This window comes from Mustela putorius, unplaced genomic scaffold (genome assembly GCF_011764305.1).
Source record: "Mustela putorius furo isolate JIRA1106 unplaced genomic scaffold, ASM1176430v1.1 tig00003836_pilon_pilon_pilon, whole genome shotgun sequence".
NCBI classification, from domain to species: Eukaryota; Metazoa; Chordata; class Mammalia; order Carnivora; family Mustelidae; genus Mustela; species Mustela putorius.
In genome coordinates this window covers 10,898,093-11,042,271 of record NW_025421989.1, presented here as the reverse complement: position 1 = coordinate 11,042,271, position 144,179 = coordinate 10,898,093, and the positions used below count along the sequence as shown (strand labels likewise).

The following is a 144,179-nucleotide window of genomic DNA, read 5'->3' as shown; positions in this document are numbered from 1 at the left end:
AGTACAGTGTGCTGTCATAAATATTTACATAGGACTGACAGTGATGGGCCCGGAGCCTTGGAGCTATGATGTCCTCCCCCTATGCTTTGAGCCTTAATCTTATTTTCCCACAACTAACGTTATTAAATTCACATGAGTTTGCACAGTGTTCTAAATTCATGCGGGCTTTTTTGTAGATGGAGCTGTGCAGCAGTGAGGGGGGGGAACAAGGTAAATTTTACATGTTATCATTTAAAGTGTCTAAGAAACAAAGAGCTTGAGTAGGACTGATTTCCATTCCATAAATGAAAGCATACCAATTTAAATTTACCCTTAGCCATATGGCATGGACTAGGACAGAGTTTCCCATTCTCATCACTGTTGACAGTTTGGATTAGACCATTCTTTGTCATGGGGAGCAGTCCTGCACACTGTAAGATGTTTGGCATCATCTCTGGTCTCTAGTGTCCACATATTTCACAGCTGTGACAACCCCAGATGTCCCCTGGGGGTCCAAATCATCCTGTTAAACCACTGGGTTAGAATAAAATAAAGTTCATAAATGTTTTTTTTTCTTATTTTGGCCTAATTTGAAATTTTTAGGAGTAGTTGTCTTCAGATGATTTAAAGATAAACTGAAGCATATTAAAAATTTTAAGAGATTTTTGGAGCAAAATGCAATTTGAACTAGGTAGAATCCAATTTGGCAGATAGAAAGGAACTCTGCAGAGCCGTATAGAATCAAAGACTTGTAGGCAGGAGGGAGTGGGCAGAAGAAAATTGCACTGGCAAAAGACATGTTAGTTATTGCAAGATTACTTTCCCTTAGGAGATGGTAGGGGTCAATCAGGCATATTACCTAGCTCCTGCTAACCAGATGATTCCCGATTGATTTGTTACAGAATGATCTCTCATAGCTGCAAACTCAGGAAACAAAGGGGTGAGCCCTTGGCACTGCTTCATCCAACTGCTCTGCCATGGGAATTGAGAGAGCTGGTCAAGCCAAAAGCACAGCTCATGTCTGGGTTTGCCAACACCATTGCTGAACACACTCAGATAAACTTGTCACGAGAGAAGCCCATAACTCAAGAGACAAGGGTTTGGAAAAGAAAAGGAGATTTGGGGTTCTGACAGCTGGGGGAGATGGCAGGCTCAAACCTTAACAACTGACCTCCCCTGGCAAGATGGGCACCTAGCATTTTATAGAGATAAGTTCACAGGGTAATGTGCAAGAGAGCAGGCAGGGAGCATATGATTAAGGGTGGGGGCCTGTGTGTGTTCAGCATGTGATCTTGGGCAGGGAAGGGGATGGAGTGTGGTCATCTAGGCATTCCATTCCTTACAGGGCTTTTCTGGCCTGATGGTTAGAATGGTCTAGTCATTGTAAAAGGTCGTTGTCATTGCCTCAAGAAAGTGCAATCACAAATAAGAACATTTGGTTTTAGAGCATGAATTAAGTGGTCTTGTCGTCTTCTGGTTTTAACTGTTGGGGTCTATAATTGAGCAAGAGGGCTCGCTGATAGATGGAGTGGTTTAAGATTCTGTTTCTGGGTGAGCTGAATCTTTTCAGTTTTCATTAAGTCTCAGTTTGGTGATGTAGGACTTAGTATAAGTCACTCCATTTGGGGTCTTGGTTTCTTGATACTTCAATATGACGAAATGTTCTACTCCAATTTGTTTTCCATGGAGGAGGAAATTATATTTGTAAAAGTGCAGGTGAAGGTAGGGGGAGGACGTTTCTTTTAATCATTGAGGAAAATGGCGCTCTTAGTTTCAGGGCATGGTGCTGTGAACTCCTTGAGACCCAGAAATAGGAAAGACATTCACCTAATCTTTGATAGTAGATTTACCATCAAAATAGACTTGTGTTCTCTGCTTGATGAATTTCTCTTCCACCTGTGAGGCCTCTTCAAATGCTGTCTACATCAGACTTTGCTGATGTAGAAGAGGAAAAAAATTTCTCTTTCCTTTCTAGGTTCTTCGGCTGGTCTGATAATTGACAGAAGGCCAATTAGGAGAAAAACAAATTTTCTATCTAGGGCAGCCCCATTAGAAATAGGAGACCCAAAGGCCCACAGATAATTGAAGCTTATGTAACATCCTCAGCTAAAGAAAAGGGTAGTGGTCTGAAGATGCAAAAGGGCAGAAGGGTTATTCACAGGAGCAGACATGTTTGGAAAATAAAGGCTGCCGTGTTACGCAGATGTGTTTCTAAGGTAAAAATGTGTCTTTTATAATACCTCCCTTCCTGGTACAGGCCCCCTTTCTGATACAAATTTAAGCGGTGGAGAGGGAGGTATAAAAAGCTTTTCCTGAATCTGTAGGGTTTTGATTGCCTTTAGCTCCAAATGATCCTTATGCCAAAGAAACATTTTGGGGTGGCAACATCTGTTCCTTTCACTAATGTCCCAAGGCAGAAAAATGGCACCTTTATCAATGGGGGTCTTCATTTTTTGCCAGAGTTCTGTGAAGTCCTCGCTGCATAATGAGTGAATGAATGAATGGTTACAGGTGACATTACAGATAGAAGCTGCAGGTTGAGGCACAGCCAACTCCGGTTAAACCAAGAAGCATGTTTCACGTACATACAGACAATGGACAGACCAAAAGTAACTAAGTAGATGCCAAGAAGCTCTACAAAAAATTTTAAAAAATCAACAGGATTCACACCATCATAAAGGGAACTCCAAAAACCAAAGTAGTTGTGAAAACAGTCATTAGTGCTGCTCCTACCCTTAAGTAAACTGGAATCAATACCGTAAACTCCTGAGATCAGTGACTTTTAAGATGTATACATTGACGTTCGCAGCCAATGTCCTCTATGGTCAAGAATCTTTGAATAAAAAGTTAATGTGTTGATACTGAAATATTAATTTATGCCAAACAGGACACTACTGTCATGGATTGGAAATTTTATAATTTTACTTGATTTCACTGCATACCTGGGAGAGGTCTAAATTCTCTAAGTGGGTCTGCTTGGCTAAACTGGAATGTTTGGAAGAACCATATAACAGTTCAGTTCTACCCTGCATAAAGAGCAGGATCCCAAACAAGCCAGATTTTGCTTTACTAAGCACCAAGGACAAATTCAACCTTCCTTTAAGAAGAAATACTCCGTTTAGTGGGTCTCCAAATTTAAGGCATGTGAGAATTTCAGACACTAACAAGTGTCCTGATTTCCTGAAGGATTTGGATCCGGGGGCCTGACTGGGGCTTAATAATCTGTATAAATAAGCCCTATATGGGCACCTGGGTGGCTCAGTCGTTAAGCTTCTGCCTTCAGCTCAGGTCATGATCCCAGGGTCCTGGGATCTCTTCCTACTCAGTGGGGAGTCTGCTTCTCCCTCTCCCACTCCTCCTGCCTGTGTTCCTGCTTTCCCTCTCTCTGTCAAATAAAATCTTTAAAAATAAATAAATAAGCCCTATAGATATTATGGCAGTTAATAGCTCAGAAAATTGCAGATGCTACATTTCAAACACCAATCTCTTAGCAAAGGAAATACACAAACCGAAGTGCATCATTGCTTCAGATTGGGGAGAGCCTGCTTTATTTTGAAGATTACTTCGTTAGCATGCATGCCTTCCTGTATCTTTTCTTACTTTAATAAACTAATTTGCATCAAGGAAAAGAAAACACTGAACAGAAGTGAGTGAGTGAATGAATGAATGAATGCTTCTGATGTGAATTGGCCTGAATCCTTGTTGGAGAGAGAATGATGAACTCTAGCCGAGGTTTTTTTTGTTTTGTTTTATTTCCCAAGGTTATTTACTTACTTGAGAGAAAGAGAAAGAGAGAGAGAGAGAGAGAGAGAGAGAGAAAGCAAGAGCACAAGCAGGGGGAGCTGGAGGGGGAGAATCAGACTCCCCATGAGGCTCCATCCCAGGACCATGAGATCATGACTTGAGCTGAAGGCAGATGCTCAACTGACTGAGCCAGCCAAGTGCCCTAACCCAGTGGTTTTCAACTGGGGGGGATTTTCACCCCCAGAGACCTTGGGACTGTCTAATGACGGTTTTGGTTGTGACCTCTTTGGGAGGGGTTATCAGTGGCCTCTAGCCAATAGAGGTCAGATGCTGCTAAGCATCCTACAATGCAAAGAATAGCCTCCCACAAGGAAGAATGATACAGCCCAAAATGTCAAGTTTGCCATGATTTAGGAACCTTGGCTGCATAGTGGAATTACCTGGGAAACCTCAAAAAAATCTTGGGCCTATGTCTCACCCCTAGAACGTCTAATTATTCTGGCCTACAGCCTGAACTTTTGGACTTGTACAATTCTGAAGGTGATTTTTATTTATTTTATTATGTTAAGTTAGCCACCGTATAGCATATCATTAGTTTCTGATGTATTCTGTGATTCATGAGTTGTGTATCCCACCCAGTGCCTCATCACAACACATGCCCTCCTTAATTGAGAATCCTGGATATGAAGCAGTGGTTCTCAAACATGACCATGTATCTGAATCCCCAGGAGGATTTTTAGAAGCACAGATTGCAGGACCCCAGCTTTAGAGTGTCTGTCAGCAGGTCTGGGGTGGGATCAGAGAATCTGCATTTCTGCAGCTTCCTAGGTGCTGCTGCTAATGGTTTAGAGATCACCTTTTGAGAATATCTTGTGAGTCACAGCAAAGACATTCTTACTCTTTGGTCTCATTCTGAAATGTCCTTTTAACTTGAGGGCTGCTAAGCTTCAAGTGGTGCTGATGACATGAAGAGAAGAAGAGGAGGCAGGGGCGGGGGGGGGGGGAACGAGGAGGAGGATGAAGCAGAGGAGAGGGAAGTGGGGAAGGGAGCCGAAGACTTCCCATCCGGAGCTGAGCAGCTCAGTTGCTCCAGATTTTGTCTTCTAGTCTGCCTGACTATAAGCTCCCACTATCCCTGCCAAGGACCAACCGGGAACTAGTAATAATTAGGCCACAGTACAGACATGTGGCTGGCTCATGGGATATCCTCAGGGGCTTCCCATGGAAAAAATACACGGTTTTGCTGTTACTGGTTTCAGACCAAACTTAGAAATCACAAAGGGGAGAGTATGGGATGAGTGGAGAAGAACAAATATGTAGGTGACCAGCTTCCAGCGTGGGGCAAATCTACAAATACCAACTGCTCACTTAGTCTGCAGGAGATGCGATCTGAAGGATGTGGAACTTGATGACCTTGTTTTCCATGTGGTGATTCTCATGAAAACCCAGAGAGCACACAAAGGATGGCTTTCGATTTCCTACTCGAGTTTGAACTCGCAAGAGAGGAAGGATGGGTAGGATCAGAGCTTCTGGATCCACTGCACTTGAGTTTCAATCTTAGCCCTGTTGCTTACTACTTTTATAACCTTGACCGATTCCATCACCTTCACGTGCATAAGTTTCCTCGTGTGTAAAAAGACAACAATGGTAATGCCTACAGTGTATTTTTGTCACCATGATTAAATGATGTCTTAATATATCATTATATTATGAAAGTGCTTAGAAGAGTAGCTGGCATATAGACCACACTCAGTGTTCGCTCTTTAGTCAGAACTTTAAAGTGGAATATAAGCTTTATAACCAGCATTTTAGTAAAGCATCAAAATAAAACCGTCATCTCCTTTATAAAAAATACCAGGCAACAGCAGGAGAAGGAAGATTATTTTTAAGTTGGGTTCAATAAAGATTGCAAAGACCTCATTTATATAAAAGAACTTTAGGAAATATGTTAGGTTCAATTTCATTATTGATGTACAACTATTAGCCCAGTTGCCAATGACCATGTTTATCTATAAATAGCTAGTGGATCCTGCCAAAATGAAAAAGGATCAAGTCACTGAATGAGAACTGAAATTAAATGATTTCTAGCAGCAACACACATAAGCATAAACCACAGCAGATACGCTGCTTCGTATTTTTCTTCAGCAAAACTTGTGAGAGCCTGTTGACATGTGTTTGAAAAGTTACTTTCCAAGAAGCTTGAACAGTAACTTCAGCAAGAAGAGTTTTAATTTAATCCTATAAGAGATGGTGACCAGAAGGGTCAGCTGAAAAGTTTTTGTCATGTGAACATCTAAGCATTGCTTTCACATTTGTGCCAACACACATTCTGAACGCAAGATTGAGACCTCAAAGAGCTGTCAGATAAACTGATCCTAGGGGAAAAGAAGCATGAGACCCTCTTGCAGCAGAATAATTCTATCGTGTTTCTTTGTTTCTTCTGCCATTAAGGAATCAAGGTGTCAGGAGGTAGAGGGAAAAATATTTGACCCTAAGAAGAGCGGGAAGTTCTTATCAAATCTAACTATGTAAGCATGTGAGCATGTGACTTTTCTGTTTTTTCTGGGGGGAAGAAACAACTCATCAGGTGAGAAGAGACTAAAGAAAAAAAAGTCTTTGATCATAAATTGGTTTCGGATTCTGGGTTTAGATCTGTAGATCAACATTAATCAACCTCAGCACTGTTGCCCTTTGGGGCCCGATTGTTTTTTGTTGTGGAGGTTGTCCTATGCATTGTGGAATGTTGAGTAGCATCCTGGGTCTCTACCCACAGGAGCCCAGGAGGACCTGCCCCGACTCTCTGCAGTTGGGAGGACCAAACCTGTCTCGAGATGTTGACAAATATCCCCCGAGAGGCAACAGGACTCCCAGTTGAGAACCGCTGCTTTAGATGGTCTGACCCAGATTAGAAGATTTAGAGCAGTGCTTCTTAAATTATCTGTAGGGAGAAACAGATGTGAAAAAAATTTCCAATCCATTGTAAACAAGTACATTGTTGAAGCCTGATAAAAATGAATTCTTTTTAAAAAGTTAAGTAACAAAGGGGCATAAAATACAAATGATGATTTTTATGGTTAGAGTCAAATGAAATAAAATCATCCTGTAAAGTTAGCAAAAAGGCTTCTAAATGCTTAGTTTCCATTTCTGTACTTGTCTCATGTGGAACAGTAATGAACTGTAGACGGGCCCAGTCCTCAGTAACACTGATTTGGAGGACATTAGATTTTGAGAAAGAGAAAATGCATTACATCAAGTGATCCTCGCAGCACAGAAAGAAATAGTTCTTAAGTTTTTATATTTCTGCTGTTAAGCTCTTGTTAGCTTTAAAGTATATGAATTAGGTTAGCTTTAGTGGTTTTTCTTGGCAACTTCTATTTAATTTTTTAAAAGGAGTAAATGCCTTCGGAAAAGCAGGATAATTTATAGCTGTTATTGATGGGAAAGCTGGCTATGAAGATGCCAGCTAAGATAGAGCATTTGGCTTACAAACATTTTATCATTTCTTTGATTCATTCATTGATTCATTTAACATGTATTTTTCAGCAAACCACTGTGTCCCAGGCCTTGGGGATCCAAAGAAGAGTAAGGGAGAAATTCCCCCAGGAGAGAGAGTTGTGGCATCCAGAAAATCTTCCTGGAGAAAGTGATACGTAGTGGCTGTTATTCACAGCCCCCAGGGTGAAGCAGGGGAGGCTGAGAGCATGTTTCAGACAGAGAGTTCTTCATGGGAGACAGTTTAGAAGTTTAGTCATGACCCTTGCAGGGAACCGGAAGTAAAACTTGGCTGGAGCTGAGTGGAGAGGAAGAGGTAAAAGATGATGCTAAAACAACACAGAGGTCAAATCATGAAGCTCTTGTCAGTTCCTTTGAGGCCAGGTATGGTGCCAACAACCACTAGCAATAGCATAGCATCACCGGGGAGTTTTCTGGAAATGTAGACTCTCAGGCCTACCCCAGGTCTGTTAAATCAGAGTCTGCACTTCAACAAGAACCCCGGGGGATCCATGAGCTCTGTAGAGCCTGAGAAGCACCGTTCTGAGACCTATGAATGTTACATTTTCATTGGCAGATTTATCCTGAAAGATGTGGTTTATTATTACAAGGTCTTTAGGTACTGAAGTTTGACTAAACCAATATCCCCTGGCATTCTTGCTGCCTTTTCTATAGGTACCAAGTAGATGAGCATGTGGCTCAATGTTGACTTTATTAGATTCTCTTGCAGCTAGAGAAAGGGCAGTGCACCGCAGTGACAGTCTACTAGAGTGATTTTTGAGAAAGCTACTGCTTTCCTGATTAAAAAAATAGGTATGGTCAGCAGATTCTTTCGCCAGATCTTCTTCTTCTTATTATTATTTTTTAAGATTTTATTCATTTGCCAGAGGGAGAGAGAAAACACAGGGGGGTAGAGCAGATCCTTTCGCCAGTTCTTTTTTAAAAAAATTTATTGGTGGGGGAGAGAAAGAAGGGGATAGGGGGTGGTCAGGAGGAGAAACAGACTCCCCACAAGCCAGGGACCTGATACAAGGGTTGATCCCAGGACCCTGGGATCATGACCTGAGTGGAGGGCAGTTGCATAACTGACTGAGCCACCCAGGCGCCCCCCTTCTGTCAGTTCTGTCTTTAATAGGGATGTGATTCCTGGAGCTGTGGCAGCCATCTTGGTTATGGGAGAAAGACCAGTGTTAGCCCTGACTTGTTGGGACTGCAGAACCTAAGCCGGGGGACAATTCCTCCAGATACTATTTGTTGATTTTTTTTGTTACTTGAGACTGAAAGCACTCCTCTGAACAGCCCAGAATAAGAAATTATTAATATATCTGTTAGCATTGTGTTTGGACACTGGCAAAATTCTGAACAATATTTGCTTAAACAAGATACATGTTTACTGCCTTCTTCCCTACAGAAAAATTCAGCAATTTGCAGCCTAGGCTAGAATGACGGTTACCACAAGGTACCAGGGACTATTTGCTATCTTTGCCATTCTTTTTTTTTTTCCCCAAAGATTTTATTTATTTACTTTAGAGACTGAGCACAGGCAGAGTGAGGAGCAGAGGGAGAGAGACAAGCATGCCTTGTGGTGAGCGTAGGGCCTGACGTGGGGCTCAGTCCCACCACCCCAAGATCATAACTTGAGCTGAAATCAAGAATTGGATGCTTAACTGTGTCACCCAGGTATCCCTTCCTTTGTCATTTTTACTGCAGGAGTTCTCTCCTCATGAAACTTGCTGAAATTCCACCCAGCACATTTGCATTCCAGGTCGTTAGGCCACTTCCTAATTGTTAAGAAACCTTCCTTAAAGTTCCGCTCCAAGTTTCTGCCTATAGCTCATTGGCCAGGACTTGTTACGTATTTACCCATTGTTGTAAAGGAGGCTGTAGTTTTGTTTTGTTTTCTGGTGTGCCAAGTACTAAGGTAAAAATCAAGACTCTATGCCACAGTAAGCAGGAAGAGAATCCATATTTGAAATCATATTTTTCTGGAAGATGCCATCACAGTCAGCTTTGCATTGCAGGAAGGTCATTCTGCTAGTCGCGTCAAGAGCAGGTTGTAGGGAAAGGAAACTGGAGGTCAGCAGACCAATGATGAGGCAGAAGAGTCCTGTAAGAGTTGGCAAATTACAGACCCTCTCCTGGTCTGACCAAATCTAGCCCACTAATTATTTTTGCAAATAATGTTATATTACAACATAGGAAGACTATGAACTTCGATATTGTTTTATCTGGGTAGAGACGGAAAATCATCTTCCCGCTACCCTCTGGGTTCTTGGCTCAGAACCCTATAATCAACACAAAAACAGTAGTTTAATAACCTGTACACATGCTCTACACATGGGAGATCCAGGAAAAGTGAGTTAAACTCCCTGAAATGGCCCAAGCCACTATATTTTTTAAAAGATTTATTTATTTATCTGCGTGTGCATGCATATGAGAGCCAGAGCGAGAGAGAGCGCGCACCACACACACTCACATGAGCATAGGGAGGGGGTAGAGGGAGAGAATCTCAAGCAGACTCTGCACTGAGTGTGGATCCTGACATGAAGTTCTATCTCACAACCCATGAGATCACCACCCATGAGATCATGACCTGAGCGGAAGCCAAGAGTCAGAGGCTCAACCGACTGAGCCACCCAGGTGTCCCCCCAAGCCACTACTTTACATACCAACTTCAGTTAAAGAGGAAAGATTGGAGTTTGGGAAGGAAGCCAGTTCTGGAAGGTTAGCAGGAAAGCACAGTAAATAATGATCAGATTCGAGTTACTCATCTCTTCCTAGTACAGAGAGGGAGAACTTACAAATGGTAGTTTCCTTTATAAATGTAAATGTCCCTTGGAAAAAGGTGAACATCTGCGTTTCCAGAGAATCTCCTGTGTCTACTGCTGCTCAAAAAATAATCAGCTCAAACTCATCCTTCCAGCAAAGAGGCACATTTAGGGGGTGACAAATTGTTCTCTCCTTCAGCTACATTCTGTGACAACAGAGTTGAGTAGTTTTGACAGAGATCATCTGGACTTACAAATCCTAGAGTATTTACAATTTAGGCCTTGACAGCCAAAACTTGCCAATTTCTGCTCAAGAGGAGCAGCAAGTGGGTTGGAGAAAATGAACACTTTCAGAAGACATTAAGGAGGTAGGAAGGGCGGGTGATTGATTGTTCAGTGTGGGAGATTAGAAGCAGAGTAGGGCTCCGGCTTCAATGGGCAGAAAACTAGGTCCTAAGCAGTGCCTAGATGACTGCCTAGCAAATACAAATTTACTTTAATTGAAGTATAATTGAATGTACAATATCATATTTCAGGTGTACAACATAGTGACTCAGCATTTATATACATTTCTCACTGCTCACCATAATATGTGTGTAGTTACCATCTGTCACCATACAATGTTATTACAGTGTTACTGACTATATTCCCTATGCTTACTTCTCTGTGACTTATTTTATAACCGGAATTTTGTACTTCTTAATCACCTTCATCTATTTCCCCACCCCCTCCTCCTTATTAGTCTATCTTTTGTCCATTTTTTTTTTGATTCCACAGAGAAGTGAAATCATGGTTTTTGTCTTTCTTTGTCGGAGGTATTTCACTTAGCATAACACTCTCAGGGTCCATCCATGTTGTCAGAAGTGGCAAAATTTCATTTTTTATGGCTGACTGATACTCTGTTATGAATCTATACTCCATGTGCCCCTTTATTAATTCATCTGTTGGTGGATATTTAAGTTCTTTCACGTCTTGGCTATTATAAGAAATGTAGCAATGAACACAGTGGTACACATATCTTTTTGAATTGCTTTCTTCAGATAAACACCCAACGGTAGAGTTGCTGGATGATATGCTAATTCTATTTGTAATTTTTTGAGGAACCTCCTACTGTTTTGCATAGTGGCTACACCAGTAGACATTACCACCATCATTGAACAAGGATTCCCTTTTCTCTACAATTTTGTCAACACTTGTTATTTCTTGTATGTTTGATACTAGCCATTCTGAGGGGTGTGAGGTACTATCTAGGCATTGGTTTGCATTTCCCAGAAGATCAGTGTTGTGCATCTTTTTGTGTACCTGTTGGCCATCTAGATGTCTTCTTTGGAAAAATGTGTATTCAGATCTTCTGTCCATTTAAAAAAACTTTTTAGCATTGACTTATGAGTTTCTTTGTATATCTTGGATATTAACACCTTATCCTTAGTACCTGACTTCTCCCATTCAGTAGGTTGCTTTCTTGTTTTGTTGACACTTTTCTTCAGTGTGCAGAAGCTTCTCAGTTGGATGTAGTCTAAATTGTTTGCCTTTAGCAAATACAACTTTATATAGGAGTGTTCCTGAGAGACTTAAGGTTTATCATTATTTGTGGTCCACGAACTAAAGAACCGGAAACAATAATTCAGGTTTTGAGATCTTGGCTTTGATGAATAAAAATGAAAGGGCACCAGTGTCCATCTGAAAAGGGAAGAGAGTGAACATGGAAATGTTGTGTCTATAGCATGTCAGATAGTGTTCTAGAAGTATATTTAGGCTACTTGTTAATAGCCCAACACAGTTCATTTTAGTTTGATTTTTGATGTCTGGTGGTTACACATAATTTTAAGGTATCAAGTGAAATTATGTAACATAAGTTATAATTGTTTTAATTTTGTTTTGTACCTTTATATTAAATTTCTTTAAAGATTTTACTTATGTATTTGTCAGAGAGAGAAGGAGAGAGAGCAGAAACGAGGGAGAAGCAGGTTCCCCGCTGCGCAGGGAGCCCGATGTGGGACTTGATCCAAGGACACTGGGATCATGACCTGAGCTGAAGGCAGAGGCTTAACTGACTGAGCTACGCAGGCATCCTGTCTTTATAAAAGTTTTTAATTAAAACATTTCAGAGATATCATAAATTCATTTTTAAAAATTGGAAAAAGAAAAAATGGGAAAAATCCATATTTTCCTATTAAATACAATTGCTATTAATTCAGTGTATCTTTTTTTTGTCCTCTTCCCTTGCCCCAAAACATTAAGCATTAACTTATAAACTGTATTTTTCACATACTCATATTTACTGCTTTTTCACTCAAATATATCACAGTTTTTTCTAACTATGTGTTTGTTGTGTCATTTGGGGTTTTGTTAAAAAAAAAATTCAACTGGAGGCGCCTGGGTGGCTCAGTGGGTTAAGCCTCTGCCTTCGGCTCATGTCATGAACTCAGGGTCCTGGGATCGAGCCCCGCATCAGGCTCTCTGCTCAGCGGGGAGCCTGCTTCCTCCTCTCTCTGTGCCTGCCTCTCTGCCTACCTGTGATCTCTCTCTCTCTGTCAAATAAATCTTTAAAAAAAAAAATTCAACTGACTAAATTTTAAAGATGTTATTGGCTTTTTTCAATGACTGATGAATGGCAGCATCCAGTCTAGTAGATAGAAAAGAGCTCTGAGGAGCTGTACAAAATGAAAGAATTTTACAAGCAGACGGGAGTATAACTGAACCAAGGTGACTTCCCTCTTTGGTGAGTCACAGATTCGCCAGGTGGGGTGGTACACGAAGTAAACTTTACTCGCAGCAAATAAGGAGATCACTGGGAATAACTTCCCATCTCCCTGCTGGCAACCCTCAGTTTTTTCTCTATAGTTAATAATCTCTTATGGTTTGCCTCCTTTTCTTTTTTTTTTCTCTTCCCTTTCCTCTATATTCACCCATTTTGTTTCTTAAATTCCACATATGAGTGAAATCATATGGTATTTATCTTTTTCTGACAGATTTACTTCACTTAGAAATAGTACAGTCCAGATCCATCCACACTGTGGCAAATGGCAAGATTTGGTTCTTATTGATGGCTGAGTAATAGTACATTGTATATATTTACCACATCTTTATGCATTCATCAGTGGATGGACATCTGGGCTCTTTCTGTAATTTTTTAAAATTTATTTGACAGAGATCACAGGTAGAGAGGCAGGCAGAGAGAGAGGAGAAAGCAGGCTCCCCGCAGAGCAGAGAGCCTGATGCGGGCTTGATCCCAGGACCCTGGGATCATGACCTGAGCTGAAGGCAGAGGCTTTAACCCACTGAGCCACCCAGGTGCCCCCTCTTTCTGTAATTTGGCTATTGTTGATAATGATGCTATAAACATCAGGGTGCATGTATACCTTTGAATCAGTATTTTTGTATCCTTTGCATAAATACCTAATAGTGGAATTTCTGGGTCATAGGATAGCTCTATTTTTAACTTTTTGAGGAACCTCCATACTGTTCTTCAGAGTGGCTGCACCAGTTTCCATTCCCACCAACAGTGTAAGAGGGTTTCCCTGTCTCCACATTCTTGCCAACATCTGTTGTCCTGTGTTGTTAATTTCAGCAATTCTGTCAGGTGTGAGGTAATGTTGTTGTAGTTGTGATGTGTATTTCCCTGATGATCAGTGATGTTGAGCATCTTCTTTTGTGCCTCTTCCATCTGGATGTCTTCTTGCAAGAATGTTTATTCATGTCTTCTGCCCATCTTTAACTGGATTATTTGGTTTTGGGGGGTTAAATTTGATAAGTTCTTTATATTTTGGATACTAACCCTTTATCAGATAATGTCATTTGCAAATGGCTTCTCCCATTCCATAGGTCGCCTTTTAGTTTTCTTGCTTGTTTCCTTCACTGTGCCAAAGAATTTTATCTTGATCAAGTCCTAGTAGTTCAGTTTTTGCTTTTGTTTCCTTTGCCTATGGAGATGTGTCTAGTAATAAGTTGCTATGGCAACTTAGAGCTACCCTATGACCCAGAAATTCCACTATTAGGTATTCAGAGGATACAAAAATACTGATTCAAAGGTATACATGCACCCTGATGTTTATAGCGTTAGAGGTTTCTGGCTGTGTTTTCTTCTAGGATTTTGATGGTTTCCTGCCTCACATTTAAGTCTTTGATCCATTTAGAATTTATTTTTGTGTATGGTGTAATAAAGCGGTCCAGTTTTCATTCTTCTGCATGTCACTGTCCAGTTTCCTAACACCAGTTTTTAAAGAGACTATTTTTCCATTGGCTGTTCTTCCTCCTCTGTTGAGGATTATTTGACCATATAGTTGTGGGTTCATGTCTGGGTTTTCTATTGTGTGCCATTGATCTATGTGTCTGGTTTTTGTGCCTATACCATACTGTCTTGATGACTACAGATTTGTCATATAGCTTGAGGTCCAGAATTGTGATGCTTCCAGCTTTGCTTTTCTTTTTCAAGATTGCTTTGGCTATTTGGGGTCTTTTGTGGTTCCATATAAATTTAAGGAACTGTTGATTCTAGTTCTGTGAAGAATACTGGTGGTATTTTGATAGGGATTGCATTCAGTGTGTGGACTGCAATGAGTAGTATAGACATTTTTACAATATTTATTTTCATCCATGAGCATGGAATGCTTTTCATCTCTTTGTATCTTCAATTTCTTTCATAAGTGCTCTGTAGTTTTCAGTGTACAGGTCTTTTACCTCTTTAGTTAGGTTTATTCCTAGATATCTTATGGTTTGGGGTGAAACTATAAATGGGGTCAATTCCATGATTTCTTTGTTGCTTCATTATTGTTGTAGAGAAATGCAAGATTTATGTACATTGATTTTATACCCTGTGACTTTACTGAATTCATGCATTAGTTCTAGCAATTTTTTTGGTGGAATCTTTTGGATTTTCTACATAGAGTATCATGTCATCTGCAAAAAGTGAAAGTTTGATCTATTCCTTGCCAAGTTGGATGCCTTTTATTTCTTTTTGTTGTCTGATTCCTGAGGCTAGGACTTCTAGTACTATGTTAAATAACAATGGTAAGAGTGGACATCCCTGTCTTGTTCTGGATCATAGAGGGAAAATTCTCATTTCTTCTGCATTGATATTAGCTGTGGGTCTTTTGTATGTGGCCTTTATGATGTTTAGGTGTTTTCCCTCTGTGCCTACTTTGTTGAGGGCTTTTTTTTTTTTAAATCAAGAATGGATGCTGTATTTTGTCAAATGTTTTTTCTGCATCTATTGAGAGGATCATGTGGCTCTTATCCTTTCTTTTATTAATGTAGTATGTCACATTGATTGATTTGCAAATCTTGAACCACCCCTGCAGCCCAGGAAGAAATCCCATTTGATAATGGTGAATAATTCTTTTACTATATTCTATGCTAGTATCTTGTTTAGAATATTTGCATCCATGTTTATCTGGCATATTGGCCTATAATTCTCCTTTGTCGTGGGATCTTTGGTTTTGGAATCAAGGTAATGTTGGCCTTGTAGAATGATTTCGGGAGTTTTCCTTCCATTTCTATTTTTTGGAACAGTTTGAGAAGAATAGGTATTAATTCTTTAATTGTTTGATAGAACTCCCCTGGGAAGCCATCTGGCTCTGGATTTTTGTTTTTTGGGAAATTTTTGACTATTGATTCATTGTCTTTGCTGGTTATGGGTTTGTTCAAATTTTCTATTTCTTCCTTTTTCAGTTTTGATTGTTTATATGTTTTTAGGTATTTACCCATTTCTTCCAGATTGCCAAATTTGTTGGTGTATAGTTTTTCATAATATCCTCATAATTGTTTGTATTTCTGTGGTGTTGGTTGTGATCACTCTCATTCATGATTTTATTTCGGTCTTTTCTCTTTTCTTTTTGATAAGTCTGGCCAGGGGTTTTTCAATTTACTCTTTCAAAGAACCAGCTCCTAGTTTCATTGATATGTTCTACTGGGGTTTTTTGTTTTGGTGTTGTTATTGTTATTTCTTTCAAAAATGTTGATTTATTTATTTTAGAGAGATAGCAGGGAGAGGGTCAGGGGGAGAGAGAGAATCCTGAAGCAGACTCCATTGAGTGCAGAGCCTGATGCAGTGTTCAATCCCAGGACCCTGAGATCATGACATAAGCCAAAATCAGGAGTTATCCACTTACCTGAATGAGCCACCCAGGGGCCCCTTTGTTGTTGTTTCTATATTATTTATTTCTGGTCTTTTTCCTTTCCAGTCTTTGGGAAAAGTTTCAATTAGCAATAATCGCGCCTCGGATAAACCTCATTGGCTACGATACTGCCACTGCGCACAGCTTCCTTTCCAGTCTTTGTTGCTTTTGGTCTTTCTTTCCCACTCAGAGTTCCCTTTAGTATTTCTTGCAGGGCTGGTTTTGTGCTCACAAACTCCTTTAGTTTTTGGTTGTCTGGGAATCTTTTTATCTCTCCTATTCTGAGTGACAGCCTCACTGGATAAAGTATTCTTGGTTGCGTATTTTTCCCACTTGCAACATTGAATATATCATGCCACTTTCTCTGGCCTGCCAAATTTCTGTGAATAGATCTGTTGCTAACCTTAGTTACCTTTCCTTCTAAGTTAGGAATTTCTTTTCCCTTGCTGGTTTTTAGGATTTTTTTCCCCTTATCTCTATAACTTGCAAATTTTACTACACTATGTCTTGGTGTTGGCTGGCTTTTGTTGAATTTAATGGGAATTTTCTGTGATTCCTGGATTTGTATGAGTGGTTCCTTCTTCAAATTAAGGAGGTTTTCAGCTATAATTTGCTCAAATAAACCTTCTGCCCCCTTTTCCCTCTCTTCTGAGACTTCTATGATACAAATGTTATTATGCTTTACAGAGATGTGGAGTTCCCTAGGTCTACCTTTGTGATCCAATTTTTTCCCTCTTCTTTTCAGCTTTGTTATTTTCCATAATGTTGTTTTCTATATTCCTTATTTGTTCTACTTCTTCCATCCTGTGGTTATTATATCAGTTGGTTTCACATCTCAGTTACAGCATTTTTTTATTTCAGCCTGACTAGTTTTTAGGTCTTTTCTTTGCAGTAAAGGATTCCCTGGTGTCTTCTATGCTTTTCTTTAGCCCAGCTAGTATCCTTATGATTGTTGTTTTAAATCCTGGATAAGCATATTACTTAAATCTGTTTTGATTACATCCTTGGCCATGACCTTTTCTTGTTCTTCCTTTTAGGACGAATTCCTCCATCTTGGTATTTTTCTGGGTCTCTGTCTTCTTTGTGTTAGGAAGGCATGTTATGTTTCGTGGCTTCTAAGAGTAATGGCTTTATTAAGAAGAGGTCATATGCTGTCCAGGACCTGGCACTTGAGGAAGTGTTCTGGTATATGCTGTGTGGGCTCTGCTATTGTGTTTTGGCTGTTCTTTGTCTCAGGTCAGTCCTCTGCAAAGTTTCTCCTTGCCTGCAGTGGGAAGTGTTTGGACCTTGTAAAGTGTGTGGCAAGCTTTAAGTAAGTGTGCTTTGGTCTGCTTGTGAAAAGAAGCCAGATCCTGTTTCCACTAGTACTGAAGCTTTACAACAATCTATGGTCAGTAGACTTGGTGTGTGTGTGGAGTTTGCGCTGGTCTTCTGGGAGAGGGGCCTGTTGCTAACTTTGGCTCTCAGGCACACTTGCTCTAGTTTAAAAAAAAAAAAAAAAAAGCACCTGCAGAGCAAAGGGGGGGCGGGCCTTGGTGTAAGTGGCTGAAACCTCCAATGGGGCACTGTGCTACTCACTGAATTCTGTCTTTGCTAATGAGTAGGGGATTAAAATGGTGTAAGCCCACTCTTCCTTCCCTGAAGAGGGGAGTTTGTACCCATCGCTGTCCAGGAAGCCCTCACAGGAGAGCAAACAATCTCCCCTCGTGTGTCCCAGGCATCCCTCAGATCCCTGCTTTCACCCTGTGTCTGGGCTGTCTTCCCACTCGGCAGCACAGTGCTCGTGTGTTTTATCTCAGGCATGCCAGCTGAGTTTCAATATTCCAAATTTTGGGGACCTGGTGCAGCACAGACCTGTGCTGATCCTCTGGGGAGGATCTTGCCATACTGTGTCTGGTGCTGATTTGTCCCAGAAGGGAGGTTGCACAAACATGCAAGGACTTGGAGTTCATAGAAAAACATGGAAAAAAGCCAGTGTCCACCATGCTAGTGACCAGGGCAGAACAATGGTGTTTGCTAGCTCTTCTGTCTCAGGAGAGACAGTACCACCTCTCCCAGATGCACTCCAAGAATGGGAACTGTCTCTCCCAGCGCAACCCAGGGAATCCTCAGACCAAGCTGTCTGCTCCCAAGCCTCTGCCCTTTCTCCACAGGAGACACTGCTGTGTCTGTCAAGCCCCACACCTACCTTAGTGCAGACTTTTAAAGCTTCAGTCTTTGGGTTCCATTGCTTGTAGAAACTCGCAATAATCAGTCCCTCTCTTTTCCCCAGGAAGTGGTTTTGGAGAAGTGTTTTTCTTGTGCAAGGCCCTGTGTGCTGCTGCCGCATTCTCTTGCTCTCCCCCTCTCCTCTCTCCATGATCAGGGCCCCCTCCATAGCACCTGCAGTTCTGTTCTCCCCCACATTATGTCTCTGCACCTCCTACCTTCCATGATGTTGCCTCTTTTTTTTCCTTCTAGTTGGGCAGTTTGTTCTCTCAGCCCTCATATTGACTTCTTGGGTGTTCAGAATGATTTGATACTTATCTAGCTGTGTTCAAGGGATGAAGCAAACATAAGATCCCCCTGCTACTTGGCCATCTTAACTCCTCTATCCAAGATTTTAGTATTATAATGGGGTGAAGGTAATTGTCAGTCATTCTTGAGGTCACCCCATGGTCCATCTCTGCAGTTGGGTATTATGCTCAAACCAGTCTGGGTGGTCTGGGCTGGCTGGAGGTCTTGTCATAGTAGTCACTATGGCTTGACAGGTGGTTTTCATTTGCTTGAGTGAAGAGAGAAGCTGTGAAGGAAAGTTTACAGAAGAATATGAGACAAAAGTCAGGGAATGTAAGCAGGAGGACAATACAGGTCAGGTCTTGAAGTCTAGCTGGTGACAAATCCATCCTCTAGTTTTTTATTGGTCTCATTCTCATGGGGCATAGCATGAAGGTCTGTCTTCTGTAAGTACTTCCTGCTGGACATGGGCATAGTCATAGGGATCGAATGAGGTCAGAATTTTACCTCAGCTAGTTTTAGATGTCTGTGGGTTACCAGGTTTAACCCCAAGCTGCTCATATCCTTGTGTTACTACCATTTGTCATTTTATAGCCTCCGTGGATTTGGATACATGATACATGCATGCTTAACTGTCTGGTACAATTCATAAGGTCCAGATGGCAATAAGAGCAGCAGGTTATTAGTGGGTCCAGGAAGGGGAGAAACCATGTAATACTAGGTACGACTGTTTTAATATCCTGCTAGACCTCATCAGGGGATCTTCTGTTTTGGTTGAATGTATATAGCCATGCTTTGTGGTTGAAGACTTTTTAAATATCTATTTCCATTTCATTTCAAGTATTAATCAAGTTGTGGCATGAAGTATTCATTACTGCACATACCCCTCCTTATTCTGCTAATAGGTAGTCGAGAGCTAATGAGTTGTATAGCACTGTGTTGGCTAAAGATTTTGGGAAATTTTGAAGGTTTTGAGAGCATTTCCCATATTCTTAGCTGAAGTTTCTCTGGCATCAGTTAGGTTCCTTAGAGTGACTCTATGATACGCAAAACCTCCCTAAGGGGCAGCTGGTCCCACAGCCAATCCAACACCAGCTAGAATCAGTCTTAGGGCTCTTATTTCTTGATGGAAAGACTGAGTATGATTATCTGTGGCAGTTCCTCTGGGGCTCATTAGACCCAAAATGCATTGTCGAACAAACTGGACATTATCAATGAATACACGAGTCACAAGAAGTGGGGAAAGAAAAGTTCCAGCTGGGGTAGGAGTCCCTTCGGGGTTTACAATGGGGTGATCCACAAGTAAAGAACATACCCTGGTGGAGCACAGGCTATGTGGGCGTATTTTGAATTGAGCCAGTTAAGTAGTGTGGGACCCCGGCTTGGAGTGTCTTTGCATGCAGGAGACAAGGGTCCATTCCATATAACTGTGCCATTTACTTGACCCCAGGCCATCTTTCTGAATTCTTTGAATGGTAAGTCAAACAGCTTTCAGTATCCCCTAAGTTTGACCAGTCCCGTTCATGCGCTACATTGATTTTTTCCACGTCTCAGAAGTATTGTGGCGTTTCTTTACTGGATACAGATGAGTTCCATTTGGAGAGAAATTATCATTATTATTAAATGTAAGAGGAATTATAGGAGTTGGGTCTTGTCTATCATTCCCCATCTCAGGAGTGCATGGATAGAACGGCTTTTGCTTTGAGGTGCAATTTAATCATCCTATTCTTTTCCTCTTTATCATTAATAACTAGAGTAAGGTGGACCCACTGAATTTCTCTCTGGGAATGGCTTATTTAGATAGTTATGGAAGGGGAGTTTTCAAAGGATTTAGGGAAGCTCAACATGCAGTTAATGCTATGGTCATTTTGCATCAGATGGAATATAGGCCGCCCAGTTTTGGTTTGTAGGTGCTGGTGACATATCCAACAGTTCTTGAGTTTGTTGCTTTGCTATGATCCTACTGATATTTACCAGGGAATTTAGCTTCCAGGGATGCTTTAATGTGTTTATAGTTTCTCACATCTCTAGGATAATAGTGATTATCAAGAAGGTGTTTGTTTTTACTCTTTTTAATTTAAAGATTTATTTCTTTTAGGGAGAGGGTGAGTGAGCACAGGGGAGAGGGAGAAGGAGACTGAGAATCCTTGAACAGACTCCTCCTTGAGCACAGAACCTGACACGGGGCTCCATCCCAGGACTCTGAGACCATGACCTGAGCCAAAACCAAGAGTTGGACGCTCAATTGACTGAGCCACCCACGTGCCCCAAGAAGGTTTTCATTTTAAAATCAGACCAAGGTAGAGATTAGAACATTATCTATTTTGCCATATACTAACAATAAGCTGTGGCATTTATTACTGAAAAGTCAGAGAGAATGATTTAATATATTTAAGGGGCCTGGCAGCAAACAATAAGGCAGAAGAAATGATAAGACCAGAAGAGCAGAACTAGTATTCTACAGATAAAGATTATTGTAATTTAAATTTGAGAACACTTACTTAATGAGGCTCTACTTACCTTGTGAATGTCTGAAACAGAATTTTCAGGTCAGTGAGTGGCTCAGGAATATTTGTTGTCACCTGGTAGCGGTGGCATTTCTTCCTGGACCGCTGGTGCTTATGCCTTTTTACTCCAGTCTGTGGATCCAGGCTACGATTCTCTGTAATTTTAAGGAAGAGTGTGTAGTTAGTAGTACTAGGTAGGGCCCTGTCCACGCAGGGTATAGTTGATCCTGGGGTGATCCATTTTTCCAAATTTCACTGGACACCCAATCCCCATGTCCATATAGGTGAAGCTTAATTTCAGAAGGCAAAACATGTTCATATTTGTGAGTGTACCCACCCCTTGTTGGAGATTAATATATGCTTGATGTTAGAGAAATCTGTGGAGGTAAGAAGGAGTCAGACTTTTGTAAAGGGCCTCACATAAGTCATTTCAAATGGGCTGCGCTTTTAGTTTGCCCTTTGAGGCAGCTCTCATTCTCGTAAGAGCTGTTGGCAATAACTTTAACCAATTTGCCAGTGTTTCCTGGCACAACTTTTCCAGGGTATTTTCCAAGGTTCTGTTAGCACATTATGTCTTCGCAGAAGACTGAGACCTCTAGTAGGCTGTGATCTCAACTTGATATTTAAGGCATTGGCTACCTCAGAAATAATTTTTGGTATGAAGATTGGCCTGTTATCATTTTGGATTGACTTTGGCAATCTAAATTGAGGAATTATGTCTTTTTTAAGGTCTTCATTACATTATTAATTCTTTCTGTCCTACAAGGAAAGACCTCAATCCATACAGTAAATGTATCTACAAACATCAAAAGGTATTTTGACTCTCAGGGCCCACTGGCCTTATGGTAAACTCTGCTTTTCAATCCTCCCCTGGCCTTGTTCCCTGGATTTGAGTTACTCTAACCAGAGGGGGTAATGGAGGTCTGGTTTGTACAATATTTATCTGGCAAAAGGCACACTGGTTTGTCATTTTCTCAATAATTTCTTCATCCCTGGGATGCTCATAATCCTTATTAACCATAGGTATAAAGCTTCTTTACCATAATGCGTTGAGTCGTGTGCAGTTTGAATTAGGAACCCATTGTTGTTTATCATCCAATCTCTGATTACCAGAGACCATGGATAGCCCAATTTTACAGCCTCTGCTATCTCCTCCTGGGAGTAAAATGAATAAACTTACAGAGTGGTAGAGAGTGTATTACTGGTAATTACAAAATCTCCCCAGACTTGGCAGTGCTTTTTGCGACTGCATCAGATTATTTCCCTTTGTTACTTTTGCATTTCCTTTTTAATGGCCTCTAAAATGAACCACGACCACTTCTTTAGGCTTCTGTACAGCTTCTAGTAGCTTGTGGATTCCCTTGCCATATTTAATTTCTCTTATTCTTGCTATTTAGCAGTACTCTTTCCCTCCATGTGGCTCCATGGGCATGAATTATAGAGAAGACATATTTAGAATCTGGGTAAATGGTTAATGCCTTGTCTTTACCCAATTTTAACACTCTGGTTGGTACAGTTATTTCTGCCTTTTTTGGCTGGGGTGCCTGGGGCCAGTCTTTTAACCTTTACAAGAGCATCTAGGGATGCTACTGCATTCGTTGCCCTTTTTAGTCCATTTCCTATAAAACTGCTTCCATCTAGAAGTCAGAAAGCTTCTGCATTGGACAAAAGTTTGCTCTGGAGATCTTTCTTGCTAGAGTAAATCCAATCAAGTGTTTCACAATTGGGGAACAGGATGGCAGCTATATCCGATAGGTACCTATCAGCATGACCTGATGTTGTAACACTGTTTTGGGATCGTCACAGATGTCCCTAGGTTTCCAGAAAACTACAAATCTGATGTGGGGTCCAAATAGTCATAGGTTGTCTCAACCTTTAGACACCATGTCCAAGTTCAGTTGTCTAGAAAAATAAGCTGCCATGGTTTTTCAGGGCCTCAGCATTTGGGTTAACATGACTACACCTCTTCTTGCCTTTCCTGTACGTAGAAACCAGATAGCTTATCAAAATCAGGTAATGCTAAGGCTGGAGCCTTCGTATGTAAAGAATTACTTTGCCCAGCTTCAGGTTGCAGGACTTCAGGAAAAAGGGGCAGTTTTAGTTCCCAATGATTCCAAGTCAAGAAAATGAAAGAAAATTAGAAACCTTCGTCTGGGGAGTCATGGTTAGATACTCAAGGAAGCCAGAAGAATTCAGGCTCTAGCCCAGTTTCATAGGCAAATAACAAACATTCAGAACTAGAATCTAACATCCACTAAGACATGTTACTGAAACATAATTTTTCTCTAAAATCACCCTCATTTCCATCAAAGATAGCCAGATCAAGACTAATTTGTTGGTAAAACAAGTCCAGTCTTAGCAAACATAGCCTAGTTATTGGCATATGCTCAGCAAGAGTAGTGATTGACCATATATGCTTTCCTAATCTGCTTTGCTGAAACTTTTTTAAAAAAGATTTTATTTATTTATTTGACAGAGAGTGAGCACAAGCAGGGAGAGCTGCAGGCAGACTGAGAAGTAGGCTCCCCGCTGAGCAAGGAGCCCAATGTGGGACTCGATCCCAGGACCTGAGCTGAAGGCAGATGCTTAACTGACTGAGCCCTCCAGGTGCCCCCTGCTGGAACTTTTATAAGGAATTTCAGATTGAACATGTAATAAGCTCAAGTCTAGAAGCCAAGCTAAATACCTGCCCATCAGATTTGCCTACAGTAGCTGTAGATTTGGGTAAATTCCTCTTCTCAGGGTCCCCAAGATATTGTGAGTTTTCCGTACTTGCTAGGAGCTGACATTCTTTACTCACTTGGTAGGGCTGCTGGGAACTCTGGAAGCAAGGTATCAGGCCAACCGTTCCAAGGAACTTTATTGGCTCCATAAAGTCAACCTTAGTTCCTTAAAGCTGTTTGGTCATATCTGAATCTATGCATATCTGTCAAATATGATATTTCTTTCAAAATTTTGGTAATATAATCTGTTTCCAATGATTTCCTTCAAAAGAAGAACAGATTCTCATTGAATTGATGCAAATAATTGTAATTGCCATCAAAGGAAGAATACTGACTGAGAGTTTCAGAATTCTGGAGGGTTCAGGTAGGGAGCAAAGTTAAATGTTTCCACTTATTCACAGAGGAATATTTGGTCAATATTTCTGTAAATCATAGCTATCTTATGAGAAAACTTCCTTAAATCTGGAAGGGCAAGCATTAGAGTACCAGCAGTGTTTCAGATAAGTCATAAGAACTGTAATCATCTTCCTCAATTCAGTCAGTCCCATGTTGCTAATTCTTGTTCCATTTGAATGCAGCTTTTCCATTAGTTCTGAAAATTCTTACTTAGTTTTATGATCTTTTTTTTTTTTTAAGATTTTATTTATTTATTTGACAGGGAGAGATTACAAGTAGGCAGAGAGGCAGGCAGAGAGAGAGAGGAGGAAGCAGGCTCCCTGCTGAGCAGAGAGCCCGATGTGGGACTCGATCCCAGGACCCCGAGATCATGACCCGAGCCGAAGGCAGCGGCTTAACCCACTGAGCCACCCAGGCGCCCCTTAGTTTTATGATCTTAAAGATATAAAAAACATGTGTTTGTTACAAAGTTCTTTTCATGAATCTCATGGACGACAGAACACATTTTGTAAGAGCCTCAGAACAATAATTATAAATGGCAAAGAAAAACTCAAAAATGGACATGGTTAAAGATCTGATGAGAATTCATTATAATGCAGTTGACAAGGAAATCCAGTTGCATCTGTGACATACAACATTTCAATAATTAGAGTGTCAAGTGATGGCTTTATACCAGAACATATTAAAACTTTAGCGATTTCATATAGTTTCTGGAATAGTTATAGCATTTACCCAGACAGGACAACCTAAGGCATATCATTATTTGACAATGATTCCCATGTAATCTAACATACCAAGTAGACAAGCCTAGTCAAAAGATTTCATTTATTTTTTCCATTTTTTATTAAGTTTTTAATTTTAATTCCAGTGTAGTTAAAACATAGCGTTATATTAGTCTCCGGTGTACAGAGTAGTGATTCAACAATGCTATACATTTCTCAGTGCTCATCATGATAAGTTCACTCTTCATCCCCATCACCTATTTCACCCATACCCCCCACCCACCTTCCCGCTGATAACCATCAGTTTGTTTTCTAGAGTTAAGAGTCTGTTTCTTGGTCCATTTTTTTCTTCTTTTGCTCATTTGCTTCGTTTCTTAAATTCTACATAGGAATGAAATCATATTATGTTTGTCTTTCTCTGACTTACTTCCTTTTCTGTTATACTCTCTAGCTCCATCCATATTGTTGCAAATGGCAAGATTTCATTCTAACGGCTGAACTATATTCCATTGTGTATATACACCACATCATCTTTATCTGTTCATCTATCAGTGGATACTAGGGCTGCTCCCATAGTTTAGCTATTGCAAATAATGCTGCTATAAACATAGGAGTGCATGTATCCCTTTGAATTAGTGTTTTTGTATTTTTTTGAAGGGGTAAATACCCATTAGTGTGATTACTGGATCATAGAGTAGTTCTATTTTTAATTTTTTGAGGAGACTCCATGCCATTTTCCACAGTGGCTGCACCCATTTGCATTCCCACCAACAATTCACAAAGCTTTCTTTTTCTCCACATCCTTGTCGACACTTATTTCTTGCATTTTTTATTTTAGTCATTCTGAGAGGTGTGGGGTGATAACTCAGTGTAGTTTCTATTTGCATTTCCCTGACACTGAGTGATGTTGAGCATCTCTTCATGTGTCTGTTGACCATCTGTATGTTGTCTTTGGACAAATGTCTGTTCATGTCTTCTGCCCATTTTTTCATTGGATTATTTGTTCTTTGGGTGTTGAGTTCTTTATAGATTTTGGATACTAGCCCTTTATCTGATATGTCATTTGTGAATGTCTTCTCCCATTCTGTCAGTTGTGTTTTGGTTTTGTTGACTGTTTCCTTGTTGTACAAAAGCTTTCGATCTTGATGAAGTCCCAGTAGTTCATTTTTGCACTTGCTTCCCTTGCCTTTGGCAATGTTTCTAGGAAGAAGTTGCTGCGGCTGAGGTAAAAAACATTGCTGCCTGTGTTCTTTTCAAGGATTTGGATGGATTCCTGTCTCACATTGAGGTCTTTCATCCATTTTGAGTCTAGTTTTGTGTGTGGTGTAAGGAAATGGTCCAGTTTCATTCTTCTGCATGTGGCTGTCCAATTTTCCCAACACCATTTATTGAAGAGACTGTATTTTTTTCCATTGGACTTTGTTCCTGCTTTGTCGAAGATTAGTTGACCATGGAATTGAGGGTCCATTTCTGGGCTCTCTATTCTGTTCTATGGATCTATGTATCTGTTTTTGTGCCAGTACCATACTGTCTTGATGATGACAGCTTTATAATAGAGTTTGAAGTCTGGAATTGTGATACCACCAAATTTGGCTTCCTTTTGGAACATTCCTCTGGCTATTTGGGGTCTTTTCTGGTTCCATATAAATTTTAGGATTGTTTATTATAATAAATAATTATAGTATATTATTTATTATATTTATTGTTTGTATCAGTTCTTTATATATTTTGCATAGTAACCTTTTATCACATATGTCATTTGCAGATATCTTCTCCCATCTAGTAGGTTGCTTGCCTTTTAGTTTTGTTGATTATTTTGCTATACAGAGCTTTTTATTTTGGTGTAGTCCTGATAGTTTACTTTTGCTTTTGTTTCCCTTTCTTCAGGAGATCTAGAAAAATGTTGCTATGGCTGATATAAAAAAAAATTACTGCCTCTGCTGTCTTCTAGGATTTTTATAGTTTCAGGTCTCACACTTAGTTCTTTAATCCATTTTAAGTTCATTTTTGCATATGGTGTGAGGAAGTGGTCCAGCTTCATTCTTTTGCATGTAGTTGCCCAGTATTCCTGACACCATTTGCTGAAGAGACTTTTCCCCATTTTGTATATTTTCCTTGTTTGTCAGAGATTAATTGACCATAAAATTGTGGGTTTATTTCTGGGTTTTCCATTCTGTTCCATTGATCCATGTGTCTATTTTTAAAATTTTTCTTAAGTAATCTCTCTGCACCCTAAGTGGGGCTCAAACTCCTAACTCTGAAACCATGAGTCACATGCTCTATCCTATGTGTCTATTTTTATGCCAGTATGGTACTGTTTTGATTAATACAGCTTTATTATGTAACTTAAAGTCTGGAATTGTGATGCCTCCAGTTTTGTTTTTCTTTTTCAAGATTGCTTTGGCTATTCAGGGTCTTTTGTGGTTTGATGCAGATATTGAGTGTTTATTCTAGTCTGTAAAAAAAAAAAAAAAGCTGATGGTATTTTGATGACGATTGCATTAAAGCTGTAGATTGCTTTGGAGAGTATAGACATTTTAACAATATTTGTTATTCCAATCCATGAGCACAGAATGTCTTTCCATTTCTTTGTAATGTCTTGAATTTCTTTCATCAATTTTTAAAATTCTTTTTAAATATTTTATTTATTTGACACAGAGAGAGAGAGATCACAAATAGGCAGAGAGGCAGGCAGAGAGAGAGGGGGAGCGGGCTCCCTGCTGAACAGAGAGCCCAATGTGAGGCTCAATCCCAGGACCTTGAGATCATGAGCTGAAGGCAGAGGCTTAACTCACTGAGCCACCCAGACGCCCCTCATCAAATGTTTTATAGTTTTCAGAGTACAGGTCTTTCACCTCTTTGGCTGGAAGTTTATTCCTAGATATTTTATTATTTTTGGTGCAACTGTAAATGGGATTGCTTCTTAATTTCTCTTTGTGCTGCTTGATTATTAGTGTATAGGACTGCAGCGGATTCATGTACATTGATTTTGTATCCTGCAAATGTACTGCATTTATTTATTAGTTCTATTAGTTTTCTGGTGGAGTCTTTAGGAATTTCTATACGTAGTATCATGTCATTGGCAAATAGTGAAAGTTTTACTTTTTCCTTGCCAATTTGGATTCCTTTTATTTCTTTTTGTTTGATTCCTGTGGCTAGGACTTCCAGTACTTGTTGAATAAAAGTGTTGAGAGTGAACATCATTGTCTTGTTCCTGCCATTAGGGGAAGACTTCTCAGTTTTTGGCCATTGAGTATGATTTTGCTGTGGATATTTCATATAAGGTCTTAATTATGTTGAGGTATGTTCCCTCTAGACCTACTTGGTTGAGGGTTTTTATCATGAATGGAAGTTGTACTTTGTCAAATGCTTTTTCTGCTTCTCTTCACATGATCATATGGTTTTTACCCTTATTGATGTAGTGATTCACATTGATTGATTTGTGAATATTGAACCATACTTGTATCCTGAGAATAAATCCCACTTGATCATGGTGAATTATTTATTTAAGGTATTAATGAATTTTGTTTGCTAATATTTTGTTGAGGATTTTTGCGTGTATATTCATCAGAAATATTGGCCTTTAGTTCTCCCCCCGCTTTTTTTCGTGGTGTCCTTATCTGGTTTTGGTGTCAGGGTGATACTGGCTTCATGGAATGAATTTGGAAGTTTTCCTTCCTTTTCTATTTTTTGAAATAGTTTAAAAAGAATGGGTATTGACACTTCCTTAAATATTTGGTAGAAATCACCTGTGAAGCTGTCTGTCCCGGAGTTTTGTTTGTTGGGATTTTTTGGATGACTGATTCAATCTCATTCCTGGTAATTGGTCTGTTCAAATGTTCTATTTCTTTCTGTTTTAGTTTTGATTGGTTATTTGTTTCTAGGAATTCATTTCTTCCAGGTTGTCCAGTTTGTTGGCATGTAATTTTTCATAATACTCTCATAATTGTATTTCTGTGGTGTCAGTTGTTATTTCTTCTCTCTCATTTGTGATTTTGTTTATTTGGGTCTTTATTCTCTCTCTCTCTTTCTCATGACTCTGGTTAGCGATTTATCTGTTTTGTTGATCTTTTTAAAGAACCAGCTTCTGGTTTCATTGATCTGTTCTATTGGTGTTTTAGTTTCTATATCATTTATTTAGGCTCTAATTTTTACTATTTTCTTCCTTCTGCTGGTTTTGGGGATTTTGTTTGTTGTTCTTTTTCTAGCTCTTCTGGTATAAGGTTAGGTTGTATATTTGACATTTTTTCTTGCTTCTTGAGGTAGGCCTGTATTGCTATAAACTTCCCTCTTAGAACTGTCAAAAAACTTGATTTTGAATTCAAATCTTGGGAAGTTCATTAAAGACCTCAGAAAGTTTTAAAGGGAATGCCTAAATAGGATTAAAGGGTATCATAAACTTTATACTTAATCAAGATGGCAATAAGAGGTATTATAGAAGGTTACATAGTTGTTAGCAAAGCAGCTCCTTTTGATATTAAAAAGTTTCAGTTTTCTTAAGTAATCAAAGACCTGATAAAGACAAAGCATAGAAACTCTGGCTTTCTGGGCAGATAATGAATAGGAAAAAGGAAAACTTTCTTTACAATTTCTTATTAAGGGCACACCAGTAGTCCAAGAAAACTTTATCTTTTTAATAAAGAGAAGAGACAAATTTCAATCTTATACCAGCATACTTTTAAAATCCATTCACTTCAATCTTAGTCCTGACCACACATAAAATTCTTTTCTAAAGTTTTTGTTCACAAAAACTACTACTTTCTTTTTCCATTCAGATTTTGTCTTAAGCCTCCTTTGTCTAAGAAATCATTTTCATTGTAGGACAAAATTATGTTCTTTTCCCTCAACAAAAATGTATTCCCTTATATCTTATCAAAAAGACATCTTACTTTTCTTACATACAGAGTTGCTTCCCTTATTTGTAGCAGTCTAAATTACATTTGTCGGAATTTTTACTTCTAGAAACCTCAGTTTCAAGTGAAAACTAAGTAGTAACCAATTGTGAACTGCCTGTTGCACCAGAATTCTTTAGATTGACGAATATAAGAACGTATTTTACAATTTCTAGAAACATGTTTTTTCTATACGGCAACTTTCAATGAAGTATAAGTGCACTGAGAAAATCAAGTATCCTCCATTTCTCTCCAACAAGAAGCCAGAAGCAGACAAACTTCCATTCAGTCCATCACTCCATCAATGCTGTCTTATTTGGAGAAGACTTAAGTATCCAATGAAATCAAACCAATATATCATTTTACTTAGCAAAACTTCACAGTCTCAGATTGCCAAAGATTTTGAAAGCTATTTAGAAGTTTACCTATAAACCTTTTTATCTATTCCACGTACTTGTTCTTAACAATTACCAATGAAAACTTCATGAGACAGACAAAATCAACCATCCTTTTTAGTCACTTTTGCTGAAAAATTATAGTAGATATTATATGAATGTAATTAATAAATTCAGGTGGAATAAAAATTTACTAGTATATTTGATGTTGGTAACTCCAAATGACATGTCTATTTTAATTTACCAAAAATTATCCCAGATCATGTGAACTTGAGAAACACTGGGGCTAGTTTTTATTTTTCTCATTTTTAGAATGACCAGTTTTTACAAGCTACATTTAAGTAGAGGTCTTGTCTGCTTCTGGTACATGCTTTCATTGACCCAAATTGCTGCTGCCTCCTTTGTCCAGGGTTGTAAGGGAAGGAGGAGATGCACAATGGCCAACCAGCCAGGGCGGAGATTTAAAGCAGGAACAACAACAAACAGACCAAACAACCAGGTGAAAAGATTTCTTTCAGTCTCCCACACCCTAGACTCATCTCTGTTAGGTCACTCCCATTTCGCCAGATTGGAGCATCCAAGCCTCTGAATAGCCGGATCCTTCCATCACCTGGGGATGTCTAGATCTGACTCTAATTGAGTGTTCTGTCCCCCAGAGTGTTTACCAGAGGCCCTGTAAATTCTCCAGAGTGTTCGGTTATGCCAACTTGCCTAGACTTTATTAGACAACTCTAGTTTTACCTCCAAAAGCTATGCCACAGACCTGGCATAACTTATCCCAACAGAAATCCTTCTGAGTGAAAGTAATCAAAGTGGCCTTGGGATTTCAAGTGAGGACAGAATGCCAAGCTGGCAATCAGAAGTACCAAGAAGGGAGTGTTTCTTCTGAGGAATGTGCCCCTAGCCCCATTAGCCTGAATGGGATAGCCTGGGTAAGCTGCCATTGCCCATTGCTCCAGCCATTGAAAACCAGGGGTCAGAACCCCAGGAGGACAACAGTCTCATCGGGGTCATGGAATTGGTTACTGAACCAACATGAGTGGGTTCCGTGGTGAGTCACAGATATACCAGAGTTGTGGCACAAAGTAAACTTTATTTGCAGCAAATAAGGAGATTACTGGCAATAGCTTCCAAAGCAATGACTCCCTCAGCAGCAGTGGACGGGTTCCATTTATTTAGGGTTAGGATGGATGACTAAACGGGGAGTCCTTGTCATCGTATGTAGAGGCAGGCATAAGGTTGCACATGTGCCTTAAGGAAACATACCTATAGATACATTGCATATTATGTAAATGAGACTTGTGCTCCTCATTGGGTGGTGATTTTAGAATTATAATGGGGTAAAGGTAATTGTTGGTCATTCTAGACGTCACTCCATGGTCCATCTATTTAGTCACGGGTTCACGGGTCTCACTCAAACTGGTCTAGTTGGTCTGGGCCAACTGGAGATCTTTGTCAGAGCATTTCGCTGTTGCTTGTGGGGTTGTTTTGATTTCCATTTGCCTGTTTTAAGAGAGAAGTTGTAAAAAAAAAAAAAGAGCTTAAGGAAAAATGTGTGGCAAAGGTCGGTGAGTGTAAGCCAGTGGGCAGTAAAGGTCAGGTTTTGGGGTCTAGCTGGTGACAGGAGTAGGAACAGGAAGTTATACTAGGTGAAAAAGTGGATTGGTTATTGCAAGTTCACTTTCCTTTATGGGATGACAGAGGTGTCTGTCAGGAAGTTTACCTACCTAGTGCTGATCAGGCAATTCCTGATTACCCGGTTTAAGATTCCATTTCTGGGAGAATCCAAGTTGTAATTACAAGTCTTGGTTTGGTTATTTGGGGCTTAGCATGAGTAACTCCATTTTGGTTCTGTTGTCTTATTTTTAACAGTTCAAAACCATTCTGAGTATTTTGGGGAGATGTGTGGATTTGCAGGCATGTGTGAATTTCAAAGGTCCCGTATTTTCTCATCTGAACAGATGAATTTCTGACATAATATTCTGTACTGTCGAATCAAAGGGCTTTTTGAGCCAAGAGGCCTTTCCAGCACAACCCAGTACTTTTGTCATTTGAGAAGAGGGAATCTAATCTTTGTGTTGGCAGCAGAGCCCGAGGGTTGCTGCCTTTGTTTAGTTACTATTTGTAGAACCTATTTGTAGATGCACACTTGCCCTTTTACTCTCACTCTACGAATGGCAGGCAAAGTTGTTACACTACACAAAACAACTCTTCTTTCCCCATCTGCTTCCCAGTGACATTTTTTGGGGCCCAATCATAATCTCTAAGCCTTGCCCTTTTCTCCCATCCTGGGAATACTTGGTAGTTAGCCCTAGTTTTAAGAGTCTTGTTTTCTTCTAGTTTCTATTAAAAAAAAAAGTTATAGTAGAGCCATGGTTTATCTAAAGGAGCTAAACAAAAAAACAGTGATTTCACAAATCCAACAAAGCAAAATCCATTTAATTCACACCCAAATGAAACTTACTCACTTAACAGGAATGATTGCTGGGGGAGAGTTTGGGTAGTATTTTCGGTTTCCAAGGATCATTCTATAAACAGTACCTGTTGAAGTGTCTTTTTTGTATGTGCTCTGGAAAGCCTCAGGATGTTGAATAATTGGTCCCCAGAATAAACTCTCTCTTGTTAATGGGTTTCAAACATTAAGTGAATCCGTTAATTCTTGGTGGAGCTTTAAAACATCTGAATTAGTTTTGCAAAGCTAAATATCAAAGTGATTTTTGAAATGAGGATAAACATAGAGCCACTTATTACTATGGATCACACCAGCAGTTCTACCAACCGAACTCTGCCAAGTACAGGTGAGGGCTAGACCCTGCATTTTTGAGTGTGGAAGATGAATCCTGCACAGGGGTATGCTCCCACCAGGATGGAAGTGGGTTAATCATTAATGTCTTCAAGACCCATGTAGGGATGTGTTAATGGTTAGTGTTGGAAGCTGTTTGCCCTTAGGCATATTTGCTTTTTCATTTATTTAACAAATATTTATTGAGTGCCTCCCCTGCTTCAGATGCTACATTTCCAGGATGAGTTTTGTTAGAATATCGGTTATATTCCACAGAAGCCTCTTAGAAATTTGTCTCCCCTATCATCTCAAGTCTGAAAAGCCCATACTTGAAACAGTGTGCTTCATCAGCCAGCTCGGAACGTGACCTGTCTATGCAAGTGGGAGGAAAAGTCTGATCAGCTGATCTGCAATCCAGCTTTTCCCATCCTGGGGACTCATCAAGGAGAAATGACCTGAGCAAATCTTATAGATTTGCTAGTTGGAATTCTTGATGGTGTTGGCTAACGGGGAGTCCTTACCTATGGAATGTTTTTATCAGGATGTACCAGATTCATGTAGGATTACTTCCGGTAACTGTATCGGGAATTTATGGATTTCTGGGACATGATCAGCTAGAAAATGTCCATATTATCTTTTTACTTATCCATATTATCTTTTTACTTTATCCAAGCATAAAATGAAGAAGTTTCGTGACAAAACTATCTCCTTTAGTGTAAGTGATGCTTTGTGTATAATAGTCTGGGCCAGGGCTACCCCCATTGAAAGCTATGAGTCCTTGAGGCTAGAGAGCACATCTTATTCCTCTTTGTAACATGGTACCCAGCACAGTGTATGGCGCCTGGAGAACACTCAGTACATATTTAATTCATGTTAAAGAATATACATACATAACACAAATGGCCACAAGCCAGTTATGTACAAAAATCTGAAAAGATCATACAGCTCCTGATCACAACTGTTGGAGCCAAAGGGATGGTGAATAGTCAGTAAAAATGGGGAGGCCCTTAGGAAAAAGGACTTTGGGATAAAAGGCAGGAGTCCTTTAGATCAGGGCTTTTGAAACTTTAATGTGCCTATGAATCACCTGGGGACCAGGGAACTTGTCTACATGCAACTTCTGAGGCAGCAAATCTAGGATGGAACTTGAGATGGTCTTTTCCAACATTCCTAAAGTCTTGTTAGCTGAACTGTATGGTCTGGGCATTGCAGTATCAGCATGACCTAGGCTGTTTGAAATGCAGAATCTTTGGTCCTGCCCCAGCCTTTCCTAACCAGATTTTGGCTCCTTTTTCATCAGATTCCTGATTCCTTTGAACATACTCTTTGAAAAGCTCCAACGACTATTTATTGATTTCCCCCTAAGGTTTCCAGGCTCTACTTCAGAAGTGGTATTTTTTCTGGTGCCTCTATGTCTCCATCATAATCAACTGGCTTTTCTAAGCTCATTGCTAAGGGGCAGCCAAGCAGATTTCTATCCCTTGTACCTTTCTGAAACCATCAAACTTTGAACTTCCAATCCATTTGACTCAAGCCATGTTTGTTTAGTGACTGCCTGGTAAATAGTCTAATACAATTATGCATGTTGTTTACTGGAGGGCAGGAAAATACAATTCTGAATAATGAATCCTGTGGACAAGGAAAGGAATGTGGAAATTTCGCCTATAATGAAGTCAAAATACTAGATTCAGTAGTTATAGAAAGATGTCAGAGGAGTAAATAAAATGCATTTACATATAGGTAACTCACAGAGTCACCTCTTTTTCTGTCCCCTGAGAACCTTTGACAAAAATGTGTATTGATTTTAAGCCATGCAATGGAAGGGTTAATAGGTACAAGTTGCCAAAAACCAGTACTAGCACCACTGAAATTCAAAGATGTAAGTGAGGAAGAAAATGCTACTGGCATGAAGTGAGATACTCTGTAGAATTTCTGTCTTCAGAGAAACATCAAGATGGAAAAGAAGACTCAAAAAGGCAATGCCATTAATACAGAGAAGCAGGCTGAGATGAAAAGGATTATATGCACTTCTCTCCATGTCTGCCAGCACTTAGGAAGTGCTATTAATTTTAATCATACTTACATTTAATGTCTATAATAGACTCCCCTAAATTAGGATTCTCCTAATGCCCTTGAGGTCTTCTTGGATTTACCCTTAGTGAGGGAAAGCCAACAAAGGCAGATGTATTTCCTGGAGGTGATAACTGCCGATGGGTCATGAGCTAGATCCAAAGCTGTGCATGGGTTGGCTAAAATCCTGCTGAGCAGAGAGCTGGCAGGCTCTCGCGAGCTTCCATCTGAGTGAGTTGCAAACACGTTTCACATCCTTAACTGATCTACAGAAAGGTAACAGGCAAATATTGGTGCAGATAGGGGTAAGAAGGAAGGGAGAATCAGACCTATGCAATCTGGCCATGAGTAAAGTATAAACTAGCTGTAAAGACTAAAATGGAATGTGAAAATGTAAATCCACTGAAAGGTCTCTGAGATTGAAGGCAGCTTTTAGTTACAGTGCACACTCCGCCATGTTTAATTAACTTTACAAATAGAAGTTAGAAAGTGAGAATATGAGGAGCTATACTGGGGCTTTACCAAAAAATGTCCCCTCCTTTATTTACAAGTGTCATGGCATTTTAACTTTGAAACCTCACCTTTGGATCCAACTGCAATTTCACTTGCAGTCTGTGCAATGTCTGTTAAAACTCCAAGCACAGTGTTTCCCAAATTGTGTTCTTTACTGAGTCCCAAGATATATTGCTTGAAAAGAGGATTCCATTGGCTTCAAAAATTTGGGAAATAGATTTGTTATGCACCTTAGTACACTGACGATTGAGAAATTCTAAGGAGGAAAACCCTGGTTTTGTTTAATGCAGCGTTTCTCAAGATTATAAGATGATGGAGACCTTTTGGCCCAAAGTAAATGGTGGAATGAGTAGTGTAAAGGGATCTCCTTGGGGAAATGCAGAGCTGTAGACCTTGAGAACAGCACCCGAGAACCACTGGTATTCATAGAGCTGTAGTCTTCTTGGCTGTGATGTAAGTCGGGTAAGAAAAGCTGGGGGAAGCTCCCTCCCTCATCAACATTTGGGTGATCCCAAACACTATCCTGCTCCAATGAGTCCATGGAAAATGACAGAAGGAATGTCTTTGTGAGGCTGGAAGAGAAAATGGCCCTTTTTAAAAAAAAAATTAAAGTTATTTATTTTCAGCATAACAGTATTCATTATTTTTTCACCACACCTAGTGCTCCATGCAATTTGTGCCCTCTGTAATACCCACCACCTGGTTCCCCCAACCTCCCACCCCCTGCCCCTTTCAAAACCCTCAGGTTGTTTTTCAGAGTCCATAGTCTCTCATGATTCACTTCCCCTTCCAATCTCCCCCAACTCCCTTCTCCTCTCTAACTCCCCATGTCCTCCATGCTATTTGTTATGCTCCACAAATAAGTGAAACCATATGATAATTGACTCTCTCTGCTTGACTTATTTCACTCAGCATAATCTCTTCCAGTCCTGTCCATGTTGCTACAAAAGTTGGGGATTCGTCCTTTCTGATGGAGGCATCATACTCCATAGTGTATATGGACCACATCTTCCTTATCCATTTGTCTGTTGAAGGGCATCTTGGTTCTTTCCATAGTTTGTCTGACGTACAGTTCCCAGCAGGGCTGCAGACCTGGTATTCGGGGTTCTTTGTGAACTGTCACCGTCTCTTATTTGATATTTTCCTGATAGCATCGGGTTATTTGCTTTGCCTAAGGTATATTTGGTAAGTGTTAATTCATTGATCTGTATAGGGTACAAATTGAGAAATGAGAGAGGGGAAGGCTAGCCTAGAAGTTTGTCAATTTTTTATTGATGTATAATTGACATAAAACATAATAGTTTCAGGTATAAAATATAGTGATTTCACATTTGTGTATATAGCAAAATGATCACCGCAGTAAGTCTGGTTAAGATTATCACACAGTTACAATTTATTTTCTTGTGATGAGTACTTTTATGATTTTCTCTCAGTAACTTTTAAAAATTTATTTTTTAAAATTAACATAATATAGTATTTGTTTCAAGTGTTCTTTTAGTGGCTTTCAAATCTACAGTTCAGTGTTATCAAGTATAGTCACTGTGCTATATTATATCCCCGTGATATCTATTTTATAACTGGAAATTTGTACCTTTCAAACCACCCCCCTCCCCTGGGTCATCCACCTCTGGCAACCACAGAGTTTGTGCTCTGTATCTATGAGGTCAGTTTTTCTGTTTTCTCCTTCTGTTTTGTTTTTAGATTCCACACATAAGTGAGATCTTGGGGTATTTGTCTTTGTCTGACTTATTGCACTTAGAATAAGGCTCTCGAGGTCCAGCCATGTTGCCGTAAATTGCAAGATTTCATTTCTGTTATTTTACAGCTGGATAATATTGCATTATATATCCACCACATTCTTCTGTTGATGGATGTTCAGGCTGTTTCCATTGTCTTGGCTATTGTTAATAGTGCTGCAGTGAAACACAGGGGGGCAGCTATCTTTCCAAATTAGTGTTTGTGTTTTCTTTACATAAATACCCAGAGGTGGAATTGCTGCATCAAACAGTAGTTCTATTTTTGATTTTTTGAGGAACCTGTATACTGCTTTCCGTAGTGGCTACACCATGTTACATTTCTACCAAGAGTGAACAAGGGTTCCCTTATTTCCGCATCCTTGCCAATGCTTGTTATCTCTTATCTTTTTGATACTAGCTATTCGAACAGGTATCAGGTGGTATCATTATGGTTGTGATTTGCATTTCCCTGATGATGGGTGTTGTTGAGCACATTTTTATGTACCTATTGGGCATCTGTATACTTTTTTGAAACAAAAAATAGACAATCCGAATAGACATTTCTTGTCTATTTTTAAAATCTGATGGTTTGGGGTTTGTTTTTTGTTTGTTTGTTTTGCTGTTGAGTTGTATAAGTTCTTCATCTATTTTGGATATTTGCTCCTTACCTGATACACTATTTGCAAATGTTTTCTCCCTTTCTGTAGGTTGCCTTTTCATTTTGTCGATGGCTTTTTTTGCTGTGCAGAAGATTCTTAGTTTGCTGTAGTCCCACTTTGGGTATTTTTACCTTTGGTGTCAAATCCAAAAGAAAAATCACTGCCGACACCAATGTCTAGAAACTTACTGCCTATGGTTTTTTCTAGGGGTTTTATGATTTCAAGTCTTACATTCCAGTCATTAATACATTTTTAGTCAATTTTTATATATGGCATTCCCAGCACCATTTGAAAGACAAGACTGTTCTTTCCTCATTTTTTGTTCTTGGCTCCTTTGTTGTAACTTAATTGATGGTCAGTGTGTGTGTTTATTTCTGGGCTATCTAGTCTGTGTCATTGATTTATATGTCTGTTTTTATACCAGTACCATAGAGATTTGATTGCTATAGCTTTGTAATACAGTTTGGAATCAAAAGCCTGGTGCCTCCAGCTTTCGTTCTTCTTTCTCAGGATTGGTTTGGTTATTCAGTGTCCTTTGTGGTTCCACACAAATTTTAGGATTGTTTGTTCTATGAAAAAATGCCATTGGGGTTTTGGTAGGAGTTGCATTCAATCTGTAGATTGCTTTGGGTAGTATCAGCATCTTAACACAATTCTTCCAAATGATGAATACAACATGCTTTCATTTACTTGCATCTTTGATTTTTTTTTCTCATTAATGCCTTATAGTTATTAGTGTGTGGGTTTTTCGCTTCCTTGGTTAGGTTTTTTCCTAGGTATTTTTGTGATGCAGTTGTAAATGCAGTTCTCATTTCTCTTTCTGATAGTTCATTACCAGTGTATAAAAACACAACAGATTTCTGTATATTGATTTTGTATCCTGCAACTTTATTAAATTTGTTGATCAGTCCAACAGTTTTAATGAAGTCTTTCAGGCTTTCTGTATATAATGTCATATGCAGACACACTGTCATGTCTACAAATAGTAACCCTTTTACTTCTTCCTTTCCAATTTGGATACCCTTTACTTTTTTCCTTGCTTTTCTTTCTTTCTCGCTCTGGCTAGGACTTAAAATGCTATGTTGAATGAAAGTGACAAGAGTGGACGGAGAGATAACCCCCCCCCTTTTTTTTAACCCACTGAGCCACCCAGGCGCCCTCCCTTTTTTTGAGAGAGAGAGAGAGAGAGAGAGCGCGCGTGCATGTGTCTACGGGTGGGGGAGGGGGTGCAGATGGAGAGAGAGAGAGAATCTTAAGCAGGCTCCACATCCAGCACCAGCCAATCTCATGACCCTGAGACCATGACCTGAGTGAAAACAAGAGTGGGATGCTTAACTGAGCTACCCAGACACCCCTGAGAGAGAAATTTTCGGACCAAATGATGAGCAGAGAGTCACTGTGAGGAGGTGCGATGGGAAGGTTGGGATAGAGAATTGGAGGCAGAGATGGGCTCTGTTCCATGAAAGAGAGCTATGTGCAAAATGACCTCCAAAGGCTGAAGGAGCAGTAAGACTGAAGAAAAAGGCCAGAAAGTCCAGCTTGACAAGAAATGGTTTATTAAGGAGAATTATAGATAGAAACCTGTCTTGGGTGGCAGCAAGACAGGTAGATCTCCACTGCCTTACCTCCCATAAGACCTGCTTTTATAGTGCTAGAAGCTGTGGAGTAGGTGCTCAGAGACCACACAGGAGGAGAATGTTTGAGAATATATGAGTGTCTTAGTCATATCTTCAGGGTAGATCAAGGACATTATGCCCCAAGGATATACTTAATGATGTGGATAAATAAAGGAAAGAATGTGGGAGTGGGGCTTCTCTCTAGAAGGTTTTAGGTCTGAGTGGTCATCCTGGAGGATTTGATCAAGATGGCATTAGTCTGGTTCATACAGAACCAAACCATAAAGAGGGAGGAAGATGAGGGAAGGTGAGGGTGTGAAGTTGGACAAGGGCCAGCTCTTCTAGGAGCTGGTAGGCCAAATTAGGAGCTGTAATCATGGGCTGAGCCATGGAAGCCATTTGAAGGTTTTGATCTGGGGAGTGGTATGATAGGATATGCATTTTCAGTGAGTCCTTGAATATCCCTGGACTATAGAGAGTCAAAGTGGATGTCCAGATACTGCCTGAGATTGTTGGAGAAGTCAAATGAGAGATGCTATGGATTAAAGAAGGGAGGTGGCAGTGGAGATGGAGAGAGAAGTGGAGAGTAGAGGGGCCCTGTGGGGTCAAGGGTAAAGGTCAAGTTTATAACTGGTATAAATGAACGGAGAGTGGTGCCATTCATTGAGAAGCGGTCTGGAAGACCAGGTCTAGGGGAAGATCAGGAGTTGGTTTTGACGTTTGGTGAGGGACATTTGGAACTGCTAAGCTGGCAAAGGATACATATGTCTAGACTTAAAATAGGAGGTTCATCTAGTTAGAATGTCCAAGGGTTAATGGCTTACCAATGCTAATTGCAGCCCTGGGTATTAAGGAGATCACCTGTGAGGACAAAGGGAAAGGAACCCAGGTCTATATTAACATCTTAAAGACCTGGTGGAGGAAGATAAGCCAGTAAAGGACATTGAAGAGTGTTAATGCGAGAAGAAAAAGCAGAAACCTGGTAGTTGGTATAGCCAAATGCTGCTTTGGAAGAACTCACTTCAAATTCCAACTAAAGCAGGTCCATTGGATGAAGTGACAAGGAGGTCATTGTTGGAACTTAGCAAGTACTGTTTTTCTGGAGTGATGGGAATAGACACTAAAATGGAGTCACATCACAGGGAGTAAAGGGAAGTGGAGATGTGGTGAGGACACTTCCTAAAGATGTTTGTTGAAGAGCGAGGCCATATTCCAGTTCTGATTTTGATCTCACCTTTGGGATCAACCTCACTTTTATCTGGCCCTCAACTCAGAGAATCAAGGGGGGTCTGTTCCACTCAATGTAGCATGATGTCATTTTTTTTTTCCTCGTTCATTCTCATTTTTCTTGTGCCTCTTAAGGCACTCTTGATGGTGGTTCTAGCTTTGAAGACACAATATGTGTATTTATGGTACTCTATCCCCTTCCCAAATGAAGCCAACTAAATACTTTATCTGGTATTAAAATGAGGGTTCGGACTCACCAAGGTAAGAGTTAACTATCTCCATCTCTCTTGTGGAAACTTTCTAATGAATTCTCAGGGGGAAATTCTGAGTATACTCAGAATTTAGATATAACTTTAAATGTGAATTCCTCTATAAGATACACCCTTACCTTTAATGACTAAGCTCTTAAGTAGGTTAAGTGATCCCAGAGTAGTAAATATTTGAAAGGTAGCTTTGCTTTTTATATCCATTTCCTTTTACCTTACCTTTTTAGCAACTTACTAGTTCAGCCACATTAAAAAAAAAAAAGTTACATTTTGCTCGACTGTCATACTTTTGTTATCGTTCCCAATAATAACCTCATCCCTCTTCACTCCCTTAAAAGGAAGCAGCTTGAGTCATAGAGCCAGAATATTGGAAAAGTGCCCCAAACACATTTTTGACATTTAGTTTATGACAGAGAAGAGTGATTTGGTATTTGACTCAAGTTGTTCAAGCACATTTGCCTATCAGCGGGCAAAAGCAATTCAGGGCAAATTGAACTACAGATAGTAATCGTACTGAATGAGTCTGTATGCTAATATTAGAGCAAGGACCTGGTGCCGAAAAAGTAGAGGATTATTGGAGTGGGAAAGACAAAGGATTCCCTTGTCATTGTTCCAGTTCCAGCAACAGGGGACAGGCATAATATTACGAGTTTGGTGGATTCTTGCAGTCAGAAACAAGAAGTCCTACATAGAGAGAAGGGGAGAGCAACTCTGAATTTTGAGGCAATAGTGAGTCAATGCAGGATTGTTCTGGAGGACTTCTAAAAACTAGTGAGATTTTTCAACACACACACACACCTCTAGTGTGACCTGGAAATTTGCAGGGAACTTTCTGGAATAGTAGAATTCAGTGTGCTGAAATTTGATCCAAAGTCAGTTGGACAGTACAAATGCTGGGAGTCATGATGTTAAGTTTCTGTAAGAAAAGAATTTCCCCCCTTTCTTAGTTTTAAACCTTCTCTTGTAGCTACCTTCACAGAGCATATTTATGTCCAAGAAAACTAATGTAATTAAACTAATTGAAGTGAGTGGGATATTCCGAAAGGGAAAGTTGAAAAACCATTTTTCACTAGAGCTGTGTTTACAGAAGCACACAATTACCGGAAGTCCCCTTTGGCCTAGCATGTTAATCCATTGTAAGAGTGTATCTGGGGTGTATAATGAACAAATGTAGAAAATACTGGTTACATACTTTTCCTTAATATGTGTGTGCACTGAAGCTGTGAGATCGGAGAAAGCCAGCTGGGATAGAGGCCTCCTGTCCCCATGCCTGTCATTTGGTGCCTAACACAATTCGAGGCTATTTTTTTTTTCCATGTGCAGGAATCTGAATTCAGAGCAGTTAGTCAGGCTGGGTAGGGTTGGTTTAGCTTTCTGAGCCTCTGTCTCCTGATCTGCAAAATGGGGGGGCAGATTGGATGTGCTTGCAGATCCTACCCAACACACCCTGTGTAACCTTCCCCCCTTGAGTGGGGGGCAGAGCTAGTGTATGATGGGATAGCACTCTCAGAATCCAAGTTATCTTATAGAGCAGAAGGGATCTTGCAGATGTCATTAAGATTCTTCATTAGTTACCTCTGAGCTCATCAGGAGGGAGATTGTCCTTGGTGGGCCTAACCTAATCAGGTGAGCCCTTAACTGGGCTGGGCCCTCCCTGAAAGAAGAGATTTGAAGTGAGAACAGCCATGTTGTGAACTTACTATTAAGCAAAGACGTGGGAGTGACTCTAGGAGTTGAGAGCAGTCCATGGCTGATAGCCAGCAAAAACTTGAGGACCCTAGTACAGCCCCCGGAAAAGGGATTCTGCCAACAACCTGAAGGCACCTGGAAGTAGATCTTGATCCAGTTGAGCCTCCAGGGAGGATGCAGTTGGGTGACAGCATCGTTGTAGTGTTGTAAGACCTTGAGCCAAGAACAACACAGCCCTGCTGTGCCAGGCTTGACACACGCAAACCATGAGATAATTTGTGTTGGTTTTCAGATGGTAGATTTGTGGTCATTTGTTACATGGAAACAGAAAACTTAAATGCTCTGATTTAACTGAACACAAGACTCCTTGAGGTCACTAGACTGGCTGAGACAACTGTGAGCCACACGGGTAGGAGAGGCCCTTCTCTGGAATGCTAGATAAACCTCTGACAAGGCTGACGGTACAAGCCAGAACCCTCCATCCAGGTAAATAGTACATTGACCTGTAGGTTTCGAACCTTTTTCAAGGTATGGTCCGTAGCTTAGAACCAAGAAACTTACTTTTCCAGCCAAGGGTCTTGAGCGGCAATTGTGTCTTGTCATCTCTGCTTCTCTTTAAGTAGTTTATGTTCTCCTTTCCCGTCCTGCTGTTTGGTAAAGTTCTCAGATCTATTCCCTGAACATTTTAAGCTATTACTCGGACAGGCTCTGGGTGGTTGTACAACAGATAGGCATTAGACCTGGGGGACTAGTTCAGGCTCTTGGCTTTGAAGGCAACTAGCCATATGACCTTGGGCCAGAGAACTATTTCTCTGGCCCTGGGTTTCCTTCTGTGTAAAACAGAAGACCTTATTTTGTATTCCCAGACTGCTGAGGACAAGGAGTGTGGACCAGCTGCTAGAGTTTCAAGAACCACTCAAATTCTCCCTTTAGAAAGACTTGGAAATGTGCACCTATTTTGCCCCTCTGGATCAAGGAGATGTTCCTCAATATTCTTGCCTGTTGTCTCAAATACTTTGACATGTGTAGATCATCATATATTTTTTTTTTTTTTTGCATGGCAGGGGACACCAGTGGGTACGGACAGGAAGAGAATCTTTAGACAATACAGGGAGGTAATTTTATTCGTGGAAGGACAAAATTACAAAGATGTGGAAGAGTATGTAATATTTTTATTGAATTGTTACAAATTCAAGGGAAACTTAGGGATGGACTATTGCAAGATCAGTTCCGTGTGTGTGTGTATGTGTGTGTTGTTTTGAAGGGGTGTGGGTGATGTGGTGGAAGGAAACATCTGAAGTATTTTTTGGAAGGGATACTCCTTCAGAGGATTCAAAGCCGCCAGTCATCATTACCCTTCTAAAGCGTGCCCCTTGACCTGGGCACTAGAATTAAGAGTGGGGTAGCAAGAAGGCAAGGGTAGGAGTACAGAGGCGGGAAACGTTGGGAGAACTGATGATTGGCTTTGAATGAGGTGGGATATTCAGTAAGATCAACCCAAGTGTGGAAGGTTCTAGGAAGATGGGATGGAAGGTGGTAGGGGCAAGAGCAGCAAAAGCAAGGCCAGCCTTTCCAGGGCTGCTTTAAGTGCATTCTTTTCCCTCCTTGTCACACTCGTCCTGCAGAGCGGCACTAGGCTTATCAGCCTCAGAGACAAGGAAACTGAGGCCCAAGGAAGCCAATCCCCATTGCTGTGAGGCAGCAGGTGGCACAGAGGGCAGCTGCACCCAGCTAGCCTGACTGCGGAGCCCTCGCTCCTAACCACCTTGGCCTCCAGTGCAACAGATGGGACACCTTCCATTCTGTCTTCCCCGGGTGGGGAGAGAAAGGGAGCCCAGTGCTTCTGGGGGCTGATTTTGTTCAGACATCAAGGACTTTGACTTGTTGGTGAAAACTTAGGGAACAAAGCAGACGATGGTTGTAAAGGAACCAGCCCTTCCTTAGCTGGAACTTTCCTCGTGGGAGCTTTTGTTTCCTAGAAAATTGTATCTTTTAGGAAAGCAGGGCATGTCCTCACAGTCCTAGGTAGATGTGCTCCTTCTTGTAGGTCACCATTTTGTCTTTGTTGTAGTTCTGTTCTGAATTTCTCTCATCATTTTGTGTTTTCACTTCCTTTTCAGTTTAGAAGATGGGTCTGTCCTATTCATTCTATTTTTTTATGGAGTGGTAGTGGCCACGTGGGGGTTATCTTCCAGGGGGGAGGGGACCCCACCAATAATCCTCAGGGCCCCCCTAACCACATCCACGAGACCCAGGAGCCAGGTAGGGCTGTCTCTCCACAGCCTGCTTCCTGCTGGTTCCTGTCAGGCAGGAAGGTGTACTAGGACTGAGAGGACGTTGGGTGGTTCTGGCTCATGTGGGGCAGCCTAGAGAAGGTTCCATGACAGAGCTTGTGGTCCTGACATTGAGTCCAGTGTTACAGAGAGCTCTACTGAAGAGTAGCCTGACCCTGACCCGGGTTGAGGAGAAATGGGACACCCGAAGGACAGGTTCACCCGATAACACAACTGTAATTCTGGAAGCTCACGGCACTGTCCTTATAAAAATGCAAAGCAGGTCCAAAAGAAATTAATGTGATATTTGAAAGGTCAGAGTGTGCCTGAACATTGATTTTAAGATGCTTTATCAATTAGAGACCAGAGGTTTTTCCTGATGATATTTATTTCATAAATGTAATTATTTTTCTAAAACATATTAAAATAGAAAACATGTTCTTTTGATCAATTATACAAAGAAAATACCAATATAGTAATAAAAATACTGAAAATATATGAAAAGCACCAGAATATTAGAGAAATTACACTGGCAACAATTCTAGGAATATATTTTTTTTTGCAATTGTACAATAAAGTGCTATTAAATCCAGTCAAAATTAGTGGCAAGATATAAAAACAGTTATGGTATTATTATGAAATTTGAGGCTAGGTTTAACCGCAACTGCATTTTTAGGCTACTTTCAGATCAAGCTAATGATAGTTTATTAATGTTTTTGTGGAAAGTCTATTAATTTCCATTCTCAAGTGAAAACAATCTAAATCTCGGTGTTGATCCTTGGTAATTTGCTCATGAATAGCCAATGACAAGATAAAAAAATAAAATTATCATCAGAGTCCTTAGTAATAATCGTACAAAGTGTGATGAAATAAGAGACAGAAGAAAATCGAATGTAAATATGTGATTAGTTAAGACAAGACCAAAAGTTTAGAAGCCTTTGATTTTATGGTTAATTTTCAGTCATCTTGCATAATCACACTGAATTGACACACAAACATTAACAAGATAGGTTATTCAATTGAACCTGCCAGACATCGGGGAAGAACAACTTAGTGAGTTAATGTCATTTTCACTGGAAACATTAAAGGGACACTGTTAGGACAGCACGCTTCCAATTCTGACCAGTGAGTTCCTCATGTCTTTGCTGAGGAACAGAAAACATACACAGATACTTTGGGGTTAGAAGCTAGGCAGGCCGGGGATGTGACACAGAAGGGGACACCACTGTGCACACACACAGAAAGATACTATGGCCAGTACTTAGGGTGTACTGAAGTCACTTTCACGTCTGGAGTTGGCAAACTGCAACAGAAAAACCCAAATTAAGACAAAGCATCAGACCAGTGTCCTTTTAAGGTTTTATTTCTAGGCCATTTTTGAGGGGACTCTCTGGAATCCTCCGCTTCTCCAGATGAAAGCTGCCCACACCACACTTTAGAAGAGAACATTCTCCAAGCATGGCTCCATCAAAACTCAACATTTATTTAACAGGCAGACTCATTTTTTCTTTCATAGCAAGTAGATTTTACAAGTGAACCAACACGGACTGAAACTGGCTGCATGAATGAGAAAACCAACTAATTTCCTCCACCTCTGCAGTCCTGCGAGCTGTATCCTCTCAGGGATTACCCCTGGGATTACCGTGACAAGGGGAGAGGATCCAGCAAGCCCATCAGCCCCACTCTGGAGGTGATCCAAGTGGACCATGATTCTACTTTTCACTCAGAAATGGACACTTGACAGTTGAGTTTCAATTTTTTCCCCCTCAACGCTTCTAGGTCCTCTAGTCTTTGTCAAGTTTCCTTCTTGTGGCTGATTCTACCAAGGAACTGAAATGTAAATGAACTTGGTTTGCCTCTCAAAAACTAACTTTTCAAAGAAATTTTAACTTGCTTAGAAAAGAGGGTGTAGGTGGTTCAGGGTTGGGAGTAGGCCTTTCTAACGACTGAAGCAAACGGGTCAGTGTCCAGCCACCGTAAGCAAGGTGACACCGAGTAAAAAAGACTGGGAAGTGCGACCGAAAGGACTTTACTTCTCCATGCCGCCGACAGAATGCAAGGAAAACCCAACCCGACTTAGTTTCCCAAATTCTACCTAAATGTGAGTGTTCATTAAAAAGTCCGAGATTAATAAAAGGCAGACTTTAAGTTAAGGAAGACAGATAAGAAACAAAGGCTACAGGTGGTTTGGCATTAAATAGTTTTACATACCCGAAGAATATTGACTAGCATCTGGAAGTAATTCTCAAAATTACAAAGTCATGTTTACAGAAATTACTCTGTATAAGTATGGTTTTTTTCAATATACATGTTCTATATACATAGTATAGAAAAGCTAGTAAGTCGGCTCAGCTATAATGATTTTGTCATTTAAAAAAAAGCAGATGACATTTATTGGCTGCGACAAAGCTTGCTACGTACACTTTTGAGTTCAGCTAATGTATATATATAACAAAACTTTATAAGTCTTCAAATCAAAGGGAAAAAATAAATTATATCTAATGTATTAATTTACACACGGCTGTGCCTTGACTGGGCTGCCTCTAGCTGTAGTCTCTCCTAACAAATGTCTCCAGTGTTTCCTTATTCGAACAGACTTTATTTTGAAGATACGTATTTGTCCCCCTCTAAGTGTTGCACATTTCCTTTCAGGAAGCACAGATGTACGACACTTTCAGTAGCATGAAGTTCTGGGTCTTTTTCCAGCTAATGATCGAGAGAGCCATGTTTCCTACTTGAGTGCCACTTCTTTAACTGTACAACAAATAGAAGAAAGAGATGACGAAAGCAAGCAAGAGCATTGTTAAGGAAAGCAGCAGCTGCTGGAACCAGATACAACGCTGAACTTGGTCTTCAAGCTTCCTATTGCTTTCTAGTAAACGATTGAGCTACGGAGGGAAAAAAGGATGAGAGATTGGTATCAGTAAAACAGCACATGAATCATGGGCATGACAAACAGGAATATTAGAAATCCAAACATTTACAGGATGGGGTCCATCTGTTCTAAGCAGCTGGGAGCTGGAAACGCAACGAGGGGTTACATTTGTTTGGTGAACAGCTGTGTGCCTGCTTACTCTTGTTTGGGAAAGGTCGGCTTTTCCAGTGGAGAAGGAGCAAAGCAAGTCCTTTTCTGGAAGCTCTGAAACCAGCTACGCAGAAAAAGAGCCCCTCCATCTTTTTCAAGTTGAAATGGTACCCCTCTCGTGAGCTCCGATTCTTTGGCGCCCCCCAAGGCACCATACACCTTGTCCAAATTAAAATGGCCAGAGCTTTTCAAAAGTTAATGCATCTCCAAAAGGAACTCACCACTATGCCAGAGATCTTCCTTATATCGGTGGGGAAAACGTGGATTTCTAACACCGGTTAGCATTACCAACTCTGTTTTAGTTAGGGAGAAAGAACACTTACTTGTAGATAAAGATCTTCACTGGTTTTATCGGACATGGCAAGGGCACCGTCTTTCAATGTCAGAGTGGTTGGTTTACTGCTCTCGACAATATGGCATCTTAACCTATGAAAATCCAAAGGACACGGAACTTATTAAAACTTTTAATGAAATTTTTTTTTATTAAAGTAAACTATAATGTGAGAGAAGTCAAACACAGAAGTTGATGGAACCGAGACGAAAGTACTCCTGCTTCTGCCCCAGACACACGTCTAGTGGACCTACCTCAGAAGGGGAGCCTGGCTAGCCGCCCCCAAATACGCTTCCCTGACTTAAGGATTATCTGGGGCTGCTTATTGTTTAAGAAACAGCAGGCCGGAGAACGTTTTGAAAACCTTTTGTCAGGGTCCTTGACCTCAATAAGGGAAGTAAATGTCCCCCTGTAAGGTGTCTTCCTCTCCCTGCCAGGACGAGGGGATGACCGAGATCTCTAAGAACTCTTAATGGAGAAGGGACCAATTAACATCCCAACCACCTTAGCCTTGCTGACCGTGATCTTCCTGACAGCCCCCCATAACGCACTCCCTTACCCCCAACCTCTTGTCTTGAGCTCGAGATGGTATTTAAGGTGGTGTCTTGGGCCACTTTGGGGATTTTTCCTGTATTCCTAGGTCTCTCCCATATATACAGGAGGTACACCTGGTATTAAACTTCTGCTTTTCTATCAATCTTTTATTACAGGGGGTGGGGCCTCAGCCAAGAACCGAGCGCGGGAGACGAAACACTCTTTTTCCTCTCCTCTACTTTGGCAGCCTATGCTGGGACCTGCTGGGACACCGCACTCGCCTGGGAGCCTACAGATTGGAGCCTGGCAAACTGGCAGAGGCCGGCGAAGGTAAGCGTTCGTACCCAAGCCCGCTTTCCCGGATCTACTCTCTGGTGCCAGGTGGAGAGAGAAGGGTCAAAATTTGACCTTGTCCCTTCCTTTCCAAATTTAGATGAGCAGAAGAAAATAGGTCACATGAAGTCTTCCTTTCGTCTTGCTCTGGGTCTTGAGAGCTTGGCTTTGGGAACAGCGAGAATATTCTTTCTGGTCCCTGTCAGCTGGAGGGTGCGTATGTACACAGGTGTGCGGCAGCGAGCAGAACAGGCCGGGCATCTGAGGCACTAAGGGACGGGCAGCCTCCTCTCCGTCCGGCTGTGCCAGCTCTCAGGGCAGCTTGTCCTCAGGGGCCCCAGTCCGTGAGGGGCCTTTGTCCTCTCAGCTTTTGTGGTCACTAGGTCTGGAAAAGTCCAATCCAGTAAGTCCTTCCCTGATGATGCAGATAAGAGGGTCTCAGGCCTCTCACATTCTTGTGGAAAACTGGAGATGAGCATCTTCGCTGGACCATTCTTACTACTTGGGGCAAGGGAGGTCTTTGCTTTCTTATGCTAACTCCGGGGGTCCTGTGACGTTGGCATCTTTGGCAGCTTTGGCACCATCTCTGGGGATGCCTCTTGTGTCTGTGGTTAAACCACAGAATGGCCTATTGGCTTGAGTCACGAGAGAGATTAATAGAAGAGCCTACTTGTCAATGCCACATGATGGATCTTTTGAGTTGGAAGAGCTTCTCAAAACACTCTGAGAGAGCCCTCACCCTCAACAACGGTCTTAGTGCTATCTCTGGAAATACCAAGTTGAAAGGAGAATATGAAGGAGTCTGGCCCCTAGCCTGAGGGCCTCCCTTAGAGGACATTATGAAGTTCTTTTCACCTCCACGTTCAGAAGATCGGTACCAAACATAGAGAAGAGGTACACGGATGAGTAGCCACTCACTCACCACTCACAGGGACCGCGACTGGACGCGAAGGGTTGTTCTTCCCACCCATGATTATACTGTAGTTGTCAGACAAGCCAATTAGCTCCCCTGTGGAAGACTGTCCTCACTGACAACATGAGCAGAATTTCTCCTAGGCCCTCCTACAAATGTTCAGGAAATAGACTGGCTGAAGGCCCATGTTTGGGAGCTGTTAGAAGCAATAGTACAGGTTCCCTCCCCTCTTAAAGGCCTTTGTGGAATACTTTTAAAAAGTTTATATCAAGTATTCCACAAAGGCCTTTAAGGGGGGAAGAAAAACTTTTTAAATGCAACACTGAAGCCATTCAAAGTCCATCTAACCTTACCAAAGCTGAAACCTCCCCCAGTCCTCTCAAAATACCTGTAGGTACTGTAAAAGCTCAGGATGTTGGAAACAGAACTGTCCTGTGCTTAAGAAAAAAGAAGGAACACAAACAAATTACTTTAGACATCTGATGATAGGCAAATAGATATCCCCGGAATTCCTAGGAAAAAAAAAATCCTGGACACTTACTCTGTGCCTTTGAGGGACAGATTTTCTACCCTATCTTCTCTAGGACCTGACTGCTACCTCTCTTAAATACAGATGTTAGGGAAGGGATTTTCACTGGAAGGAGAAAAGGGAGTTAATTTGGTATTTTGGCAAATGAAAAAACAAAACAAGCTTTTAGTCACCTGAGCGAGTAAACGGATTCCAACTGCCAGAGAAACACAATCTAAACCTAAATGTTCTTTTATATAAACTAGTGGGTTTTATGTTATTGTGCCTGATTAATGGCTAAAATTTTAGAGCTATAGCTAAAAGGTCTCTGTCTGCATGTTTGTGTGTGTCTACATATGTATGTTATAGCCGTGTAATATTTTTCCAACGCGGGATGGTATTGCAAAAACGAATTTGTAAAAGTGCTCTTTGACTGGCTTAAAGGAAAATAAGCATTTATCAAACTAAGTATTCCTAAACCTCTTAGAAATATAGAAACTAACCTAAGTGTCTTTCAAGTTCATGTGATATAGATTAATCCTAGGTAAAATAAAAGCTAAGTTTCTTGGTTTAATTAAAATAGGCATGTCTTCAAAGTTATCAGTATTAGATGTAATGTAGACAGGCAACTTTTTTTCTTCTGGCGTTTACCTGCTCTAAAAGGTTCATGTTATGTCGGTTACGTAATTTGCCAGCATGAAAAACAGCCTGGGATGCTGGCTGACCGATGTTTCACGAAGCTGGCATGAGTATTCAAGCATAATTGTTGGAAGCAAGTGATTTAGACATAAGCTGGTAAACGTTTTTAGGTGAAGTCTACTTAAAAACAGGTTCTCCAATCTGCTTGGTAACTCGAAACTTTAGTTTTGCTAAGTTAAACGGGAAATTCACGGACTGACTAGATTGTTTCCAAGTAAGATGAAATACTGAAACATTAATTACTGAACATTGGTTTATCTACTTTTGGCTTCTTACTACAGAGGAACTACAAATACTGAGTCAGTTAGTAAACATATCTTGTGCCACACTGAAAAACTGTACTGTGGGGAAGGATATGCTTCTAGAAATTACATATTCATAGATTTACCAATCTACAGAATGCTGGTGTTAACAGATCACAATTGCTTACCACTTAGTTGTCACTAGAAACGATGGGTTCTAAGGGTTAAGAATTCTAATTCATGTATGTAATTACTAGAAATAATAGAAACAACTAACTCCATGTGCAGCGAAAATAGAATGTGTTTTTGGCTGAGGAAAGGTATGAAATACGGACATGTATTTTCGTTAAGTGGAATGAAAGTAATTTTCTCCTACATCAAAGCTGGTTATTTCAGAATAGGGAAGATAATAAAGGACAAACTAAATGCATATAGGCAGTTGGAAAGAAAGAAAATTTTACTTTGTGTAGCTGAGCTGGCTAAAACGGAATGAATTTGTTATAAAGGTTATACAAATAAGCTTCCGTATCAGTAGTGTACTTATGTAAAACTAAAAATTAATTTCATCTGCTAAAAGGACAACCTTTTCTTCGACTATCAGTCAGCTACTGATAAGAGATTGCAAAAGGCTTTTCTTGGTAGCTTTTAAGTAATCTGCCTAGAAAGCAAAGATGGGGTGTTTTATGAGAATAATTTCCTGTGCTCAACGTTATCTTCATCAATAGCTCAGCTCTTTGAATCTTTAGAAGACGATTTCCCCATGTTTTACTCACAACTCTGCAACTTTCTGTATTTGCCTTTGATATTTTATCGTCACTATGGTTAAATGGACAATTAAGTATTATTTCATGATGATGATCCCATTTAGTCAGTTGTCTAAAACCTTCTGATGTTTTTGACAACCCCCAGCTCAAATTCTAAATGAAGACTTTTTTGACCTTGATCTATCTCTGAAATTTTTCCAAGGGCCACTGGAACATGTACAAAGATTTGTTCTCTCTTCTTATAAAAAGAGATATAAAACTCATTAGACTTATTTGCTGTGTTAAATTACATGGGTACCACTGTCAGATAAGTGATACTACATACCTTCTTCAGATTATATTTGTATAGATATATTATTATCGTAAGTGTTCCAGAAATTGTTTAAAATTCCTAGAAATCGGATATATCCTGGAATAACGTTATGGTTTGTAACTCCAGTTAGTATCTACACTGCTGTATGTCACAGAAATAAACAAATTTCCTTGTCAGAAGCATTACAATGAACTCTCATCAGAGCTGTAACAATGGCCATTTTTAAGCCTTTTTGTCACTTAAGAGAAGCTATGGTTTGACTCCGATCCTTTTGCAAATGTGCTTCATGTTCAGAGATTCATGGAAAGGACTCTGACAAGTACTCCAGAGAACAGGTTTCTAATAACTTTCAGATCATAAAACTGAACTGGGCAAGAACTTCCAGAACTAATAAAAAAGGAGGATTCAAACAGACCAGGAATGAATAACATGCAGTTGAATGAACTGATGACTGTACTTTTTTTTTTTACTGATGGTTCTTTAATGTTTGGTTTTTTTCCAGATTTAAGCTATCTATGTTTTTTCTTTTCTCCTAAGCTATCTATGATTGACCGCAATTTCGTAAACTATACATTTATGAGCAGAACTGAAACTTCCTCCAAAATTCAGAAACTTAGTATTCTTTCATGGAAACAGTTGTTTTGTTTTTGCATAAGCACCTGTTCTTGTTGTATTAGGACACAACTGGAAGCATGGTTGTATTACCAAGGCTTTGACTGTAATGTCATATTTGAAAATAATACGCATAAAACCAAGTATGACCAGCCAACTTTAAGGAACTAAGGTTGACTTGGAAAGGAAAAATGGACCCGCAACCTTGCTTATAGGATTTTGGACAGCCTTACCAGGTGAGTAAGGTAGGTCTCTTACCTTGGCCGGCTCAGGGTCTTCGAGAAGACAGGAAGAGAGTAAGGTAATAACCTTACCCTTGTTTACTGAGCTTTTCCTGATAACCTCTCCTAACTGGCTCCCCTGTCCCCTGCCACTTTTCTTTTGTCTTTTGCTGGAGATGGTATTTAAGGTGGGAAGAGACAAAATTATTTTCCCTTCCCTACCTCTTCTTCTTAATGTATGTATAATAACACAAGCAATTATAGATACCGCTCCATAACTCGGGGCCATTTTTTTTGTGTGTTCCGTAGACTTCATCGCATCTTACTACTTGAAGGAAACCACCCTTTCTAGATGGGAATCGGTGCTGTATCTGGGCCTTCCGTACCAAACCACCGAGGCTCCCTCTGTGAGATAAGTCACCCTCTCCTGACTTACAGAAGACCAAACCAGGAGGAATGGATTAAAAAAAAAAAAAACAAAAACCCAAACCCGCTTCTGAGGGACTGTCTGATAAGAACTTCAAAGTAATATCTGTCTTTTATACCAGTGTTACTTACTTATTCTTTCCATTTGTTTTCATAGCCATGACTTTGAGAAAAAAGAACTCTTGATAAGGGGTAAGTAGACCCTGTTACGATATGGACATGTAGATATGTAACTATTCCATCTAAAAACAAGTCAAGCCCACCGCGAGCCTTAATGTGTATCTGTGTTCCTTCCTTTTTCTGGACTAAAACTGATCCCTACCTTGGCTTGAGTGAAACTCCCGAGAAAGCTGAAGGGACAGGACCCGTCATTGACAGACCTGCGCCAAAGAGACCCTTTGTCAACACCACATTCTTCCTTCCGCCAAGAAGCCAAACCTCTAGGATCGTCTCCTCGCACTGATTTCTTGAAAACCTGGCTCCTGCCAACTGAAAATGCTCCCTCTGCTGTCAGTGATGGCCTCTGTGAGGTCACCAATGGCCACTGCTCACACCTCCTCCCTCTTGGCAGGACGGCAGTACTTACTGGCACTGGTCTCTTCCTTTTTTGTCCAACATGCTTTCCTAGACTTGGAGAACACAGCTCACCTACCGCTTTCCCTCCTGAGTCCCTGCTCGACCGTCTTCCTCTGGCCACCAACTCTACCTCCAGGCTGGGGCAACTGAAATGAAACTGGTCTTCCCAGGCCCACGCCTATCCTCCTCCGGTCTGTGAACAAGCCTGCAGTGATCCTGACAAAGGTGAATCGGGTCCGGCTGCCGCTCTCCCGTGGGTCTCACCATGGCGACCGAGCTCCTCCTCTGGGCCCTGCCTGCCTCTCCAGCTTTCTTCTTACCCTGGATCCTTTCACCTGTGTGTGCCAGCTGCATCTGTATTTTTAAAATTCCTTTTGAAGATTTCACTCGGCCACGACCATTACAAGGTTTCCCAGCTTCTCATTTACCAAGGAGGACAAAGAACTACCTACCTCCTAGGGTCATTTGAATGACGGAGTGAATAAATCAGAGTAAAGCACTTAGAACGGCGCAGGCTGGCAGCACGAGCTATGCGTGTTAACTCAATATCACACTTTCACCTCTGCCTAGAGTCTGTTTTCAACACGGCCCCCCGAATAAGCCCTTAAATAAAGAAAAAGCCAAATCACTTCCTGACTCTGCTTATTACCAACTGATAGATTTTCCTCTCAAAATCCGACGTCCTCACTCTGGTTACCTACTGCTTCTTTGACCTCATCTCCACACTGTCTCCCTCAGCCCCCCTGACCAGATTCAAGCTACATTTACCTCCTTGCTGGAACTTACACAGGCCAAGCACATTCCTGTTTCAGTTGTGGTTCCTTCTACATGGAAAGCACTTTTTCCGGTTATTGATGTGGCTTACTCTCTCGTACCCTTCAGGTCCTACAAAAACCACCCACCATCGAGAATCCTCTATCTAGGCACTATTGACATTTTGAGCCAGTTCCTTGTCTTGGGGGATGTTTAGCAGCGTCTCTGGTCTCTAACTGCTGGATGCCACAGTCCCCCAGTGCCCAACTGTGATCATGAACAGCATTCCCAAACACTGAAGAGTGGCCCCCTGGGAGGCAGAATGGGTACACTCCAAAATAAAACCACCTCACAGGCTTTTCCTCCTAATGTATCGAAGGAATTTTTCCATTGCATGACATATGGATTTACCACACTATTTTGTATAGCTACAGATTCAAGTGCATTTTCCTGTTACTTTACTGGGGGTCATTAGGTTCGTTCTTTCCCATTTTTCACTAGTACAAACAATGCTGCAACACACACATTCTAGTACCCAAGACAAGTGTGCCTACAAAGGAACTGCTGGGACAGAGCGATCTAGGTTTGTAATTCTGACACATCCAGATTCTTGGACTGGCCTGGAAGCAAGTCTATTAGCGAGCTCCTGGAGAAACTGCACTCACCTTCACCTGGGCACCCCAGAGCTCTGTAGAGCTTGAGGTCACCCCAGAAGCCTAAATGTCTGCCAAATGTGAGAAGAAAGAGACCCCTGCCTGTCCATGCAGGCAGTTCTCTCTCTCTGATTCTTCCCATCACAGTTGAGAGTCTGTGAGTGAAAAGCATACCTATGCTCCATCACTTTGTTTCTGGGAACTTCTTTCCAGAACTGAGTCAATTCTGCTGGGCCCGTGCCGGATGACTGTTCCATTTCTGCAGCCATTATCAAAAAACGGTCTTGGGCAGAGACTGTTAAACCTGTATTCCAAAAGGATAACTTACTATATAACTTATTATATAAACAAGAACGTTTACAAAGGGTTGGACACAGGGTTTAAGGCATTTATATTCTTGAACACATTGGAAAAATAGTATGGAAGTACCTTAAAGAAAATATTTTTCTAGAAAGGGGGACTTTCTAAAAAATTCAATTTAAACTGGCATCAGTTTCAATAAACAACTTTAGGGGCACCGGGGGGTGGTGTCAGTTGGATAAGCATCTGCCATTGGCTCAGGTCACGATCTTAGGGTTCTGGGATCCAGTCCTGCACTGGGCTCCCTGTTTCTCCCTCTCTCTACCTGCTGCTCCCCCTGCTTATGCTTGCTCTCTCTGTCAGAGAAATACAATATTTACAAAAATTTTAACGAGACCCATGGACCTATCTCATTTTACACATGAGAAAATAGATGCCTAGAGTGCAATGAGGTGACTTGTTGACAGCTGATTTCTAGATTCTAGTCTGGCTCTACTAATCCCCCCAGCCCAGGTACCCCCCCCCCCCTGCACACCCTCTGAGGCCACCACTCACCCCCGTGGGGAGACACAACTATATCAACTGATGCACCAGGGTCACAGCTGCTGTTGCTCGGCTTGACTCTGTATTTTTCTGGAGCAGTTGTTCTCACCTGTTTGTAATTACAATTATATTTACAATTATGCATTTATAATTACAATTATACTAGTCCTATAGTAACTAGTAACATAAGAAAAGTGCTTCTTGGGGATAAATGGCTTAAAAATGAGATGGAAAAAGTTAACAGTTAATAAAAGTCTACAAAACAACCACGGTGGTTAGGCATAGAATGGATCTTTCCTCATCAACAGGAAAACAGTATCTCAATCTAGTCTCACTTAGCCTTCCTTTTAAATTAAAAAAAAAAAAAATCTATGAAATATCTTGTGTCTGGTGATTTCTTAACTTTAATGCAAATTAAAAATTAAAAAAACCTGTGGACAAGGACATGCGTTAATAGCATTCATACATTAAAACACATTAGATATTCAAAGAACATCCAGAACATCTTAGTGGTTAAATTAAAAAGATTTAAGGAAATAACACTTACATTATGGGGCAGTGGTAAACTCAATCATTGGGTTAGTATCTAGTATAAAGTACATTCCAAACTATATCACACTCGGGGGAAAATGCACTTTTGATTTTCGAGTTTTATTTTTCACCGTTAATATGAATTATCTATATAATGAGTGATTTTCCTTGGCTTTTTATTTACCACAAACATTAAGGCCTGGAATTAATTTGGACATTAGCCTATTACAGCTCATTAAAGATTGAGATACATATCCAGGGGAAAACTGTAGATAAGCTATGCCATGTGGTTAAAACTAGAAGGCAGTATAACATGCCTAAAAATGTCATTAAAACACTGTGCAAATTAAAAAATTCTCAATTGTTCAATTAAACTGTCTGAAATCACTTCCCAGATCAGATTTCCACATAGAATTTATATCCTGATATTTACCTTAAAAGCTACGATGTTTTTTGTTACATTTGTCAACACTATTAAAGTTTTCTTCTCTCCAGATTCTGTACTTCCAAAATACAGTTCTTCTGCTGGGCTAGGTGGTGACAAAAATACAAGGCATTAGTATTATTCAGAACAAACGACAATCTAATCATTAGCTGGAAGGAAAGTATTTGGTTAATATTTGCTGCTCATTTGTATAAAGAGATTTCATCAAGAAAGAAAAGATTACAAAGCAACTACCTGATCTATTTTGTGTTTTAATCTTACTAATTGATTGCATGCTATTTAAAAGTCCTGTGGTTTCCCCCAAGAATCAAAAGCAAATTAGGAAAAGGAAAGGAGAGAGAATTAGGAATATTATAAATTAGCCTATAATCAGCACCATCTTAAGGTGCATTTAAACTCTTCCGAAGGTTACAGATAATCAAAACAAAGAAGAAACTGCTGCTGCAACTTTAATTATAAAGAGATTAGATGGGGGCATAATTTTCTACTCCAACAGAGAAAAGCGTAACTTAAAACGGAAGATCATTAGAGATGTATTTAAGTCACAGAATAATTCCTTATGTAATTACTTAATAAAAACAGCTTTTTCTAAGTATTATGGAATACAAAAAACACAAAAATAAAATTTGGGGTGGGAAGTAATGGTTAAGCAGTAAAATCAGTGAACCTCAAAATGCAAATTTTACTATTACTGGCCCTGGTAGTACTCACGACCTAAAAGAAAAACTAAAAGACTGAAGCAAATTTTGTGTAGTTTAATTACATTAGTCGAACTATATATCCGGTGCCTCCAAACAATGGGCAGAACTGTTTTTTTGTTTTAGATAAAAAGGTGAATTCTTTAGACTGGCCTTCACTTCAAACTATATATTTAAGTAGATGTGTTTTATATCAGGAATGTCTACATATATCAGAGCCATTCATCTGGAGGACACACATTTTTAAAGATGTTTTCTGAGGAGGGCTTTGCCCAACTCTGGACAAGACAAATTAGCATGCTGGCTTCCTTCCTTTTAGAACCCAATCGGAAATAGACCACAGAAAAGAGAAGAAGGTCACGAATCTCAAAACCGCTCTCAGTAACTAGCTCAAAAGTCTTGAGACATAGTGGGGAGACAGATGCTGGTGGAGGTGGGTCCATGTGCCGGTGCAGGAGAAGTGCTGTGACCTGCAGCCCTACTCTGGCTCTACTCTGGCTTTCTCCCTAGGCAGCTCTTCCAGCCAACCCTTCACACTGGTAAGCTGAGACCTATGGTTTTGACAGGCTTCCAATGGAAAAACAGTGTGTAATTCCTCGACCAGTAAAGGGAAAAATGGAAAACAAATTTCACAGGGGGGAAACTGGCAAAGAAAAACCAGGACCAGCAGAATATGCATACGTTGTCCCCCTCCTCGTCACTCCCCATAAACACACATAGATGGTAGAGATAAATCCAAATATAACAGTAATCAAAAATGTGTAAACAAACCAGATTTCTCAATTAGAATTTTAGGTTTTTAAAAAGTCTAGCTGTACTGTTTGTAAGAGTCATACTTAAAACACAGAGATTTCAAGTAATGGATGGGAAATGATACATTAGATCATCACTAAGAAAAGTTGGTTATAGCAGTATTAACACAAAGCCATACAGATTTACCAATGAAGAGAATCAGTAGTGAGAAAGAGATCTTTACATAATGGTTAATTACAAACAACCCTGAATCTTAGATTGAGTAACCCAGAAACAAAAATAGAGATGTACTGAAATCTGGCTTTGGTAAAACACCTATTTTCCTAGTTCAGCTTTAGCTTTTAGAAGATCAAACTGATAAAGGGTTAGTTCAGTGCCATTTCTGGCATCCTTGAACCTATGCAAGCCAAAGAGTACCAGTAAAATGAGAAAAAATATGTGTCATTCAGATTAACCCTTAATATATGAATATTCATTCTTATTACCTGGTGTGAAATGAGGGCCCTTTAAACACATTTAATAGAATAAATAACAAAAAGGTAGCTACAATATCTACGATGACTGGAAACCAAGGTGAGTCTCTGGATAACTTTTAATTTTGTATTTCCACAGTTCGAAAAACAGTACAGGAGTTTTCTTAATTTTGCAATTCCTTCAAGATAATCAAGACAGGTTATAAAAGCATAGCTAATAAAATCAACTATGATTACCTGATGTGTAATAAAGGCCCTTTAAACACACTCAATGGTTTTTTGAAAGCTTTCATTTTGGAATCAACCTTTTCATTTTCTTCTGCTTTGGAAGTATGTTCAGTTAGGTTAATCTAAAGACCAAAAAAAAAAAAAAAAAAAAATGAAGAAAGAAAAGATTAAAAAATTTAGTTTCATCCTGATAGCCGGGAAGTTCATTAGCTCAAAAAGTTAACATTATGGTGATTCAATCCAAATTACAATCTTTAACATAAGTTTAGTATACCTGAATTATGTATTTACCATATATTAACATGACCATGAACATGTATTTGAAAGCATAGTTAAATAAGTCGCCACAGAAAATATAACATGGTCTTTTCCTTTACAGTCTTGTAAAGACTTGGCTCTAAGTTGTAACATATTTATCCCTCTTACCAAGCCCCTGACGACTGAAAAAGATAACTAAGTGCCCTTTCAAAACCGAAATAGAGGAAATAGAAGGTTTTAAACTGATTTCTAGTCCAGCGAGGGGTACTGAGGAGGACACCTATCACAATGAGCACTGGGTGTTAGACGCCAGCAATGAATCATGGAACACTACATCAAAAACTAAGTACTGGATGGTGACTAATAGAGTAAAAAAAAATAATGAATTACTTTGACTTTATCTCAGATAAATCAAAAATATTTTCAATAAAACAGTTCCTTCAAAGTACACTTTGTCAATTTTTATATAAATGCATGAAATTAGCCTTTTTTTAAAAAAAGATTTTATGTATTTGACAGAGACAGAGAGAGAGACAGTGAGAGAGGCAACGCAAGCAGGGGAAGCGGGAGAGGGACAAGCAGGCTTCCCGCTGAGCAGGGAGTCCCGTGCGGGGGCTCGATCCCAGGACCCTGGGATCATGACCTGAACTAAAGGCAGACGCTTCATGACTGAGCCACCCAGGCGCCCCTGAAAGCAGCCTTTTGAACCACCAAAGTGACACTGCTGGTTAGCTAGTACCATCCTTCCTCTTTTTCACAAAGATGAGGAGGGACAGCAAGTTAAATGAATTACTCACAATCATGTACCTAACTAGTTCCAGAGTGGTGGACAGGACGCAGGTTTTGAAACCATGGTGGTGTTAGAATTACCTTTTTTAGAAGAGTTGTTTGTTCTTCATTAGAAACTGTTTCCAAGGTTTCTTTGCCATCACTTTCTAGGTCTTCTTTACTTGAAGCTTCATCCTCACTGGCAATAGGCCCATTTTCACACAATGGTGTCTGGAAGTCGTCATCCACCAGTGGGGGATAGCTATACTTGAAAGGATCCTAAGGGAAAGGAATTTTGTAACAGCCTGCTAAGAGGTGGGCAGAGAAAAAATTCTCTAAGTAAAATTAAAATCCATTCTCCTGGCCAAAAAAAAAAAAAAAAAACCCACCAGAAAAGAAAACCAGACTTAATTAGTGAAATTTTTAAAAAAGGAAGCATTTCCCAACACAAAGGGAAAGAGCAGTTAAGTGGTGTGGACAAGTGGCTAGCCATCTGTGAAAGCATCGAGCTGGATCTTTAGCTCATTCTTCGCAAGGGAAGATTTTCAGATGGATTAGAATCTTGGAAGTGTGTATTTTTTTAAGGTTTATTTATTTATCTTTAGTAATCTCTACCCTCAACATGGAGCTCAAGCCCATGACCTTGAGATCAAGAGTAGCACACTCATCCGATGGAACTAGCCAGGCACTCCAAAAGTGTGTATTTTTTAAAACCCATTTAAGCTTTAAAAACAAAAACAAACAAACAAAAAAACCTCCAGAACAGCACACAGGCTTAAAAAAACAGAAGACAAAACACAAAACCTAAGTAACGAAGACCTTTCTAATCATAGCACAAAACCTAGCAGGCTTTGATAAAAATGAAGCACGCTAAAATGAAACATCTCTGAATTGCAAAAAGTAAAACACAGCAATCAACCAGCCACCCACAACCCTCTGCCAAGAAAACCCCCTAAAAAGCCAAGTTTGTTTCTTTAAAGCCAAAACTGGGAAAATTATGTACCACATGTATCAGAAACAAGACAGCTTTTGTTAATACATACAAATCAAGGAGAAAAGAGTCAGAACAGAACAAAAAATAAATGATAGAGTTCACAGAAAAAGAACAGACTCCGCTTTTAAATCAGAAAAAATGCTCGACACCACTTACAATAACAGAAATGTAAAGCCACAATATTTTGCACTCAAGACTGGGAAAGATTACAAAAATGAGAGTATGTGATGTTGGCACGGAAGTCGTTCAAGCATTGCCACACACTATTGGGAAGTGAGCACAATCTTTTTAGAGGGAAACTGGCCACAGATAACAAAATTTAAAGTACGAATACCCATTGACCTAATGATTTTACCTCCAGGAGTTCGTCTTCTCCTTACACTGCTGTACCCATGTACCAAGGGTTATTTACAAGGCTAGTCACTGCAGCATCATTAATAATGGCAAGGTTAGGAAACAACTACCAGTCCCTTAAAAGAGAACTGATTAAAATATAGTATGTTCCATCCAGGTAATGGAATAGTCTGTAGTGGTTTAAAGAATGAGACCTCTAAGAATCAGTATGGTATAACCTGACAAATGATGTGGGGAAACCAGTAAAACAACATACATGAAAAAACAAAATGGACAGAATATCTCCAGGAGAGAAAACCTGGAAAGCAGTGAATGACTGCCTTTGGAGAGTGGCAGTGGGGAGTAAGGTGGGGAGGGAGACATGCTTTTCACTACACCGTTGTACTTTTCAGTCTTTTGGTACTGTTTGCTTTTCAAAAATGCTGTCTATGTATTACTTTGGGGAAAAATTAGTCCTAAAAAACTACACCATTAATGACAGAGAAGGGAGATATTTTCTACCTCTAAAAATATTTTTTACTAGATGCCATTAATTTTAAGGTACAATTCTGTGGGCAAATTATTAAAAACAAATCAGTCAACTAGCTCATTTAAAGGTAGTACCTGAAATGAACCATACTGTGTTCTTTTTTTTTTTTTTTTAAAGATTTTTTTAATTTTTATTTATTTGACAGAACACAAGTAGGCAGAGAGGCAGGCAGAGAGAGAGGAGGAAGCAGGCTCCCCGCTGAGCAGAGAGCCCGATGCGGGACTCGATCCCAGGACCCTGAGATCATGACCTGAGCCGAAGGCAGCGGCTTAACCCACTGAGCCACCTAGGCGCCCACCATACTGTGTTCTGCTATTAAAATGTAAAATACAAAACCTCTAAATAGGAAAGTTGCAAATTTCAAAGTAAAAATATTAGTTCAAGTTTCTTCTAATCAAAGAAGACAAAAGGACATACCAAAACTTGCTCTCTTGCTAGTCACTTGACTCTGGTTGAATACAATTATACCAGGTAAGACGGTATATGTAGTAGATTGTAAAAATCAAACAACTGAAATATTATCAATCAAGTTAACCCAAAGCACACCAAATCCACAGGCTTTCATAGTTTAGAAGAAAAATCATTATCACCGTATGTTTCACTGTTATGTAGTATTAAAAATTTAACATAGACCTACTTATTCCTGGTCTCTTATTCGTAAGTAGCAAAACCATTTCAAAAAACTTATATATGATCGTTTAAATTAAAAAGACTGTTCTACAGTAAACAAATGGAAGCAAACTAAAGGCACATGAAAAAAATTCAGTAACTCATGGTCACCAATTATATAATTTATGGTTCATCTCTAGATCCAGGAATACTATGTCACCATAAAGAAGAGTAAAACAGTTTGTCATACTGATCTGGAATGATCTCTAAGACATGTTGTAAAGAAAAAAGGAGGATGCACAATGGTGTAAAAATACACTGCTTGTTTAAAAGAGATGGGAAGGAGGAAGAATTACATACATCTTTGCTTATATGTATTACATATATCCTGCATTGCTTACATGGGCGATACAGATTCATGGAAATAAATATAAGACTTGGAACTGGGCAGAGGAACAGAGTGATTGGGATAGCAGTAGAAAGCCTTTCTCCGGAATATTGTTTCCTAATATTTGTACTGAATACCAAATATTTTTCAGTTTAGAACCATGTAAATACAAAACGTACTCAAAAGGAAAACTGAACAACTTGAAAACTTATATAAAAATGTCTATATTGGTGTTATTTTGGAGTATCTATGATCTTTCTCTGGATGTTAGGATACTGCTTTTTCTTTTTCCTTAAGGAAAGAATGCGCCAATGGCAGCCTAGTGTGCCATGCTGCAGTCTTACTTTAGAAACACGTTTCAAGGACGATACTTACAGTCCCACCCATGTGGGGAGGCAGGTACTCCACACTGACGTAGTCCTGGATGTCGCTTTTACTGGTAAACTTCAACAAACTCACTGCTTCCGGACCAAGCCAGGATTTCACAATTTTGAAAGCAGCTAAAGAAAAAACAGTCACTTCATTAAATTCATTCTCTTTCTCAATCTACTCCATGTGCTAATGTTGGTCTTCTGAAATTAGTTTGGGCAAAACTCTGTTAATATGTATCTTTCCGTGGTACGATAATTAACATTCACTAATCCCTGTCGGCATTTACATTGCGACTGTTTTGGGTTTCAAGTGCTCCAGGAAGATCCAGGAAGATGAAATTACCTTGATGTGCATCAAGAAACTTATCAAGGTTCTGGCCTCTGTGCAAATCTGTCAATGATCCCCACTACTAAGACTCCCAGACATGGAATCAAATAGCACTGTGGTTTGAGGAAAAACTGTACAATAGAACGGAAAGAGTAATTTTTCCTTATACTCCTGATCAACCCCCAACCTGAAAAACCTTCCCAAATGGGAAGTCAACAAGAGAAGGAAGTAGCCCTCCTCATGGGTTTGAGCTAAACTCAGATTTCATCCTAACCCTAAACTTCTCAGTCTTTCTCCCAATCCCTGTGGCTTATATAACGGTGAGGATCTTATTTCTGGAATCTACAAGAATACACCACTATCAAACACAGCTGTTTAGTAATAACAATCTTGTTCTTTCATGCTATTCTAATTTATACTTAATTTCTTTAAACCTTGTTTCCATTCTGACATTCTGAACACATTTTAAAGAAATTAAAAGAATCCTGCATTAATTTGCAAAAGCATCAATGAAAAAAACGAGGAAATAAAACAGTATGATAAAAATTATATAGTGGTTCAGAAAACTGCATTTTTACTTTGGCTAATTATGCTTAAATTTTACATAAGATTTACATTTTCATTAATTTCAATTTTAAAAGTCTGTGCGTTGACATGTTGGAAGCTATGCTACTTGAATTAACCAAAGTGCTAAATCAAATTTTTTATAACAGCTTTGTTGAGATATAATTTACATATCATAATATCATAAAACTCACCCTTTTAAAGTATGCCCATCAAAGGTTTTTAGTATATTCAGAGGGTTGTATAACCATCACCACGATCTAATTTTGGAACATGTTTCTAACACCAAAAGGAAGTCCCTGCCTATCAGCAAACTCTCCTTATCCTCCCGACTCCATTCCCTGGCAACCACTAATCTACTTTCTGGATTTGCCTATTTTGGATATTCCACATAAATGCCATCATACCACATGTGGGGCCTTTTTACTGGCTTTGTTCACCCAGCATGCTTTCACGGGTCATCGATGATGTTGCATATATCGGTATTTAATTCCTTTTTATGGCTGAATAATTTTCCCTTTTATGGATCTACAACGTTTGTTTATCCATTCATCAGCTGAGAAACATTTCAGCAGTTTCCACTTTTTACTGTTATGGCTGATACTGCTATGAACATCTGTGTATAAGTTTTTATGTAGACATATCTGTTCAATTCTCTTGGGAATATACTTACAAATGGAATTGCTGGATTATAAAGTAATTCTAACTTTTTGAGGAACTGCCAAACTCCTTTCCAGAGTGGCTGCACCATTTTACATTCTCACCAGTAACGTATGAGGATTCCAATTTCTCCATATCCTCAACACCTGTTACTGACTTTTTGATTACAGTCACCCTCGTTGGTATGAAGTAATATCTCATTTGGTTTTCACTTGTAGTTCTCTAATAACTAATGATGTTGAGCATCTTTTTATGTGTTTATTGTCCATTTGCATATCGGGTTTGGAAAAATGTCTATTCTAATCTTTTGCCCCTTTTAATTGGGCCATTTGTCTTTTTATTGTTGTGCTGTAAAAGCTACTTATATATTCTAGATGTAAGTCCCCTATCAGATGCAGGATTTGTAAATATTTTATTCCATTCTGAGGCCTTGTCCTTTGGAGTACAAAATTTTAAATTTAATGAAGTCCAGTCTATCTGTTCTTTTGTTGCTTGTGCTTTTTTGGTGTCATATCAAGAAACCACTGCCTAATCCAAGGCCACAAATATTTACTCCTATGGTTTCTTCTGAGTTTTATAATTCTAACCCTTACGTTCAGGTCTCTGATCCACTTCGAGCTTCTTTTTGCATATGAAGGGAGGCAGAGATCTAACTTCATTCTTTTGAATATGGATATTCAATTTTTTAAAAAGATTTATTTATTTATTTATTTGCCAGAGAGAGAGAGAGAGAGAGAGAGATCGAGATCGAGATCGAGATCACAAGTAGGCAGAGAGGCAGGCAGAGAGAGAGAGGAAGGGAAGCAGGCTCCCTGCTGAGCAGAGAGCCCGATGTGGGACTTGATCCCAGGACCCCGAGATCATGACCTGAGCCGAAGGCAGCGGCTCAACCCACTGAGCCACCCAGGCGCCCCAGGATATTCAATTATTAAAGAGACTATTCTTTCTCAAGAGAGATCTTGGAAGACCAGTGGCAGAGTAGAAGAACCCTAAGGCTTGCCTCGTCCCACAAATACAACTAGATAACTATCAAATCATCCTAAAATGCCCCAGAAACCTCTCTGAAGACTGGTAGAACAAACTCCACAAGTAAAGGTAGAGAAGAAGCCACACTGAAGAAGGTAGGCAATACAGAGACTTGGCTTGGGAAAGAAACAGATTATGGCTGCCACAGTGGGGATGGAGCCTTGGTCATGGAGAAGGGCAAGAGACAGACTAGCACATAGGGACGCATGCGGGGACAATAAAACCCCCCTAGCAACTGGCTTGGAAAGCGAGAGGGTCTGAATTTCTCGAGTTCTTGCAATCAGTAAGACTTAAAGCCTAGAGTTGAATTTTTTTTTTAAGATTTTACTTATTTATTTGACAGAGAAAGACACTGCAAGAGAGGGAGCACAAGCAGGGGGAGTGGGCGAGGGAGAAGCAGGCTTCCCACAGAGCAGAGAGCCTGATCTGGGGCTCAATCCCAGAACCCTGGGATCATGACCTGAACCAAAGGCAGATGCTTAATGACTGTGCCATGCAGGTGCCCCAAAGCCTAGAGTTTTAAATGTCAGTGTGCTTGGCTCTGGGAGAGCTCAGAGGACACTGGGGCTGCTCTTGGGGAGAAGGAAGGACCAACAGCCCACTGATACACAGTGTAGAAACAGAGATCTCAAGAACGCCTGGGGCACACAGTATGGAGGTTATTTGCTCACCTTGGGAGCAAGTCCCAGACAGGCAGCATTCATGGAGAGACCCCTCAGGTAACAAAGAAACTGGCTGATACTATTTCACTTGCCCACCCCTCAGCATAAGCCCAGGGCCACCTGCAGGAACCAGCATAGCAGGGACACCTGCTACCTAACTTGCTTACACCCAAGCTCTTCCACACCCATACGCTCTAGAAGAAAGGCCCTTCCCAGTCACAGCTGCCTTAGCCCCAGGTCTGCAGGCTCCCTCCCCGAGAAGACTGGCCCAAACCCTTGCCAACACTGCATCTCCTGACCCAGGAGTTTTGTGAGGCCTCAGATCCTGTGGCAGCACCAACAGGTCTCACTTCACAAACAGACCAGAGCATGACTAGTTACAATGGGCTACATTAAGGCCAGGCACCAAACACCGCCCATAGCAGGCAAAAAGAGCCTCTGCAGATGACTGGCCTGAAGGGTAAAGTGGGCAGGACACAAGAGCGGAGCCCACACAGCACAAACTGGAGACACTCCCAGAAGTGCCAGACCCTGGGGAACAGGAGATACTATACAGCAGGCCACTGCAGGACCTCTTCTTCACAAAGCCATTACCCTCAAGAACAGGAGATGAAGCTGCCTCTCCTAACATACAGAAATGGGCATAGAGGACGTGGAAAAAAGGAGACAGAGGAATTTGCCCCAAATGAAGGACTAGGACAAGGCCCCGGCCAGAGATCTAAGTGAAACAGATACAAGTAACATGTCCAGTGGAGAATTTATTTTTATTTAATTACTTTTATTTTTTAAAAAAGATTTATTTATTTTAGAGAGACAGTGTGAGCAAGGGTAGGAGCAGAGGGAGGGAGGGGGAGAGAGAGAGAGAGAGAGAGAGAGAATCCTAGCAGACTCCACGCCAAGCGTGGAACCCAACAAGGGGCTTGATCCCATGACCTTGAGGCCACAATCCAAGCAGAAACCAAGAGTCAGATACTCAACTGACTGAGCCATCCAGGCGCCCCCAATGGAGAATTTAAAGCAATGATCACAAGGATACTCACTGGACTTAAGAAAAGAGTGGAAGGCATCCATGAGACCATTAACACAGAGATAAGGAATAACAAAGCAGAGACAAAGGGCTCAATAAACAAAATGAGAAACACACTTGACAGAAAGAAGCAAAGGAATGAATTAGTGACCTCGGACAGAAATGGAAAATAATCAAGATGAACAAAAGAGAGAAAAAAGAACTATGCAAAATGAGAACAGATTTAGGGAACTCAGTGGCTCTATCAAACATAGTAACATTCATATTACAGGAGTCCCAGAAGAAGAATAAAGAGGAAAAGGGGCAGAGAATTTATTTCAAGAAATAGTGGCTGAAAACTTTCCTAATCTGGGAAGGAAAAAGATACCCAGATTCAGGTGGCACAGAGAACCCCTAACAAAATTAACAAAAGCAGATCCACATCAAGATATATTGTAGGGGTGCCTGAGTGGCTCTATCAGTTAAGCAGTCAACTCTTAGTTTTGGCTCAGGTCATGATCTCAGGGTCATGAGACTAAGCCCCACATCAGACTCTGCACTTTGCAGAGGTGCTTGTCCCTCTCCCCCACTCTCAAATAAATAAAATCTTTAAGAAAAGACATATTTTTAATTAAGATGGCAAAATATGGTGATTAAAGAAAAAATATAAAAAGCAGCAAGACAAAAGAAGACAGTTACATACAAAGGGAACCCCATAAGGCTATCAGTGGATGTTTTAGCAGAAACTTTATAAGCCAGAAATGAATGGTATGATATATTCAAAATGCAAAATGGGAATAACCTGAAGGCAAGAATACTCTATCCAGCAAGGCTATCATTCAGAATAGAAGGAGAAATAAAGAGCTTCCCAGACAAAAACTAAAGGAGTCAAGACTACTAATAACCCAGCCCTGGGAGAAATATTAAAGGGGATCCTAAGTGGAAAGGAGAGACCAAAAGTGATAGTAAAAGGTAGGAAACAGTGAAGCAGTAAAAATGAGTATTTCTGTAAGAAATCAGTCAAGGAATGCACCAAATAAAAGGATGTAAAATATGACACCCTACACTTAAAATGAGGGGATAAAGGAACAAAGAATGGGTTCAAACTTAAAAGACCATCAACTTAATAGACTGCTACATGCAGAAAATGTTATTTACATATAAACATAATGGTAACCACAAATCAAAAACCACTAATGCAAAAGAATAAAGACAAAGAAATCCAAGTATATCACTAAAGAAAATCAACAAACCATGAAAGACAAAAAAAAGGATTGGAGAAAATCTTCAGAAGCAACCACAAAACAAGTAATAAAATGGCAATAAATACATATCTATCAGTAATTACTCTTATTAAATGGACTAAATGCTCCAATCTAAAGACAAAGGGTGACAGAATGAATAAAGAGCATATGCTGCCTATAAGAGACTCATTTTAGATCTAAAGACACCTGCAGATTGAAAGTGAGGTGATGCAGAAATATTTATCATGCAAATGGTTGTCCAAAAAAAAAAAAAAAACAAAAAGCCAGAGTAGCAATACTTATATTGGGCAAACTTGACTTTAAAACAAAGATTAACAAGAGACAAAGTAGGACACTAATCACAAAGGAGGAAATAACAATTGGTAGAAATAACAATTGGAAGAAATAACAATTGTAAATATTTATGCACCCAGCGTGGGAGCACCCAAATACACAAAAAAGTTAAGAAGAAACATAAAGGAACTAATTAATACAATAGTGTAAGACTTTAACACCTCTTTACATCAATGGACAGATCACTCAAACAGATAATAAACAAGGAAACAATGGCTTTGAGTGACACACTGGACCAGATGAATTGAACAGATATATTCAGAACATTCCATCCAAAGACAGCAGAATACACATTTTTTGTTAAATGCGCACGGAACAGTCTCCAGAACAGATCACATATTAGGCCACAAAACACGACTCAACAAATTTAAAAAGATCAAAGTCATATTATGCATCTTTTCTAACCACAATGCTATGAAACCAGAAGTCAACCACAAGAAAAAAATCTGGAAAGAGCACAAATACATGGAAGTCAAATAACATGATACTAAACAACGAATGGGTCAACCAAGAAATCAAAGAAACAAAGTATGTGGAAACAAATGAAAATGAAAACACAATGATTCAATACCACTGGGACGCAGCAGAAGCATTTCTAAGAGGGAAGTTTATAGCCATACAGGCCCACCTCAAGAAGCAAGAAAAATCACAAATAAACAACCTGACCTTACACCTAAAGGAGCTAGAAAAAGAATAAACAAAACCTAAAACCAACAGAAGGAAGGAAATAATAAAGATCAGAGCAGAAACAAATGATATAGAAATTAAAGAAGCAGAACAGTCAATGAAACCAGAAGCTGATTCTTGGAGAAAACCCATTAAATAGCCAGACTTATCAAAAAGAAAAGAGAAAGGACCCAAATAAATAAAATCACAAATAAAAGAGGAGAAATAACAACAAACACCACAGAAATAAACAATTGTAAGAGAATATTATAAAAACTACATGTCAACAAATTGGACATCCCAGAAGAACATGCCTAGAAACATATAAATGAACAAGCCTCAAACAGGAATAAAAATGTGAACAGACCAATTATCAGCAAAGAAATTGAATCAGTAATCAAAAACTCCCAATAAACAAAAGTCCAGGACCAGAAAGCTGCACAGGCAAATCCTACCAAACATTTAAAGAAGAGTTAATACATATTCTTCTCAACCTATTCCAAAAAACAGAAGAAAGAAAACTTCCAAATTCATCCTATGAAGCCAGTATTTCCCCAGATACCAAAACCAGATAAAGATACCACAAAAAAGAGAACTATAGTCCAATATCTCTGATGAACGTAGATGCAAATATCTCAACAAAACACTAGCAAACCAAATTCAACAATGCATTAAAAATACCATTCACCACAATCAAGTGGGATTTATTCTTGGGTTGCAAGGGTGGTTCTATGTTTGCAAATCAATGAGATACATCAATAAGAGAAAAGAACAGAACCATGCGATCATTTCAATAGATGCAGGAGAAGTGCTTGACAAGGTACAAAATCCATTCATGATAAAAATCCTCAGCACAGTAGGTTTAGAGAGAACACCTCAACATAATAAAGGCCATATTTGGAAACCCACAGCTAACATCATCCTCAGTGGGGAAGAGCCTTTTCCCTAAGGTTGGGAACAAGACAAGGATGTCCACTCTTACTCGACACAGTACTAGAAGCCCTAGCCACATGCAATCAGACATCTAAAAGAAATAAAAGGCATCCAAAGTGGCAAGGAAAAAGTAAAACTTTCACTATTTGCAGAAAACCTGAAAGACTCCACAAAAACTGCTAGGACTAAGAAACGAATTCAGTAAAGTCGCAGGATACAAAATCAACATAGACAAATCTGTTGCAATTAATATACCAATAATGAATCAGCAGAAAGAGAAATTAAAGGTAACACTCCCATTTACAATTTACACCAAAAATAATATGATAACTAGGAATAAGCTTAACCAAGGAGGTGAAAGACCTGTACCCTGAAAACTATAAAAACACTGATGGAAGAAATTAAAGACAACACAAAGAAATGGAAAGACATTCCATGCTCATGGACTGGAAGAAGAAATACTGTTAAAATGTCTATACTACCCAAAGCAATCTACACAATTAATGCAATCCCTAAACAAAGTACCAACAGCATTTTTCACAGAACTAGAACAAATACTACTACATTTGTGTGGAATGACAAAAGGCCCCGAATAGCCAAAGCAATCTCAAAAAAGAAAAGCCAAAGGTGGAGGGCATCATAATTGCAGGCTTCAAGCTATATTACAAAAGATACGTGATCAAAACAGTAGAGTACTGGCATAAAAACACAAACACTACACAACAGAACAGAAAATTCAGAAATAAACCCACAATTATATGGTCAGAGTTAATCTTTGACAAACCAGGAAAGAATATCCAATGGGAAAAAGATGGTCTCCTCAACAAATGGTGCTGGGAAACATGCAGAAGAATGAAAGGGGATCACTTTCTAAGACCACACACAAGAATAAATTCAAAGTGGATTTAAGACTTAAATGTGAGACTTGGAAGCATAAGAATTCTAGAATAGAGTACAGGTAGTACCGTCTCTGACACTGTCTGTAACAACTTTTTTCTAGATAGGTCCCGCAGAGGCAAGGGAAAGAGAAGAAAAAATAAACCACTAAGACTACAGCCAAAAAAAAAAAAAAAATCTTCTTCAGAGTGAAGGAAACAATCAATAAAACTGAAAGGCAACGTAATGAATGGGAGAAGATATTTGCAAATGACATTATCTTTTTTTAAAGATTTGAGAGAGAGAGGGAGAGGGAGGAAGGAAGGGAAAGAATGTGTGACAGAACATGTTGGGGGAGGGGCAGAGGGAAAGGGAGAGGGAGAACTTCATGCAGACTCCCTGCTGAGCATGGAGCCCAACTCGGGGCTTGATATCATGACCAGAGCTGAAATCAAGAGTTGGACACTTAATTGAGCCACCCAGGCACCCTGCAAATGATTATCTGATAAAGGGTTAGCATCCAAAATATATAAAGAACTTCTAAAACTCAACACCCAAAAAATAACTAAAAATGGGCAGAAGACACGAATAGACATTTCTCCAAAGAAGACATCCAGATGGCCAACTGACACATGAAAAGATGCCCATCATCACTCATCATCAGGGAAATGGAAATCAAAACTACAATGAGACATCACTTCAAACCCGTCAGAATGGCTAAGATCAACAACACAAGAAACAACAGGAATTGGCGAGGATGCGTTAGAGAGGGGGAACCCTCATGCACCATTGGTGGGAATGAAAACGGGTGCAGCCACTGGAAAAAAAAAACAGTATGGAGGTTCTTCAAAAGGTTAAAAATAAAACTACACTATGATCCAGCAACTGCACTACTGGGTATTTACCCAAAGAATACAAAATTGCTAATTCAACAGGATACATTCACCCTTATGTTGAGAGCAGCATTATTTACAACAGCCAAGTTATGGAAGCGGTCCAAGCGTCCATCAATTAACGAATGAATAGAGAACATGTGGCGCGCGCGAGCACGCACACACACACACACGCACGCACGCACACACCCCGGAATATTACGCAGCCATGAGAAATAATGAAATCTTGCCATGTGCAATGACATGGATAGAGCTGGAAGAGTATTATGCTAAGTGAAGTGAGTCAGAGAAAGACAAATACTATATGATTTCACTCCTATGTGGAATTTAAGAAACAAATGAACAAAGGGGAAAAAAAAAGAGTCAAATCAGGAAACATTCTTAATTATAGAGAACTGATGGTTACCAGAGGGGAGAGAGTGGGTTAAATAGGTGATGGGGATTAAGGTATGCACTTGTCATGATGAGCACTGCCTGATTAAAATAAAAACTGAAAGAAGACTGTTCTGTCTCCAGTAAAATGTCTTGGTACTATTGTCAAAAAAAAAGCAATTATGCATAAATATTAGGGTTTATTTCTGGATTCCCAACACTATTTTACTGATCTATACATTTATCCTTATGTCTATACCACATCTTAATTACTATAGCTTTGTACTGAGTTTTGAAACTAAGAAGTGTCAGTTCTTTAATTTCATTGTTCTTTTTCAAGACTATCTTTACTACTCTTGGTCTCCTACACATCCTTGTGCACTTAAGAACAAGCTTGTCAATTTCTGTAAAAAAAAAAAAAAAGCAGCTGGGATTTTGACAGGGACTGCAGTGAATTGGTAGATCAATTCAGGAAGTACTGCCATCTTAACCATATTTCGTCTTCCAGTCCATGAACAAGAGATGTCTGATTACCGAGGTCTTGAATTTCCTTCAATGGTGTTTTGTAGTTTTCAATGTATGAGTCTTGAACTTCTTTTATTAATTTTTAGTATTTTACTAAATTAGATTACTTAGTAATCTAAGTATGCTTTGTGATGCTATTATAGATGGATTTTTTTTTCCTAATTTCATTTTTGGATTATTCATTTCTAATGAATAGAAATATAGTTGAGTCTGTATATTGATTTGTATCATGCCATCTTGCTGAACTTACTAGTTCTTCTAATAGGGATTTTTTTTTTTGGTGTGTGTATTCCTTAAAATTGTCCATATACAAGACTATGTCACCTGGAAATATAAAAAGCATTACTTCTTTTCCAATATGGATGCCTTTTATTTCACTTTCTGGTCTAAGTGCCCTGGTAATGTAAGTGGTGAGAGCAGACTGCTCTGTCTTGTTCTTGATCTTGTGGGGGGGGAAATCATTCCTTCTTTCATTGCTATGTATGATGTTAGCTCTGAGTTTCCACAGATGCACGTTTTATATAAATGCCCTTTATCAGGCTGAGAAAGTTCTCTTCTATATATTCAAGAATTAACTCTACCCAAAGAGAGGTCTGCCCTTTGCCCTCAGCTTTTGGAAGGTCATCTTCAGGCCTGACAGGAGTGTCCTTGTTTCCCTGAGGGCCTCGGGTCACCCTAAATCACAGTATGATTTAGGGTGGGGACTTCGGTCACACAGTATGAGTAGAACTCTGGAGTGAATGGAGACTGACCTCAAGCATGTGATTAATCAGTCAGGTCTACGTACTGGGCCCTAATACAAACTCTGAACTGCGGGTCTGGGTGAGCTTCCCTGGTTGGCAATGCTGGGAAACAAATGTGTTCCACATGTGGTACTTCCCTGCACTCCATCCTCTGTTTTTCTTCCCTTGGCTAATTCAAATCCGAATCCTTTTCCTGCAGTAAACCTTAACTGAGAGTATTAACAGCTTTCTGTGAGGTCTATGAGTAATTCTAGTGGACTTGAGGGTGATTTGGGGAACCCCTTGAACTTACAGATGTCAGAAGTGAGAGGAGTCTTGCGTGGACAACTGTGGTCTCCCTAACTCTGCAGATATTACAACACTTTACACCTTTTATTCCTAGTTTCTTGAGTGCTTTTATCATGGAAATGTACTAGGTTTTGTCAAATGCTTTTCCTGTGTCTGAGATGATCACGTGCTTTCTTTCCTCTAGTCTATGAATACGCTCAGTCACATGGGTTGATTTTCATATCTTGAACCAACTTCGTATTCCTGAGATAAATCCTGCTTGGTCATGGTGTATAATCCTTTTTATATGCTGCTAGGCTCAGTGAGTACTTTATTGTGGGTCGGTCCACCTGTATTCTTAAGGAACAATGGTCTCTAGTTTTCTTTTTCTGTGCTGTTACTAGAATATACTTGCCTCATGAGACAAGTTGGGGAGTGGTCCCTCTTCTATCTTTTGTAAGTTTGTCAAGGTTTGGTGTTGATTCTTCTTTATATGTTTGCTAGAATTTACTGGTGAAGTCATTTAGGCCTGGACTTTTCTTGTGGGAAGTTTTTTGATTACTAATTCAAGGTCTTTCGTTATATTTCTATTCAGATTTTTCTTGAATTATTTCTGTATATTGTCTTTCTAGGAAGTTGTCCATTTCATCTATATCATCTAAGTTCTTGGCATACAAACGTTTACAGTATTTCCTTATAATCCTTTTAATTTCTGTAAGGTCAGCAGTGATGTATCTTATTTCATTCCTGGTTTTCATCACTGGAATCTTTTTGTCCTTTATCGGCTTAGCTAAAGTTTTGTCAATTTTATTTAACTTTTCAAAGAACCAAGGTTTAGTTTCACCGGTTTTCTCTACTGCTTTCTATATAACAATTAACTCTGGCAAACACAAATAAAAATGTACGTTCTGAAAATAACATTAAATGTATGATCATGTTAAAGCCGGTAGAGAGTGTTTTTCCACTCCTTCAATGATTTTTTTTTTTTTTTACCAAAAAAATGTATCATGACTGTCTTCTGGAAGGATAATGTGACTACACAGATTTGGAGTAAATTTTAGATTCATCCCACCTTCCTCAACACCAGAAGCCCTTGAGAAAATCTAGCCAATGCCTACGTTCTGTGACATGGCCATCTGTGGGCGACAAGCTAAGGCATCCAGCTCTAGTTGTACCTGAATGGGCTGAACATCTTGACACTGTTTTCAGAGAAGGCTAATGCATGTCCTGTCCAGAACCAGGGGTAGAATGTCAACTGGGTTTGCTTAGGAACAGCCTTTGAGTGTTCTAGCTCCAGCCTCTTAAGAGGACACACCAAGCACAACATAAACATTTTTTTAAACCACCACAGAAATATGACTAAATTGGAAAAAAGGAAGCCGATTTTGTTTTAGCAAATTATAAGTAATACACTCACCATTCATTATCCAAGGCATATCAAAGATCACCATTTTTGCTGAAAGACAAAAAAAGTTCATTGAATGTGATTTAGTACAATATAGTAGTATCACACTTATACCTGGTCTAGAAAAAGCTGGTGATCTAAAACTAACTCAAAACTGAGCTAGTTGACTCCGTTCTAATTCGGTGAAGTGTGAGTGGTGCTTGAACCAAGTTAACTTCTCACACTGATGAGGGGCCCAACCAGAGCAGCTTTTTGGAAATGACCACTGCCTTATCACTGTCCTTTGGCAAATAGCCTATTCTCTTTTTCAATTATTGCTTTTGCCATTTGCAGAAAGGTACAAAAGAAAACAGTTAAATGGGTAAGTGGTGTCTTTGGATGTGGCATGTCATATTAGTGCTGAAGCTCCATGAACTTTAAAATGATTTCAATGTCTCTATGTTAATTGAATTTAAATTTAAAAAATTTAAAAAATGATTTCAATGTCTAATTTATTGGTTTTGATCATTTTCTAGAGATTATATTGTTAAACCACTCGCATATTTTCCCCTGATCCCAACTTTAATACACTATTATGTTTTTAAGAAACAGAATTTATACTTTTCTTCATACTACAAGCCCCAGGAAGACAATAATTCCCAAGTATACAGAAGTATTATTTGCATATTTAGATGAAGAATTGAATAGCCCTATTAACAATTATGAGAAAGAACCAGAAATCACAAAGGAAGTTTTGATATCCAGTTCATTGTTCTACTCCAAATGAATCAAAATGTAATTTCATTCTGCCCTGAGCAGAGAACCTCCTAGAATGATTATATTAATGTAGGGCAAATAAAGTATGCATAAGAAACAAGGTATCTTCACAGAGGTAGCCTCAGTTTTCATCTATGATATGCCTAAAAAGATGTGGACTTAAGGTTTTATGAAATAATGGTTGTTTCATGACAGATTCTGAAGCAAAATCAGTTTAAGATTCTACAAATTTAATGTCTGCAAAACTGCATTATGTAGGCAGGATATAGTCACATGACCTCTAGTTCACTGGAATGAATAGGGTTCTAATTCATCTTTATATAGACCCATGAATGTATTAATAGTTCTCTCAAAAGAATCTTAGATATGTTTTATAAGGTAATAATGATATCTATACTAGTTATAAATGGCTCTTCACAAACTTTTAGATATTTCAATAAACAAGTGGATATTTTATTTTCATTTCGTATATAAAAGGAACAAGCTAGTAATAAGGGGTTGAGATTCCCTACTGGCCACTTGACTGGTACTATAAAACTTAATGAATCAGGGTACATGGTGGATCCAGGATGAATTCAGAAGAACAGTGGATCCTCCAGGTTTCCCAACCAGACATTCTCTTTACCTAAAAAGGTTCATGAGTACGCCCTCTGAAGACATGAGAGCACAGGGGTAGCAAATGCACTGATTCTTGAAATCCATCATGCGTGCTCTCTATTCCTTACTTCACATGAATAATAATGTAAAAGCATGCTAAAGTAAGAGGAGTTAGGGATTTTAAGCTTTAATATCACCCAAGTCAGGAGTCTGAAAAGACCCTAATTGTGGTATTGGCCAGGGCTGTGCCCAGGCAGACCTGTGAGTTTCCATTTTCTGATATCCCTGTTGTCTTTTTTCACTTTTAGTCCACTGGAGTTAAAATATATGACTTTTTATATGTGGGACAGCATCTTGACTTCTCCACTGGGAAACCATCATATAAATCCAATAAATCAAAAATGAATACGTAAGATTTAGGAGTTCTTCATTCAGGTAATTAATGCAAGAATCAATTAAAAATAAGCTCTAAGGGGCGCCTGGGTGGCTCAGTCGTTAAGTGTCTGTCTTTGGCTCAGGTCATGATCCCAGAATCCTGGGATCGAGCCCTGCATCAGGCTCCCTGTTCAGTGGAAGCCTGCTTCTGCCTCTCTCACTCCCCCTGCTTGTGTTCCCTCTTGCTGTGTCTCTGTCAAATAAATAAAAAAAATCTTAAAAAAAAAAAAAAAGCTCTAAATGCCAGATTTAAATGTAGTGTATGCTAGTCTAATTTTTTTAAAAGATTTTATTTATTTGAGAGAGTGTGTGTGCATGTGCAGGGGGAGGGCAGAGGGAGAGGGAGAAGCAGACTCCCCATTGAGCAGGAAGCTTGATGTGGGACTCGATCCCAGGACCCTGGGATCATGACCTGAGCCAAAGGCAAATGCTTAACCCACTGAGCTACCCAGGCACCCAAGTCTAATGTTTTCTTAATGACAATTTTAAAATAACAATTAGTAACACAGTTTATTTTATATATGAGTACTGCTTACCACAAGGCATATTTTATCAATACTGCTTTCCTGTTTCTTCCATGGAAGAACTTAAGAAGTTCCATATAATAAATATTATTTTAAATGAGTTGAGTAAAAATGGAATAATCTTCGAAATAAAGGTATTTTTATGTACTTGTATGTGTGTGTGTATTAAAGGATGCCATCGATGCAGTTTAGAACTTAACTTCTTAAAACTATAAAGGACAAGGATTATGAAAAATTTCCTTTATAGCTACTAGGATAACACACTTAAACTTATATGCACCCATTTAAGCTCCTCATCAGAAAATAACACTTCATGAATTAAAGTCTATAATAATATAAAGCAATCTCAGCCATTGCTTATAGCTTCTATATATTGTATTTTTATGAAGGAGTAAGTTACTTACAGAGGTATTTAGGATAATAAACCTTAAAGCAGTTGATGATAAAGCGTACAAAGTCCATGTCCTAAAACAAAGATTATACATTTAAATCTTTAAGACTATGTACATTAGAGAATTTTATATTGCACATTTCTAAAGGTGATAAACTATTAAATACAAATGAGACAACTCTTTAAAAAATAAGCTCATATTTAAATACCTCTCTATATTGCCAGGGATTAAAGTTTTAAGTCATTAAGCTACTTAAAACAATCAGTCCTAAAATCAAGTAAAAGAAATCAGATGCTTAAACATCATTCCGTTACCTCTAACTAGTGAGATACTTTAGGCTGCTTAAGTAACATGACATTACAAAGTGGAGCTAAGAGCAATGCCTATAGAGAAATTCTAAAAATCTGTTAAACAGTTGAGGAATTACTGAAACATGTATACAGTTTCCAATCTCACTACTTGGAATGATAATACATGTAACATCAATCCTGGTATACTTGCTTTTGAAACATGATTTCTACAACTTGTAACAGTTACGATAAAGTATGTTTTATCAATCTTTTCCGCAACATCTAATCTGAAAATACTGGTGTGCTGTATCTACTTCACTTTTAGCTTCTTCCCTCTTATTTAGGGACCTCGAATTAGGGTAAGAATTTTTTAGTTTGTATCTGAGTGTTGTTCATTGAGCCCAATTCCTGGGAAACTTTATGAACATAACTATCTGTTGGTTCTACCGCACTGAACACAGCAAAATGAAATTAGGTTATGAGGGTCACTATTCATTCACATGGATCATTTCACTCCCTGTTACTCCATGGCTGCAAGCCGATTTACTAATCCTGATCAGCCGTCTTATATGGACTGTAGGATGAAAGATAATCATGCAAACTTAAACCCATCAATTACTGAAAGGTGAGTTGTCCAGAGATGAATCTATAAAGTCATTTCCAGGACACGAGTTGAGCATCTTTAATTTCAGTAAACTGAGAGTAAGCATCCTTAATTGTCTTAAGTATTTTTTATGGAATAAATCCTAGCATATAATAGTACCTTTACAACTAATCATTATATCCACTGTGCACCGAGTTTAATAATTTAAGAGTCAAAGAAATATCTCATAATATCTAGATGTATAAAAATTTGGTTACTCAGTATAAGATCTGTGGTCCCCAGAGACTTTGCCCAAAAAGTCTTCATCCAATATTCTTGTTTTCATCATTTAACTGAATAGCCTTACTTATCAAATCCCAAGTTACTGCTAATTCAAGTGGATTTGATAGGATACCACTGGTTTTAAGTATTTCAGTGGGTACTATAAGAAAAAGCTCCATGAAACCTATTGCTGTGCAATCTGTGAGGATGTCTTCAAGGACTACTTAGTATAATGTAAAATGTCCTCCCTTTGGGGACACATGAAATACTTTTCTCTCTAGTTCAAGTATCAGGAATGAATAAAGTTCTCCTAAGATATTGGTTTTAAAGTATGGCCACTGAAATAATTTTAAATGATTCCATTTCTTTCAGGCAAGCAGATGAAAGATTGGACTCCAATTAGTGGCCCAACTCTTAACAAACAGCTTTTAATTTTTTTTTTTTGCCTTACAATTCTGCATACTATTTAGAAGCCAACTTAAATCCTCTGTGAATCATGAGGGAGTCATATATAAAAATAACTCAATTAGGATTCAGTATTTTAAAACATTAATAATGATTTAAATACTTAGTAATGCAAATAACCTTATTTATAAATTAAAGATAAAGAGACAGCATATAAGTAGTTTGAAAAAAAAAAAATCAGACCGTTCAAGTCAATTCCTTGCCCCTATGTTTGGCAATAAAAAACATTAGCATTTGTTTATGATTCCAGGTTAATAATTAGAAACTATCATATACAAAGGATGACAGAATCATGATTTTTATGGAATACCTATTTATCTAGGTATTTTGATTTAGACTTTGGGTATAAAACAATTTACTCTGTATTTACAACTCACTGAAATGGAAACAAGATTGAAAAGATCCAGGGCAATGGACTCCTAAAATATACTTAGAGATAAAGATGAAAATAAAAATGTGTGCTTCCACCACCCAAAATAACCTCTTGTTCTGTCTAGGTTGTTGTTGTTGTTTTTGTTGATGTTTAAGAGTTCCTTTCTTGGAGGCTAGGTATCACTAGCATAGAACCCTGTCCCCTTTTTCACTATTCATTTTTATTTTTTAAATTTTTTAATTTTTTTGATGCAGTGTTCCATGATTCATTGTTTGCATAAAACACTGAGTGCTGCTCTTTATTCATCTAAAAAAAAGGTATTTTCCAGTATTACTAGAACTTATTTATAAACATCATTTTATATAGCTACATATAATCTATCAATTAATACACCATAATTTACCATTTGGCCATGCTGACATGTACGTTTTTTTCTAAGTTTTCCCGATCTTATTTTTAAAAATTTTTTTTCCAAGTTTTCACTATTTTATAAATGATACTCTGAAAAAAACGCTTGGCACACAATGCTTTTTTCTGTACTCTGGATTGTTTCTTTAAAAGAGATTTCCAGAACTTCATTACCAGGTCAACGAATATGGATTCGGACACCTTAAGATTCTTAACATATGTTGCTGAGCGGCTCTGCAAAAAGGTTTCATTACTGCCCCAGGCAGGTGCGTGAAGGCCACTTCACTGCCACCAGAAGTAGCTAAGGTCTGACTGTAAGAGACAACAGCTGTAATCAGTGCGCCAAAGGATCCTCATCGCTGCTGAGGGGTCTGTAGTTACTGAGGTCATGAGGGCCCAAATTAAAGTCTGCTGGGTTTTCCTTATTTTTTAAGCTGGACAAAATTACCTGAAGAAAGCTGGTTTCCAGTACTAACCAAATCAAGCAAACAAAAATCACCCAAAAAATGACCAAGTGGGGGCACCTGGGAGGCTCAGTGGGTTAAAGCCTCTGCCTTTGGCTCAGGCCATGATCCCGGGATCCTGGGATCGAGTCCCGCATCGGGCTCTCTGCTCAGCGGGGAGCCTGCTTCCTCCTCTTTCTCTGCCTGACTCTCTGACTGCTTGTGGTCTCTGTCAAATAAATAAATAAAATCTTTTAAAAAAAAAATGACCAAGTGCCGTAGGTGCAGAAATCAGGCGAACATCTCATGATTGCCAAACACGGTAGGTATGAGTCTAACGGTACTACAGAAAGCAGGCATCACTTCCCCGAGTGTCTCCTGAGCCACTACTCTGTGCCAGGCATGGGGCTAGGTGCTGCGGGATATTAGTTCTGACAGAAGAGTTCAGTGTTACCACAGCTACTCATTACCCTGCCTGCTTCCACGGCCCACACTGACATTTTGTATGTCACATGAAGAACATTTCTAGGAAACACACAGTTATCCATGCCAACTACCGAAGCAAATTTCTTTCTTTGCAATCCTATCTGATGTCCGACTTGACTCCCAATACACAAGGAAAACAAATCCCAAGCACACCTTGGTCAGCTCAAACATACAGCAGTATTTGGTTGGGAGGAGGGCCGGGGAGGACATGACGATCAATAATGCTTGCGAATTAAAGAAATGCTTACTATGCTATTTATGCCAGTTTCTGACAGGTCGAACATCACTGTTACGGGTTTCCCATTTTCTCTTTTAGCGTAACGTTCCAGCCAGAATGCGATAAGCTTCTTTTTGTCCAACATGGTTTTATGGTCTTTTACGTGATACTTCACCCTGATCCAGACTTTTAACAGAACACAGGATAAAAATAAGAAAAATATCTGTCATTAGAGTATGATTATACACACAGACCATTCCTTTCCCTTGACATTTTTCTTCATTTACAATTCATTTGCTTGCTCAGAATAAAAACATCTCTTCCTTCTTTTAAATAAGAAATGGTGTGCACGTGGGAACTGAGAGAGGGGTAGAAGGGGAAAAGTCTTCTCCCCCACCCTGGAAAAGAAGCAAACTTCTCTAGTGAGTAAGAGGGAAAAGAAAACACAGGTGAACAAACAATATTTGGTAATAACCTATCAGTACTGTTCACTGTGCGTGACCAGAAAGCAAGCCAGAGGTTCTGAGAAGACCAGAACAACATCCCATGCGGAGAAGCAGCCCGGACAGAGGCACGAGAGTGGCACGAGTCTGGGCGGGCAGAGTGCCACAAAGCGCAGCACAGGGCACCTAGGGCTAAATGTGGCCAGTGCTGAGACAAGAAGCTCAAGAGACAAGGGCTGGGCTGGAAAGAGTCCAAGTCCTACGCTAAGGTGTGCTCTTCCTACTTCAGACATCCCTCGGGGGCAGCAGCACGGACGGGAGAAAGGAAGAGACGAAGAAGGAAACCCAACAGGCTGTGCCCCGGGAAGGCCGTTAGCGTCTGACCTAAGGAAGTGATGACCGAAGCGGGGAAGGGGCTCCACTGAAGCTGTGGCGGGAGAGGAGGTGCGGAAGGGACAGAGGCTGTGGGCCTGAGCTGAGTGGCGTGGAAGGAGGGCCAGCGGTGGATGCGGCCCCGTGGGGCTTTTGTGGGGAAGGTGGCCGGCAATCAGTCCAGTGGGACCGGTCAAGAGGGTAGCGGGGTATATAGATGCACGTCCCCTGGGAACCGTGTGGAGTCATCACTGTCTGTGGGGAGGCAAGGTCCTTGAGATCACCCAAGGGGATCCTATCAGCTGGGAAGCAAGCCAAGAAAGGAAGGAAGCCTGGGAAGCACATGTAAGGGACGGGGAACAAGAGGAAAGATGGAAATGAAGACTGGGAAAGAGAGCCGGTGACAGCGGGAAATGCTGGGAGAACGCTGCTCAAATGGGAATGGAGCACAAGCTGCAGAGCAGGCGGGCAGGCCAGCAAGCGCTCGGGGTACGGATCACACACTCCTGCCCAGTCACAGCCTTGGTACAAACCAAGCTGGATTCTGGACAAAGGGGAGAGAGGAATAACACGGTAGTCATCAGAATCGTAGGGACGGTTGCCTACGATAGCCCTTCTGCTATGACAGATTTCACAAGAAGCTAAGGGGAGAAGACTGGTCGGGGTTAGGGGGTAACGGACAGGACAGGGACAGACTTTGCACTTGAAAAACCCTTAGCAACCGTTGAAAAGATTTTCCATGAGAATATTGTGTTGAATTTTAGTATCACTAAATGACCAAGAAGATAACTGCTCTGAATGACATTATCTCGGCTATGTGATAGGATGCGGCACTTGCCTTCATGGCCTACTTTATCAGAATGCGAACAGTACATACAACTGAGTGTCTGACACTCCATCAACATGGTCCTAATGGTCCCCAATTATGGGAAACTTGATGTGTGGCACATATGAAGAAGGTTCTGCCTATTAATAATTCAGCTGAGATAAATGCATCTCAAAATCTTGAATAGCCAGTACATCAATTAAATATACTTACACAACTTGTTGCCTTCTTTGTCATAACCGTGGAGATAAATACCACCAATTTCCAATAACCATCTGGGAATGGAGGATTCAGTCAGGTCTAAAAAAGGATAAACGTGATGAGTGGTTGTAACTTCGAGGCCTTTTAAAAAGAACACTTACAGTGGAAAGGTGATCTTATATAGTAGGTCTGATATTAAAAAAGATAAGCTCATTCAAATATCTGGAAAGAACCTCTGGCAATAAAAAAATGGTGTTTCTTACTAAGTAAACATATTACATAAAGACATGGATGAAAGAAATGAGAATAAAATCCATTTCCCGTGACACATCAGCTATTATTATGCGGACACATTCCTATGTCTTGGTTGTGTTTCACATAGTGACTTTCAACAAATACTATCACTATTGGACAATTTCAAGATAACGTGCTAGTAAATATTCACATTACAACCTCAGGATTGATTTAAAAATCACTTACGGTTTCTCTAGTAAAGTATTTTTCTACGAAGACTGATATCCAATAGAGTCTAACACATTTTATAATCTTGGGGCAAGTGGAAAATACTTAAAAAAAAAAAAAAAGTTAGATCCTTTAGCAGGAGGAACAAAACAAGGGTCTGCCCAGTCTCTAGTGAGAAGACAGCAAGGCAGCAAATGCCAAGGCTTTTGTTTCATTCACCAGTAGTTCCCCGAGAACTTTCAAAGACTCTACCTTTCTGCACCACCCCTTTACCGTATCTTGGCCATGTGTCACTGGAAACTAGCAATTCCATATAAGGAAAAACTACTGTTGAGCTTTAAAGTTCATTCTCTAGTTCAATGATTTACATTTCTTTGCTTGATTAATAAATGTTTCACCATTTGTTGAAATGATCTATGGTTTTTATATTTTCAATCAAATTATCTCTTAAATACTCCCCTTCTCATGGATTCTTTCTCTAAGTATGAAGACTGGGGAGAGTATCTGCTCTGGATTTATTTGTTGACTTTTTTGTCTTAAGTCTCCAGACTCACTCACTCCAGGGTTTGTAACCCTCAAAGTCAAGAAATCCTTCTTTGTACTTCATCAAAACCAGTAGTTACGCCAGATTCCGCCTGTTAAATATTTAGGAGAGAGATAATGGGTAATCTTTCCTGTCAAGGGTTCTTCATATACTTGAAGACTATTAAAAAAAAAAAAAACACTTCCAAGATTTAAAACTCCAATTTTGGGGGAAAATGTCAATCTAGAATTGGGTCTTGAAATCAGTAAGTTAAGCAGAGGCTGCTGTAGGCATCCTTGGGGATAAGCCTACTTTTTTAGGGACCCTGATTATTTTGTAATGCTCCAGGGGGCACCTATGAGCACAAGGAACTCTGGGGAGAGAGAAAGACATACGGCAACAACTGAAAAACAAAACAAGTAGAGATGATGCAGTCTTGGTATGGCTTAATGGTACTGAACTAAGCATGCACAGATTAGAGACTGCTCTGAGTGAAAGTCTGAATGTAGTTCTGCTCCCTGGTGATCTCATTTCCCTAAGAATGGTATCACTTTGAAGATATTTGTAAGATGGTCCTTTCAAAGGGTTAGTGGGTTTTTATAAAACATTATATTTTGGTACTTATGACGATTACCAAGAATATCTGCAAACACGCTATTTGATAAATGTAAAGCTAACATTTATGCAAGGGACCGTACACTGTCAAGGTTAAATTGAACGTCTTACCATTGACACACATTTCTTTCCTCCACTGAAAACTCTCATCAAGCATCTTCAGGGTTTCATCGACAATATTATGTCTCCAAACTAAGTAACTTTCAACCCAGTTATCATCTTGTTGTAGCCTTTCAACATCACGTGGATCATATTTATCTGGCTTATCTGGGGGGAAAACAGTAATAAACAGCCAGGTCAGATAAATTCTGCAGTGATCAGTAACACCAATGCCGGGAGAGAAAAATTCAGACAAGACAAAGTGAAGCTACAGAAGAGAGTTACTTGAAGGATGCAGTTCAGACGAAAATACAGTGTAAAGGACTGATGGGATTTCTAACTGAGAGGAGAAGTCACCCAAGGATGGCAGGCTTACTTTGAATAAGCCACAGTAAAATTAAAACATAAGACCACAGTAAAATATTTTTTTAAATTTTTATTTGTTTAGGGGCTCCTGGGTGGCTCAGTGGGTTAAACCCTGTCTTCGGCTCAGGTCATGATCTCAGGGTCCTGGGATTGAGCCCTGCATTGGGCTCTCTGCTCAGCAGGGAGCCTGTTTTCCCCATTCTCTCTCTGCCTGCCTCTCTGCCTACTTGTGATCTCTGTCAAATAAATTTAAAAATATTTTAAAAATCTTTTTATTTGTTTATTTGAGAGAGACAGAGCGAGCACGAGCATGAACATGGTGGAGGAGCAGAGGGAGAGGGAGAAGCAGACTTCCCACTGAGCTGGGAGTCCTACCATGTGGGGCTTGACTCTAGGACCAGGAGATCACAACCTGAGCCAAAGGCAGACACTTAACCATGTGAGCCACCACCCAGGCAGGCCAAGACCACAGTAGAATATTTTGTATGACCCTAACTAAAACTATAAACCAACATCTAGGAAGAATTGTGTTGCCTCAACTGGAAATCCTTACCTTGGTCCACAAAAAAAATGAAGTTTTATATGTAAAGAAAAAAGCTGTACTTAAGACATCTGTTTGGCAAAATCGTCTTAATTAAAAAAAAAAAAAAGATTTATTTAATTATTTTAGGAGCAAGGAGCAGGGAGAGTCTTAAGCAGACTCTGCACTGAGCGCAGAGCCTGACCTGGGGCTCAATCTCATGACCTTGAACCAAAACCAAGAGTTGGAGGCTCAACTGAATGTGCCACCCAGGTGCCCCTGGCAAGGTCATTTTAAAAAAATGAAATATGAGCTTCTGTACAGCAAAGGAAATAGTCAACAAAACAAAGAGGCAACCCACGGAATGGGAGAAGATATTTGCAAATGACAGTACAGACAAAACGTTGATATCCAGGATGTATAAAGAACTTCTCTAACTCAACACGTACCAAACAGATAATCATATCAAAAAATGGGCAGAAGACATGAACAGACACTTCTCCAATGAAGACATACAAATGGCTATCAGACACATGAAAAAATGTTCATCATCACTAGCCCTCAGGGAGATTCAAATTAAAACCACATTGAGATACCACCTTACACCAGTTAGAATGGCCAAAATTAGCAAGTCAGAAAACAACGTGTGTTGGAGAGGATGTGGAGAAAGGGGAACCCTCTTACACTATTGGTGGGAATACAAGTTGGTGCAGCCAATTTGGAAAACGGTGTGGAGATTCCTCAAGAAATTAAAAATAGAGCTTCCCTATGACCCTGCCATTGCACTACTGGGTATTTACCCCAAAGATACAGATGTAGTGAAAAGAAGGGCCATCTGTACCCCAATGTTCATAGCAGCAATGGCCACAGTCGCCAAACTATGGAAAGAACCAAGATGCCCTTCAACAGACGAATGGATAAGGAAGATGTGGTCCATATACACTATGGAGTATTATGCCTCCATCAGAAAGGACGAATACTGTAGCAACATGGACGGGACTGGAAGAGATTATGCTGAGTGAAATAAGTCAAGCAGAGAGAGTCAATTATCATATGGTTTCAGTTATTTGCGGAGCATAACAAATAACACGAAGGACATGGGGAGATGGAGAGGAGAAGGGAGTTGGGGGAAATTGGAAGGGGAGGTGAACCATGAAAGACTATGGACTCTGAAAAACAACCTGAGGGTTTTGAAGGGGCAGGGGGTGGGAGGTTGGGGAAGCCAGGCGGTGGGTATTATGGAGGGCACGTATTGCATGGAGCACTGGGTGTGGTGCAAAAATAATGAATTCTGTTACGCTGAAAGGAAATTAAAAAGAAAAAAGAAAAGAAAAGAAAAGAAAAGAAAATGAAATACAAAATGGAAAACTGACCATGTGTGTAGCAGTTAATATTTCCCATAACTTATTGGAATAACTGTTTTCGAGAGTAATTTCTTATCTGCTTACACATAAGCTATGGTACTTGATACTCTTCTTTCCACATGTTGCTTTATTTTTCTGTAAGTGATCTTGGTTTTGTCACAAGCACCCCTGCACATCCAAATTCTACCATTATGTAAGACTTATTTCAAATGCTTCCTCTTCCACAAAAATTCCCCTCAGCCCAGAAGGAATTCCTTCCCTCCTGTGACCAGCTACAGGACATAAACTAAGCCTTTCTTAAGGCACTTCACGTGTCTTCCCTTCAATCAGAGTGCCCGAACTTCCCATGTAGGGACAATGTGTAACAGCACAGCCTACATACAATGTAGGATTCCTTCAATGCAGGTTATACTAGTGCCAGTGAAAAGGCTTGCAGGATCACTGAATCTAATCCTTCTCTATTTTCATTTTCTCAGTTAATGCTACCCTCCCAGGGGCCCAAGTGGGAACTTTAGAAAATTCCCTGGCTCCTTTCTCTCTCTCTTTTTTTTTTGCATCTTGTTAGATGCCAAGTTTTATAGATTTTATCTCCTATTTGCTCTGCCTTATTTCAAGCCATCAGAGATAACAGCCAACAAGGCAGGAAAATAGAAACTGCAAAGATACCTCATTGAGCCTCAATTTCCTTATCTTTAAACTGCTTTAGATAATCACAGGGCTGTGTGAAGATCAGATGAAAATGTATATATGGAAGATATATATGAAAGTACTTGGAAGTTTAAAGCATCATCAAATAAAAGATTAAACCATGAATCGTGCATCTGGTATTGTGTTACCTTGGATATCTGGGCTCTAATTTCTAATCTATATGATGACTGATTCTATAGCAGGTAAACCCTGGAAAATGTTTTTTGGCTCTGTTCCTCAAAAGTACATATGCAAAGTACAAATTTTCTTTAATTTCTAAACAGGAGTTGGATAGGAACGAGCGGACACTGTTTCCCATCAGGAGGCCCCTGAGAGCACCTGAGCCCCGGGAAAGCACCTCCAGTCCGGCCACTCTCCGCTCCGCCGATACAGCGCTGTCCTTGGGACTTACAGGCTAGACTCCCTCATTTTCAAGAACATTTCTGCCAAATGCCAAAGTCTGAATAAGCGCAGTTTGCTGGCTACGAAGAACGTGACTAATTCAGTTGGCGATTCAAGCACACAGAAGTATTTCATGTGTACGGCCCGATTCTGTCACACAGAACATTCAAAGGACATGTAATAAAGGGTCAAGGTTTAAAAAAATTTACTGCTTCATCAGGGGCTTTCTAAAATAAAACAGGCTTCTTTTTTTGTTGTTTTAAACTGAGAGTGGCCACAGTGAAGACTACTATGACCACTGGCCTTGATTTGGGCTGATGAGCTGGCAGCTTTGCCCATCCTGGTTTCTGATCAGCTCAAACATCAGCATTATTTAAAAAAAAAAAGGCAAATGGCTTCTTAGCATTATTATAAAAATAGTTTTGACCTCACAGGCTCCTGCAGAATCCTGGGCAACCCCCAGGGTCCAAAGACGAAACTCAGAACAACTTACCTAGAACAAGGTATGGCAAGTGGTAAAAAATAAATATTAGCCATAGTAAGACGAACAAACCATGACTGTTGTTACTATCATTATAACCACTGCTGGTATTACCGCTAGGGATACCATAAAAGAGACAGTGCCTGTACTATGACATGTAAAGCGAACTGCTTTTGGATAGCTTTTAAGGATGCAAGTCTTTGAAATTAGAAATCTCCATTTGTATCAAAATGACTACTTACTGTTATTGTCAGGACCTGTGCTTATATATGAAATGCCTGTTCAACATTTACCCCTCTACACAGAGACAGGGAAAGAGAGAGCGGGAAAAAGAGGAGAGGATTGGAGAGGAGTGTGTATGGTGGTGGGGAGGGAGGGAGGCAGGAAGAAGTCAGGACAGAGAGGAGGGCTGAAGGGGGGAGAGGAGGGGCAGAGGGGAGGAGAGAGGGGAGAAAGGGACAGAGACAGAGACAGAGACAGAGAGAGTCAACTGAACATTCCAGGAAAGGAAAGCTTGGCCAACGAAAACACAATTTGCTGCTTTCAAGCACGGCCCCCAGGCAACCCTCAAAAGTGTGAGGTGGTTTTCAGAAAACCGGTCCTCTGGTAAATGCAGATATCATAGGAATAAACTAAAGAGGTACACGCGAAAGGTAACCAGAGCTTTCAAACACACATTTGTGCACGTACACTTCTGCCCTTCCCACCTACTCAAGAAATCACTTTGAAAGACTTTACCTCTCCAATAATTAAAGCGTAAAAACAAGGACGGGATCAGGTATTTATGTGCCTACATTCTCTTTATAAATTTTTTTTTTAATTTTTAAGATTATTTATTTATTTATTTATTTGAGAGAGAGACAGTGAGAGAGATCATGAGTGAAGAGAAGGTCAGAGAGAGAAGCAGACTCCCCGTGGAGCTGGGAGCCCGATGTGGGACTCGATCCCAGGACTCCAAGATCATGACCTCAGCCGAAGGCAGTCGTCCAACCAACTGAGTCACCCAGGCGTCCCTGTGCCTACATTCTCTTAATACCTTATCCTCACTACTTTTGTCTTGCGGAAAACCAGTGAAAACCTCATCGCAAACCAACATTAATCTCAAGTAATGGCTTTTTTTTTAAAGATTTTATTTATTTTTAAAAATTTTTTATTTCTTTTCAGCGTAACAGTATTCATTGTTTTTGTACCACACCCAGTGCTCCGTGCAATCCATGCCCTCCCTAATACCCACCACCTGGTTCCCCCAACCTCCCACGCCCCGCCCCTTCAAGACCCTCAGGTTGTTTTTCAGAGTCCACAGTCTCTCACGGTTCACCTCCCCTTTCAATTTCCCTCAACTCCCTTCTCCTCTCCATCTCCCCTTGTCCTCCATGCTATTTGTTATGCTCCACAATCAAGTAATGGCTTTTTAAGCCTGAACTTTGCAGCTCTCCCAGAGCTCAACGCTCATTTTGGCCACTCCTTTGTAAGAAACCTTAATGGTTCACTTATGGTTCACTGTGTCTTTCCATTATTTATTTCTTATATGAATTTTGCTGTGTAGATAGGTCCTATACTTATACAGTGGATCACCACCAAACAAGTTTAGAATTTGACAGAGAAAGAACTAAAGATAAATGGCAATGGAGGTTGAGCTCTCAGAAAGACAGTACTACATGTTTCAGGGTAAAGATGACTTCTCTTTCTCAGCTTCTCATCTCTTTTGTGTGTATGCGCGTGCGCACGCATGCACACAAACACACACACCCTCACTCGCACTCCTTCATACTGTCTCTCACATATACACTCCAAAAAATTTTTAAGTTTTGCAGGATAAATACAGTTTTTATTTGTAAAATGGTGAATTTTACTATTAACTTTTTCTTCCCTATATTTGTCGGCTGGTGAAATTACCGACAGGTCAGAACTGTATTTTAAAGGTAATGAATATGAAAAAACGTCTAGCCAAATTCAGGATATGGGGCAGAGTGATGGAATCAGAAGACCTATGCTACTATCTATAGGGACTGAGCAAGTCACTCTAGGCCTGATTCTCTTCTCTGTAAAATGAAGATAAGGTCTGCCTACCCGTAGCCTTATGAAGATCAAGAACATTCTGAAAATTTTAAATACTATATAAATGAATTTTCATTAACATAAGGTAGAATGCTATCCATGAATGTAAGATTAAATTCTAATTGACCTACTAATCCATTGAGAAAATCTTAGAAGTATACTGTAGTTATAAATGTGCCTAAATAAAATTCAGATCAAGTTTGGAAAAAATACAGAAGTATTCTGATAATGAAAACTAGAGAACAGTTCCTAACTAGACAATGTAGTGATGTTCAAAAGCAGCAAATATACAACTGTCAAACATTATAGTAATTTAAAACCTCCTAAACCCTCTTATTTCTCCAGGACTTTGAGCACTGATCCACTTCAAGTCCTGGCAGGGCCCTGGAAGAGCATCTGTACCGGCTGGACCATTTCTATCGGCTGGACCGTATTACTGTCAGGAGTGATCAGGCTGAAATAAGGAAACATTCCCTTAAGGACATCCTTAAGGGAATGGTAGTAGGCCACAACCTACCCTAAACCTCCACTGTCCTGTGAAGTCATCTGGTGAAAAAGTAAGAGGTAGGTGCTCTTTTGAGATGGGATGAAGCCACTAGGCTACAGCAGTGATTCTCGAACTTGAGCACCTGTTAAAATCACCAGGAGGGCTTGTTTAAAAGGGGATTACACAACCCCACTTCCAGAGTGCTTAATTCATGGATGGGAACCAAAAATCTGCATTTGTGACAAGCTCCTACAGGATGTTGATGGGTGCTGGTCCAGGGATCATACTTAGAGATCCACCGGTCTATTACAGGTGTTGAAAAACTTTCCGCAAGGGGCCAGATGGTAAATATCTAAATATCTTAGACTTTGAAGGCAAAGATGGCTGCCGTTGTTGAGTCTTCTTTTTTTTAAGTCATCCTTTAAAAATACAAAAACCATTCTTAGTACAAGGGCTGTACAAGAAGAAAACTTTGCTGACCTATGATTTGTTTAGAGAAGGGAGGTGCTTTCTATCTTAGATGATATGTATCTCCATTTACTTATACAGGTCTTCTTTCAATGTTCTTTAGGAACACAACTGTCTTGATAAAAGAAAAAAAATGTTGTAAATTTCTTCTATTAGATTGAAGCAGTTTAGAGATTGTGTTGCTATATGAGCCAATAATAACACGAGTGACTAACCTTATACCTCTTATTTTCCTTGCCATATTGGTAACTAGGTTATTTTATATACTGTGGGAGGCTGCAATAAGGCTTGAGACGAGGACCAAACCAGGCCCTGACTTGTGCCTCCTTTAAAGTCCGAATAACCTAACAAAAGGTTTAGGACGGGAAAAGTTGAGTAGCACTGAGAAAGGGTCTGTGCTATGTGTTGTGCGCTCGCCTACGTGACTTCCCACATGCTTGTTAAATGAGAACAATTCGGTTGGGGTCAAAAGTTCATTGCTGGTCCTTGCTGCCCTAGTACAGCCCATAAATTACTTTCAGGTTTGCTGTATCAATACAGAACAATTGTACTGGCATCAGCTGTTTGGCATCACAGGTCTGCTTATAGTTAAATGTGAAACTTATTATGGGAACTTGTGGTTGTTTAACTAGACACAGGTGTATTGCTTCTCCTATCACTATATATACAGCCTTAATGCTTTGAATAAACTTAGCACTGTTGGACATCCTCCTCAGTGCTCCTCCTGCCCCCATCTCTTTGCTTCTCGAGTTCTTTCCTTCATCCTCTTACCCTCACGTTCCTGGTCGATTTGTCGCACCAGCTGCGACAATATACTGTAGAATTTTAGAAATGATAGTGGAGATCACTGTCTTTCCCTTGACTTTATGGGAGTTATTTTGAAGTTTCAGTTAGACATACCATTTGTTGTAAGTTTTTAGAAGATCTACTTAGAGCAAAGAAAGATTTCCTTGTTTGCGCCAAGTTTTGTTTGCTTTGCACAACGTTGAATTATAGCCAGTGTGGTTTCCTCATTGAAATAAAAGCTTTTCCTCATTTAATTTTGTTAATGCATATATATTTCTATTTGCTCAATTAAGTATAGAAAAAAGAAAGAGAAAACAAATATGGTTAGCTAAAGAGAAAAGAGAAGGGGCAGAAGAGGCACATGAGATGAAAGACTTCTCAGTGTTTACTTTTTGTATGTGGCTTTGATTGTTGAATCAGACCTATTCAGAAATGTCATTGAGAAGCATGTTATCAAGGTAGTAAGCTCCTCTGCTACATTTTCTGATTATCATTTTTGTGTCCTGGGACTAGCCAACTGCCTGGGCCTTATTTGTGTGCACGTCTTTCTGCAACAGGGCCAGTGGTAGGGACCTATGGCTGCCGACTCAGCCTCTTTAATGGTTACTGATCCAAGTAGGCTTTTTACTTCTCATTGAGACAATGTGAGATGATTTTTCTCTTCTCCATTAAGTTTTCCACTTAATCTAAGCTTTATAACTTACTGTGATAAAGCTGGTGATTGTATTCTTTTATGATTTTTATAATCTCTACCACATCTTTAATTATGTCTGCTTTTTTGCTCCTTGTGTCTTTGCGTTTTTCCTTTGCACTTAATCAGTCATCCTAGGCTTGTCTGTTTCACTAGTTCTTTCAAAAAACCAGTTTATGTTTATTACATTGAGTAGCTTCTTTCCTATGAATACCCGCTCCTATTTGTTTCCTTCTACTTTCTCTGTATTTACTTATGTTCATTTTGCAGCTCCTTGAATTCAATCTCTAGCTGATTTTAATTTGGGCCTTGTTTTCTAATCAACGAATGTAAAACCACAGATATTCTGTTGCTCAGCTTTAACGAGTAATTTCCATTGTGATATCCTCTTTAACCCAATTGTTATTTAGCAGAGCTAAGAATTACACACAATACAAGGAAGTTGTTAACCTGTGGCTTATTCAGAGGTGTGTTATTTTAGTTTCCTAACATTTGATTTAAGTACCTGGTAGACTTGTTTTTGTTTTTGTTTTTTGGTGCCAAAACTCGGGATTGTGACTTTAATATGGTTGCTTAATGGTGTGAAAACATGTTTGTATGATGTAGCTGCTCTGGAATTTCTGAGACTTCTTTTATGGCTTAATAATGTGGTGAAAGTTTGCAAAAGCTCCAAGAGCACAAATATATTTTCTAAAGTATATATATATTCCCAATTTTTTGAGAAGGGACTATACATTCATATATATATATACACACACACATATATATCTTTGATCAACTCTGTTCATTGTGTTAGAATCTAAAATCTTGGGAAGCCTGGTTGGTTCAGTCGTAGAGCAGGAGACTCTTGATCTCAGGGTCCTGAGTCTGAGCCCTATGTTGGGGGTAGAGTTTACTTAACAAAATTTTAAGGATCTCTTGCCTGCTTGCTCTATCTATTTCTGAAAGAGGTCTGTTAAAATCCTCAACATGTTTGTGTACTTCTGGAATTTCTCTCATAATTTTGGGAGCTTTTGCTTTATATATGTGAAGGCTATACTGTGAGATACTTATGTTCTTAGTTCTAAATGTTATACCTTTTCAGAGTTCCATTAATCAACAGAATTCCTTTTTTTTTTTTTTAAAGATTTTTTATTTATTTGAGAGAGCGACAGTGAAAGAGAGCATGAGCGAGGAGGTCAGAGAGCGAAGCAGACTCCCCATGGAGCTGGGAGCCGGATGTGGGAATCGATCCTGGGACTCCGGGATCATGACCTGAGCCAAAGCCAGTTGTCCAACCAACTGAGCCACCCAGGCGTCCCGGAGAATTCCTTTTTAAATGTACTGTTTTTCGCTCTAAATATTTTGTCTAACAAAAGTGCAGCCAAGATATTTATCACTTTTGGTTAGCACACTTTGTTTTGTACACTTTTTTCCATCTCTTTATTTTCAACCTTTCTACATTAGTGTCTTGTAGGTAGAATGCAATTAAGATTTTAAAAAATCTGTTCTGTTAATAAGTATTAAATTTGTCCATATTTATGGTAAACTCAATCCCAGGATTCTGGGATTATGACGTCAGCTGAAGGCACATACTTAACTGACTGAGCCCCCTAAGTGCTCCCATCTGTTTTGTTTCTTAAATTCCATATATGAGCGAAATCATATGATATTTATCTTTGACTTATTTCACTCAGCATAATACACTCTAGTTTCATCCACATTGTAGTAAATGGCAAGATTTCATTCTTTTTGATGGCGGAGTAATATTCCATTGTATTTAAATAACACTTCACTAAATACAAGCTGATATCCTAACAAGTGACAGTATACTAGTGACAGACTCTTTAAAGTTGCATATCTCAGTTAACATTCAGGATGAACATATATGAAGAATAGGTATCAACAATTTAAAGAGGTAAGTAAAAAAAATATTTGCCAGGCACTGATAAAAGTCATTACTGAGAATAAAGATTCAAAAATAAGCAGGTCTATCAATTCTCTATCCCATCACCAATTTACCACTCAAGTCACCATGTAAAGTTACAATCTTACACGAATGGATAAAGAAGATGTGGTATATATACACAACGGAATACTATTCAACCATCAAAAAGAAAATCTTACCATCTGCAATGTCATGGAGGAAATAGAGGGTATTATGCTAAGCAAAATAAGTCAATCAGGGAAAGACAATGATCATATGATCTCACTCAACTGTGGAATTAAAGAAACAAAACAAAAGATCATAGGGGAAGGGAGGGAAAAATAAAACAAGACAAAATCAGAGCGGGAGACAAAACATAGGAGACTCTTAATCATAGGAAACAAATGAAGGTTGCTGGAGGGGAGGGGGTAAATAGGGTACCCAGGTGATGTGATAAGCACTGGGTATCATACTGACAGATCACTGAACTCTACCTCTGAAACTAATAATACACTCTATGTCAAGTAATGGAATTTAAATAAAAAATAAAATATAGTATCAAAAAGTTATAACCTTATAGTCTCTATGACAGAGGGCTGGTATTTTTAGATAGGTTAAAAAAGGACAAAAATTGATAAACTCCTAAAATCTCTTCCTCTTGCTCTGATCATGACAACTTTAAAAGGTTAACTGTGAGAATGTTAAAGATGGAAGAAAATTTAAGAAAATGCAAGTGTCTGTTGACCTATCTTTTAAAGGCTTCCACTATTGGGGGATAGTACATAACTCATTAGCTTTGAGGACTAACTTACGATCTCCCACTATAGGCTAGCTCAAAATGGATACAGGTATTGCAGATACAAAGAGGAATAAAGCCTGAGTGGATCCAGAGAACTTATGTAAAACATTCAATAGTGTAGTTACACTTTAAATGTCATTTTCCTTTATCACTTTTGGTTAGTACACTTTGTTTTGTACACTTTTTTCCATCTCCTTATTTTCAACCTTTCTACATTACTGTCTTGAGGTAGAATGAAATTAAGATTTTTAAAAATATATTCTTCCTCTCCAGAGAGGGCAGTTGATAAGGACAATCCCCGTTTTATGCACCCTTTACCTACAGAGGTTCCCTCCCATCACTGCTAATCATCCTGTCCCTGAAATTCTCTGAGATCATCCTGGTTCTTCTACTTCTCTAATCACTTTGTCTCCTCCATCCTAATAAAATGAAGGCACTCTTCAAGGTTAATTGCTTAATGGGGAAAAAAAGAAGGAAGACAGAAGAAAGACATTAAAGAATAACCTAAAGGTTATATTTCAGATGAAACAATATTATGATCCCAGATACAAGATCCAAAACTCAAGAAGGGATGGTAAATAAAGATACTAGTAACTATATGGTAAGTAGACAAACACTTACATATAAAACCGTAAGAAATGGGGGTAGAGGTGACCATGGAGAATAGGTCAGAACTACACAATGACTATTTTTCATGGAGTAGAAAAGAGGAAACACTCTTAACTCATTTTATGAAGACTGCATGATCTTAATGTCAAAGTTGCACAAGAGAAGTATAAGAAAGGAAAATTACAGGTTAATTTATGAATACAGATGTAAAACTCCTAGATAAAATGTCAGCTAACTGAAAACAACAATGTATTTTAAAAACCTGATTAATAGAGGCTGCCATATTAACAGATTAAAAAAGAAAAAAAACAAGTGAATGTCTCATCAGATACAATAAATGTGTTCAACAGATGAAGAAAATACATTTAGTAAATAAAATTCAACCATCAGTAGCGATGGGAACAAAACAATAAACAAAAACCCAAACGAACAAACCATAAGTAGATGGAAACCTCTTCATTTTCATAAAGGATATCTACAGAGATTATACTTGATGGTGACATGTTTGGGGCTATCTTTCTAAGATCAGGAACAAAACAAGTAGGCTTTTCTTACTGCTTCAATTCAACAGTGTTCTAAAGTCCAGCCAGTATAAAGTAAAAGCATTTAAAGTTGTAAGAACTGGGAAGATAGAAAATGTCATTATTTCAAGCTGATGTCCGTACCTGCAGAGAAATTCCAAACTAATCTAGAGATAAATTGTCAAAATTAGTAAGAGCTGGTAAGGTTTTTGATTCAATATTAATGTAAAAGAGTCAAATGTACTTTGTTAACCATGAACAATCAGAAAATAATTTCTGAGCAGATACCATTTAAACCACCACAAAAATAAAACATGTAAGTACCTGGGAATGAATTTAACAAAAGTGAGTTAAACTTTATGGAGAAAACTATAAATCTTTCTATAAGAGTTTAGCAGGATATCCCAGATTCTTGGTTAGGAAGACACAGCCCTGATGATGTCAAGCCTCCCAGAAGTCGTCTTCTAATTTAATACAATTCCATTCAAAATTTCAACAATAGCTGGTTTTTTGCAGAACCATAAGAAGGTGATCCTCTAATTTATATGGAGGAACAAGAGGCCAATAGCCTGTTGAAGGAGTGATTTTCACGGAAGCAGAAGCCAAATGGCCCATAAAGATATGAAGAAATGCTCAGTTTCGCTGGTACTCAAAGCAATGCAAATTAAAACCATAATGAGTTATCCCTACACCTTAATCAGATGGGCAAAAATTAAAAAAAAAAAAACAAACACCACCACCACCACCAAATTTTAGAGTGTGGAAAAACAAGGACCACTGGTTAAAATGAAAGCTGGAATAATCACTTTGGGAACCAGTTCAGCATTACCTAGTAAAGTTGAACATGTGCCTCATCAATGACCCACACATTTCACTGTTGGGTGCAAACCCTAGAGCAGCAGTCCTCAAAACTTCTTGTCTCAGGACCCCTTTTACACTCTTAAAAATAACTGAAGACTCCAAAGGGTTTTTGTTTGTTTATATGGGTTATATTTACCAGTAGTTATTCTATTGGGTATTGGAACTGAGAAAAGTTTTAAACATGAGAACACATAAGCACATATCCTAATGGCTGTCAGAGCAAGGACATCACCACATGCCATGCAACCTCTGGAAAACGCTATTGTATGCTTGTGAGAGAATGACAGTGAAAAAGGAAAATGATGCTTTGGTGTTATAAAAGTTGTTTTGACAGCTCAAGCTCCTTGAAATGGTATGAAGGAACTACAGTTCCTGGACCAACTTTGAGAACCACTGCCCTAGAGGAAGTCTAGGCACCAGACATGTTTAAAAATGTTTGTAGCTGCACTGCACATAATAGCAAAGCCTAGAAACAACCCCAAATTCACCAGCCAATATTTTCATTCCATGCACTACTATGCAGCTATCAAAAGCAATCAATTATACTTATGTTAGACAATACAAATGACTCTTGAGTAGCAGAATCAAGTCATGGAAAATACATTCAGCTTTTTTATTTTTTTAAGATTTTATTTATTTGACAGAGAGATCACAAGTAGGCAGAGAGGCAGACAGAGAGAGGGGGGGAAGCAGGCTCCCTGCTGAGCAGAGAGCCTGATGTGGGGCTCGATCCCAGGACCCTGAGACCACGACCTGAGCTGAAGGCAGAGGCTTAACCCACTGAGCCACCCAGGCACCCCAGCTTTTTTTTTTTTTTTAAAGATTTCATTTATTTATTTGAGAGAGAGAGATCATAAGCAGGCAGAGAGGCAGGCAGAGATACAGAGGGGGAAGCAGACTTCCTGCTGAGCAGAGAGCTTGATGCAGGGCTCCATCCTAGGATCCTGAGACCATGACCTGAGCCGAAAGCAGAGACTTAACCCACTGAGCCATCCAGGTGCTCCTACATTCAGCTTTCACTTAAAGTTCAAAAACAGCTAAACTTAATAAAGTACTGGTGAAGAATACATCATAGACAGTAAAGCTAATGAAAAGCAAGAGAATGAGTAACACCAAATGCAGGACACAAATGCTCCTGAATGGCAGTGTTAAGTACATGGGTGTTCACTTTATTAATATTTCATATAATCTGTACTTAAAAGATATTTCAAATTGTAAAAAATAATAAACCAAGAAAAAGCAAAAATTAAAAGGAAATTATCAAATGAGAGAAAATTATTTAATGGCAATGAAAGAAACCACAAAGGAATGAGTAGTTTTGAATAAATTGGAAACATGAAAAAACTTTCAAGACATGTCTCCAAAGGCAAAGGAAACAAAAGCATAAATGAACTTTTGGGACTTCATCAAGATCAAAAGCTTCTGCACAGCAAACGACAGTCAACAAAACAAAGAGGCAACCCACAGAATGGGAAGGGATATCTGCAAATGACACTACAGACAAAGGGCTGTTATTCAAGATCTATATAGAACTTCTCAAACTCAACACCCAAAAAACAGATAATCATGACAAAAATGGGCAAAAGACATGAACAGACAATTCTCCAATGAAGATAAACAAATGGCTAACAGACACACGAAAAAATGTTCATAATCATTAGCCGTCAGAGAGATTCAAATCAAAACCACACTGAGATGCCACCTTACACCAGGCATTAGAATGGCAAAGATGAACAAGGCAGGAAACAACAAATGTTGGAGAGGATGTGGAGAAAGAAAAACCCTCTTACACTGTTGGTGAGAATGCAAGTCGTTGCAGCCACTTTGGAAAACAGTGTGGAGATTCTTCAAAAAAATAAAAACAGAGCTACCCTATGACCCTGCAATTGCACTACTGGGTAATCTACCCCAAAGATGCAGATAGAGTGAAAAGAAGGGCCATATGTACCCCAGTGTTCATAGCAGCAATGTCCACAATAGCCAAACTGTGGAAAGAGCTGAGATGCCCTTCAACAGATGAATGGATAAAGAATATATGGTCCATATATACAATGAAATATTACTCAGCCATCAGAAAGAATGAATACCCAATTTTTGTATCAACATGATGGGACTGGAGGAGATATGCTGAGTGAAATAAGTCAAGAAGAGAAAAGTCAATGATCATATGGTTTGACTTATTTGTGGAACATAAGGAATAACATGGAGGACTTTAGGAGAAGGAAAGGAAAAGTGAATTGGGCGAAATTGGAGGGAGAGACAAAGCATGACAGACTGTGGACTCTGAGAAACAAACTGAGGGTTTTAGAGGGGAGGGGAGTGGGGTGATGGGTGAGCCCGGTGATGGGTATTAAGGAGGGTGCGGATTGCATGGAGCACTGGGTGTTGTACATAAACAATGAATCTTGGAACACTGCATTGAAAACTAATGATGTATTTTACAGTGATTAACATCACACAATAAAAAAAATTTTTAGAAATGAAAAAAGTGAAAGTGACATAAATAAGAAAAGCCCAAACCAATTTAAAAAGCCATAGTAATGAAAAAAAAAATGTGAACTACAAACCGATGTAAGTATCTGAAAAGAAATTTACTCTCACTAGCAACCAGGATGCAAACTAAAACAAAGAACCATCAGTTAAGGAGTAATGACACCGCACGTGGGTAAGGCTGTGGTAAGACTAACACTATCACATGTGCTGGTGGGAATGAAGCTTGGTGCAACTTCTGGGGAGGAAAAGGTAGCACATACATGAAGTGTCTTAAAAATATTCATACTCTTGAAACCAATAATTCTGGTTCTAGACATGAATCTTAAGGAAACAATCTGAACTACTGCACAAAAAACTGGAAGGAATATAAATATCCAAATAGGAAGTATTTAAAAGAAAATGCTCTTTTTACAGAGCTGAGTATTAAACAGTAATGTAAAAACACTATTTACTTCATCAATCTAGGGAAAATAAACTTGATCATGTCAAGTATAAAATGCAAGCCCTAAAATTACATACACGATAGTCTTTTAAGTACTTTTTAACATACAGGGAAAAAAAAACATAGAGAGGGCACCTGGGGGCTCAGTTGGTTAAGTGTCCCAGCTGGATGTCAACTCAGGTCTCAGTCACAAGATCGTGAGTTCAAGCCCCCTGCTGGGCTGAATGCTGGGTGTGGAGCCCATTAAGAATAAAACCAAAAACCAAATGGAAAAAAAAAATGCCTCCATTGTTAGCAGAGCTATCTCTGGATGGTTAGCTTATGGGAGACTTTTCTGGCTTTTCTGGTATCATCCAAATTTATTCAAATGAATTCATACACTTGTAAAGTCAAGAAACAAACCTAAAATAAGAAAACACACCAATCCCTCAACTGCTCTCCAAACTCACTGAAGTACAAACATCGTTTTTGTTCAAAGCTCTCTACACTGCATTCCCACTGTTTTCAGCAGGTGTGCTTACCCTCCTCTTAGAGCTCATCAAAGCGGACTTCCCATGGCTTCCTGAACATGCCCTGTACCTGCTCACTACAGCGCCTTAGCTCAGACTTTTTGATCCATCTGGATCACATTCTCTACCTTCCCAAGTTCTACCATTTTCCAAAGTTCCACCTTTTCTGTTTTCTCACTTGGTGCTAACCCAATCACCCCAACCACGTGTGATTTTTTTCCTTGTCTTTGACTTCTACAAAAATGATTTTAGCACTTATTCCTCTTGATACAATTTTCCTGAATTCTAACAGTTAGCTCTGTCTTAATGCCTCTACTAGAGTGTAGTAGTTCAGGAAGGGGCTCTATCCTTCTTCAGTTCTTTCTCTAGTAAGGACACACTACTTTCAGAATTAAGCACATAATGAGTATTTGAGGAACCAAATAAATTACTGTCACAAGGGAGTAGTCTCTTGCCTTGGCCACCAGAAGGAGGAAGAGAGAATGGGAAATGTTTCTCATTTGAGACTCAGCATGGAATTTCTCACAGAAACAGTGAGGGAAAAAAGGACCACTTGTAATGCATAAAACAATTATGAACTTTTATTCTTTCTGACAGCTACAAATCTATCCATAATTGGCAACTTAATTCCTATGGAAACAAAAATGTGCTTGGAATTCCCAAGTACCTACCTCCAAAAGAGTTTCTGGAGTATAGCTAGTGCTTAAAGTGATGTATTTGCAGATAATATTTTCTTTTAGGAAAAACGTCATGTTTGTTTGCTTAAGTCAGCCTTACGCGTCTTTTGAAACAAAATATTGTTAGTGACAACAGAAAGGGTGAAATGAAAGAGGAATCGGGAAAGTGCAGGTTCTCTAAGCACTTGAGTCAATTTCTAAAAAGTAAACTTGAAAGGGTGAATACAGGCAGACCAAAATCCCTTTTTACCCCTTGCCTACTTTACCTTTACCTGATGCAGTATCTCAGGAAACAAGGTAGAAAAGTCTTTGCAGGTTTCTCCTTTCCCATTCAAGTCTTTAAATTAATTAAATTAGTATTTACAACAGCTGTGCAGGTAACCCATTCACACGAACCCATGTGTGTATATTTAACAACAAAACCCTTTCTATAGCTAATGCCATAGAGTGCTCTACTTGGAAATAATGCTTGTCTTTATGAAACATATTGCGAGGGCTGCTCTTTGCCAGACTTTGCGGGGGGTGGGGAAATGGGATGGGGAACCAATTAGGACAACTCATAAGGCAGACTCAGATTAATCTTCCTATGTATATATTTAAGCATTGCTATATTAAGTTTATATTGAAAACTGTGCTAAGTATACAGAAGTGAGTCAGTCCTTGCCCTGGCTTCCCCAGACCCATATACATTTTACTGGAGGAAATGAACAATAAGTAAACAAATGAACACAATAATTACCGGTTATGGTAAGAGCTGTAAAGGGGACAAAACAAACAAGACAGCGAGGCTATTCAGTAATCAGCAAAGGCCTCTGAGATACATTTAAACCAAGATGGAAAAGAAAAAAAGGACCTAGCCATGAACACTATCTGGGCAAGAGCCTCCCAAACAAAGAGAAGTGGAAAGGTCCCAAGATAAAAACAGATTCAGTCTGTTTGAAGAACATAAAAGAAGCAGTGTGGCTGGTCATGTTTTTCAAACCCTGGGTCATATAGGATGTGATGTCAATTTTGTGGGTCACTGCAACAGGGGTCATGGGTTTTCTGAATAAATATTCTTTAAGGAACTTTTGTTCCAGTTATGTGTGCATGTGTAAGTATGTGAGGGATTGCTATGTGTTATAATGTGTGATATGTTTCTTACTGTGGGCAGTGGTGAAATCTGTACTAAGCGGAGAGAGTGGTTACAAATTAGGATGTAAGGGCGGGCATGAGCTTCAGCATATATGGCCCTGCACTGTAGGCCACCATAAAGAATTGAGATTCTTGGGCGCCTGGGTGGCTTACTGGGTTAAGCCTCTGCCTTCGACTCAGCTTAAGATCTCAGAGTCCTGCGATCGAGTCCCGCATCAGGCTCTCTGCTAGGCAGGGAGCCTGCTTCCTCCTCTCTCTCTCTCTGCCTGCCTCTCTGCCTACTTGTGATCTCTGTCAAATAAATAAATAAAATCCTTAAAAAAATTTTTAATAATTGAGATTTTTATTCTAAACACAGTGGGAATGTATTGAAGAGTTTTAAGTTGGGGAGTGACATGATCTAAGGCAACATGATGGTGTTGCCAAAAGATTTTCCCTACAGCAAAATTCAGAAAACTAGCCCAAGTCCTAGCCATTAACACCAAGGATTCAGAGTGAATCACTTAATCTCTCTAGATCTTACTTTCTTCATTTTAAAGAGGAGAAGGCTGGACCAAGATAACTTTTAAGATCTTATCTATTGCTAAACTTGCATAACTACACACACACGTATACATATATCCTGCTTCCTCCATTGGGCATGAGTACCTGACTAATGGGAAGACACTAGCCCATTAGGTCAGGTTCTGGGTTCTTAAAATACTATAAACCATGTAAGTATAAGAACATTTCTATAGAAAGCAATCTTTTTACTGGAACCACCTATATTATTTAAATGAGATCTCTGGGCTAAACGTGAATCAAGTGCTTTTGCAACTCTCTGGTGCAAAGTTTGGGATGGGAAGAAAACTGACAGGATGAACAGATTTACTGACCAGGTTACTTGGAACACATTTCCTTACTTGTTCTAGGTCATCATTGACATTTAATCTAGGGCAGTTTAAAGTTGCAGAGAATCTCTACAGGGCACTGAATTTAAGATGCAGAAGCTTAAACCCTTCCACAGCAACCAAATCAACTTGGGACAAAATATTCATTGAGAGCCTACAATACGTTAACCCCATGCTAGAAAGTTTGATCTGTGTTTTTTCAGTTACTCCTCTTAACCTAATTATTCATATTTCACAGATAAGGAAACAGGGCTTAGAAAAGACAACTAAGCTATTAAGTGGCAGGGCCAGGATTCAATATTTCATATTTATGATAAAATCATCCTGAAGGTTTTAAAAATTACTGTACAAGGATTAAATCATCAGTTTCAAGTATGTGGGACATCTGTTCAACCATATGAACACATAATGTTCAACCAATAAATCAATTCTGGACTCACAGGTACTTTGTCTAGGTACAGTGTGGGATGAAAGAGAACTTGTTCCAGCCCTGGAAAAGCCTACTCCGTGGGTAGCATACTGGGTTGTATGAAGAGGAATTATGTAAAATATCCAAGGAATTTGTATCCCCAATTAAGTACACGTGAATAGCATTATGGCGGTTTCCAGATTCTTTTTCTCTATTGTTGCTGGTGAAAGGTCAGCAGAAAACCGTGCACTGGGCAGTGTCACCTGTACCATGGGCCTTGAAAGTGTCCTTCAAGTTCCACGAACTCGAGATGCTAGAAACTGACCAATTTCCAGCTTACATTAACCCTTTAGGAAGCAACGGGCGTATCACCTGACCAGTTGGGAGCAGTGTGCATGGCGTGTTATGTTAAAGAAAACCTTGGAAACGTGCAGGGCATCATTACAGTGAGGGTCGAAATGGTCCCTAAAGCCTCCCAAAGACACCTGCAAACACCTTTGGAAATTGGAAAGTTGGGGACACTCATGCACACCTGCCTCAACAGCGAGAACGCGGTACCCACCTGTCACGTATTCGGCTTCGAATCTCCGTCGGGTCTCAGAAATGAGCTTGGCTTTATTCTGGGCGTGATACTGAAAGGGAGACACGAAGGGACGCTTAGACACCACGCGCACCACCCCGCTTCCCTTCAGCCCAGCCCAACCCACCTACACCTGGGCGCAGAGCCCCCGGGCTTCAGAGGAAGCTTCCGGGTCTGCCGGGGGGGCCGGCAGCGGCGTGGGTGCCTCCTCACCTCGGTCATGGTCGCGGTCGTGGACGTGATTTCGATCGCCGTGTCCACTTCTCCACCTGTCCGAATATCTCATCACTGGCCAGGCGGGCCGGGAGGTAAAGAGAGAAGGGCGGGAGGTGGGGACGGTCGCGTGACACCGGGAGGCGGGCGGAAGCGTCGCTGCGTTGTCCAATCCACTGTGGCCGCCTGGGTCTGGAGGCGGAACCAGGCCCCAGCCGGGCTTTCCATTAGCTTCTCCTTTGGGCTCCGCTCCCCCGACGTCCCCTGCACTGCGGGCCCGCCTCCGCCTACCGCCGGGTCATGGGAGCTTCCCGCGCGGAGCTCCGCCCTAAGAAGCCCCGCCTGCCCTTCGCTTTCACAACACTCCCTGGAGGCCCCGCCCCCTTAGCCTCCCTTGGCAACCGTCTCCGGGAAGGTTCGGCAGGCTCCGCCTCCTCCGCTTTCGGCGCAGCCTCCAGCCGGGATCTCCCAGGATGCAGCGCGCGGGCGGGAGGTTTGGAGCGGAGGGACCCCGCGCCCGCGTAGGGAGTCGGGAAAGTGGCGGCCCTGGGACGCAGGGCCTCGCGCAGTGAGGTAGGGCTGGCCAGTCGTCCCTTACCCCTACCTGGCCTTCGCGGGGCTGGGCGGCAGAGCTGGGTTGGTTCCCGTCTTTGTGGATTAAGGGGATGGAAACGAGTGTGCCGCGGCCTATGTGCATCATGTCCTTGCTGTATAGGATTATTTCGCTTGAAGCTTTCTTCACCCTCGCCGCATCTTTCCCACTTGGAGTGTGAGAAACTTAACAAGGATCATGTTTTTGAAATCCTTAAACTAAAGCAGTTATATAAACTTAAAAGGTGCAAAGCATCTTAAAAGTTTATGAACTGGGGCAGTTCTCAACTTGGGGCAATTTTGTCTCGCAGGGGACATTTAGCAGTGTCTGGAGATGTTTTTGGTTGGCACAACCCGGATGTGGCCTGATACTGGCAACTAGTAGGTATCGCTAAATAGCCTGCAACGCACAGGGGGGCCCCTCTGACAGTTATCCAGTGCAATGACATTAAGTGCCAAACTTCAGAAAGATTTAGGTTTATAAGGCACTGGAACAATTCTGTAGTTGTTGGCTAAAGTAGTGAAAGGAAGTCGTTTTGCATTCAAACGATTCAATACAGGGCTTAAAAAAAAAAGGAAGATAATAAAAACTACAGAGAAATTGCAGGAAGAAAAGTCCCCATATTTTCACCATCTACAGTCAACCGTGTTTGACACTTTAGCATCTTTGACCGAGACTTTTTTTTAATATGCTACAGATTTTTATGGGGGGAAATGGACATATTGTTTAAAAATAATTGAATACATTGTTAAAAAACAACATTGCAGCTCTAGCTGAAATCTCCTTCTGGCTCCACTCTCCTACCTGATATCTCTCCCCTTCTCCAGAATAAATAGTCATTGGAATTTAGCATGAATCTTTACAGAATCTTTGCTCTTTAAGTTTTGGACAGGGCTGCCTGGGTTTGAATCCTGGCTCTGTCACTTCCTATTTTTAGGCCTTTGAGAAGATTCTTAAACTCCATGCCTCAATTTCCCCATCTGTAGAATGGGATAACAGTGCCTATAGCATAAGAATGTAGTGAGAAATAAATGAGTCCAAAGTGCTTAGAATGGTACCTGGCAGAGAAGCACTCAGGGAATGTAGCCTTTGTAGGTAAACAGAAAATACATAATGTCGTTTTATGTGTTTTGATTTAGATACATAATGTACCACAGAATACATTTTTCTGCAACTCAGTTTTTTTTTTTTCATTTGATTTTTGAAATTAAGCCATGGTGGTATATACATAGATCTGATTCATTTTTTTTAAGATTTATATTTCTTTATTTGACAGAGATCACCAGTAGGCAGAGAGGCAGGCAGAGAGAGAGGGGGTAGCAGGCTCCCTCCTGAGCGAAGAGCCTGATGTGGGGCTCGATCCCAGGACCCTGAGATCATGACCTGAGCTGAAGGCAGAGGCTTAACCCACTGAGCCACCCAGGTGCCCCAATCTGATTCATTTTTAACTGTAGTACGATATTCCATTTGTATTTGTTCATTCCTCTATTGATGGTCATTGAAGTTTCTTTTTTGCTGTTACAAACAATAGCACAATGAATATTCTAGAGCAATGTCTTTGTACATTAGTATGTAAGATTGTTTCTCTGGGTTCATATCTAGAAATGAAATTGCTGGATATATGTATTTCAGGTGACTTGCCAAGTTGCCTTCCAAAGGCACATCTTTTAATTAAGAACTCATAATTATCTCCTAATTGATCGGCTCTGCCTCCCTTCTCACCTTACCCCCATCTTCAATACTGTCACCAGGATCTTTGTCATTCAGAAGTACAGTCCTGTGATTTCTGTCTTTGAAATCATTCAGTGATGTATCACTATTCAGATAAAGTGAGAAGTCCTTAGGTTGACACAGCAAACCTTTAACGTAGTCTTTCCTAATTCTCTTAGTGCCTCACCATTCCCCTGTGTTCACCTACTTCTCAGATACCCTAAGCGTTGTTGGAAAAGGGAAAATGGAGCTTGATTATGGGTAGGTTCCAACAAATGATTTCCAGTTATATAGGTAGAAAAACGTTTTTAACAGCAGACCTACTCTGTAGCCAAGTTAATTTACTTAGGTAAATAAGGTCCTAAAGGTTGTGAAAAGTCCATCTATCCGTATTATGCTTATAAAATGTTTAGTATTCTTGGGTTTTCTTTTGAGGTTTTGAGGTCTTAGGTTTTTTTGAAATTTTTATTTGAGTATCTTAATTCTACCTTTTTTTCCAAAGATACTTTCTATTGCCATGCTTGATACAGTTTCTTAGAGACATTTTTAGATTTTATCTGCTGGTAGGGAAGAGTGGATTAGAGTGATAATCTATTGCCAATCTATTGTATTTCTCTCAGCATGTATTATTTCCCCAGTATACTCATCTATTGTCTTTTTATGTACAAAATATATACAATCACCTATGATGTATGGTAATACAGAACAGGAAAAACTCAATTTAATTATGTAGTATTTTATAAATAATCTTCCAACCCCTTCCCCACCCCATTAGCTACAATAGGAGGTAAAACTTAACCGGTTTGAGTTACCTGTTTGTTTGTTTGTTTTCTGTCGTAAAGGTGTAAGCCACTGTTGTAAGGATAAGTAAAAAGTCAGATGACCAACAGGCTGGAATAGTAAGTCTGGTGCCCTGATAATCAGGGTTTGATTAATCAGGGCTTGTTTATGGTGGTCTTAGAACCTCTAAATTGACCTTAGTCTCATTTGTTTCCATACTGTTTTTATCTAAAAAAATAAAATCAGCATTTATTCCATATGCTCAAAGGTTTTTTTAATGAACATATGCTACGAACTCTTACTCTTAAAACAGATGTTGCATCAGTATAAAATAAAATGTACACAGGTATGCAAATTCAGTAAGCCTTGATATTATAGAAAGTTTGAGGAAAAAAATTTTTCTTAGTAGGTAAATATATTAATGACTTCTAATTTTTAACTCTGAAGGTGATCAATTTTAAATAACTTATATTTAAAATGTGCATGGTTTTGCACTAGTATTTTAAAATAAAGACCTTTCGGGGCGCCTGGGTGGCTCAGTGGGTTAAGCTTCTGCCTTCAGCTCCGGTCATGGTCTCAGGGTCCTGGGATCGAGCCCCGCATCAGGCTCTCTGCTCAGCAGGGAGCCTGCTTCCCTTCCTCTCTCTCTCTCTGCCTGCCTCTCTGCCTACTTGTGATCTCTGTCAAATAAATAAATAAAATTTAAAAAACAATAATAAAGACCTTTCATAAAACAGTCATTTAAATCTATTTGAACCTAAATCCATGAGAATAAGTTTGCATTTTGCCTAGAGCTCATGCTGCAAGTATGGGTTAGGATTATAACAGGGCTTTGAATGCCATGATAAACTTTATAACAGTGGGTTGCAGTCTTTTGTCTCTGTGTCATTCGTATGTTCAGTTCACAGTGTTTAGCATCTAATCTTTCCAGGAAGTAATTCACATATATATCTGTTGAGAAGGGGGAGAGGGTCCATGCAAGGTTTTTGAGGAAGGGGACAGTTTCCAGATCAAGTTTGTGTTTTAGAACAGTAAGTGAGGTCGCATAAATAAATTGCTAAGTTGGAGGGGAGAGCCTAGAGAAAGGAAGATCAATTTAAGAAGCTTTTACATCAGCCTAAGTGAGAGTTGAAAGCCTGAAGTACTGTAGTGGTAGTTGGAACAGAGTGAAGATAGTAGTTTCTAAGTTATTTGCTGGTAGCATTGAAAGAAGAGAGTGTTAGAGGTCTGATTTTCTTAAGTCATAACTTTATCAAGGTGCAACAGTACATACTCTAGAGTTTAGTAAAGGGGGATATTGTGCTGACCTTTTAGCAATCAGATTCTCCTGTCATATTCAGATACTGGAGAACCAGAGCATTGCGTTGATTAAACATTAGTTGTGGCATTTAATAGTAAAATAACAAATGTTATTCTGTTTGATGGGGGTCACTGAGTTCCCCAAGTCTGTTCTTGTTTTGCAGAATTCTTTTTTCTTTCTTTTGTTTAGCTTGATTAATTTCCATTACTCTGCCTTCTACTCTGCCCACTAACTCTTTCCTCTGCTTCTTCCAGCCTGCTGTTTATTTTGTCAGGTGTGTTTCTCATCTCGTTTATTGAGCCCTTTATCTCTGTAATGTTATTCTTTATCTCTCTATTAAGGGTGTCACACATTTCTCCCAAAATCCTTTTCTGTATAGAGGTTACTTTTGGTTGTTTTTAGTACTTAAGAAATATGAAAATCTTTTCATGCAAATAGGTAGTAAAAGACACGTTCTTATACACTTACCTCAGATTATATAATTTTATTTAAGATTTTTCTTTATTTATTAGAGAGAGAAAGCACGGGCAGGGGGAGGGGCACAGATAGAAGCAGGATCCCTGCTGAACAGGGAGCCCCATGCGGTGCTCAATCCAGGACCCTGGGATCATGACCTGGGCCGAAGACAAACTCTCAATTGACTGAGCCTCCCAGATGCCCCAGATTATATCATTTTAATGCTAAAAGAACCATGTATCATTTAATGCTGAAAAAGGAAATTTCTTTTAAAAATCTGAGAGACCTGACATATCTGTGGGAAATTTTAAATAAATTATTATTCATACATTTTGTTGTAATACAATATTACCTTTAAACTAAAAGATAGTTTCATAAGTAAAAGCCACACCTTTGATTTACCTACTTATCTTCTTTACTCCTTAAGCTGAAACTACTTTATGATACCTCTTGTCCCAGATCTTTGCATTAATTGCCTAACAACAAACCGGTAAGCCAGTGACTTCTGCTAGTTTGTATTATACAATTTCTCCAGTTGCTTCAAGTAATAGGTTTCGTGAAATTCTCAAAAACAGTATCATCAACTTAAACAAATTACCATAGAGAAATGTATTTATCTGTTACTGTATAACAAATAATTCCCAAATTTAGCAGCTTAAAACAACAAACATATCTCAAAATTACGGAGGATCAAGAATTTGGGAGCAGCTTAGCTTGGTTCTTCTGATTCAGGAGCTCTCCAGGGGCTAAATCATCTGCAGGCTTGACTGGAGATCGAAGATCTGATCCCAAGAAGTCTCCCTCACATGGCTGTTGTTAAAAGGCCCCAGTCTCTTTCTGACCATTGGCAGGAAGCTATAGTTCCTTGCTGTGTACACATCTCCATGGGCCTGCCTGAGTGTCTTAATAATACGGCAAGTGGCTTCCCTTCTTGCAGGTGATCCAAGGATCAAGTCAACAAGGAAGCCACAATGTTCTATGACCCAGTCTTGGAAGTCTCACGTTGTCCCTTCTGCCATATTCTGTTGGCTAGAAGTGAATCATAATGACCAGCCCTCATTCAAGGAGAGAAGAATTAATTGATGGAAGGAATTTCAAAGAATTTGTGAACATCGTTTAAAACTACAACAAATGGGGGCATCTGGGTGGCTCAGTCGTTAAGCATCTGCTCAGGTCATGGTCCCACGTCCTAGGATCGAGCCCCACATCAGTCTCCCTGCCCAGCAGAAAGCCTGCTTGTCCCTCTCTCACTCCCCCTGCTCGTGTTCCCTCTCGCTGTCAAATAAATAAAAAATCTTAATTAAAAAAACGCAACAAATGATGTATTTGGAAATTAGACAATAAGCCACAGAATCTCCAGTTTGAAAGTAGATGCTGACTAATCAAGTCTGCATTTTAATAGAATTGCCTCTAAATTAAAGTCATTTCTACAAAACGCTACATTAAGTTAAATTTGTAGATGGTTCAGTGGTAACTTTTTTCTAATTGGACTCTTGGTAGATTTTTATAATAAAAGAACAAAACCTAAGCCTTTGCAGTTTGTTTCTCATTCAGCAGAGGAAAACATTACTTAATTACAAATGATGTAGTTTTCTGAAATAGTTGAATTTTCTGGTGTAAATGATCCACAAGTGGGAGAAAAGAAGGAATATGAGTTAGAGTTATCTATAGTGGAGAGGGACCTTTCAGCATTCACAAACTTAAGTATGCAACTGTACTGACGTTTCAAAGGCTGGGTACTGTATAAACCAGAGCTGGTCATGGTGATGATAAGGACAACTGTAGCAGCTAAGCTTTATCAAGCACTATATATATATATATATATATATATGTATGTATGTATATGTATGTGTGTGTGTGTGTGTGTATGTGTGTGTGAGGTTCTATTTTAAGTGAGTTAGTTAATTTCAATACCTTGTGGGGGTAGTACTTCACCCCATTATAGGTGGATATGAGGCATAGAGGGACTAAGTAACTTGGCCAAAGTCATACCTCTAGTAAGAGGAATAATGACTTAATGTCCCAAAGCTGCACTGTTTTTGCGAAGTATGATTTAATATTTATTTCTATTACTCCTATGGAGATTTTTTTAAAACTAGAGCATAGAATCCTTTGTTTTTCTTTCATTTACTTTGGCCACAGAGTCTGTATGAGCTCCTGTTTCAGGAAAGCAGTACCCCAAGTGCCTGGGCTGTGGTAGCAGTCAATCTGAGCTGTTGACTACTCAGTTGTCATTGTGGAGGGTGTAAGGGTGAGAGAAAAAAAAGCCAGGTTTGAGTCAACAGGGTAAAAAATGGCAGAGGGGTGAGGTTGGAAGAAAATGGGAAAACTAGATTAGGTTGCTAGGTTTGAAAGAGAGACAGAAATGGAACCCTTAAGAAATTCCCTAAACCAGAAAAACGTCTTCAGGCACTTTCAGCAGACCACCCACAACTTTTAATAGATGCTGTTAACACATTCAGTTACCTTTTGTGATGTGGTTATTTGCATTGTTTGTAAACTCTGTTTTTTAACTGTACAAAGATGATATTTAGGATGTAGTTTTTTTGATAAGTATAACATTATTAAGATAGCATAAAAAGCTTTAAAATGTTCATAAAACTTAATAGTTCTCTAGCAGAAGTGTGTTTTCAACTGCCTTCTTGATGGTAGTTTTTCTCATTACATTTTTAGGTTTAAAAGCATCAACTGGAATCCATTTGCATTCGAAAATTGGACCAACACAAAGACTTGATATTGTGGAATGTCTAGCAAACAAGCCGTGTCATCTAAGGAACAAGAAATGCTTTTGTGTTATAATGGGGAAGTCCTTATTTTTCAGCTGTCTCAGGGACATTTTGCAGGTAAAGGGCCTGCAAAAACACCTGTATTACATGTCAGGAGAATGGTGTTTGACAGAAGAACAAGAGCATTTGTTCAGAAGTCCACTGGATCCTTTATGTTAAAGGAAGAAAACTCTGATTTAAAAATTATGTGTTGCAACTGTGTGTCCGATTTCAGAACTGGAATTAATCTCCCTTATATCATGATACAATGCAATAAAAACAATAACATCTTCACATATTTTCTTCTATTTCTTCACAGTACCAATAAATTTGAAAAGCGTTTGAGCTTTAGACTAAGCCATGAGTTGAAGGATGGTGTAAGGGTCCTTAATGGTCCATTAGTTTTATGGAGACATGTCAAAACGTTCTACTCTATCTCTTCCCAAACAGGCAAAGTTATTACTGTGTCTCTTAATTTTTCCTCTGTTGAGTGGGCAGGGGAGATTGAAAATCTAGGTATGGTTTTATTAGGACCGAAGACATGTTTTTTATCTGAAGAAGGATCCACTCAAAAGCTTTCAAAATCAGATTATGCAATTTGGAATACCAAATTTTGTGTATACTCCCTTGAAAATGAAGAAGTAGTAAGTGATGCATACATTATCCCTCCTGCTTATACCAGTGTAATAACTTATGTGCATGTCTGTGCAACTGAGATTGTCAACAATCAGTTAAGAATGTCTCTGATTGCCCTTACTCGAAAGAATCAGCTGATTTTATTTCAAAATGGGACTCCTAAAAGCGTGTGCCAGCTTCCATTTGGAGATCCTTGTGCAGTTCAACTTATGGATTCAGGCAGAGGAGACTTTTTCATCGTATCCTTTAGGTCTGGTGATGCTTGTGCCGTTTGGAAAAAGAACTTTCAGGTAGAGTACTTATTCTTAAAATCATTCCATTGGTGTAGCCTTAGACCTTTTACACATTTATATGTTTCAGAGAGTGTATCCTGGAGTCTTTTTAAAAAATGTTTCTTTTGGGGGGAGAGAGATGGCAAGAGAAAGCACCAGTGGGGTGGGGGTGGGGAAGGGTGAAGCAGACTCCCTGCTGAGCGGGGAGCCCAGTGTGGGGCTCAGTCCCAGGACCCTAGGATCATGACCTGAGCTGAAGGCAGACACTTAAATGACTTGAGTCACCCATGCACCCCTATCCTGGAGTCTTATTATCCAAATCAATTTTTAGTGCTGCACTTAAAATCATATATATTGCATCATTCTTATTTCTTTAAGTTATCTGAATACTACCTGATGAAGGTTTTGCCTTGCCATTTTGAGTCATAAAAACTTTGAGTTGTTTAGAAATATATAAATATATAGCTACAATTATTATATATTTATTTGTTTTAATATAACTATTTCTATTGTTTAAAGATTTTATTTGTTTATTTATTTGAGAGAGAGAGCTCACAAGCACGTAGAGTGGCAGGCAGAGGGAGAGGGAGAAGCAGCCTCTCCACTGAGTAGGGAGACTGACTCACTGCTTGATCCCGGGACCCCGGGATCATGACCTGAGCCGAAGGCAGACACTAAACTGACTGAGCCACCCAGGCACCCCAAGATTTTATTTAGTTAGAGTGTGTGAGTGGAGGGAGGGACAGAGGGCAAGGGAGAGAGAGAATCTCAAGCAGACTTCGTGCTGAGTGTGGAATCCAATGCCAGCCTCTGTCTCATGACCCTGAGATCATGACCAGAGCCAAAATCAAGAGTTGGACTCTTAACCAACCAGGCCATCCATTTTTTAGGTGAATCATTACTTTGTGTGTTTCTGTTTGTGTGTATGAAAGTATCAGGTTGAAATTGTGTTTTATCAGGCTTTGCCTTGTAAATCACCTTTGTGTTTATAGGGGTTATGTAACCATATTTAACCTCTGTGATACATACAGAACTTAAATTCTCAAAAGGAGTGCCTGGGTGGCTTAGTCAGTTAAGCATGCAGCTCTTGATTTAGGCTCAGGTCATGATCTCATTGAGCCCTGGGTTAGGCTCTGCGCTGGGCATAGAGCCTGCTTAAAAGATTCTCTCTCCTCTCCCACTGCTCTTCTCCCTGTGTGCACTTGCTCTCTCTTTCTAAAAGAAATAAGTAAATTTAAATTTTTCAAAGAAAAGTAATTTAAAAGTACCCTATTTTATTTTGAAAGCGATCTTTTTTTTTTTTTAGATTTTGTTTATTTATTTGACCGACAGACATTACATGTAGGCAGAGAGGCAGGCAGAGAGAGGAGGAAGCAGGCTTCCTACTGAGCAGAGAGCCCGATGTGGGGCTCGATCCCAGGACCTGAGCCGAAGGCAGAGGCTTAACCCATTGAGCCACCCAGGCGCCCCGAAAGCGATCTTTTAAAAGCATATTGTACTTTTATTTGAAGGTGATTTGGAAAGTAACATTTTCTGTCTTTCTCTACTCTCTTTTCCTTTCCCAAAATGGTAGCAGGGAAACATCTAGCATGGCCTATAATCCTTATTGGGGTCCGGGTAATGGAAAGAGCTCACTTAACCTGGGTTTAAATCCCAACTGAGCCACTTACTTGTCTTACCTTAAGGAATGTGTTGAATTTTTGTGAACTCCTTTCCTGTCTCTGAGAGCAGAGAATTAAAGAAAATGACATTGTAAAGTGTCTTGCACAGTGCTTGGCACACAGGAGAAGCTCAGTAAGTAGCTATTATGTTATACAAGGGCTAGGACTGTTGTCATTGACTTGGACCTTTGAAGTCCCTTATTCACCCGGATAAGGAAAAACAGTCCCCTTGTGCCTCATTAATTCAGTGTAATATTGTCCTTATACACTGTAAGTGAGTCGCCTGCTTGGACGCTGTAAAGCTCTGCTGCTAACACCTTACCCAAAGAGGGATACTGTGCCACTCTGTAAGTGAGCCTGTATACTGTTGGCTTTCCTGCCTTGAAACTGTGTTCTAGGTTTCTTTCTCTACAGCGCACCATCATCCTTTGCACAAGTTACTTACCTAAGTCCCTACTGACACACCTCTTAAGCTACTTCTTCAGGGATTCTGTATGTCTAAGCTGTTTTCAAATGCCCTGTATCAAAAGCTCTGGAATTACACCCTGATATCCACAAATTAAGTGCTCATAAATTCCTTTGGTAACCTTGCTACTCTGGGAATTTTGCAGCTCTTGCCTTAACCTTGGTGTTAAATTTATATTCACCTACTTAAGAAATATATTAAGGTAAAATATGCAGTTACTTTAAAAACAGAAATAAAGGCTAAGAATCTACAAACTAAGGAGGAGGAGAGATGACCATGTCAGAAAACCTGGGTTAAGGGAAGTGATTTTCTTTGAGGAATTATACTTAGTTTAGTAGTTAGGACAAAAAAACAAATTTAGCAGGTTTTACAACTGATTGAAACATACTGTCAAGGGGAAGTTTTTTTCTAACATTGAGTTCTGAGAGTGATTTACTGTTTGTGGTATTATGTAAGAGGTTTTGAATAATAAAGTGAATACATTATTGAATAATAAAATGGTGTCTCTGATAGTTTTGCTCCCAAATGGGAAAAAACAATAGATACAATCTTACTTTGGGTTGGCTATGGATTCATCCAACCATCCTTTTACTACCTTGTTCTATAAAAGAATTAAGGCAGCTTAAAAGACAGGTAAAGTGCAAACAAACATAAATTAGAATAAATACTAAAAATCAAGGTTAGCGTGTTCTCAGATCAGCCTTTCATAAAAGCCCCAGGTATAATGTTTAATAGAACTTGATAGAGAGTGATAGAACTTGAAACAGAGCTGAGTTAGACAAATGCATGATTAACTTTTCTCTTAGGCTTTCTCTCTCGAGTAGAAATTGTCTCTGTAAGTTTTGACCAGAATCTATGTAGTAGGTATTTCGAAACTGAATCATTGTCAAGTATACCTAAAACAGATATTGGTATGTTGCAGATAGTGGTTTGTATGTTCTAGGGGTGTGCTGTCTAATATGATAGCATCTAGCCACATGTAGTTATTCAACATTTGAAATGTGGCAGGTCTGAATTGGAATGTGCTATAGGTGTCAAATACACACCAGATTTACAGGCTTAGTAAAAAATGATAGGAAAATATCTAATAATTTTATTGATAACATTACATTGAAATGATGCAATTTTTGGATATAGCACATCAAATTAAATATAAAATTTCACCTTTTTTCTTTTCAGTGCTGCTAGAGAATTTTCTTTTATTGGCTACTGGAAAATTTAAATATATATGCCTTACATTGTCTCTCTCCTATATTCTGGACAGCACTATTCTAGAGCTATAGATTATAAATGTGTGTGTGTGTGCTTACATGAGTACATAGCTCTATCATGTTTGCTTGTCAAGCACATTCTTCTTAAAAAAAAATTTATTAGAGTGGGGTGAGGAGTAGAGGGAAAGAAATCTCAGACATACTCCCCACTGAGTGCAGAGCTGATGCCAGGCTCCATCTCATGACCCTGAAATCATGACTTAAGCCAAAATCAAGAGTTGGGCGTTCAGCCAACCGAGCCATCCAAGTGCCCCTGTTGAGTACATTTCATACCTCTAATGTCTTCACATAGTTCACTGTGTTCCTGATCCTCGTGGTGGGAGTGGGGGTGGGGCTAGGAGGAAGCGAGGAGATGGGTATACAAATAAGCTTTCTCCCTGCATGCATAAAACCTCCTGGCTTTGCAAATCAGCCTGATATAGGAAAGATTAGTATTTGGTTATATAGATTGAAGTCTTACTTACAGTCTTGCTCTAATACATGCCACCCGCTATCATCTATCTGTGCTACTGCCAGGATTCTAAGTGGGAGTTTTAGCTTTTCTGTCTAAGGGAGAAGGAGTAGCTAATCCCCATGGTGTTAGTTCTCCAGGGGACCAATGTGGAGGCTTTCAGCTTCATGGACCTTTACGAAGTTGTCTTCTGTTTTAAACTTGGGGTCTCATGTTCTGGTATAAACTGATCAAATCATTCCAATTGACTAGGATGGTTCTAGGTGCCTCACTAATAGGATCCCTCCCATCCTGTGTCCCTAATATCGGCTTTGTTTTCTTCTAACAGAGTTTAGTGTATTAAGAAAAGTTATTCTGCTTTGAGAATTTGTGAGTGTTTACCACTACCTTCTAATTACCTAAAGTTTCCAAAATAGTCATGAGAAGTTTAGAATTTATAAATCATAATAAAATCTTAATATAGAAAGCAGAAATATGAAAGACCCTGGACAAACATTGACAGAACATTAAATTTCAGTATCTTGCTGTTTGTAAAACTGTTATAACTCTTTATGTTGTCCGATCCCCCAATATCTTTAGGGTTTTTTTTAAGATTTTATTTATTTATCAGAGAGAGAGAGAGAGAGAGCGCGCACAGGCAGACAGAATGGCAGGCAGAGGCAGAGGGAGAAGCAGGCTCCCCGCCGAGCAAGGAGCCCTATGTGGGACTCGATCCCAGGACGCTGGGATCATGACCCGAGCCGAAGGCAGCTGCTTAACCAACTGAGCCACCCAGGTGTCCCAATATCTTTAGTTTTTAATGTTTACCATTTTCATTACTGTTTTAAGAGTGAAGAGGACACATTACACCTACATGCACCAAAAGGATTCAGTTTATTTCACGTCTGGTTTTGTTTTTCTTTTCTACTCTCTTTCTTTCAGGTTGCTGCTAAGTGGGAAAAAATTAAATCAGTACTGATAGATGACTTTATAGGAACTGGAAGTGAACAAGTACTGCTACTTTTTCAAGAGTCCTTGAATTCAGATTGCCTGAGTTCATTTACAATAACAGATCTTGGCTACGTGAACTATTCAGTAAGTTCTGTATACTTAATATATATTACTTTAAGAATGATTTTTTTAAAGAACCATTTTAGAAAGTTGAAGCTTTAAAGCTTTTGACCCACTGTGTCAATGTTTATAATTTCATACTTACAGTAAACATTTTGAACTTTAGAAATACATAGATTGAATTTTTAAAATTATATATCGAATCCCCTTTCAGGAAATGTTATACAATTATGCTTTTGGTGTAAATTTGGAATATAGTGATAGTAACATTGTAAATTAACTTATTATTGCTTTGAAAATCACATTTTATACCAATAAACACTGGTACATTGGATTAATTAAGGAGTCAAATGAAATGAACCTGCTTTATTAAAAGAAGTAATAGTTCATAATATCTTAAGATCTTGGACAGAAGGGAAATAATACCCCTGGAGTTTCAGATCTGCATAAAATAATCTGAGTCTGTGTTTTTCCTTAATAAAATGAAGATCATTCTTACTTTCTTTAGTTGTGGGATTTTTTATAAAAATGTAGTAAGCTGGTTCTTTTTGAAGCAGTATATAAATGTTAGGTCGGTGGTAATAGTACTAGTAGTTTTTTCTAGTTACAAGAAGTGATGGGGAAAAACTGCCCTTTGGATAAACTTTAATTGTATTTTGTTAATCTTATAAATTTTCAATTTATTTCCAAATTTCATTTTAGTGTTTTTTTTTAATTTCTTAGAACAAAACATTGGATTGCAATGAAGATGAGTCATTTGAAGACAAAGAACGGAATCGTTATATGATGGTTCCACCTCTGGAAAGAGGATTGAAAGTTAGTGTCTATGTTTGCTTTTTGTTTTTGCTTTTTTGGGTTAGTGCTATTCTAAAAGATGCAAAGAACCTTGAAAGAAAGGATCTTAATGTGTAAACAACACAGTGATTGAGAAAAAAATGATAATTCAAAGGATCGTTGCCTTTTTAATACCTCTGTAAAAAGTATTATGACATTACTTATAAATGTATTATCTAAAAATGATACCTTTTTGTAGTAGGATTCTAAATTTCATAATACTCATAAAATATATGAAGCTCGCTTTTGAAAATATATTTCTTTCTGGTCTTAACATTCATAGTATTTCTTAAAGGAGCATCAAATATAGTGACTCATAACATGTCCCAAACATGAACAGTTTGCCCTCAAATTTTCCATACAAAGCTCTCTGAAAAAGAGCTTTTGGTTTTTTCAAAGTGTATGAAGGTAATGTATAGTCCCTGTAGAATACTCAGACTGTACAAAGAAATATTTAAAAGAAGCTAATAATTACTTATGAGTCCACTACTGAGATATAACCCATTTTAACAACTTTGACATGTATATTCTTGTAGATTTTTTAATGAACATATGCAAATTTACATAGAAATGTGATTATAAGATCCATGTTCTTTTGTAACCTGCCTTTTTTCATTCATAAAATATTTTTAAAAGGTTTTGTTTATTTATTTGACAGACAGCAGTAAAGGGAACACGAGCAGGGGCAGAGGGAGAAGTGCACTCCCTGCTGAGCAGGGAGCCCGACTCTGGGCCTGATCCCAGGACTCTGGGATCATGACCTCAGCCAAAGGTAGACGCTTAACAACTGAGCCACTCAGGCACCCCTTTCATGAAAATTTTTAAGTATTCTGAAAAGTTCAAAGAACAACACTGTAGTTATCTCTAGTCCTCATGTGGATTTAACTATTTGTACTTTTGAAAAAAATTCTATCTTTCTCATCTGTGCTTTATATGCATATGCATGTGTGTATGTACATTTTTGCAGAACCATTTGAAAATTGCAAATATCATAACTTCACTCCTATGTATTTTAGCAGGGATTGCCTAAAAAATAAGGACATTCATTTATGTAAACACACCATACTATTATTACAGTTAGAAAATTAATAATAATCTCTTACTCTTATTTACTCTTTCCATATTCCGACATCTTTAATTACCACAAAAATGTTTTTTACAGATGCTTTTTTTCAGGATCTAGTCAAAGTTTACACCTGCACTTGATTATTATATGTCTTCTTGGTCTTTTTATCTAGAATAATGCCTTTCCCCACTTTCTTACGATGATACTAATGAGGAGGCCAGGCCAATTGTCCCTTTTTGTGGATTTGTCTGTTTCCTTGTATGTCATTTAACTTTTTCCTCTATCCCAGGCAAACTTTTTTTGTAAAGGGCCAGATAGTAAATATTTGTACTTTGTAGGGTTCTGTAAGAAATTTTTTGCAACTATTTTAATTATGAAAGTGAATTTACTAAATGCTTATTAAACAGAAATATTAATGTGGTCAATAGATAGTAAGATATCATAGTGGGCATAGAACCATAAAGGAAAAGACCAATACATTAAAAACTTTGATTCTCTGGACAAAATAAATCATATAAAAAGACAAGTTGTGTAAATAGAAATTGTAACAAGAGACAAAGGATGAACTTACGTAATGTAGATATGCGTTCTGAAATAGTATTCTCAAGAATGTAAAGTGGCTCAACCTCAACATTTTATTATTGTTAATTAAAATGTGAATTGGACATATCTTTTTACGCTCGCAGTTTTACTTCTAGAAATCTGTTCTAAGGATATACTTGTACAATGAACAAAGACGATTTTTTTGGAAAGTTTACATAGTATTTAAGGATGACAAAATGCAGTTATTTTAAATATCCATCATTAGGTGTTTGGTAGATCAGTTATAATATACTTGAAGTATGGAATAGCGTGCGGCTGTCAAAAAACAGTAGATCTTTATACTGATTTAGGAATGTTGCCAAAATCATTTATGAAGTATGACTTTCAGAAATTCTACCTCTACTAATGTAGAGGTAATGTAGAGGTAAATTAGGTAATGTGTTACCTAATTTATTTAGACCAAGTCTTCTGATAAAAACCAGTTAAAATATTAGTTGAAATATGTTTTTAAAATTTCCCCTAAAAGCTTCGAAATGCTGAAAATATAAGAATAAATTATCAGGCCAATCTGTAGAGGCTGGAACCCAGAGAGAACCAGAGAACACTATTAATACTTTTGCCCTGGGAGCATTTGTGTTTAACTGAAAGCAGTAGTACTCTAGACAGCTGGCAGAAACAAACATACAATCCTTTCTCAAAATACACATTTTATCCTAGGCCTCTTAGTAATTTTTCAAAGAAAATGAACCACTCACAGAATAACTAAGCACATAAATAAGACATTGTGAGCAGTTATCCCCAGGAAATAACCAAATAGCCTATCTATGAACGAAAAATACATTGAAATAAAAAATTCTCATCAGCTGAGTTGTAAGAGTTCACTCAAAGAGATTCAGAGCAAAGAAGCAAATCAAACTGTGTTACAAAAATTACTAGGAGTGCATGTGTTGAGATGAGCACTGGTTGTTACATGCAGCTAATGAATAATTAAATACTATATCAAAAGCTAATGATGTACTATACGATGGCTAACTGAGCATAACAAAAAAATAAAGATAAATTAAAATCCCCAAAAAAGTACTCAGGAAGTAGCACAGACTCATAGAAGTAAAATAAGAAAGGAACACAGAGAGAAGGCAGGAGCATATGGAAGGGGTAAGTGAGAATTTCATGTCCGTTTTGTTTCAAGTATCCATCCACATGTTATCACTAGCTCCCAATTTGCATAAAAATATTTCCAAACATTGGTAGCCCTTTTATTTTATTTTTATTTTATTTTTAAAGATATTTGTTTATTTGAGAACAGGTTGGGGGGTGGGTAGAGGGAGAGGGAGAAGCAGAATCCCCACTGAGCAGGGAGCCCGACATGGGACTCAGTCCTAGGACCTGGAGATCATGACTTGAGCTGAAGGCAGATGCTTAACCAACTGCGCCACCAGGCACTCCTGGATGGTCTTTTAGGGATTAACAAGTCTACCCCTCCTGCCCCATTTTACGTATTAGGAAACAAATAACCAGAAAGGTTAAGGGACAGGCAGAGCTAGAACCAGTGTCTGTTTCACTGTTGTTTCCCTTATGGAATTTGTTTTCCAGCAAGTTGGAAGGGAACCAGTTGGAGAGGAAAAGGGGAAACCAGGACCTTAGAGAAATTTGTGCACATGTACAGGAATGTTCACGGCAGTCCTGTTTGTAATAGTCCATGCATGCCTGGACGTAATCCAGATGTCCATCAGCAGGAGAATGGAAAAGCGAGCTGGTGTGGTCATAATGATATTATGCTACAGAGCAGTGAAAGTCACAGACTACAGCTACTAGTGACAAATGGGATGACTAAAAACCTAGCACATACAGAATGACTTCATTCATAAAAGTTTCCAAAGCAAACCACAAAAACCTAAAAATATTCTTTAGGAGATATAGTAATGGCAAAATTATGAAGACATACTAGAAAGTTACCTTAAAAGGCTAGGGTAAAAGCTCACACCCTGTCCTTGAGCCATTCTCATTGTTGGCAGGGCTGGCGGCACAGCTGTGGGCCAGTCAGGGTCCTATTAGACCCTCTCTGCCCTGGGGCAGGGCATTAGTGTGGGTAGGCAGAAGCCTAGAGTCCCACCAGGTGGGGAGAGGAGTCGACTATTGTGGAGGTATTTGTCACATGAGTTGGAGAAGGTGAAGAATGGGGTACAGAGTGTGATAAGGGTCTAGACCAGGGGTTAACAAACTTTTCCTGTGAGGGGCCAGATAGTAAATATCTCAGGCTTTGCAGCCCACATAGTCTCTGTCACAACTCCCCCACCTAAAATAATGCAAATGAATGAGTGTGGCTGTGTTCCAATAAAACTTTATTCCCACTGAAAAAAATAAAAGGCTAGGGTAGTGTTGCCTCCATCGAAACAAGAGAAGTCCCTGACTGGTCAGCGCCCATGGGCAGCTGACTACATATGGTTACCTGGGTAACTCCCTGGGTAGTTTGTAAACTCTTTTTTTTTTTTTTTTTTTTTGTATTATGCCTTTTCTGTGTGTATGAGAGAGATCACAGTAAAAAAGACCAAAAAAACAAGGTTTGTTGTCCTGCAGTGCAGTAAGCTCCTGTATTTGGTTTGGGATAGGTTTTATTTGCTTGTTTGTCATGAGAAGAAAGCAAGGATTCCTTAACCTACACAGAAAGGTTCTGGAAAGGTAAACAATCTGTTGGCTATGCAAATGGAATTGAGGGTCTAGAAAGAGAAGTTGAGAAGTATTTTTATGCTGTTTAAATGTTTCATCATATGGTTATTTTTATAGTTTTATAACAAAACTTCACAGCATAGAATATTTACGTAGTCTGGTGATTCACCGTTCAGTCCTGGAATGGGGCAGGGGGTATTTTGAGGAGAGTAGGGAAGAGAGAACACAGATTATTTTTGAGGGTGCCTCCACTGTCAGTTTGCCCACATATTCCTCTCTTCTACTCCCTGCCCCTCCAGGGTTCTCCCATTTGGCTCTCCCCCTCTGATATGTACAGCTCCCTTCCCTAAGTCATAAATTACTCAGCGAATGAGTGTGAGTAATGGGGAGCCCGCAGAAATAGGTCAACAGGTGAAGTTTTAAAATGCTAGTTAGATACTTTACATGTTTTGGGCAATGAGATAAGATATAATTCAGTCTTCATTTTCATGCTTCTGTTCACCAATAAAAAGAAAAGGAATTTACCTGACTGAAACTGTAATTTGAAAGAAAGGGATTAAGAAACAGGATGTGTTTTGTGTTTTCAATCTAGAAAGTCATGTTAGATTAAAAGCTGGACTAATACTTGAACAGTTTCAGATATCCATCTGAAATGAAATCGCTTGTATTAGTTCAGTGACATGACTATATTTTCAGTAGCAAAATACATTTCATGAATGTTTTGTCCTTGGTAGTGAAATCTCTTGATCTGGTGTAATAAAAACAATGGATTGCTCCCTACCCAGTTGAGAGCCAATCTTTGTTTCCTGTAGTTAAGAGCCCACCTTAATGCTGAGTTTATTAGCACAAAAATAAACTTGTGACAGTTTGGGAGCTATGTGTTATCTTTAAAATTTGCTCTAAATGTTATATGAACAGGATTAAATAGTATCAAAAGTGACCATTTCTACTCATAATGATGTCTGTGCCTTTTGAAGCAATAACTATTTCAACAACAAGAAAAATAGTTTACCTGTGGGGGTAGGAGTGTTGGTAGCCCTTGATTTTTAGTCCTATTGATTAGGCATCCATACTTATATCGATTGATTACTTAATTCAGTGGGGAAATGCATGCTAACATGTTGGCATTCTCCCAGTTGGGTACATAAACTCTATTGCAGTTTCTGGCCGTGTTCGTTTCCTTTATAATTACTTAACATTTGTGAAGAAAATAGTTTTGCTCTGAGAAGTATTCTCTGCTTTTCTACAGAAAAATGAATTTAGTAAGCAAATTTGGAGAAAGTACTTTCTGGATTAATGGTATTGTCAGATTTCATTTGAAATGTCTCTGACAATGGGTTTTCTTTCTACTTTACAGGTTGGTTTCACTTGTATTCAGGAATTGCAGCAGCATCTCTTGCTTAAGGAAAAAATTATTTCAAAATCTTACAAAAGTTTAATAAACCTGGTTCAAGGGAAAGATGATAGTACATCAAGTGCAGAGAAGGTAAAATTAATCATGTGACCATTTTATCATTTTATGAATTAAAAATCTGCAAGCTATTGAAGTGTTGCTTTAATTGGAATATTTGGATATATTAGAAAATGCCATTCAATGATCCAAGAAGCAAAGTGGCAGGCATTATAATGCTGGACTTCTGTGACTTGAAAATATTTGATTAATGAGCTAATATTTTACCAATTTGCTAATTATTCTGTAGGCTATTAAAATCTCAGTTATCGGGAACCTTGGGGAACAAATCCTCCTGTTCAAACGATTTTATTAAACTTTTTTATTTGTATGATTTGCATAGAAATTACCCATAAGTGAATTATGTATTTTCTCACTCCTTAAACAGAATATGCAGAGTATTATTCAGCCTTTCATTAATGAATACATAATTTCATCAGTATTCTAACTGTTCTTTTTGTCTGTTGCAATGTTCATTTCTAAGGGTATTTATTCCTCTGGTTAATGCCCCTAAATTGCTCTGCTTTTTTAGTGTTTATTTCTGCTTTTTATAATTTTACTCTCATTTTCCTTGTGGTTGTCAGGGTAGGAACCTCTTTAAGTACCTTGCATTTGCTTATATCAGTACAGTAATGTAGAAAGTTAGCAAAAGCTCCCTTGACCTCATAAAAAAAATAGTATTTATGCACATTAATTCCGTACAGAGAAAGACAGCATAGCAAAGTTACATTTAAATCAAGAAAAGCTAGCATTGAGAGACTTACTCCGGTAAGTTTCTTTCCCTCAAGTCAAGAGCTTAGTGCCTAGCTCTGATTTCCTTCATAGTAGTCTACCCCGTGTGTCTATATTTCAGTCTTAACAATGTGAGGACTTGGGTCCAAAATATGATTCCGTTAATGTAAGAATCATAGCAGAAGCACATCATGTTGCTTTTCTGTGTCACAGTTCCAGTCTTTTGGGAAAGCTCATGAAAGTCATTTTTGAAGTCTCATGTCCCTTCACTAACTTACCCCAACTCTTTTGCCAACATTATTATTATTGTTGTTATTAGTTTTATTGAGCAGGAGAGAGAGAGGAAGGGCAAAGGGAGTGGGAGAGAATCTTAAGCAGACTCATGCCTAGTGCATAGCCCAGCATGGGGCTTGATTTCACAGCCCTGAGATCATGACCTAAGCCAAAATCATGAGTTGGATGCTTAACCGACTAAGCCACCCAGACTCCCTGACTTTGCCAATATTAGAAAAGAGGAAGAAATGTTTAGAAGTTACTGCACTGAAACTTCTGTCTGCAAGGCACCATTTGGGGCTGTTTATGTGCTTAATTTTAAGAACAATACTGGCAGGTAGCAAAAATTTCCCCAGGTTTCAGATGAAAGGCCTGCCTCAGGTCACAGTGACCAGCTGAAGCATCAGATTCCTAGGAAGTTGTTTTGTCCACTAGAATGTAAGTGCTCTTATCTTTTCAGTAATTACTGCCCACTTAGAGGAGCAATACAGAGTAGTGGTTAAGATAGAGCATGGGCTCTGGAACCAGTTTGTTTTCGTTCAAATCCCAGCTCTGCCACTTGCTAGCTGTGTGACTTTGGGCAAGGTACTTAGCTTCCTTGTGTCTTGTTTTCCTTATCTGAAAAGTGTAGATAATAATACCAACCCTAGGGTACTAGAGGGGTTTTTTTGTACAGGTTAAGCAAGTTGAAACATGAACGGCATTGAGAACAGTGCCTGACACATACTAAGCATTCAGTAAGTTTTGTGAATTATCATGATTATTACTCCTCCTCCTCCCACCATTTCAATTGTTACTACAAATCCATCCGTGCATGGAAATGAATGAGTATGGCCTGGACGTTAAGGATACAATTTTAGCCATAATTGATCATCAGTCCAAAGAGAACCAGTTTTATTTGTACAAAATTATACAGTTATAGGTTTAGTACAAGTCACTTTAATAATGATTGGATTTTTTTCAGCATGCCTGGGACACTGTCATATTTTTTTCGAAATGGATTCCAAGTTTATGTCTTTCCTGGCTCTGTGTTGGATACCTCATCTTTTTTTTTTTTTTTAAAGATTTTATTTATTTATTTGACAGACAGAGATCACAAGTAGGCAGAGAGGCAGGCAGAGAGAGAGAGAGAGAGAGAGAAGCAGGCTTCCTGCAGAGCAGAGAGCCTGATGCGGGGCTCGATCCCAGGACCCTGAGATCATGACCCGAGCCGAAGGCAGCAGCCCAAACCACTGAGCCACCCAGGCGCCCCTGGATACCTCATCTTATTTCCTGATCTGAGTAGATAGTTAATTACATATAACGTGTATAGATTTCGTTTTAGTGATTTATATATAATCTGCAATGTAAAATACTATAGAAGGCAGTTTAGTTTAAGATACGTAAGCTATAAGACCTAACTAAAAACTGACTTACATTATTTTTGTAGTTTTGCCACATGTGGTAGTATTTTTGGTAATCAGTTATTTAACATATTTTTCTATAAGGCACATCTTTTTACTCTTTGTGGTCAAGAAGAAAATCCTGTCTGTACCTTTGATGAAAAGATACCAGACAATTTTCAAGATTCAGAACAGCTAGTAGAGAAGATATGGTATCGTGTAATAGATGACAGCTTAGTTGTTGGAGTGAATACCCCATCTTTGAAGCTGTAAGTATCATGATAACATTATCTTGATGGTCTAGAACAGCACTACCCAACAGAAATACAATATAAGCTGCAGAAGTAATTTTAAATGCTCTAATTAGCCATATTAAAAAAAGTAAATAGAAACGGGTGAAATTAATTTTCACAATATTGTATCCCAAACAGTATCATTGCTGAGGAATACACAGTGCTCTATATTAAAAAGCAGATTTTATTCAAATTATTTAGGGGAGTATAGAATGCAGGTTTTACTTTAGATTTATTTGCCTTCTAAACTATTACCAAGATAAACTCTTAAAAAATGAGTACTTTTTTTCTTGTTTAAAAAGAAAAGGGGGAACCTACCTCAAAAATAAAATCCAGCATTACTTTACCATTCCTTCCTCTTGAGAAAATTATTTTCCTACAGTTCAACATATTTACAGTGTTTCTGCTTTCCTATTTCAAGAAAAGTGCTATTGCAGGATCTTTAAAAATGTGTTTGGTTTATATACTTGATTTTCTGATATAGTTTTACAATGTTTCCTAGGAAAAGAGAGAAATTTTGTTATTGTTTGTGTAACATTTAATCATCTCTTTGATTTTAAAGAATGAGCTTTTAGACTCAACTCAACTCTGGATTTTTTACAGGTCCCTGAATCATGTGGCTTTATCACTGTTATTGGATCAAGCTCATAGCTTCAGCTGTCGGCTTATTAAGTGTCAAAATAGGGTGATCAAGTTGAGTAGGGATTTTTTCCCAGCACCATGCTCACTGCCATGTGAAACAGGATCACATGCAAAAAGGATCAAGTTGACTGTTGACAGTGAGGAGGAAGAGGGAGAGGAAGAGGAAAAGGAAGAGGAAAGCTTTGTTTGTGAACAGTCATCTGAGAAAGAGTGTGTACAGGTCATTACTGCTGTAACATCTCTTTCACCACTTTTAGTGTTCGGTAGTTTTTGTTGTACTGTGCTGCTACAAATTAGGGAGAGGGAAAACGGTAACTCTTCTGAAGCTCGTTACATTCAGTGTGGCAGACTTTTTTTAAGCCTAGAAGACCTTTCAAGTAGGCAATACCTGCTGATATTTCCAAAGAAGAAACCTATAGGTAATTTTTGTTGGTACTTCTTAATCATATGTCTAATTGAATTAGAAAATTTTAAGAACTCTTTTTATGTGATAATGGACAGTTCAATGACAGAGCTTGTGACGTGTTTTCCTTGTAGAACACATGGAAGATCTGTTTGCACTTCTCACAGTGTTTAAAAAAACTTGTTTTCAAATCACATCATCCAACTATTCTCTGAATTCAATGAAGACGTGGCTCCAGGAATACATGAAATGTGAAGATATCAAAGAATTTCCAGAAATTTGCTTTTGCAAGATGCCAGGGAGTTTCTATGGGACACTCTTCCAGTGGAAACAAAAAACACCATTTGAAGGGATTTTAATCATCTATTCCAGGTAATGCATACCAAATTGGAATACATCCAGAGAAGTTAGTGCATATCCGTGTGGTCCAAGAGCCATTTCCACAGTAGAGATCTTTGTCATTGTGGGACATGTCCAGGTCATTGCCTGGTATAGCCTCAGTAGACAGGTGGCCTCATGTGGAAACTAAAGCTGTTTTATCCTGATGTTTGTTTTTGGCTTTTTTTTTTTTTTGGTTGATTAGGGCCTGGTAGTTCTTTTAAGATGATTTCCACTTACCTTTCCCCTTCAGTGACATTTTAAAAAACCTAATATTAATCTTATTACTCAGAGAAAAAAAATAATCAGGAAGCAAGTGATAAACATTAACTGACTTGGTATAGGATATGTATATTTGATTGCTACAGACTGAATTATGTCAGAGTTCTCATGCAGGCATTATTGGTTCTATTCATCATGAGAGTATTTATAAATGAGTATTAATTACTACAGTAAGTTGTATACAACTGCTACATGCTGTCCCAAGTTTTGTAATATTGTGTTTGGTTTTTTATTCCAGGAATCAAACAGTTTTGTTCCAGTGCCTTCATAATCTCATCAGAGCTCTCCCTATAAACTGTTTCTTCAAAAATCTAAAATTTGGAAGTGTCGATTTCCTAATTAATCACTTGGCGTTAACTTTGGAGAAGGAATTGGTTACCCATCGTTCTCTTTCTTCTGCCTTAGTTAAGGTTGAAAACAACTTGGTGCAAAGTTGTGAAGCAAGCAAAGAAAAGAGTAGTGGTGTGGCGGCTTTATCAGACAGAGAGGAAAACGTCCATCCCTACAGAAAAGAACTACAGAGAGAAAAGAAGCGAACGTTGGGGACAGACCTAAAAGTGAGTGGTGCCCTTTATAGAGAAATGACTTTGAAGTTAGCTGAGGTTCAGCTGAGATCAGACCTTGCTGCACAGAAACTGGCTGGTTTATAATTATAGTCTTAATTTGATTATATTTTAAAATATGTTTTCTCTACCAGGACATTTTGGTTCCAAATTTGTTTTCATTTTACATTATATGCCTCCTCTGCAAAAATAAAGATTGAGGCCTGTAGAATTGTAGGTACTGATGCAAGAAATAGCATGCCTCAGTGCAGCAGTTCTCAACTGGGGCCATTTTGCTTTCTTCTTTCCACTCTCCCTACCCAGGGGCATTTGGCAGGATCTGGAGACATTTGTTTTGGGTCGTGAGAAGTAATTGGGGGTGGGGAGTGTGAGGTTGGGGTGCTATTCGCATCTAGTAGTTGGAGACCAGGGATGCTGCTAAATATTCTACTGGGCCCTGGGAAGCTCCCAGAGCAAAGAAGGATCCTACCCAAAATGCCAGTAATGCCAAGGTTGAGAAGTCCTGCCTTAGAGTTACCACTTGAGTGAAGGCAGAAGTGATCTAACAGTACTTTGGTCTAAATCTTCAAACAACTTAAATAGTCCTTTTATTGTGTCCTGTTTAGTAAAAACCTAGCATATAAAAATTAGCTTCAAACAGATAAACAAGGTTAGAAGGATTCACAAGTTTCTGTAAACACCAAGCTCCTGTGGAAATTGAAATTGCAGAGTGGGTGAGACCGTTAAAATGAAAATCTTTGAACCCCTTGGTAACTTAAATTTTGTTAGAGAGCTTCTCTGAAATTGTGTAAGTCTATAGGAATATGAAAGTTTTAGGGCATTTCTCTGAAAAGCACATTTCTTTCAAAAAGCTAAGCATACCACATGGGCCGCTATTTGAAAAAAAATGAAAATGCCTTTAAGCCATTTGTAATTTCAACTCTGGGCAAAGCTAAAATATAGAATTCTAACTAAAATAACTTAAAGAATCTGATGCTCCTTAGAGACTGAGAAATTTAAAAATAAGTGGAAATTCACTTAACAGTTAAAAAGTGATTGTTAAGGGGTCCAGTGAAATATTTCAAAGGGGTAAAAATGTAACCTATTCTTTTTTTTGAAAAATAAGAATGCTGGAGTTATAAGAGGGTATCAGTAGAGGGGAAGACACAAAAGGATAGGTCCAAGAGGAATGTTTCTGATTATTTTTGCTCTAAAATCCTTAAGTGAGATGGAAGTTTTGATCTGAGTTGAAAGAAACAGATAATTATAGAAAGTGGCATTTCATGCTCACAGCTCTGAAGTGCTGATTCCCGCCATGCCTTCAAAATGCTCATACTTAATGATCTGGTGTTGCAGATGGGGTTTAGGAAATATAGGTTATTATTTTCCTGTCTTGCTTTTTATGATTGTCTTTATAATATGCTACCTCTTGTTTTAGTAGTCCATTATAGATGGAGATAGAACCTTATAGCTCTAGTTCTTTGAAACGTCAACAGAAAAGATTTCAGACTTTCTGGAAATGGTATAATTTCAGGATTAATTATGGAGATCTGGAAGCAGTATGTGTCAGTAGGTACATTGAAACCACCTGTGACATATTCTGAAACAACAACCATCTATGAAATATAGGAACTAAATTGAAAAATGGAGGTTGTCAAAAAGTACACAAAACTTAATTGTAATAGTTTATCTGTAGGAAAGTTAGGATAACACAAAAAAGTATGTTGCTGATTTTTTATCTATAAAAGCAACCAAAAAGTAGTCATCTATATACAGCAAATAACCTCTTTGCAAGTGAGTTTTGTACTCCGGTATATTTTTCCTGTTTACTACCAACAAGAACAGCCAAAGTTTGAGGGAATGTTGCCCTTGCCACTCTCTCGTGATTCAGTAGTGTTTGCGCGTACCCGTAGGCACATTCCTCTGACCACTGTCCTCATCGTGATTCTGAGTTTCCCCTCAAAAACATGCTTCTCCCAAATCCACACTCAAGTGAAAATGAGTTGTTTTAGAACAAGAGCACATCACAGTTTTCGGACACAAAACTTTCTGTTGTCCCCCTGATCTCTTAACTAAGGAATGCATGCAAGCCAGCTTAGGTATGATGTTATTCTGTTCGGTGAGTAGGTCGAGGGTGGAGGAAGAAATGTAACATTTATTAATTTCAACTATATGCCAGACAGTAGTAAGCTTGAGACACACATACATGCAAATGTCCATACCCATACATACGTATGGCTCCACCCGTACAGCAGCCCATAAAGTGTAATTACTAGTATTGTCTCCAGTATGAACAAAATGTTAGACCAAATTAAGAGGGTTCACGCAAGCAAGTTAATGCTATATACCCTTGTTATAAAGATTTTCAAAATGAGCAGATCCTTTTAGAATTCTAAAACTATATAAGTGAATCTTTTATTGTCCTGATAACATCTCTTTATACTATATATACTCAGTTTTCACAGATTTAAAAGAGATCTAATGAACTTACTTCTCTTCCTGCTCTTTCTGATAAAGGCAGAGTCAGCTGTCCAGATTAGGAACCTATGTGATGCTTTCTCTCTTGCCTAAAACTTGGACAGTTCCAAATATTGAGAGGTATCCTTTCTCTTCCTTATATTCAAACTTGCGGAACATTATTTTCCATTCTAAGAATTTGAGAGTGAAAACTATTCCTTAGGTAACCCCATCTGGACAAAGTTAGGCTTCTGCTTCCAGAGCCAGTATGGTGTTACAGAAAGAATGTTGATCCAGAAACTGTATTTAATTGAATCCTTTGGTTCGTTCTGTTTTCCCTTTTTGAGTTGCCTGGATCTGTTACTTGAGTTGCTTTCTGCCTCAGCAAAATAACCCTCTCCTATAAAATCCTGCCATGTTGAATATCTTCACTGTGCCATTGGTCCGGCCCCTTTCTGGGATCTTCTTTCAATAATCCTGTCTTGCCTTTTTATTGAGTAGGGTAACAGGCATTATCAGACAGTGAGTGGTCATAAGGGCAGAAAGTCAGAAACCTACTCTGCCCTCACTGGCCCCATTTTTTGTGCATAATCAAAACCAATGTAATGGTCCTGAGTTCTGCTAGGCAAATTATTTAGCATCTGAGCTTTTTTTTTTTTAAAGATTTTATTTTTATTTATTTATTTGATAGAGAGAGATCACAAGTAGGCAGAGAGGCAGGCAAAGAGGGAGAGGAGGAAGTAGGCTCTCTGCCAAGCAGAGACTCAATCCCAGGATCCTGAGATCATGACCTGAGCCGAAGGCAGAGGCTTAAACCACTGAGCCACCCAGCGCCCCTAGCATCTTAAGCTTTATCTTTAGTTATCCAAGTCCTCACAGCAGCTGTCACTTACCGCAGAAGTACAAGCGGTGTTACGGGCCGGTAAATCATGCCATTAGTAACCAGCTAGAACATTTAGCACTAGATGTCCAGTCAGTCAGTCAGGAATGGGAAGGAAGTGTAAGGTGCACTGTTGATTGCCTTTTCCACATTGATTTCTTCCTTTTCTTGTATCGGAACTCTCATTTTGTGCAAGAAACTTCTTTCTACAGCTCATCTGACTGGGAAAGTAGACCCTACCCCCAGTTGCAGAGGTTAGTCCTGAAGAGTATAAGCCAGTTAATGTAAGATATTTGCCTGGCAACTGTGACTGCTCTGGGGTGAGCTCAAGACCTAAATTAGGCCTAATTGAACTGAGGGCCTAAAACAATTTGGGTTTTGGGAGAGGAAGCAGCTTTTCAGTCCTGTGGGGAAGTGGGTGGCCCTAATTTAAAAATCACAGGAAATTAGGCTTAGAATTAATCTGATATTACAGCCTGCAAAATTGTTTTATTGTGCTGCTGAATCAAACCTAAATCCCACCCTTTCCTGGGACCACTTATTACTTCAGAAAAAAAAAATCCCCTCTAACACAAATCAAGGTTTTGGTTAACTGCACTTGAAAACATTTCTCGCTGCTAGACATGGGGAAAAGAATGCCAGAGAACAGAATTGACTGTTGGACCTGTGGACTCCCAGGACAGGAACAGGTTACTGCAGCAACAGGATGCTTGGGCTTGCTGAAAGAAGAGTGGGAAAGAGCTTCCTATTCCTTTCCTTTCTGGGCAGTGGCTCCCTGGCCTTCCTTTTCGATTTTTTTTAGTTTAACTCATTTTGGTCTGTACCTGATAGTAGTTTATATCTGAGATAGGCTTTAATTTTTTTTATTAAATTGATTTATTTACTTTCAGAAAAACAGTATTCACTATTTTTTTCACCACACCCAGTGCTCCATGCAATCCGTGCCCTCTCTAATACCCACCACCTGGTACCCCAACCTCCCACCCCCCGCCCCTTCAAACCTCTCAGATTCTTTTTCAGAGTCCATAGTCTCTCGTGATTCATCTCCCCTTCCAATCTCCCCCAACTCCCTTCTCCTCTCTAACTCCCCTTGTCCTCCATGATATTTGTTATGCTCCACAAATAAGTGAAACCATATGATAACCGACTCTCTCTCTGCTTTACTTATTTCACTCAGATAGGCTTTAATTTTTAAAAAAATTGTTTATCTTTTCTCTCTTCCTTAGCTGAGCTTCCCTCTGGTATTACACCAGGCCACTTGCTCAATGATGCCTTCCTCAGTGGATTAGAGATTTGTGTCAGATTATTTAACCTTTGTTCATGTTTCCTGTTTTATTTTAATCAAATTTTGCTTTTTATTTTTAATTTGTAGAAAACTTTTAATTGAACTGTAGTGGATAAGAAGGTAAGATTATACATGTAAGGACCATATCTAGTGTGTTTATAATCCTAGCTGTATCCTCTCCAGTAGGAAGAGAATAGTCTTCATCAATTTTGACTTTCTAAGAGTCTTTGTGCTAGGAAAAACAGATTTGATATGATAGGACTGTTTTGGAAACAGAGTAGTACTACTATACCAAATAGATGCACAGCATTACTAATTTAGAGCTTGTACCTTTTTCAAAGGTAACAAATAAATGTACTGGAACATGAACAGTTGCCTTTTAACATATGCTAAGGAACAGAAGATAACCCTTTCTAACATCATTCATTTCAACCTCATAACAACAACAACAACAACAACAAAACCATGTGAATTTTTAGTGTAGTTTTTGTAAGCCCAATGAAATGTTTTAAGGTTTAGAATTACTACGTAATTTATTTATGCCAAGTGCAATAATAAAATCCTCTTATCAGTTATCCCAACAGGAAACAAATATGCTCTCACACTTGAAAGATTCTGGTAAATGTGTAAAATCTTTGGGAGTTGGGGCAGGCAATAGTACCTGAAGGGAGCCAGGACCAAATGTATTCTTGATAATCTGCAAAATTCTCAGAGAAAGTGAACAGGTAGTACATGTGTCGAGCCAGAATAGGGGAGGTGGGGTTTGGTGTGCAGATGGTCTGGTGTTTCCTATAGCTGGTGTCACCTGGAAGGGAAAAGAATTAGCCTGCAACTATAAATAGTAGGAAAAATAATTCTAACTTATATGGTTTATAAAGTCAGTTTGTAATAGAACAGTGCCATGTCCTCTGACAGTTTTATATGAACAAAACACAACTATTGTTAAAAAAAAGATTTGAAGATCACATTGAAATTATCTCTGAGGAAGAAAAGATTATAAGAAATGCACAATACAACAAAAATATAAATTTGTTCATATAATTGAAATATCAGGCAAAATGTGGTCCATGTTATCTTCAGTCCTGTGATGGACAAGTTCTTAGAGTTAATTGATGGCCCTCGCTGAGTTTTATCTTTTGGCTGCTTCCCTCCAATTATATCTAATACCCGAGTCTCTCTTTCCTAGTTCCTTTCAGTTGTCTTTGTTAGAACCATCGCTCTCCAGAAATATTGCAATTTACCATTGCTCCGTCATATTTGGGGGTTCCTTAAGTGAAAGTGTCAGTTCTTTAAATAATCCGTAAGTAACTTCTTTTTGAGCTATCTCTAGAAGGTCTTAAAATTCTCTGTTTATTGTTGGCAGGGAATCACTGTGGTGGAGAGTGGAATTGCAGGAAAAGTTGTAAGCTTTCTAGCCTAGAAAACTTAGGTCTTTATTCCGTATGACTACTACATCACTTAAGAAGAAAAGGAGTGGAATTCTATTTTCTTTTTTAATTGTTGCCATGCTTTAATCCTTCCAAATGATGTGCCAATTAGAAAACATTTCACCTCTTTCAAAATATCAGTGGTGTATGAAGTGGAAGAGGATATAGAGATTTTCATTCAGTCATGTGTTTATTGACATTTTTATTCAATACATTGTCATGCCCAGGTGTATAAGCAGGTGCTGAGTGTATAAAGATGAACACGAAACCTTTTTAGGTTTTTTTTTTTTCAAAGATTTTATTTATTTATTTGACAGAGAGAAATCACAAGTAGACAGGCAGGCAGAGAGAGAGAGAGAGAGAGAGAGAGGCTGAGCAGAGAGCCTGATGCGGGACTCGATCCCAGGACCCTGAGATCATGACCTGAGCCGAAGGCAGTGGCTTAACCCACTGAGCCACCTAGGCGCCCCAGCCTTTTTAGGTTTTAAAGAGCTTGCAAACTTAATTGGAGGGACAGTGACATAGAGTCGCATGTTACACTGAGATAATTCCTACAAGTATACCCAGGGTTCCATGGGAATAGCCCTGTAAGGCAGTGTGCCCTTGAGGGGCACCGTCTGAGAGCAAGAGTTCTTAGTTTAGGGGAGCAGGACTTTTGGGAATCTGATTAAAAACTGAAGGTGTTCATGTTGGAGGTAGCTGTGGATTAAAGTGTTGTTGTAACATAACAGAATTTTGCCTGAATCAGGGATCATCTGCTAGACCTGTTCATACCCCATAAAGGAAGGTGCAGAGAGAAACGTATATGTGAAGAAGTTCAAACCAGAGCACTTGGTTCAGTGCAAAGGGGTCTAAAATACTTAAATCATGCAGTTTCGAAATACTTATTGATTGAAAAACTGGCCTTATCGGTGAACCCATAAAATAATTATATCCCAAACCGTTTTTTATTTTAATTTTTTTAAAGATTTATTTATTTATTTATTTATTTGAATGAGAGAGCGTGAGTGAGCACTAGTGGGGCGGGGGGCGGTGAATGGGGGAAAGGAAGAGGAGAGAGAATCTCAAGCAGACTCCCCACTGAGTGCAGAGCCCCAGGTAGGGCTCGATCCCACAACCTGGAGATCATGACCTGAATTGAAATCAAGAGTTGGTTGCTTAACTGACTAAGCCACCCAGGCACCACTCCAAAACCCTTTTAGAAACAAAAGGAACAAAACAAGTTTGTTCTGAAAATTAAAATAATATATCCATGTAGGTTAAAGCAAATAGTTTCCTTAAATTGATTATCTGAATGATTTTATCTATTTTATTGCAGTAAACAATAACATTAAATTTATCATCTTAATCACTTTTAATTGTACAGTTTAGTGTTAAGTATATGCACATTGTTGTGCAACAGATCTCTAGAAGTTTTTGATATTGCAAAACTGAAACTGTGCCCATTAAACATTAAATCTCCCTCCTCCTCTCCTCTGCCTTTGCTCCACACTGATAATTCTCAGCAGTTATTATACGTAGGAATCTCCTGAGGACTTCGTGGAGCAATTTGCTGATCCTATGCCCCGCCCCAAAGATTCTGATCCAGTTGTTCTAGGTTCTGCCTTGGGCCTTGGCAAAGGTGTAAAAGTCCAGGTGATTGTGATGTAAATCCAGGGTTGAGAGCTACCACTTTACTGGAAGCAGTGAATTAACTTGACCATTTCAGGGGGCATATCTTCACAGATTTTTCTTTGTCAGTGCATCTTTCTCTTAACAATGTAATAACCTATTGTTTCTCAAGCTTTAGTGTACATATAAGTCACCTGGGGATCTTGTTCAACTCTGCATTGGGGTTCAGCAGGTCTAGGGTGGGGCCTGACGCTACAGGTCTAACGAGCACAGAGATGATGTTGATGCTGCTGATTCATGGACGCCACTCGTGGTGGAGGGTGATAAGCCACTCTATCTTATTGTCAAAGTCAAGGCTTGTATGTTGGGGAAAATTCAAGTTTTCAAAATACAGTGTTGTTGTTATTCCATATGTTCTCACAGTCTGTTGTGTTTTTTTGAGTGGTTAAATACAAAGTGATCTCTCTCTGCTGGCATTGTGCTTCCATTGATATAAATTCTGCGCAGAAGTATTGCCTTACCTTATCTGTGTTCCAGCATCTTTGATGATGAAGCGAAAACCAAAGGATACATAAAACTCTTACTTTCTTCTTTGACATTTTCCAATTTAGATTATCTTCCATGCCTGAGGTCCATAATCATTGTGGAAGGATATCTTCTCTTTAATTCCTAATAGTGAAAATTACCCTGAACACTGAACAATGGAAAGATGATGATTGTACAGTGCCTAAGGGCACCCCTTATTCATTAGGACTTATAGTGAAAGAATACCCAACTCAAACCAAATTTACCAGTGAAAGAGATGTCCTGGTTATAACTGGTGGGTGGTATGCAGGCTTGAGTTGATTTGGTTTAGCAGGTCAGCAGGATATCAAGGATGTCTCATCTTTATTCTAAGGTTGGCTCCCCACACAGTACAGAAAGGCTGCAAGACTTCCAGAGTATACATCTGCACATCACTCTATCCAGAAAGAACTTACAGAGAGCAAGGAACCTTCTTTTCGAAAGGGAAATCTTGCCTCATGACTTACTGCCCACTTTTAGTCACACATTCAGTCCCACAATGGTCTATGGCCATTTGAATACCCTGTGTGGATTGGCTTAGGCCTGGGTTATGAGAAGGAGACATTTCACTATTTACTACTACTTAAACGTTTTTATATAAACATTTGTTAAAGCTTGAATTTGTGTTCCCCAAAAAGATACATTGACGTCCTAACTCCCCTCCCATCCTGATACCATAGAGTGTGACTTTGTTTTCACATCTGCAGTCACATTGCAGACATGATTAGTTAAGTTGAGATGAGATCGTAGTAGGGTGGGTCCCTAATCCAGTATAACTGGTGTCTATAACTTGCAAGATGTGAAGACATAGGAAGAATGCAGTGTGACAACATAGGCAGAGATTGGATTTATGTAACTGCAAGCCAGGGGCTTCCAAGGATTGTCAGTGAACCATCAGAAGCTAAGGACTCCTCTACAGATTTTAGAGGGAGCATGAGCCTGCCTACTACTTGATTACAGACTTCTAACTTCCAGAACTGTGAAACAATATGTTCTGTTCTAAGCCACTCGGTTTGTGACATCTTGTTTTGGCAGCTCTGGGAAACTAATACCAGACTTATTATCCATTACATTTGTTTTAAAATTAAAAAAAAAAATCATGGGTACTTTGGAGGAAGGTGGATGGGTCATTGTGAAGGCCATGAAAAAATAGCAAGATGTTTGTATAGGAGTAAAGGCAGATGGTTGTTGGTGATAAAGATTTGGTCAGTCCGTCTTCCTAAATCTTAATTTTACTAAGTTTTTCCCCTCCATTTTCATTGCTACCCCTTCATTCCATGCTACCATTATTTCTCACCTGGATTATTTCAGCGCTTTCCAACTTGACTCCAGGGTTTTACTCTTGTTTCCTTCCAATCCTGTTCTCCAAACAGTAAACAATTGTCAAAGTACAAATCTGATCAGAAAAGCCCCTCATCACCTTTCCATTCTTTCAGTGTTCATTCAGTAGCTTCCCATGTTACTTTTAGAATAAACTCAGAATTTCTATGTGGCATGTTAGGAATATGGTGTATCTAGCCTACCTCATGCACTTAGCTAGGATTCTCCTTCTGTTCCTGTGGACACTAATCACTGACGTCCTATCATTTCTTCAAACACAGCATTTGGCTTTCTACCTCAAACTGCGCATGTGCTTTTCCTATTACCTGTGCTGCTTTCTCTTCAGTCTTACTCTCCTTCACCTCACGTTCAGTCACCCTGCAGATCTCAGTTCTTAATTTGCTTCTTCATGAACTCTAACTCTCCAGGACCAGGTCAAGTCCCCCTGTATACAATTTTGTAGTATACTATATTTCTTTCCAGCGACTGTAATTATAATTTAATCACTAAGTAATTATAGGCAGGTACTGTGCTTAACTCCAGTTTGAAATAAGGGCTGTTAGCTCCAAAATGTAAAACCTCATACTCTTAACTTCCTTACGGGCAAAGTCCATTTTCTGTCTCAATCAACTTTATATCCTGTCTAGCGTAGTACTATGCATGTAATTGGTACTTAACTAATATTAGTGTAATTTTTTAAAAAAGAAAACATAAATAAATGAAATGTAGTTGTAAGAAATTTAAGTGAAGAGCCAACCAGGAGTGTGTTTGTGTGTGTATGTGGTAGAGGGGAGGATTTCCATGTTCCCATGTTACATTGAGATTCTTCAATCAGTGGTTCTAGACTTTGATCACGTAAGCAGGTGTAATTTTAGAAATGGCAGTGATCAGCATAGATTTGTCAACTTTTTGTTTTGCCAGGTAAGGATATAATAATGACATTCCACTTCAGTGAGGAAAATATGGTCTTAGGAAATCCAAGTAGCCACCTGTGAAAGGGGAGAATGAGCCTATTACCAGGATTAATTTGATACAGATCGAAGTTTTAAGCATAAAGAAAGAAAACAAAAGCAAGTTGTATGAAAAGCAAGGGATGCCTTCCAGGTTAACCTGGAGTGGGAGAAGACTTATCAATGTATTCCACAAAACTCAGAAGCCTTAAAATTTGTTCACATTAAAAGAAAGTCAAAACATCTTTATTTCAAAAAAAAAAGTCAAAAGACAGCAGTGGAAAAACATTATTTGTGACATTTCTCAAAGATGAATATTCATAATACAGAGGAAATGTCTTGAAAAATGATAAGAAAAGACATCAATAGAAAAGGGAACAAAGAAACTTTAAAATGAAATTAATAGAAAAGGAAATGCAAATAAACATTTAACAACATGTGCAACTTCACACAGTGGGCAAAACACAAAGTAAAATAGCATTGAAAAAACTGGACTTTCATGTAACAGTGAAATGAAATAGGTTGCCACAGGCCCACTCTCCTGTTAGGCAAAACTGGATACATTACAAAGATCACATTTTAAAGGTTGCAGAAAGCTGTGGAAACAAGGACTGGATAGATTAAAAATACAGAAAAGGGGAAGCTGGTTCAAAGTGACTTGATATTTCCAGCCTTTTGTTTACCTGTGGATCAGGCTTGGTCTAGGCAAAGGGGTTCTGCTTGGGGACAGAGAAGTCAGCAGTCTTTTTGGAGTTGCATAGTGCTATAGTGATGAATTGAAACATTAAGGAGGGTTAAACGCACATAATTTTGATTATGTGATATTTTCATAGTTCTGTGGCTACACAAGAAAGAGGGCAGCCAGCACAAAAACTTCTAAAAGGAAGACTGAAATCTCTTTGAATTGTACACTGCTTCCAGGGAGGGGCTTTGCTTCAAAGACATGGCTGGTTTCCCCTTCAAGACATTTGCCAAGTTTTGAAGTTGAACGAACTAGGAAGCTTAAAGGGCTAAGCTATAAAGTTCCGAAGGTCAGAACCATCTCTTCTAGGGCTGAGATCTGTACTTCCAGAATCTACGAACAAGAACAGACCAGAAGTAGATTGAATCTTACTAAATTTGTAACAGGTCTCTGATCAAGCTCAATTTCCAACTGTATTGAGCTGATTAACTACGGAACCTAACTGCCTAATGAAATAAAAGGGAAACCTTTTCCATGGAACTTCTGTGGTTCTTCTATACATACTATCTGCCACACAATAAAATAATATCTACATAAGCAAAGAGGCAAGACTGTATAGTAATTAAGAAAAAAAAAAAAACAGATCCACAGGTGTTGCTGATACTGAAGTTAGCTGCTAAGAACTCTATAGTCAAAGTACAGGAAAAAGACAAAATACATGAAAGGATGGAAAATGTAAGACAACTGGAATCTATAATCAAATAGATTAGAACTGAAAAATGCAGTATCTGAAATTTTAAGAAGTATGAATTTAGCAATAGAGGGGACATAGCAGGGTGTGGAATTAGTGAACTGGGTTATGGGCCAATAGAAAATGCTCAGACTGAGCAGAGGAAAAAAGGTGGAAAAAAGAAGAGAGACAGATGAAACATACTCAAATTCATGTAATTGAATTCCAAGAAGAAAAAGAGAGATTGGGACAAATGCATTATTAAAAGACCTGAGAATCTGTTCCAAACTGATGAAAAGATATCAACCAAGAGATTCAAGAAACTCAAAAACTCCAGATAGGGGGAAAAAAAGTAGGAAACCACATGTGAATTGTGGAATAATAGCTGATAAGCAAAGATAAAGTCAATTAGAAAATCTTAACAGGGGCGCCTGGGTGGCT

At 39.2% G+C, this 144,179-nt stretch overlaps 2 protein-coding genes and 1 pseudogene across 3 annotated transcripts; 1 reads left to right on the top strand and 2 right to left on the bottom strand.

Annotated features, from left to right (window-relative positions):
• Positions 1–16,163: 16,163 nt before the first annotated feature.
• On the bottom strand, positions 16,164–16,245 carry LOC123394757 (annotated as a pseudogene).
• A 29,236-nt stretch (positions 16,246–45,481) lies between these two features.
• MOSPD2 (motile sperm domain containing 2) lies at positions 45,482–107,238 on the bottom strand. 2 transcript variants are annotated; one of them, XM_013059605.2, is made up of 15 exons: positions 106,936–107,238; positions 106,705–106,774; positions 86,595–86,750; positions 84,896–84,982; positions 83,073–83,227; positions 79,507–79,567; positions 76,803–76,841; positions 64,271–64,395; positions 61,124–61,300; positions 60,005–60,117; positions 57,832–57,928; positions 56,880–56,976; positions 56,199–56,328; positions 48,470–48,572; positions 45,482–46,364 (listed from the first exon to the last, which is right to left on the bottom strand). In XM_013059605.2, exons 1-15 carry the CDS (start codon positions 106,942–106,944, stop codon positions 46,323–46,325), a joined length of 1,461 nt encoding a protein of 486 aa, XP_012915059.1. In that variant the 5' UTR covers positions 106,945–107,238; the 3' UTR covers positions 45,482–46,322. The 2 variants fall into 2 exon arrangements, with proteins under 2 accessions (XP_012915059.1, XP_004758932.1); XM_004758875.3 differs by lacking the exon at positions 45,482–46,364 and adding an exon at positions 46,407–47,949 and having other exon boundaries at positions 106,936–107,236.
• Positions 107,239–107,399: 161 nt separating this feature from the next.
• Positions 107,400–136,132, top strand: FANCB (FA complementation group B). The gene is made up of 9 exons (XM_004758874.3): positions 107,400–107,508; positions 114,447–115,464; positions 120,217–120,369; positions 121,069–121,161; positions 126,813–126,941; positions 129,398–129,561; positions 130,189–130,646; positions 130,765–131,002; positions 131,529–136,132. Exons 2-9 carry the CDS (start codon positions 114,517–114,519, stop codon positions 131,938–131,940), a joined length of 2,595 nt encoding a protein of 864 aa, XP_004758931.1. The 5' UTR covers positions 107,400–107,508; positions 114,447–114,516; the 3' UTR covers positions 131,941–136,132.
• Positions 136,133–144,179: the final 8,047 nt, after the last annotated feature.

Excerpts from the sequence above, each read along its gene's own strand:
- MOSPD2 (XM_004758875.3), bottom strand. Across the intron at positions 56,977-57,831 it reads AAAACATCGTAGCTTTTAAG|GTGAGAACAACTGCTCCAGA; the intron begins GTAAATATCAGG and ends AATTACAAACAG. Across the intron at positions 48,573-56,198 it reads AACAAAGTGATGGAGCATAG|GTTAAGATGCCATATTGTCG; the intron begins GTATGCTTTTCA and ends GGATTTTCATAG.
- FANCB (XM_004758874.3), top strand. The coding sequence starts at position 114,517 with ATGTCTAGCAAACAAGCCGTGTCATCTAAGGAACAAGAAATGCTTTTG. Across the intron at positions 129,562-130,188 it reads AATACCCCATCTTTGAAGCT|GTCCCTGAATCATGTGGCTT; the intron begins GTAAGTATCATG and ends GATTTTTTACAG. Across the intron at positions 130,647-130,764 it reads TCCAAAGAAGAAACCTATAG|AACACATGGAAGATCTGTTT; the intron begins GTAATTTTTGTT and ends TTTTCCTTGTAG.